This window comes from Callorhinchus milii, unplaced genomic scaffold (genome assembly GCF_018977255.1).
Source record: "Callorhinchus milii isolate IMCB2004 unplaced genomic scaffold, IMCB_Cmil_1.0 Scaffold15, whole genome shotgun sequence".
In the NCBI taxonomy this organism is placed as follows: Eukaryota; Metazoa; Chordata; class Chondrichthyes; order Chimaeriformes; family Callorhinchidae; genus Callorhinchus; species Callorhinchus milii.
This window is the reverse complement of record NW_024704756.1, coordinates 13954074-14098252: the sequence shown is the minus strand read 5'-3', so window position 1 is coordinate 14098252 and position 144179 is coordinate 13954074. Positions and strand designations below refer to the sequence as shown.

The following is a 144179-nucleotide window of genomic DNA, read 5'->3' as shown; positions in this document are numbered from 1 at the left end:
TGGTTTTGTCGGTGAAAGCCTACAAAATGTTGCAGATGGGGGAATGCTACCTCTCTGCTTGGGTTTTACCTGACTTAAAATATTACAAATATTATAAAATAGTAAACATTTCATCACTCTCAGAGCGTAAAGCAAAAGGGCATTGCACAATAACACACCTACTTGAAATCTGCATTGTGCTCATATAGTTAGTGTAGTTTAAAAGTTACTCTAGACATTTTGAATGATACACAACAGGCAATCAATTATGTTTAAATTGGTTTGACAACAACAGCGTGAACTTTCTAATTCTAAATGCCATTTAAGACAATAATATTTGTGTACTTCCAACACACGCAGGAACACTCAAAATTATTAAGAAAAGTATTATTTTAATTAGTAGATTGTAAACGAGAGAACAGTATAAGCTTACTAATCTTCAGTGTCACACATGATAAAGTAAGTCTGACATTATGTTCACATTTTGCAATTAATGTGCACATTGCACTGGCAAAAATCAAGAGCCAGATGGGTATTCATATTTAATGGGAACACTTCTGTAGAATGAAGCCAATTACCATATAAATTAGCAGTGCTTTCAAGAATCCTTTGTATGCTTCATTAATCTAGTATTGTATCTTAAAATGGAAGTGTATCATTTTGCAATTTGCTGAAAATATTTTCTGTATTAATCTAATTGCAGTTGAACAAACAGTTCAGATGTCTGCTTCAAATATTAATGTCATGTTTAGGAAGGCTTTGAGGAAGAACGTTAGTCTGCTGGTGTATGACATTTTATCACTTGTTTCCGTGTGTATGTAACATCAATAAACATGACTTTGCAAATGTAAATAATGCAGATTATTTTCGTACAGTGTTTTATAATAAAGGAGTGGGGGATGTTTGGAATAACGTTCAAAATGTAAATACAGCACTGTGCCTTCCAAGGTAGGGGAAAATATTGACAAACATTCCTTGCATTTGATATAGTGCCTTATTGCTTCGTTGAAACGTCTCAAGACGCTCAAAGATTGTCACTGCGAAGTGGGGTGACAGTGTGTTAGAATATGTAAGTGTATATTAGGCAGATTACTGCATACTTCCAGTGAGTAAGGAGAAATCTTTGGGAGGAAGAGAGGTTAATTCCCTTTCTGGCAGTTGCTGAATTCTCATCATTTGTTTGCGGTCCCACTGGATTGTGTATTCTTCTCATCCCTGGATTCCGAGTTTAGAGGAATTGATGATTTCAACATTCAGAGCTCTCCAAAGTATGCAATGGTTCTCAGTCAATTCTCCATATTGACATTATTGGCACTTCTGGATCAGTGTTCAATACGAGTTTCACCAACAATTATACAGTCGATTCACTTTACGGTACATTCTGTGAAGAACTTTGAGATAATAATAATGATAACACAGCAGTGTCCCACAAACAATTGTGGATTGAGTGAACATATTATAGTATCTCGAAGATGTCTCCAAAACGTGATAAGGCGTGATATCAAATGCAAAGATTATTATTATTACTATTATTATTATAAAAGCAATGCCAATCCACGCACCTCCCAGAGGTCCCTCCTGACTTCAGCTGAGACTCACTCCCTCACCGCCCAATCAGGCAGATGGCGAGAGACTTAACAACACAGATTTTTCCTAATAGGCATGAGCAGTAATTATGCTTCTCGTTAAACTATTAATGAAGTACTTTACATCAAAAATAGTCCTCTATACACTGGTGTGTCTCTTTAAATAAAACATTTGGGTTAAAAAAGTGGTGAATTTCACTGCTTTGTGAAGTGGAGAAAGGCAGTGTTATGATTTAGTTTAGGTTGTCCATTTAAAGGGTAATGGCCTAAATTAAAATGGTGACAATTTTCCTGCTTCACAAACTAGGAACGTGACAAAAAAGGTAAGAACGGTGATGTTCTTTGAACATTTTGTCTATAATTCACTGTTTCGTTGCCCCATCAAGATCGCAGTAGTCCGTTTTGAACCTATCTGAACCAGAAGATTCTCTCCTCCACAACTAAGGATGTTCGTCTTCTTCCATACTGTGTGAAAAAAAAAGCAACCAATGCATCATCGCAAAAGCCTGTTAATGCTCTGTATAGCACAGCAATAACTTGTACGGAAAAGATGAATGCTCTCTGCTTCGTCGTGTGTTGGGTCCTCCTGCTTCCCCTTGTATTTAGGGCAGGTTTAATTTCTTCTGACTGCTGATTGCCCTAATATGTTGATTAGATCATCCCCTTTTTAAAAAAAGCCGTAGCTCCTATTAATAAAAAGGCAGATGCCATGGTAACCTCATGCTCTTTACTTGGCTTCACTATGTACAGTAGTATATTATCCAATGTTTTCACATTTAAATAATGACACTTTTTTTTAAACAGATTAAGCCCGATAGGACTGTAGGAATTTAGCTTCTGTTTATATGCCACATTTGTTGCAGGATGACATTGAGTGTTAATGCCAAAAGCCAGCAACTGAACAAGGGCAAGATCATTATGGTTAAAATTGCGAGATTTTAAAATCAAAGCACGTATAATAATAATCTCTGTGGCAATCTGACCTCATATTTTCTCTGATGTTAAAATTCATTATCTCAATCCTGAAAATTCAAGTGATATAATAACCTTTACTGGACGGTTATGGGTTCGTGTCAGAACTTTGAGCTCGTAGTCTAGGCTGACACTCCAGTGCAGGGCTCCACTGCAATGCTGGAGATGGCGTCCTTTGGATAATTAAACCAAAGTCTCATTCAGGTGGACTGCAAAGGTCCCACGGTACTATTCAAAAAGAGGAATTTCTCCACGTGTGCTGGCCAACAACTGGTCAGTCGAATTGTGTGAAGACGCAATATCAAACGTGAGGAATCTTGTTAAAAAAAATGCAAGGTGCTTGTTAAACATTAAAAATGCTTCCATTCCTGCATGATTTTTCTAAACGTAATTGCCACATTTTTGTCGCTCAGTTTTTGTCATTCATTTGTAGCTGGGCTATAAATAAAACCCTTCTACACGTCTCCGACAATTTGCTTAAACTCCATCTCAAATCTCAGTGGAGCCGCCCAACTATCTTCAGTTCCCATGCCAGCACGTTTCTCTCTGTTGGCAGACCAATTAGTGTGAGGTTTCTGCTACGAGCTTCTGCCTACTCGGAATTGGGGTGAGAAGGTCCACACTCGCTTGGCTCGCGCCCTCTTTCTTCTGCAAGCAAGTACGAGTGTTAACAAGAGGACCTTGGAGAGGTCTTTGCTATGAACATCAGTGTGGCTATATTTTGCCGTGAGGCCCGTTTTAAAACTTATTTCAAAATGGTTTGGGAACATGAACAGCAGGGAAGGCTTTTCACAACTACTACCAATCCTGCCAGTCCTCCTGCATATTATTATTCTGCATTGGCAACATTGAGATGTCTAGAAGTCGTGATATAGACTCTATATCGAATGCAAGGATTAATATTATTATTTGATCACAGTGAGGGACGAATTGCCGAACGAGCCATGTTCTAATCTTGCATCTGGCTTTTATTTTCCTCCCGTCGCTGAAGGTTTTTGCCTTTTTAGACGCACGCCATAAAGATCACAAATTTACTGACAGGCTCCCCTTTGAATACACTTCTGAGGTGTTCCGTCTTCAAGTTATTCCAGTGCAATGACATGGCTTGTGCCAATCTTGAATACCGCAGCTGCAGTGTAAAGACGAACGTAATAAGTTTTCCTGCCACCCTGACCTATTTATAAATTGAAACCTGGTTGGATTCCAAGTGTACGCCTTTGGAAATATCTATGAAAGATTTTCTTCTGGGTTTTGGCTGAAAGACTCTGGGCATCTTTTATATTTCTACCAGTTCTCCTTTGAGGCAGTGCGGCGATGGAGATGGCACCTCGCTCTATTTCCTCTCCTAGTATTAACATGGCACCAGACACCCATTTAGTATGCTTGGCTACGAAGGGCAGCTTCAATGCCTCGGACTAGCCAGAGCTTGACTGTCAGCCAAGGCTAGGGATTTCAACCCAATTCTCCTCGGCTGTTGCACATTGCACCAACATACTGTGACAGCAGGCCAGCTATCACTTTCCAACCCTTATATTTTTTTTCCTCGCGTGTCACAAGTGCTGTAGCTTCCGATACCGAATCAACTGGTTTTCACCAGAGAATTTACAATATTCCCGGCCTGTAAGGATTTAAGAAATGTCACAACTTGCAACCTTTTTCCCATGAAGGAGTATTGTGCTGTTCCTCTCACTGACTGACTGCATTACAACGTTGCACTTGTGGTCGAACACAAAGATTTGCAATTCAGTGTTTTGGAAATAAAACTAAATGTGTCACTTTGTGATAACTGCTGGAAAAAAAACACAGCCATTAGCTGTCTTGTGCTATGGATCAATTTGTAACATCCTATGAAAAATATCACTGGAGGAGTTTTGGAACAAAATATATTCCCACTACGTATTATTTTCAACCTTCCAAAAGCCATTTTCTGGCAAATAAAACTCCCTGACATTTATGACATGAATAGCTTGCAAACACTTTGCAGCTGTGTTATTTGAGTGCTGTTAATGTTGATGCTAAGAGCACATATTGATTCCGCACATTAATTTTGTTCACCACAGAACTTTTTCACGAAGAGTCCGAACTTAATCATCCACTGTGACGTTTCACCACCAGCGACACTTTGGTGCAGATGGTCAAAGCCTTCGATCAGCTGCTTAATTGCAGTCACAAAAGTTAATGTGAACTGATGAGCTTCCTCATCCTCCCATTCGTTGTTTGTTTCGGTTTCTCTGGCAAACGCATCTTTCTGTGTCGTTCTCGCTCTTACTCTGTATTTTTCTGCCTCTGATTAACTTTCTCAAATCACCTGTTTTTCTGTCTTTTGCATTCTCCCCACTGCTCTCTGCATCACTTGTTTCACCTCTTAATTGCTGCCTGTCTGTTCAGTCGAAGCATCTGCTTATGGAGCAGGATCAACAGAACAAACATTGCAGGAAAATCGCTCGCTCTTCTCACAGCTGGAGAATAGTGCTTAATGGGAGTTGATCCTGCAAAACAATAAAATATAATAATAATGATAATAATCCTTGCATTTGCTATTGCGTCTTATCACGTCGTCGAGTCGCTTCACAGGATACACTGTAAAGTGGATTGACTGTACTTTATGGGCAAAACGAGGCAGCCAATTACACACAGCGATGTTCCACAAACAGCCATTGAGTGAGTGATCAATTTTATTTGAGGGATTATTGGCCAGGTCCCCGGGGAAAGAGAAACCCCCCTTCTCTTTTTGAATAGTGCCAAGGGATCTTTAGCATCCACGTGAATGGGCACAGTTGCTGTGCGTATCGCCCACAAAATACGCAGTCAGTCCACTTTACGGGAGTCCTGTGTCACGTCACGTCTGAAGATCGCAAACGTCAAGTTGATTAAAGGAAGATAATGAGACACGATGTCACAATCCGTGGATTCTTTGGTTTGTGGGAATAGAGTCAGCAAGTCAGCAGGCTGTGAGATGTGTGTTTCTCACACATTTGGTGATGAGATCTGACAGCAGTAATGAGCTGCCGAGTCGTCTGGCCAAGACTGAGGATCAAAAGCTTTCTCATGTGTTCTCTCGTTGTGACACAGACAATTATGCAAACAGTAGAGCTACAGAAAGATCATCGTTTTCCTCCAGGTATCAAAATGTGGGTAGACCTTCCGTAACAGAAGATAATCAAATAGAATCAGATGATAATCAAATAGAATATAGAAAGTACAGAGGAGAACTGAAAAAGGAAATAAGAGAGGCAAAGAGATTGTATGAGAAAATATTAGCGGGTAACATAAAAGGGAACCCTAAGGTATTTTATAGGCATATAAATAATAAAAGGTTATTCCAAGGTAGGGTGGGTTCAATTAGGGACCAAAGAGGAAATCTTCTTGTGGAGGCAGAGGGCACGGTTGACTACTGAATGAGTTGACTACTGAATGACTACTGAATGAGTACTACTGAATAATAATCCCTCCAAAAAAAACCAAAAACAATAATAAATTGGTCACTTCAATCCACGACTGTTTATGGGACACTGCTGTGCGCAATTGGCTGCCGCGTTTCGCCCACAAATATACAGTCAATTCATTTTACAGCATATTCTGAGAAGCGCTTTGAGACATCGAGAAGACGTGAAAAAGCACTATGTCAAATGCACGGATTATTATTATTATTATTAAATAGGGGCATAGAATACAAAAGTCAGGAAGTTATGATAGACCTTTATAAAACATTGGTTAGGACTCAGCGAGAGACTGTGTTTAGTTCTGGGCACCACACTTTAGGAAGGATATCAAGGCATTTGAGAGGGTGCAAAGGAGATTGACCAAGATGGTACCAGGAATGAGGGACTTCAGTTATCAGGAGAGGCGAGAGAAGCTGGGATTATTCTCCTTGGAGCAGAGAAGCTTAAGAGGAAACTTAATAGAAGTTTTCAAAATTATGAGGGGATTCGATAGGGTGAACAGGGAGAAATTATTTCCACTGGCGGGTGGGTCGGTAACCCGAGGACAACAACAACAACATTACATTTATAGAGCGCCTTTCACGTCGGGTGGACGTCCCAAAGTGCTAAACAGTCAGGTGTCGGGGCCCGAGCATGGGAGCGGGGTGGTGTAGGGGTGAGGGAAGGCAGAGAGTTGGGAGGGAGACCGAAGGCATGGCCGAAGAGAAGGGTCTTGAGACCGGCCTTGAAGGAGGCAAGGGAGGAAGCGAGGTGAAGGGACCGTGGGATGGAGTTCCAGAGTGTGGGGGGCAGAGAGGCTGTAAACCCGGCCACCGATGGTTGGGCGGGTCGGGCGGGAGACATGGAGAAGACTGGAGCCCACTAACACTGATTTAAAATAGTTGTTAAAAGAAGTAGAGGGGAAGTGAGAAGAAATTGTTTCACGCGGTGAGTTGTTGGGATCTGGAATACATTGGCTGGTGGAAGCACATTTGATAACAACTTTTAAGAGAGAAGTAGATAATTATTTGGGGAGGACAAATTTGCAGAACTATGGGGAGAGCGCGGGGGAACGGGATTGAATTGGATAGCGCTTTTCAAAGAACCGGCACAGACATGACGGGCCGAATGGCCTCCTTCTGTGCTGTATAATTCTATGATTCTATAACACAGACAAGCTAACATTTACCACGGGCACATGTGTGTAAAGCAATACAACTCTAATCTCGATCACAGGAATGGTGAATATTATTAGACATGTCAGGTGAGCTACTGTGCTGAGTGCATTTACTGAAACGCAATTTAATTACAGATTAACAAGGAATGCATTACTTAGTCTAAAAACCCAGCGCTACAGAGTTAAGACTCTGGATGTTCGCTGACATTCAAAGCTCAACTGTGTCCTATGAGGCTGTCTTTTGGGGCTCTTCGAGCTGATAGTGGACTCTATGGGGGTGGACTGTTTAGACGTTTCCAAAATAGTGTTATTGAAGACACTGACAGCAGACTCGCAGCCTGGTGCCATGTTGGACAGTAGGGTTGCTATTGGAAACAGCTTAACTTGCATTAAGCTGTTGTCAGAACTGCTTGCCTCCCAGCCCCCCAATCAGGTCAGTAGCGCCATTACAAAGTATGTATTTCTGTAGGATTGTGTAATTTCTTACTCAATCTTTTTTTTTAAAAAAAAATGTAAAAGAGAGCCGTCTTGGAATATTTTAAAGGAAATAAGGGCTAACCTTGTTCTCTCTGCAAAAATAGCCACACCAATTGGCAGATCTAGCTGTATGATTATTTTTGCAGAAATCATACATTTGGGGTTATTAACCCAAGTCTTCATTTCTCACATTCATTTAAGCATAACTAGCTGAAACACCAAATGAAGTCAATTATTAGGGATGGACGTGACATGCTGAATTACCATTTTTCATAGTTGCAATAGGATTTAATACTTCCCGTTCTGTTATACAAATACTGTGACAAGTCTCTCATATATTCTGTTACACATGAAAGTGCTATGATTTATGGCATCCATTATCCATTTCCTTTGATGATATTACAGAGAGCTTTAGTATTTAAGCATATATTTTATTTTCGCAAACTGTCTCGCTACATTATAATAATCCTTGCATTTGATATAGCGCCTTATCACATCTTAGAGATGTCTCAAAGTGCTTCACAGAATATACTGTAAAGTGAATTCACTGTGTGTTTTGGGGGCAAAACTATTATATAGTTGTCGTAAAAAAATTAGGAAGATTTATTGCAGAAATAAAATAAAAGCACTATATCAAATGCAAGGATTATTATTTATTATAAATAATAATTGCACTGTGTATATATATTTTAGTGATAATTGCAAGAAAATGAGAGTGGTTTTCTACATGAATACATGAGCATAATCTGGTTTCACTGATCTACTTGGCCTCAAATACATGAAAATGAAGAGTGGCTGTCAAATCATTTTCCTCAGTTGTCTTTCCAATTTCCTTTTAGGGTCTCTTTGGTTTGGATACACCTAAAATCTTAGAACTGAACCCCGAGGAGTGAAACAGCTTTCATACACGTCACTAAATCATTTTTTTTTCTTCCTCTTGTACTATCAAGTCCTTCTAGTTTTCTCTCAAGTTCCTCGAGGCTCCAAGATTACTACAATAGTGAGCCAATCTGACTGATTGGCCGCAAGTAAGCACTAACCATGCTAACTAGCCCTGGATCTTCCCCATGCTCTCTGGAAAAGTAACCTGTCTCCTCGCTGTGCCTCTCTGCAGAAACATCGGTGAAAATACAAATTTAATGAGTGGGAGGTTGGGTCTGTGTTGCCAACTGTATGGTAGAGTGCATAAATGCTCCAAAGCTCTGTCACCATGGCACCAAGTCAAATAAATGGAAAACCCAGGGACAGTGCCATAATGCTCACTCTTAAACCATTCCTTCCTCCAGGATACATTCCTCTACAGAGTGATCGAACAAGAGTGAATTAGCCATACAAAATATTTGTTCAGAATCCCGATTTTAACTGAAAACCTCACAAATGTGGATAATAATAATCCTTGCATTTAATGTAGCGCTTTATCACGCGGTTGAGATGTCTCAAAGCGCTTCACATAATATACTGTAAAGTGGATTGACTATGTTTTGTGGGTGAAACGCGACAACTAATTGGGCACAGCAGTGTCCCACAAACAGTCGTGGATTGAGTGGGATTAGTACCCTCGGAAAGCGATCAGCCAATCGACTCACAACCATAAATCCCATAGTGTAGCGGATAAAACAAACCCTAATCCACTATAAATTATTTCCTTTGCAAGGAGTCTTCTCTCCTCAGTAGAGAATTATGAATGATCTGAGCTTTGACCTGAGAATTTTTCTGGGTATTATTGTTATCGATGCCAACCATGTGAAATGATGGCTGCCTTGTGACATTTGGATTTTTAATCCACTATGTAACATTACGCAATATACACACAGCATTACTTCCAACCAAAACAGTTTTGCGAATCAAAGTTAGGATTATTTAATGCATGGAAGCCTCCCGCTTAGATTAACAGAATGTTAATTACACAAAAATGTTAGAGATTCAATTTCATTAAGGTCACAAAAGATGATGAAAGAGAGAATAAAAGCTTTGTACAACTGGTGCTGTTTCCATCAAAGGTATCCTGCAGAGCCCAAACAGTGAAGACCCTTTATATTAGTGCAGCAGCTGAGATGAAACTGATTTTTATTATAAAAGGTACATGAAGTCATCACCAGAGTTCTGCTGAAGAAAGCCCTTTGGCCCATTTGATCTTATCTTCCCTGAGTACTAACCATTCCAACTTTCCATTACAACATCAATCTGTTTCCTAAATGAATCCAGCTGCCTGTCCAACACCAACCTCTCTGGTAACTCAGTTCACCTACTGATCACAGAGTCTGTCCTAAACACAAACTTGAACATTTGCCTGTAATCTCTAGTCCTTCTGCATTGCCTTATCTGAAAGTACTATATTTGATTCACTCTCTCTATCCCATTTAGCATCTTTGTAAGGTCCTCACCCTTTTAAAATATGCCCCAAATGCAACATTTTAACAGGTGCTGCAACCAAGAGAGCATGATTCAATTGTGAAAGCATTTGGAGAAAGAGACACTTTAAATAAGGGAAGAAGCGTTTTAAATCATGCCTTTATGTATGTAGTAGCACTTGAAAATTTCGGAGATAATCTTTTGCAACAGGCATTAATATTAGTTTGCCTCCGCACCAGCTAATTCAGGCGAATAACACTACATAAAAAATTGTTGTTTGATTCATTTTTCTTCTTTGGCAAATTGTAATTGATTTGATGAATATGAAGATTAAGATTAAGATGTTCCTGGAACTGGAAAGTTGCCAAATTTACTTGAAAGCCACTTAAAAGAAAAAAGATATTATACCATCACTGTAAAATGAATTTTAATTATTTGGGACTGTTTTTTTGACCTATAAGATAATTGGCCATACACTGAAAGTATCCAACCACTGTAAGCCTATTGTGAACAAGACTAATGAGATACTTCAAAGTCTCTTAATAGAATGGATTATGAATCATAGACAGTTATTTTAACTCTATTGTAACTTATTGGTAAAAGCACATTTGGGATTCATAGCTGGACTTCAACAACAAACAAATTGCATTTATTTAGCACTTTTCACGTTGGGAGGACATCCCAAAGCGCTGGACAGTGAAGGGTTTGCACCCGAGCTGGAGTCAGGAGGGGTGGAGGGCAAGGGGAACGGTGGTAGGAAGATGACCGAAAGCACGGTTGACGAGGAAGATCTTGAGACGCGCTTTAAAGGACGCAAGGGAGGGACAAGGCGGAGATTATAACTGAATGTAGATGTCCAATCTCTGATGGTGGAGCGGGCAGGGCGAGGGACGTGGAGGAAGCCAGTGCCCACCGAGCATAGGGAGCGGACAGATTGGTAGGGCTCTAGGAGCTCACAGAGGTAGGGCGGAGCAACAACAACTTGCATCTATATAGCGCCATTCACTCCGAACGGCGTCTCGGAACACTTGACCATGGCTTTGAAGGTGAGGACAAGGATTTTTAACTCGAAAACTTCAAAAAGAGATCACACAATCGAGAGGGATCAGAGAAAAGAAACAGGTATTGCTGTATGATCCCTGGACTTAAATAATTGGTTATAAATAAATTGATTTTCCTTTCTTTAGCGAAAAATTGAGAGGAGACTATAATCAAAATGTTTCAAGTGCTGAGAGATATGGATTAAGCGGGTGTGAGCTGAATTTTAAGATGTGATCAGAAATCTAGAAAACATGGGAACAAAATTCTCATGTCTCAAGCGAAACCAGAGAGAGGCTGTTTTTTTCTTCATTGTGAAGCTTCATTAAAAGTAAATAATATTGTGTTGATTAAACATTTTAAAAATAAAGAGGGGACCGAATTGAAGGTTGAACACAGACGCAAATGATGTATTCGATGTACACATTGCTTTACAGCCATGGAAATACAGCCAGTCACTGCCGAAACTCTGGAACACTCTCCCTCAATCCCTCCACCTTGTCCCCTCTCTCCCCTTTTACAAGTCCCGCCTGAAAACCTTCCTCTTCGACCGTACTTAACAGCTAGCACTTTGCATGAAAAATTAAAGATGGGAACACTTACGACAGTGGAAATTTTTTATGGTCCATTGTGAAATGGATCTTGATGGATCACTTATCCTTTTCCCTTTACCATTTTTCCTGCTATTAGTTTTGCTGTTTCACGTGTGTACATTTAACAAGAAGAGGTGAGATTATAACTGAATGTTTAATTTATGATTGAACTGCAGTGTGTGTTTTTTCCTATTGCCAACTGAAGGTCACAAATTGTATAAAATTAACATATTCCAAGCATAGTTTCTTACAACAACCCAACCTTGAGAAGAAGTTTTGCGTAGTTTAGTGACTGCTGCTCTGTCATTTTCTTGGCTTCTACAAGTCCTTTGCTGTTTAACCAGATGAAACAATTCTATCAATATAATTTGCCTCTGGGTTCCGAGAATAATAACCTCAGAAGAATAACCAATTTTAAGACTCTGGCGAATATAATATTGTGTGTGAAATGTCAGACACAATGTACGGCATGGGTGAAATGATTTCCCAAGTAAGGACTTTCGTAATGAAATTGTAACCCAAGCAAAGTCACGGGGATGTAACTCCCAAGCAGATTTACAGATTCAATGTAAACATAACATTATTTGCTCGCCTTGAAAAATTTCGCATAAATTTGAGACATTTGGATTTGATTTCTGATATGTTTTTCACAGCAATTTTTGGAGTTTTTTTTTAATCATGTAATGAAGTTGTGGGCAATGTGACCAGGAAAACTCTTTACTGGCCCAATTTGCCCACAAAGTACACAAGTCACTGCACTTTACAATAAATCCCATGAGACGCTTTGTTTGGGATGTCCTCCCAATGTGAAAGACGCTAAACCAAATGTAAGGATTGTATTTAATGGTTAATTCAATCAAGATTGCAAATTTTCTCCCCTGATGGAAGCCAATGCCCAGTGTGAAACTGAACCATACAAACAAGGAAGGTATCCAGTTAAAATTGCAGTCCGTGCTGATTTAACTGGACCGGAGAATCACCCCTTAATATTGAATCATGTAAGATTCCCAACTTTATAGAATTACCAGTATTGGACAACGTTTGAACCAAAATGTTTCAAACTGTTTAGTCTTTTCTAATAAGGCCTTAGTCGTTGGCAATACTATACTTCCCAGCACTATCTCCACTATCTTAGGCTGGGTGAGAGATTTTGAAAGATGTTCTTGAACATCGTTATATATTTCGCAGCAACGCTGGGGGTGGTTGAAGATACACTTTAGAATCAGCAGCGAGGACATTCAAAGCTGGAACCCGACCCAGCATCTGTTTTGCCATCAAACATTCTGAAACTGACTCATTTATTCCCCGGTGTGGAAAGTTTGGAGAAGAATCGAAGGCGCCAACTCCACCATATGTCAGTGCTAAAAAAAAAAGTGACAGCTCCAGGTTGTTTTTCCCTACGTGCCGATATATGTGCCAATCCACAAGACTGAAACCTTGATAAATAAATGACAGAAACAGTAATATAAAAAAAAATGAAAGGTGCCCTTGGGTCGAGGGAAGCCGAATGGGTGATTGACTAACTCCCCGCGTTCACTATACCAAGATCTGAATGGGATTTTGTTTTCAGTTGCAAATGGATCTTGGATAACAAGTTAATTATTTTTTTTGGAGGCTTAGGGTATAACTTTCACCAGAGTAATTATTCCTCCTGTTAGCAATGAGGACACAGTTAATGTGTAGCAGGTGGTTTATATTGGTTCAATGTATTAATGGCAGCTGACAGCCAGGCTGAGCAGCAGGTATTGCAGAAAATGGGTGGTCACTGGCTGACAGCTTGGCACCACAGGCCAGCCCTTGGGACGAAATGGAGACTCTGTAAATATTAAATAAACCAACAGAGATCCGGGAAACCTGCTGCTCGCTGATGACTGCTGCAAGATCTCGACTACAATCTGTGTGCCCGAATCAGCTAATACACTGAATTCCTGACAGACACTTTCCCAGTTTGTCAGGAAACACTACCTGTTATCCACATCATATTTAACGCGACCCAAAAATTTCAACTCTTGATACCTCGGAGTATTTGTCCTGCAGGCAAATCTATATTAATACTCGATTCCCCCCCCCCTACAATTATTTTTCTCTCGTCCTAATCAATAATATTCCCCCCAAAATTCCTTCTGTCAAAAATCATGTTTGTATGGTGCAGGGTTGGAATATTTGTTTGATTTGATTTTGTGAGATCGGCTTGTTTCAGTGAAACTCAACAGTCTAGGCTGTCGATCGTAACGGACATTGTATTACACACCTGGGCATTGGGTCAAAAATCATTTAAAAAATAAACCTGAGTGCAAGATTAAACATTCTGGGATTTTCAAGGACAGCACTGAAGTGGTAGGAACTTTTGAGTTTGTGGTGCACTGCAGTAGTGAGCCACAGTGGACAGGAAATTCCCAGGTTCAATCCCAGGCCGGTGTACGTAAAGTTATTTGATATCAGATGGTGGGAGTGCTACAACTGTTCTTTCAAAAGAATCTTCCGATTCCCTCCCACACAGAGCCTAATAATAATCCCTTCAAAACAAAACAATAATAAATTGGTCATTTTCAATCTACGACTGTTTGTGGGACGCTGCTGTGCGCAATTGGCTGCCGCGTTTCACCTACAAATATACGGTCAATTCACTTTACAGTATATTCTGTGAAGCACTTTGAGACGTCTAGAAGACGTGAAAAGCACTAAATCAAATGCAAGGATTATTATTATTATTATTATTATTACTGAGTCCAATTATATTGCCCTAACCACACTGTCCCTACCACATCCCCAGTTGAAATCAGTACCTAACACAGACCAGGGATTGAACCTTGAACTTTCAACATCTAACACTGATTGCTTAGGAAAAAAACCCCCAAAGAACTATGAATGCTGGTGCATTACACTCAGCAATTGTGATTCATCATTTGCGAGAATACGGCCAGAATTACTAAGCTCGCTATCAGGTAATGATGGCTTCTGATGACTGTATTTCTCTCTCATCGTCAGATTGAAGTTGTTTTATTTAACGTCAGGTTCTCGAACTTCACTTCATAAGACAACCCAGGAAACAGACACATGCTGTTACCCCCGTGCTTGCGTCATATTGAATCAATTTGCCTCTCTCAGAACATAAAGCAACCTAGAGCATAATTTTCTGTACACATTGTCATACTGTCATGGTAACCAAAATTTCCCATTCGGTATCTGAGTTTTCTCTAATTCTGACTGCCAGGAGGAAGCTACGCTGGAAATAACAGAGCAAGCGGGGCAGTCAGCAAGGGAATAGTTGTCAGAAAGATGAATCTCCCCTATTTTTTTTCCTCCATGTTGATGCCAGTGAAATGAGGCTCATTCTGAACTCTGCCCTCGCCAAACGATTCTGCCCCAGCCATTAATGAGCCTGGACTCCCAGCCATTAATGAGCCTTGTATGCAAACAAAATATATATATATTTTTTTTTACGCAGAGTTTGAATTCCTGGGGAGAAAAGGTCTCCTTCTTCTAAAAGTGAAATTGGCATCTTTCGTCCAACTGTAACCAAGGTACATTTAATTTAAATCAGAAGAAGAGGCTTGTGGTAGCAAATGGGCATGAGAAGACTGTGCATAAATGTTCAAGCAATATTACAGACTGGCATATTGGACTGAGCAATCAACATTTGTTCCCTCATTGCCAGGCAAAAATATAACCTTAAATGTTAAGACTGTAACTTGTTTGTAGCACAAAATGCATTGGAAGCAATATCAGATTTGTGGCTGCAAATTTAAGTACGAAGGTTCAGCACATTTGATTTGAATTAGAATACGATTGGTCTCATCCACGTAAACAAAACAAGGATAATTCATAGCAAGATTCTGAGAAAAAGAAGCACAGGCAAGGGAATTAGAAAACGGGCACTGGGTTTCTTCCTTTCAAGTAAACTGGTAATATTTTAAGGGAGGGTAATTAACAACATTTCAAGCAATCTATTTTCCCTTTAAAAAGCTGTGCAAAAAAAGAGCTGCTGCATCTATGTACAAGTACACAGTCTTCAATTTTACATCAATATTGAATGAATAACATTCATCATACTTACTGCAGTCACTGTTGCAGTCCAAGCTATTCTTCATAATTTACAGAGAGAAAACCTATTATGAAGAAGGTCCAGATCTCGTAACATTTGGTTTGAACGTACAAGAATACTACATGCATAATGGATGAAAGTTGCTTAAATTTATATTTTTTACTATTGATTCTTGGTAACTTTATTACATACCAGAATGTTTTGTGTGTGTGTGTGTGTGTGAACTAAAAGGAAATGTGTTTATATTGTTTGCTTCAAGCAGATGCTGATTTTACAATCCTGTTGGTGAAGATAAATTTTACTTTTTTATGGGAATTGAATAGACATATTGAAGAACACCATAGGTAATGGGCAAGTAGTAAAATAGATTCAAGTTTATAGCTCTTAGGTTCAGTGAACTGAAATTCATTTATTAATATCGTACTTCCCCCACCTCCTCAAAGTCAAACATTTAAATCACTGAATTTCTATTATGCATTTTACAGTCTATCTAACCAATTGCATGGTCATAACAATCATTACTCTGTCAAATGTAGTTAATCACATCTTTATAAGAAGGATCGTTCCTTATGCTGATGATGACAGTTGTCTGAGAAGTGAATTCATTTCACACAAACTGGATTCCCAATAGCCCAGTTAGCAAAGATATCATACAGACAAGAAAGGTGGAGGATTGAATCTATGCTGAATTAGCTAATCTCTATCAGGGAGCTATAAATGGCCACAGTCCTCCTTAGTTTGAGGGGAGGAAAAATCAGGAAGGGTTCCTTCTCCTGATTGCTAACACTGATCCATGATGACAAGTCTCTGTATGTGGACAGCAAGTGATAACAGAATTGGTTTTGGTTGTGATGCCTCCATGGTTGAACAGCAAGCCAGCACTCACTGGTCAAGCTCCCACATGAAAAAGTCTCCTAGGGCAAGGGAAGAAGATACCATTGATGCATTTCTTACCCCAATTTTCCAGGTTTTCAAATACAAACCTGCATATTTTGAGAGCAGCAAGGAAAGAGCAGCATCTGGTATTCACTGGGCATCAGGTTGGAACCAAAGGACTGATGGATACTTAGCATCATTCCAATTTCATCATGGAAATGTTTTAAAATTGGAATAATAAAAAGCATTATGCTGGGATTTCTAAGACTGCGGCTCGGTACCTATTAAAATAAATTGGAACAATCATGCCATCTGTGATCATGCAGCGATTAATTTGGTATAATAAGAGTAAAAGCAATGCATTCAAACTCTTATGGGTTTATGAATCATGCCCAATTTGGTCATGCCCAATAAAATGACGAGTACAATGGTTGATATGCCTCATTCTGATTTTCAAAAAGTAGTTGATCAAATCCTTCAAAATAAATGTGTGGCTAAAGTGAAAGCTCGTAGGATTAAGAAGTAATTAAACAATTAATTGTCTGCAATAATCATCACTTAACAATGGGAGTGATTCTGGTCCCCTTGTGATTAGTACGTATTAAAAGAGAGAATGATTCTTGGGATAATATAAATAGTAGGTATTGCTCCTAATCATATCCCAGTGATCAGGTCCTAACAATTAATTTTCACAATATTTCTCTTTATAGTGTTCCTCCATAGAACCTTGTGTATTCCCTTTAATTAGTCAAATGAATAAATTCATTGATTAAATAAAATAACAAGATTCCTTGCATTTGATACAGTACCTTTCATGTCAGTAGGACGTCTCAAGGTGCTTCACAAGGTTTGTCGTAAACTGACTGTGTATTTTATACACCTGCCTAAACAAATGAGATTTGTCTTTGTCACTGAAAGCTGAATAAGCAGAAGAAAATGATTTGATTTCTGATCCTGCAGGGAGTAGAAGGATAGAGAAGTAGCATTGTGGATTGAGTAGAAGCATTGTTTTACATCAAGAAATATAAACGGTTGGTTTGGCTCCCAAAGAGCCTTCTTCTTTGTGTTTTGTGCAATTCACTCACATCCATGGCCTGTAACATAACAATCAGCTACTTGATAGGTTCACAAAGACTTACTTCTGTGCATGTATCTTACACACTTTGCACAAAAAGCTTTTTATTATTTAACAATGTTAAAATAATTGTCAAATTGTACTTTTGTCAGGGAAGCATTGTCAAGCATTGCATTGCAAACCAATTACTGTGTTTCTTCTGAAAAAAAACATTATTTCTAATGATTCCAGCAGCTTGCTGAATATGCTAATGCTCACAAATGAGTTCAGCAATGATTCAAGAAAGTCAGTCGAATATGACAAAAATATCGCAGAATGCATACAAATCCTTAGGCAAATGTAGCTTAGAATTTTAAAAATGTAGACTGGGAGCAAGCCTAAGAGGTCCCACAGTCCACAGCTACCACCAACGCAGAATCATTCTGTAGCATTTTTTTATACACCTCATAGTCTATCAATCACATTTTAATGTTATTTTCGAACATGCAAGCCCAAGATTCATTAAAGTCATCAGGATGAGGAGATACTAGACATTGGCACCAAAGTGCTTTAGACCTTGAAGGCTTATCTTCCTTAATTCTCCTGTTTGGTGGGACTTTAATATTCAGTACATTGTCTCTTTCTCCAATGTAATATCTCAGTGTCAAGGATGGCTGATAGCCTGAATGCTGACTTGCTATTCTGGTGACAATCTATGACAGCCTCACATTCAAAACCACTGCATTTGTCATCTAGCTCCATGGTATAAGTACATTGGTTGCATTTACTAGAATTGATCCTGGATGTTAATGCAATAGAGAGCTTCTACATTATTTATTAGGAGAGGAATAAACATATATATGCCAGCAGCTGTGCTTGTTCACTTGGTGCAAGACTTGATTGGGCCCTTTGTTCATTCTCTTATTTGTTTCCATTTACTTGCAGTTGTATAATCACTGTTTGATTAATGCACAATAGTGACCATATTTTAAATTATTAAAAAATCTAAAGTCTCATCCGTTTCTGCTGGTCCTGTGATGACTTCTTTTCAACAGTTTTAAAAATCAGCATGCTTTGTGACCAAATAACCCATAAGGCAAAGTCATCACAAGTACTTCAATCTTGTGCAAACAGTGTGTACAATAACAACAAATTGCATTTACATGGTGCCTTTCAGGTCTGGAGGATGTCCCAAGGCCCTGGACAGTGAAGGGTTTGCACCTAAGCTGGGGGTTGGAATCAAGAGAAGTGGAGTGCAATGGGGGTTGGGGGTGGGAGGATGACCAAAGGCACGGTCAAAGAGGAAGGTCCTAAGAGGGGACTTAAAGGAGTGAAAGGAGGGGCGAGGTGAAAAGAGATGGTTGTCTGGGGGGGTTGGGGGGGGCTGAAAGGCTGATGGCCTGACCGCCAATGGTGGGATGCTCAAGGCAGGGGATGTGGAGCAGGCAGGCAGGTTGGTGAGATTTAGCAGGTCGCAGAGGTAGGAAAGGGCAACACTATGAAGGACTTTAAAAGTGAGGATGAGGATCTTCAACTCGATTCTCTGGGGGATGGGGAGCCAGTGAAACTGGGCAAGGATAGGAGTGATAGGCTCTTGAAGCTTGGTGCGGGACAGGACATGAGAGTTCTGAGTGATCTGCAGCTTGTGGAGTGAAGAATTGGGGTCCAGTGAGCAGGGAGTTAACATTGTCAACACCAGCTGCATTTATACAGCGCTCCTCACAGAAGGTATCATCCCAGAGCACTCGAGCTTGAATACGTGGGTCTTCTTGTATGACTTAAATACCTTGTTTATTCATCCATATCCCCTTGTGACTTTACTGCCTTAGTGCTTATCCAATTCGCTTTTGAATCGTTCCATTGATCCAGCCTGAGTGAATTCCAAACCCTAACAATCTTCTGAACGAAGACATTGCTTCTCCCCCACCTAGTTTAACTTCTAACGATCCTGAGACAGACCTGCTTATTACAGAAAGCTCTGAAAGTGAAATATTTATATACAGGAGTACTGCTCATGTAGAGAGCCCATATTTAAAAAGCACCTATTTTCTTGCACTGTATTTAACTTTATTGAATACTTGAAAGTTTGAAGCTCACAGTGGTGCTGCAGAAAATAACATTGCTATGGTAACAATCCAAGCAATACTAATTTATCACCATAATCATGCTGCCTCCTTCTTCCTCCCACTGGATGACATAATCGCTTTAAGGTCAATGTATTTTGCATTTGTTTTCTTTCTCTAAATAAAACTACTTTCCTGTCTGTTCAATTGGGAGGAGAATTGGGTGTGAAATTTCACAGGTTGTTAAAGTTACTGACCTAAGACAGTGTGCGTTTAAAATGGAAGAAATTGTTGTTGTTGTTAAAATCACTAGTTTCAGTGAAGCACTTTGAGACATCTCAACGACTTGATACGGTGCAAAGATTATTGTTATTATTATTGGAATTATGCATATGGCACTTAATACCGATAGTTTCACCGATAATGTAATATTATAAAATTAACATACTTGTTTGTTGCTTCCCGAAACCAGATAAAAATTAATAAAGCAATTGATTTTAACTTTATATAACTGACGAATGAGATGTTATTACTCTGGTTACACGAGAAACATTATTCATCCCGGCAAGTCACATGAATTATGTGGTCCTTCATAATTTAGAATTCATAATTCATAATTTCATAATTTTTATTTCCAAGAAATAAAAATCGATATCACTTTATTTCTGTCACATTTATTCTTTAAGGCTGCAGCATAGTTCAAGAGCTGCGATAAAGAGCACATCATTTGTAGTCCACAGTATGCCTGTTTGGGTGATGGCCTCTCATCTCTTCAGGATTTTTGCAATGCACCAATAATTTATATTCAGCTGAGAGGTGTTTTCCATCACCAGATCTGTCTAATCATTAACCCGGGCTCTTGTTTCGCTCGCACCTCACTACAAATGATTTTCTTTGGCGAGGGGTGAGCTTCAGATCTTTTCCTTCCCCGGCCCACTCTGCTCCTCAAAAAAGCCTCTAAAATCTTCCCAGATCACAGGCTAATATTGAACTCAACCCAGAGTTCACAATCCTCGGGGCTGAATTCAACATTAGTGACACTATTGATGTGTTGCAGGCGTACAATGTGCTATCCATGTTTCAGATGGATTGTATTGGAGGAATGTGAAACTCAATGATAAATCATTATTTACTTGTCACAAAATGCATTTGCATTTGCTACTCAGAGCCTCTGACTTTCTGGAAGATCTTTCGACAACTGTATATATTTTCCTTTGTGATTTTTGTCTATCGAAGACATTACAAGAGATAGCATACACAGTAATACCCTTAAATATTTAATGGCTGTATCAAAGGTATGGAACACAATTTACATCTTGAGAGAAAAGAACAATCTTCTTCCCACGTTATTTATATAGACAAATATCAAAACAGTTGTAACAGAGTCAACTTTTCCCTCAAGCAAGTGCACAGAAGAAACTTCACAGCTCAGTCACAGGCAGAAACAATTTATTTCAAATATAAGTCGTGCAGCTTTAATGAGATTTCAGCTTTGCCTTATCCAGTATGGAACTGAACAGCGTGTAGTATTTATATATGTTAGATATTTTAAAGTAATCATGAATCTAAAACATAGTGTTTAACCTTGAAGCTTCTTTCCACTTTAAAAGCAAAGCTGTACTTCAGGTAGCACAGACTGCGGTGGATACAGTAAGGTCACGTAGGACATCGGAATTTGCAATTATTCCGAATCAGTGGTGTTAGTATGTTCGCTTCTTCAAGTTCATCAGCTCTATGGCTGCAATTTTCTAGTGAATCCATTCCTATCTTAGTTTGGAAAAGGAGGGACATGAGGTTCCTTGGTGTAATCTGCACATGCAAATATTTTAATACATTTAAGAAAAATACAAGCGGAGGTGTTTGATAGATTATCTTTCACCATTGTTAATACCTCCTCATTGAGAAGTGTCTTTCCTTTAAATGAACCACTATTGTTCTTGATACAGCGCCAGTTCCATTCTTTCCCCTCCACTAACCAAAATCTATGAAAACATTCTTTTATAGATTTTTTTCTGCAGGAATCACCACAGTCGGGGAAATGAGAATCAATATTATTCAATTGAAACCCTGAAAGGCCAGAAATCCACATCAAAGCATTGTGACAAATATAATTAGGATGAACTCATCCAAAAGTAGTGCTTACAAACTTACAAAGAGGGTACCACTTCTTATTGTGTGATATATATGGCATCGGTAACTTTAAATTGTATCCTAACAAGTTTGTTGTCAATGCACCGTTCTGTTAATCTTTCAGTATGAACATCATTCCAAATCGATACGGAACACACTGCTGGTCAATACTGGCACTGACAGCTGCTTCCAGTAAAAAAACAGACACAAATTGAATAAATAAAAACCACCCAATACGATTTCCAGCATTTCTGATCAGACATCTACCAATAAGCCTCCATTTTTCTCTCTACATGACATTTGGTTGGTACAATCTCAACAGTTCTGCGCATTTCAATATCACAATGGATCAGATTGAAAGTTAAGAGATGGTTTTATTAACACTGTCACTAAGGTCCATAAAATTCTTGTGGTCCATGCACAGAATATACAGTTGCTTTGGTATTTGAAGGGGAAAGGGAGTTTCTCAGTATTTGTCTGGCAGATAATACACCAGGTAAAATTGGTCATGGATTACATGGCTGTTTGTGGGACATTGCTGTATGAAAATTGGCTGCCATGTTCACTCACAAATACACAGTCACTGCACTTTACAGAAGTTTCGGAATTATTAATTATTCTGCGATTAAGAATTATTATTTAAGAGTCAAAATGCAACACCAAACAGCAGTAGCACAAAGAGCACGAATAGTCTCCTCACTAATATCCCCCTTTTAATGTCTCACAGGGGGTACCATTTTATGAACACACAAAAAAAATTTCAATCAAGGAATTTTAACTGGAAATTTAATGACTGTACTTTTCATTCTATTTCAACGATGGCAGTTTTTTTTTTAGCATGCATTGAGTTTATCGCAGAGCAGTAATGAAGGGGCAGAACATCGGGCATGCAAACTGGACAATTTCAATGAAATTCATTATATTTCTCTCTTTTTCAATGCTCCGTGCCAATGTCAGAAATGTTAACGACTCGGATTTCAATTTTCTAATTGTTTAAAAGTCTTTTTCTACACACGCCAGACATACTCGGGCGCCATCCTTTTGAAAAGAAGCTAGAAGATGGAACAAGTGATCCTGGTAATTCAAAAATAGCAGCTCCTGTCATACAAAAAAAAATTATTTGGGATAATATAACATTTGTATTATCTTTCAGTAACTGTACAATGGCAGATCATTTTTCTGGCAGTCAGTGACTCGCAGAGCTAGTGTGATAAAAGCTAGAAATAGATTCCTTTATGAGATTCCCCGCTGGTTAATACTGCTGGGCTGGACAGTTTCGGGGGCAAGTCAGATGCTACTAGTTAGCAGCTGAACCAATCGCCAACACATAATGGTAGATTTTCCTTTATTCTCTTGCGCTGTACTGCTGGTTGCCCCTAGGATGACAACCCTTGATTTACATCCAGAATATAAATTTTATGTCTTCCACAGATCAGCAGACAGGCAGATTCAGATTTTTTTATTTCAAGCCATGAAGCAACTTGTCATTTTTCTTTTCACATATGCTAACCAGAAGCATCAAGTTGTCAAGTATAAAAACGCAGAAATGTTCTACATAGCTCTGCATCCCTACTTGAAGCCTGTCAATTTGATGTCAGCTCACAAGCACACAGGAACTACGGCATAGTTTTTAACAACCAGGGGCCAGGCTTTTTCAAAGTTTGTTTCTCAAGAGCATACGCATCGCAGTTTCCAAGATCCTCCTCAGCAGAAATAAATAATCTGTGGCTTTCTTTTCATTTTTTGAGGAATTATGCATTTTTTTATTGGGAATGAAGTAGATTCGTGAAATTTGAAATAATGATAATGTAAAACCTCCAGTTCAAACACGTTTTAACAAATTGATATTCAAATCAACTTGTGCGCAGTTGGCTGCCGCATTTCACACCCACAATGTGCAGTCAATTCACTTTACAGTATATTCTGAGAAGTGCTTTGAGACGTCTAGAAGACGTGAAAAGCGCTATATCAAATGCAAGCATTATTGGTATTATAATTAAATCAGACGATGGAAGTTAAAAGTGAGAACGATATAGGACTCCTCTAATAACTCAATAAAGCAATTGGAAGGCCTAATCCTTTGACCCTGATCTTAGCTGAACCTTCAGTTGGCTGAACTTATCTGAGGCATCAATAGCAGCTCTCTAATTGTCTCCCATTCCCCTATGATAGGAAAACAAGAAGAAAAAAACTGCATTTTTAATCCTGTCAGGTAGTATGGAGGTAAAAATGAAGAAGCACAAAAATGGATTGTAGGAGAAACGTAATTGCCAAGGAAGGCAAATGGTTTGTCTTGAAACCTGGGCTAAGAAATGGGGTAGAGCAAGAGACAGTGCAATTAGTCTTGATTTCAATGCAATTAGGATGTTGGGAGGATAAGAAAGAATATGTAGGACCATGTATTTGGAGCTTATGAAGCGCAACATAAGTTTGCAGGAGTGATGGCCACAGTAGTACCAACGAGAGAGAAATATACGTAAGGCCATGATGGAGAGACAGAGGACAGAAGTAAAAGAAGGATCACCCACCTTAAATTCTGTAAATTCGGTTTTATTTACAGCGACCAAAAGTGGCATCAATAAATTAGAAGACATAAAAGAGTATGATGGAGAGAGAGGTCAGAGAAGAATCACCTCTGAGACAAGGTTTTCTTGTATCATGTATAACTACCCAAAAACAAATGAAAGCCATCACTGTAAAAATAAAATTGTCCTGATAAGCATCGCTCAAGCTGTATGGAAATATCTTATTTTAGTGTAATGAATTTGCTTTGCTCTCACAGACAACCAAGACAGTCTCATAAATAACCAGCATTCTTGTGAACTGTAATCCGCAAATCAGATTGCTTCACATATCACTTCAAGAGGCTTCACAGTGCCTACAATATTTTTATTTTTTGCATACGTCTCCAAGGAAAAAGATCTGTGAGAGCAGAATTTATATTACTGCTATATCTCACTACCATCATATTACTAAAATATGCTAATCCTCTGAAAAAGCAGTAGAAATCTTTAGAGCAGCTGACATATTGTAAATTTAGATTACAATAAGAGTGTAGGAGTATGGCACATTAGAGTTGTGGAAGCACCATGACCTGAGACTATTAAACTTTTGCGAAGTTTCATTCTTCGATTACACTTCAAACGGAGGACAGTAAATGGCAGGATTCTTATTTGTAATGTCCCCGAGTTGCAAAAGAAAAAGTTGAAAGGGGGACCTCATCCAGAGTTGACACTAATATGTTGTGAAACCACACACCTACACCTACAAATGCATCAAAAACATTTTTTGCAAATATATTTGACATCTGCAAATGTCTTGAAGTGCAGCCATTCCCTTTTCAAGTTCACCTAAATTACAAAGTGCTAGAAACAAGCAGCAGTTCAAACGTTGGGGAAGGATCACTTGATTTCAGATGCCAACTTCGAGCTGTGAGTTTATAAGTGATAAAAGCCTGCTGGTTTCAGTCAGTGCATAGTTAAGGATAGTGGAAAAGTGGACAGTGTTTCTGCTTCTCATCTCTCTTCATCCTCTACTGGTTGCGCGTGTGTGTGGCAGCTGAGTGAGGAGAGGTCAGGTCCAGCAGTGGTGCCCTCTACAATCATGTGGTCTGTCAACACTCGCGACCAAGGCTTATGAATAAACAATAGCTGTTCAGGCGGGGTGATGCGGGGCAAAAGTATGTGAAAACGTATCCCAGTAAAAGTGGACCAGGTGCCAATGAGAGAAAATTAGAAAATTGGAAAAATTGGAAACACTACATTTTAGAGAAAATGGTAACGTAACAGCACGGAGCAAATCATGATGCAAGTTTATACAAATCCACATTTAAATGCAGAAATTCCTGCCTAACATGAGTCCGAAATTATTATTCTTTCTCCTGTTAAAGGAAAACAAGACTATTTGATGCTTATCTTCTGCTTTCTGTTCAACGCCTTGACTTACATTGATATGAATTCCAGGTTGGCTGTCAGAATACAGTAAGGAACATTAAAAGGACAAGGTTGAGATACTGGCAAGAGGGTGGGAGACATTTAGCATCAAATTTAGCAGTCAAAGCATTCAAGGTGAAAACTCAGATCTCAGCTCAAAGCTTTCAGTATCTGATAGAAAAATAGAGTGAACCATTGTAAAACTGAAAAGAACTAAGAGAATTGGTTAAAATATGCTATTTTTTTAAAAAAGAAAAGCAATGCATTATGTAGGATGTCTGCACACTTTACATCTCCTGCAGGTAACGCTTCTGGTATGCTTTCTAAGCTGGCAGTAGTCCCAATCTTCTATTCAGTTGGCAGTTGGAAAGATAACATGACTGAAAGCTTGCTTGTATCTCGATAGTTATATATACTGGCCTCCTGCCACAACAATTTGCATCCACTTTAAACTACTTCCCATAGCATTTCTTGCTGTGTCAGCCATTCTCCCCCTCAACTTGTTCAGGCAGTAGTGACTGAACTAAAGGATTTATACTTTCCAAAAATCCTTCCACTGTTGTTATGCTTCAACAGAGCATGTGACAAACCTGCCCTGTGCATGTCAGAGAGGAACAAGTTCACAGCTTCCAAATGATAATGTAAAATCAAGACCCGAGACTTGTAAACGAGGAAATTAGAGATATCAAACGCCTAGTCCTGGTTGCTATCCATCCCTTCTGATCCACCATGTGTCAGTTCCTTATTGTGACAGGATACATTCAGCTCAAATAGTGGAATTGCTCTAAAACAATAGTATTAAGTGGATAAATATCTAAAAAGACCATTGACAACAACTGATGGCAGAGTACTGGGATGTCATCCCGACGTGAAAGGCACTATTTAATGCAATTCTTACTTCTGCTCATTTGTGCATCCACTAAGTATACTGAAAACTCTGGTTAAACTTAATTTCATTTTAAGTTTAAAAATTTAATATCTTTTAATAATAAAATAGGTGTTTACCTGTGGTCATTCTTTGGCAGAGGCATGGACACGGTGGGCCAAAGGACCTCCTTTCGTGCTGTAAACTTTCTATGGTTCTGTTACCTTACCCTCTACATAAATGTTTACCAGCATAACCTCTTTGGTGCATCAATATGTGAATATTGGATAGCGAGCTATTTTTAGCCTTAGGGGCCCTGAGGCCGAGACAAAATCAAAATCTAATGTTATGCCTGGTTGCTTGCCAAAAAACAAAATTCATGCTTGCTCCAATTTTCCCATAATTTAACAGAAAACATCGACTGTAGCTGTGGTCTAATTACCAGCAGCGACAGAGAAGTAGTAGCACTGAGGAAAGCAGTACATCTTTCTGCAGTTCAACCTCAAGCCTTTTGTCATTCCTCCATAATGCCACAAACCGTACCAACCAGTCTAAAAAAATACAGAAACAGCATGCTTAGCTGTCAAAAGGTTACGCTCTTATTTTTAAATACGAGTTGTATCCCTGGGGTGAGATCTTTGTCAGGAATCAGATTGATATTTACATTTTTTAAAAAGCTAGTCAGTTAGTGACATGAACCATTTGACAGTGTGTGAGGAGTGTAATAGGAGGTATTCCAGTAGCCATCACTCAGAATGATAAGAACACAAAGAGCTGGTGCTATTATTTACAAACATACTTTAGGTCTTGTTATTTCTCTTCCTCCATTTGTCTTAATCAGGACAACAATGACTTATTATGAACCTAATGCTTAAAGGCTGAATTATGAATCACAATTCATATCAAGCAGACATAAAAGGGTTTTTATATGTGGAGAATTGTGATTAAAATAACAATCTATTATAAGTTTCAAATTTGTACTGCTTGCCCACGCAAACATTTTCTCATATTACATTTAACATTTCTGGGTATATTTGTTGTCAGTTTACGGTTTTGTGTAATTTAAAGATCTATTGGTTCTTAAGTACAAAAATGTTATTTTATATTTAAATAGAAACCAAAAACTTGCACTTTTCATATCGTCTTATCATGTCAAAAATATCCCGTGGCACGTTACAGTGATAAACACAATAAAATACCTCTTCCATCAAATTTTAAAAATTCTGAATGGTCCTTTAATAATATATGTAGGGTGGAAAATGCAGCATTACTGATTTGATTATCACATCGAATCAGTTCTTACATATTCCATTTCACCTCACAAAAGCTTGCAAGCACAGACACTCATTCATATGAAGAAACCAAAGCCCCTGGATTAATTAATAATAAATTATGGACAAAAGCACCTTAATTAGCTGAGGTTCTGGGCAGGCAAAATAATTCAGCATTCAAAATGGTGGGTTTGAAATCAGGTCGTGACAAACTCTGTATTGCAAATGTATTTTACATATAATGTTAACTGTAGTCATGTGCAATTTTTCACTGCACTCCAAATGTAAAATAGTCACCGAAGCAGATCGCCACTCATAAAATATAAAAATAAGTGCTGTAATGCCCATTATCACAAATTAAGATGACACACAATGTTTTCGCTGTTTTAGTCACGTTATATTCACAATCTCTCATGATGCAGACTTTATAGCAGTTTTGAAGGTCCTTTTGGTCATTTTTCATGACTCACTTCCCACTCACCACAACGTACTTTCCCAGCTAAGTGCTTAGGTGACATTTGAGTTTCATGTTCAAATGATGAGAGTCAGTAATCACATAGGTTACACAATAGCTCAAGAGAGGCCAGAATACATGTGGACAGGCAAAGCTTTTTAGTGTCTATTCTGTCTATTATTTACATGATGGAAATCACTATTAATCCACCTGCATGTTTCCCATTCAGTGTCGCCTTATAACCGTCACTGCATAGAATCGTCTATTACTCCTGGTCTGATTTCTGAGCCCACCACATCTTAGCAAATGTGCTACTTGCTCTACCAACGTATTAGTCCATTGTGTCGCTAAGATCTCCATTCCACGTGTTGGTAGGTCACAGGTAAATAGTTTACTTTACTATACTGTACACCTTCCCAATGAACTTTCATTGTACCAGGCAAAGTTTGGTCCTTGTCATCTGCTTTGCTCATCTCTTCAACATTTACCTGCTGAAGAAGTTCTGCAAATTCTCATCCCTACTGTCAAAGTTGAAATGAGTAAAACTAAAACTTGGGCCAGAACTGGTATCAGAATGTATTGTACTAGTCAATTCTACTATAGACCCCTGATGATTTGACCCTGGCTTAAATTGTCACTACCACTTAAGTTATCATGCTGTGAATATCCTGGTTCGTATTTATTTTTGTGTTTATACACATGCCTAACTCGCCATTCCAGATAACTCATTATTGAGCCCTCTTCCCTTAGAGTGATGAGTTATCAGTTTGCTGTATCATACAATTTATCTTATCACAATGAGTTAGATGAGGAAATAAAAGTTAACATATCTAAATTTACGGACGATACGAAGATAGGTGGGAGAGTAAGCTATGAGGATGACACGCGAAGAATGCAAAGGGAAATAGACAGGCAAGGTGAGTGGGCAAGAAGGTGGCAGATGGAGTATAACGTGGGGAAGTGTGAAGTTATTCACCCAGGTAGTAAAAATAGAAAAGCGGACTATTTTCTAGAGGAGAGATTAGGTAGCATTAGTGTTCAGAGGGATTTGGGTGTCCTTGTACACCAGTCACAAAAAGTTAGTATGCAGGTAATAATAATAATAATAATAATCCTTGCATTTGATATAGCGCTTTTCACTTCGGGAGGACGTCCCAAAGCGCTTCACAGAACACACTGTAAAGTGAATTGACTGTATATTTGTGGGCGAACGCGGCAGCCAATTGCGCACAGCGATGTCCCAAACAGTCGTAGATTGAAAATGACCAATTTATTATTGTTTTGGGTTTTTTGGAGGGATTATTATTAGGCTCTGTGTGGAGTAAGGAAACTTGCCCAAGGTTTCGCCCTCTGCCTGGAATTGAACTCAGGTCTCTCACTTGCAAAGCGAGTGCTACAACCACTGAGCTACAGGACTCCACGAAAGGTACAGTAAGCAACGAGGAAGGCTAATGCCATGTTAGCGTTTGTTGCAAAAGGGTTAGAGTACAAGAGTAGGGAAGTCTTGCTGAAGTTGTATAAGGCCTTGGTGAGACCGCACCAAGAATATTATGTGCAGTTCTGGTCTCCTTATTTAAGAAAGTTCATACTCGCCTTGGGGGGGGGGGCAGCATAGATTCACTAGGCTGGTTCCTGGGATGAGGTGGTTGACCTATGAGGATAGGTTGAGTAAACTAGGCCTATATTCTCTAGAATATAGAAGAATTAGGTGATTTTATTGAAACTATAAGATTCTTAAGGGTCTTGACCGGGTAGATACCGTGAGACTGTTTCCCCTACTTGGAGAATCTAAACATAGGGGTCATAGTCTCAAGATTAAGGGTCAGAATTTTCAAACTGAGTTGAGGAAACATTTCTTCACTCAGAGGCTAGTGAATTGGGGAATTCTCTACTCCAGAAGGCTGTGGATGCTCAGTCCTTGAACATATTCAAGACTGAGGTTGATAGATTTCTAAAGGATAGCGGGATTAAGGGATATAGGGATAGGGCGGGTAAATGGAATTAGGTTAGAAGATCAGCCATGATCTTATTAAACGGCGGGGCAGGCTCGAGGGGCCAAATGGCCTCCTCCTGCTCCTACGTCTTATGGTCTTATACAATGAGATCACTGTGAACCAGTATGAATGTGAAAGAGATGAAAATAAAAGACAGGCAAAAAGAAACACATAACATAGACATTTGTTCTAATTTTACTGTAACGTTTCTTCCACCTGCATTCAATGTACCCTATGCCCCATATGTTGCAAGTCAACATGTGAAAGGCAGCACAAGAATATGACTCGACTGCCCTAACAATCTCTGCTGCACAAAATGACAAATTAGATGCCATATTTGGAATTGTTTGTGTGAATTGTCAGCTTGCGGCTGGACCAAGACTGTCAGAACTAATTTCACTTGTGACCTTTAACATTGCTTAGCAATGCGAAGAGACTTTTGTTCCATTTCTTCGCGATGATGAGAAAGCAGGCCACGGGATGTGAAAGGCAATGTCAGGGGGACTGTGTTTTTGTGCACAGCTCTATGACATCCTGTACCCTGTGAGCACAATTATCATAGGTGATAGTTGCAGCAAATTCAATAATTCACCATCATTCCTTTATTAGTTGGTTTATATATTGTGTGAAATAATCATGCAATACAAGTATTGTAAATGATTATGGAACATTAAAAACATTTAATTGCCACCTCTGTAAAAAAAATTGCATTGTAAGGTTCCGGATTCTTCAATCTTTTAATTATTCTACAGAATAGTTTAATTTTCCTCCAGAAAACCGTCTTAGTGTTAACAAGGAGCCTTAAATACTGTGAGAAATAATCCAGCAGAATGGTTTAGAGTACAAAGAACCTCTAGCGAGCTAATTTCATTGAACCATCACTGAAGCATGGTGAGGCTCTCACAAACAGGGAATAATGAAGTACAGAATAAATTGTGACACATAAGGCAGAGGTACCAATCAGCTGAGAAGTTTCTAATCATTATTATGAGAAATAAGATATCATAGTTTAAAAGAAACCCTACCAATTGGAAAAGAAGGAGCAACTAATACCACAAAAGTCACCAAGGGGACTAATCATTCTGAAACACAACAATTTGCATTTATAACAACACTTTTCAGGTAATGAAAAAGGCACTTGCCAAGATGGGAGATAATAATCCTTGTACTTGATATAGTGCTTTTCACGTCTTCTCGACGTCTCAAAGCGCTTCACAGAATAGACTGTAAAGTGAATTGACCATATATTTGTGGGCAAAACACGGCAGCCAATTGCACACAGCAGTGTCCCACAAACAATCGTGGATTGAAAATGACCAATTTATTATCGTTTTGGAGGGATTATTATTAGACGTGTGGAGTAAGGAAACTTGCCCAAGGTTTCGCCCGGCCTGGAATTGAACCCAGGTGTCTCACTTGCAAGGCGAGTGCTCTAACCACCGATGAGATGGGAGGAGAGAGATTCAGTCAGAGACAGGAACTTTGGAAATGTTGAGTCTGGAGGTGGGCAGAGGCAATGGTGAAGGTTTGGGCTGTGTGAGGGTGAGATAGTGGAGGAGTCAAACAATATTGCAGAGTATGAGAAAAACAGACTTTATGGGTAGAGACGAACATTAGTTAGTGAAGTGCAGGCTTGGATTCTTGCACAGCAAATATTATTTAATACCTGTCAATTTAGGGACAACTGAATAATGAAGTAAGAATAAAGATATCAAGCAATAAATTCTCCAAAGATTTTATAAGAAGCGAGCAAATGTTTTTCTGCAAAACACAAAATACTGCAGATGCTGGAAATCTGAACCAAAAAAAAAGTTGCAGTTCTGACGAAGGGTCGTGGACCCGAAACGTTGACTCACTTTCCTTTCTCCATAGATGCTGCCTGGCCTGCTGAGTTTTCCCAGCTCTCTCTGTTTTTGTTTCAAATGTTTTTGTGCATTTGGGTAGAGCCGAATGCACTCAGAAACCGCAATAAAAGCAGGATCAGATCTGTTGCTGTAACTCCACACTTTTATAATGTGCGATGCAGCATCCTGTTGTTATCCCATCTGGAGTCCAGTGTCATGTCATCTTTCATTTTCTCGGTCTCTGTAATTGTCCTCCAGCTGCCTCTAAACCTGACTGCCCAAATACATATAGCGTGTCATGGTGATTTGTACACTGAGAATGATCACACACCACCCAGTCCACAATACAGTAAACATTTGATGGACCACAATGTAATGCTTTTGCTCAACTTTGGTGATTATTTAACCGCTAAGCTACTGGCAAGTTAAGGATTTGTCTATGTTGAGACTTCTCAAAGCGCTTCACAAATTACGTAACAGTATAGTAATTGTTTTCTTTTTTGGCAAACTTGACATCCACTCAACCAAACAGCTCCCCTTCAAAAGCTCTAAAATGATCAACTGATCATTTTAGAATAGTTGGCCAGGCTATCGGGAGAAACTCCCTTCTCATTTTGAATAGTGTCAAGGGATTTTTAATGGCCCCTTGAACATACAGATACAACCTCGATTCAACATCTTACGCCAGCATGATCCTCACCCAAATCGCACTGTTTCAACTATTGGATACCCAGCAATCTTTTGGGAGAAAAGAAAATTGATCAAAATCATGCTATTTAATTAACATTTACAATTATTAATGCTAAATTTTTATATTTTTAGTAAAAACATGTGTCAAAATGTCAAAGACCTCTTGAGCAAGCTATTAAGTTCTTCCTTACGTGTGGGATAAACATTGCCTTCAGTGGCAAGAATGTGTCCTGTACAAAACTAAATTCAACCGCTATCAATACATTCCCAAGGATATCAATCTAATTTTAATTCAATTCAAAGCAAATTAGTTCAGAACAGTAGATTGGAACACTCCATGTAAAAAGGTATCCTGTGTACTAAGCTTGAGTACAGCTGATGATTAAATCATAATCTGTCTGATAATTTTAAGGGTCACAAATTAAATTAAGTCAGGCAGTTTGTTTAGTTGCGAATGAACATGAGCCTTAAACATAAAACTATCCATACTGTATTTAAATTTTCAGACAGGATTGCTTGAAAGGTGTGTGTAAAGAATTGTTAGGCAGTGCAGCCATTACGATTTGAAACAAATGTGAAATACCAATGCACAATTGCACACCATACCTAACCTGGAAACATACTTGGGTGCAAAGTTGCTAAATGCTCCATCTTCAATTAACAGCTAACAAACAGATTGGGGAAACAACTTGGTAATCTGTCACACAAACACGGTCAATGAATACATTTGGGAATGTGGAATATTTTAAAATGCAGAATTAACACTGGAACATGGCCTCTAATACAAGACTTTATTGTGATTTTCTTTTGGCCTCAGGAACTGCTAGATGGAAGAGGCAAATAAATGTTTCCAATAAAGCTATACAATAGCAAGAGATAGTGATTTGTTTGACTTAATTCTCATTTAAAGGAAGGTTTCTGTGTTTTGTTGGAGCTGGGGGAAACACATTTCACACATATGTTTTGTAAGCAAGCTTGAGACATCACATTAAACATCAGGCATTAGTCACTATCATTTTGGGGTACAATAGTTCTCCATTCTTACTCAAAGCACTGATGTGAGCATTCATTTAGTTTGAGGGCGAATGAAGTTCCACAGGCAGCTATCTTGACATAATGCACAAATAATCATTGAAATTTTTCAAAGAGCTGACAACTTGTTTATTAAAGTGGAATCTCTGACACTAACAATATTTTCATATTTCTTAACATTCTCATCGCTTGCCACCATTATTCACTACAGTATCTGTTATTCCCATGCACAGATCAGCTAGTGATAAATCGTGACCCACATCCAATATTGTGTGCATTTGCACTTCTAGCATTATGAAATAAAAAAAAACTATACACCATACAAACAATAATAATAACAAACCTCTAATAACAGAAAGTATGTATTTGTCCAGGTCTGATTTGCCCTTCATTGGTTTGCAATTTAGCTTAAGAGTACATAAATTCAATCATCCCCGTAACTGATTTTAACCCCCCCTGCCCCCCCAAAACACATAAAGGTAGACAAACCTATTCAGACATGATTGGTGTTGAGTAAAGTGGCATTACGAAGAATGTTAAGACCTTGAATTCTTTAATTGTGTGATCCCAGGTCAGGTTTCAAATGGGTCTGCAGAACTTTCTTATAACATTACAGAAGGATTCATCAAAGCAGAAATCCTTGCAGGAACAGGGAATATTTCCATTTTTCCACTCTTGAGACTCTCAGAGCTTAAGCTGTCAAATTTGGTACTGGGTATGAATTTGATTTCTTATGCAGACTCTGATCCTCTGAAGAATGCTTTAAGGCTTCCTGAACTGCATTTGCTGCGCCATTGATAAACAAATGAGCCTGAGCACAAGATTAGTTCGGATGAAGATGACCGTTTGTCCCATTTGATCTCATCCTTCTAGAATATACAAGCAATCTTGCAATTACAGCATCGAACTGGAGCCTAGAGCAAAGCATTCATGAAGCCATTACATAAATTTGTGCAAAGCATTTTTGGTGGATAAATGCGTTCATGAATGACACAATGATATCACTTGATTTCCTTTGCTTTGAAACCTGTAACACATCTATATATAGTTTTTCTCTGGGTTGCTCGGGATGCTCGTTAAAAAGTGAGCAATTGTATACTTCCCAGTTTTACCCTGATTGTTAGTCTCAGTCGCTGTAAGAGTTCATGGAGAGATTAGAAGAAGTATTTTCAAAGTTACTAGAACATGCTAGCTTTGCTACGAATGGCTATTGAAACTAATTACATCACTCACTCAATGACAGAATTTCTAACATTCACCATCACAAAAAGATTTCAGAGGGATTGTTTAAGTTACAATGTTACTTTTTAGTGAATTCTAGAAAATCATTGTTATTTTGTTGTTGATTTACACGTGTGAAATTATTAGTTTGTAATTTTGTGTATTTAAAACAATTAACAATCAAGACAGTAGCATAAAAGAGACACTGGTCCTATTGTTCAATATTTTGTATGTATAAAGTCTGATATGAAGGCTAAAGCGAGATATTGCTTCAATCAACTTTTTTTTCAAGAGTGCTGCATCTCTTGGAATTGAGATCAGTGCCTTGAATCTAGCAATTTCCAATAAACATTCAAGGGTCGTTTCAGAACTTTGAAAGCTGTGCCTCAGGCATTCTGTGAAACAGCAGAACATCTTGACAGACTCTGGTAAAGAGCTGGCTTCTCGCCACGTGAAATACAATTCAGTTCACAGTGAAACAGTTCAACGCTGGAGTATACATGTCGTAAAGCTTCAGTATATTGGGCTCAATCAATAAAAGAACATCATGACAAAGTGATTGAAACCATTTCTGTTTTCCACAGGTGCCACATCTAGACATAAGACTTTCATAAGTATACCTGCATTGGCATCTATTTCACTCCTATCTCAAGAAATGTATTGACTCTACTTCTCCTCCTCAGGCGCGATTCCCACTCCTCTGATGTTCTGTCAGCTTGTCATCAACGCCTGGATGAGTGCAAACTTCTTGCAGTTAAACATCAACAAGATAGAAGCCATACTCTTTGGCTCCCGTCGACCTCTTCTGTGCTGCAGTTCAGATCTCCTCAACCTATCCGATTTGTCCTTAAAACTCTCTTAACCTAGGCACAGCTTAGGCATCAAGTTCAATTCCCAGTTATCCTTCCTCCCCCACATCCAGTCCCTGACCAGGACCACTTTCCTCCAACTCTGCCACATTGCCCATCTCCAACAATACCTCACTCCACAAGATGCCAAAACCCTCGTCCACGCCTGCGTAATCTCTCGGCTGGACTACTCAAACACCTTCCTCGCCGGTCTCCCCTCCTCCATTATTCACAAAATTTAACTCACCCAAAACTCCACTGCCGGCATTCTCACCCGCACTAAACTCCGCACCCCGATTACCCAGTACTTGCCAAACTTCACTGGCTCACTGTCAGAGCAGATCGATGTCACGATCCTCCTCTAGCGTTTAAATCCCTCCAAGCCTTGGCACTCCCCATCTCTCAAACCTCCTCTCAACAGCACTACCCACCACCTCCACTCTTCTAGCTCTGGCCCCCTCCTTGTCCCTTGAATCCTCTACACCATCGGCAGCCGTTCCTTAGCCACTACGGCCCAAAGCTATGGAACTGGCTCCCTCAATTTCTTTGCCTTGCCCCCTCTTTCCCCATTTTCAGGTTGCACCTGAAGACCTTCCTCTTCGACCATGCCTATGGTCACCTTCCCCCTCCCCCTGACTTGGCATCGGGCTCCACCTTTGCTAAGCACCCTGGGTCGCTGCCCGGCATGGAGGGCGCTATATAAAAGCATATGGTTGTTGACTCAAATGTGTTTGCATTCAACACTGAAATGTATGATAGTAATTACATTTGTTATTTTTAATCCCCTTTACACTGATTATGTAGGAGCTTCATAAACACACCATGAATTTCTATTTTAACTGGAGTTTGATGTGTGACATACTGGATGTTACGATACATTTTGTCCTACTTGAATCAGATAAATTCTCAATATGCTTGAGAATATTTCATTGCTTTCCATGTTATTTTATTTAGCTGTGTTGACGATTATTTTTCTGAGACTTTATCCTAAGTGAAGGGTGCTATATCAATGCAAGTTGTTGTTGTTAATACAGCTGTCACTGGCTGGGTGTCTACAATTTCAAGACTCATTTGTTTCTGCAAGACATTTTGGTGCGATAGTACTGTCACTTCAATTGAGAATTTACGTGGATCTGAAGTGCTTCAGATTATTTTGAATACATTAAAAAGGGCACTTTTTTTCTATTTGGCATACTGACAGTATTCAATTCTTATTCCAAGTAGTTATGTTTTTATCTTTGTCCTGATTTAATAATTCATAGGGCAAAAAATCTGAGCCTCAGTCCAAAGAGAGGGTCCATCTCACGACCTATCTCCAAACTAAAGTGCCTTCTTGCGTAGTTCAAATGCCAACTCCTAACATCTGTCCTTCCAGGAAAGCAAAGCTCCAGGTAGCACTAACGCTGCAACAAATTCTTGAATTCCTCCTGTGAAAGACCAGAAAATTAATTAGTAGGGGAATACATCACTGCCTTGCTGTTAGCCGAAGCTGAAAATTTGACTGTTTATGTTTTTCGTAAAATTGAAAACCTGAAATTATAGTTTATAACCTGACTGAATTCCGTGTCTCAAGAGGGAAACAAATTGAGCCTGGGCTGATTGACAGATATCCCACAGGTGCTCTTGAGGGAACCATACATCCAGGGGTTGAAAGATCATTGGGATAAATAGAGAATTGCTGTCCTCTCAAAACAACAGATTCTTCTCCTGGAATGCATTCAGATACTTATGAGTCATCTTGTGGAGGCAGAATATGGCACAAAGCCAAATTAGTGTTGTTATAACACCAACAGTTTGTTCTGCAAAATCACAATATTGAACCAGCATCTGCTGAAACAACAATAAACAATTGTACAACCGAACCAGCAATTTCTTCATCAACAGTTCAATATAATTCAACAGAAATATCAGCTCATCACTCAACATACATTATCTAACAATAATGGTTGACCTGGAATCTAACTTACAAATACATTATTGAGTTAAGCACTCTTTTAGAAGTGCATAAATAGATGTGCCACAAACTACACAAGCTGTTCATTATTCTCTCCACTCCTATACTGAATGGAATGCTTCTATACTAATCCCTCATGTGTCTTTCTGTTTGTATATTAATGGTCAATTGTTAATTTAATGGCATGAACTAGATAGTTGTGAACAAAATCAATAAATGAGACTTGTGATATTTGATGTATGACAAAGTATTATTTATTCTGAGAAGTAACATATGGTACAATTTGGATTCATTTTCATAAACTTAAGATCCATCCAGAACAGTTCACACAAAAATATTTCAAAATATAAAAATGAATTCACTGAACCTTACCAGCAGGCACAAGCATGGTAGATTGCTTTATTTATTCTAACATGCAACTTCAGGTTAATTTCCATAAGTCAATGCTATCACTATTATAAATAATAATTGTAAAAAAAACGGTTCCTTGATTTATCCGAGATAGAAAACATTCTAGATAGATCAACAGTGGTACTGTACCCACTTAAACACTACAATAATTTCAGCATGCTACTGTGAATAAACTATCTTTCTACATACTCATTAAAAGGATGATAAAGTGCCTTTAATTTGGTCTATAAAATTTAGCAAAGCAGTTTTCAATTTTGTTGCTGACTTAGTTTCGTCTATATATTGGAGGAAGGGCTACATTCATAAAGTATCATTTCATTAGTGTAATTGACCTTCATCAGGGACTAGAAGCACAATCAGCAATTTTCAAGAAGTGTTACAAACCTGTTATTTTATATATGTAACATATATATATATATAATAGAGAGAGAACAGATAAAGAATGTGTTTTAAACTTTCCAAACCTTCAATAATAATGCTATAGAACATGCTGAGAATGCTATGCTGAGAACCTCATCCACATACTCCTCCATCTACACTTGCAAAATTAAGTTGTTTTTTAAAAGGATTTCATTCTGTTCAAAAAAAATAGAATGAACATTGATGTACCGGTGGACCATGACACTAAGCTTCAATGAACTCAGTAACGCAAATGAAGAATCAATCAAGCATTGCAGAAATCTGCTACCAATTTAATTGTAAAGACTTTGACCATTTCTGTAAATTGATCAAATTGTTCCTACCACTTTCTTTTAAAATGAATAAACAAAGCTCTTTTTAAGGATTTATTTTTCAGGATGTATGATTTATGTACAGTATTAAAATGGTGTAATTGGACTTAAAACACATTGCATCTCCTCTTGCCCAGGTAAAAGCTGTTAACATATCCATGTACTACAGCAAGTCACATTATTGACTTGATTTACAACATAAATCAATTGGAATCATGTTGAAACAATTGAAATCAACTACCCCATGCCACTGTTCTTCACAATTGTGATCCATGGGTCAAGCTGCTACTGCATGTTTTCCATTCGCTGCACCACTTAAATTGGCTGATGCGTGCAGAAGAAACAGCATATTAAATAGACAATTAAAAAAATGGTATTTGGGCTTTGAGCCTTTGAAATTCTAGTTGATAAGGTCAAATTTTCGGGATGCTTTTTTTTAAGGTCTTTCTAAATCTAATATCAGATATGTTTAAAATTATTGTGATGCCATTACAGGACTTTGATCAACTATCTAAATAGGCTGCCTTGCTATTCTAGGACACAGCTATCTCACTAGTTCACTTCTTGGTCCCTCGATAAACATAGGGCAAACAGATTCAAACAATACTGCTAAACTGAATGGTTATAATGGCAAGATGTTGGATGAAACTGCGCATATAATCTTGGAGGTGATACAGGTTGGTATTAGTTCACTGTGCCAAATTTATTTGACTAATCTTTAATGTTACTTTACTTGAAGGATATAAGAAAGCAGCTGCGTCTCTCCAGAAGTTTAAGAAATATCATCAGGAAACTAAATCTATATTTATTGCAGCATTGTTAGGTTTATGATTATTTTTAGACACAGATTCTTACATTGTGCTCAGCGGTATAGGTCACATAGGACAGTTATAACTATATCAAAAATGAGTCCTGATTACTCTGCTGTTTAAATCTATTGTGCTTTTTAATTTGATAAATCTAACAGCATTCAGCAAAAAATAACATTTGCATGATCTTCAGAGCTTCTGCAGTATTAAAAATGACTGTGCTTTCATCTGTACTGTGCATTCTCAACCCAGCTGTACCCTTGCAAATAGCGTTAAAAAAAAATGAAATTAGTTTGATGGTAAAACTACTTTCCATTGTTCTTCGAAGGGACAGTTACAATTCAGAAGAACATTTTCACTATATCTTAGCAATAAGAGCACTATGACAGCATTTAGAGATTTCTGATCATACTGCACTACTTTTGGAAGGACACTAACCATTGGAAAAACATGTCCATAATCATGAAGTAGTAATGGGCTTGTCAAAAATAATGAGCTCGGTACTGTTAATACACACAGGTACAAGACCATGAAGATTCTTTTGTACTTGGAGCTTTGCTAAAGTGCCAGTACTAAACCGTTGCAAATTGGATGTGAATTCAAAATGTACCTTTTAAATAATTGTTTTTCCCATGAATCAGGAAAGTTGTTCAGTTATCAAACTTGAAACTTCCACTTTCAAATCCCTGCTTGCTCAACACATTCATTATAACATTAGAGTAAACATTTTTAAGAAACCACATCAAGGGAAGGGAAACATTTCACAATCAAGTCACGTTTTGTTTTTAACGAGTACAATTATTATTGTTATAGAATTTGCAATAAATTATAATGACTGATAATTTATGCATACAACACTAGAATTTTATAATAATGAATGATAAACAATGTCTCAATATATTTGCAGTAAGGGATCAGTGGAAGTAAGGATTAAGCAAGCATCAATCTTTCAGGGTGAACATCATTGATATAGAACTACATCTACCGCATCTGATGGACAATGACACAAAAATCCTCAAAACCACAAAATTTATCAAAATCGAAAAAATAGATTTCCTAGGGTGATTCAAAGGTAATAATCTGCCCAATAGATTTAAATAGTAATTAAAGCAAATCAAGCATAATTCCTGTAGCTATGACATAATTTAAACCCTCAATTTAGTTGCTGATGTGTGCTGTTTCCTGGTATTCATCTGGAAATCATAGTTTGATAATCCTGATGTAATTAATAAACAAAGGAAAAGGAACCAGGTACAAAGGAAAATGCCATTCAACTATCACCATTGCCCAGATTGTTAAAACCCAATTTAATTATTTACTCCTGTTTGTGTCCCATTTCCTGATTTTCATGTCAAAGATTTAAATGCATTTATCATATTATTATGATAGAGGGGAAGAAATGGGTGTTTGGAGACAAAGGACAAAAATAAGTTTTAAAAGATATATATATGCAACTGTGTAAAATATAGAACTATAAATTAAGGGGATGTTAATGTGGGGGAAATACATCTGTAGGGGAGGACTTTTTTTATGTAAATATATTTTGTATCCAGTGGTGAAAGCTCTGATACCTTTGAGATATTATTGTCATAGTCAAGGGATTTTTTTTATTAGTTACGCTATATTCAAACGGCTGAATGCGCTGTGAGGAAGTCATTCCGTCGAGACACTTCAGTCGAGACACTTGCTGACCTTTTTTTTTAAAAAAAGTTAAAATTGATTCGGTTTTTCTCCCTCAAAAAAATTCTAATTATTAGTTATCTTTAATAATGTATAGTCCTGTACTGTAGTGGTTAGAGCACTCGCCACTCAAGTGAGAGGATCCTGATTTGATTCCCGGGCGGGTCAGGGCAAAACTTTAGGCACGATTCCTTACTCCAAAACACGCCTCTGTTTAACTAGCAGTAAGTGAGAACCCGGTTGTTAGTCGATTGGTGGATCGCTTTTTCCAGGGGTTAATAATCCCTTTTTAAAAAAAATATTATTCGGTCGCTCCATCCACGACTGTTTGTGGGACTCTGCTGTGCGCAATTGGCTGCCGCGATTTGCCCACAGTCAATTCACTTTACAGTATATTCTGTGAAGCCCTTTGAGACATCTGGAAGGCGTGAAAAGCACTAAATCAAATGCAAGGATTATTAATAGAATCTGGCTTTTCAGTTTGGCGAGTTTGACAAGAATCTGATTACAGAATATGCCCAAAAACCTCAGTGGTATTTAAGCTTGCATCGCACCATGGAATAGCTATCCCTATCACCCCCAAGGGTGTGGAGGATGGAATTGCTGCTTACATACTGCTAGGTAACTTGCCGGTTTGAGTCCCGATCCATGCCAAGTCTGCTGGTCTTAGCCCCAAGCCAGGTGCGTGTGGATGCTAAATTGACCCCAACCTTCCCAGGGTAGGAAAGAGAAAAATAGCTAGAGTTCCTACATCTCTTCATAGCTACCAGTAGTGTGGGAATAACAGCAGAGTGATGGGAGATCAGGCTTGGCTGTGACACTCTTTATATTTGAGTAACTTATCAATACTCACTTCTATGGTTCACACATGAAAAACGGTCAATTGGGTGGAGTATTGAAGGGCAACCAGTGTGAGACAGGAACACTAGAAGACATTAAAATTAAAAGAAAGTTATCCCTGAATTCAATTCCCACTTGATTTCTATGTTATTTTACTGTAAGGACTTTAAGAAAGCTATATTATTTTTATTATTTGGTCACTCCATCCATGACAGTTTGTGGGACTGCTGTGCGCAATTGGCTGCTGCAATTTGCCCACAATATACAGTCAATTTAAAGAAAAATTTAAAAAAACTCACCAAATTTTAAATCCTAAATTTCCTTACGCCACACGCCTAATAATAATCCCTTCAAAAAACAAAAGCAATAATAAATTGGTCATTTTTAATCCATGACTGTTTGTGGGACACTGCTGTGCGCAACTGGCTGCTGCGTTTCACCCACAAATATACGGTCAATTCACTTTAGTCTCTTCTGTGAAGTGCTTTGAGACGTCAATAAGACGTGAAAAGTGCTAAATCAAATGCAAGGATTATTATTACAGAAATTTACCAATACACATTGTTTCTCCACAATATTAATCAATGGAGGAGAAAACTAAACAAGCGTTTTGTTATGATTTGGGCAAATCTGACCTTTAAAAATCAGCCCTAAAGATGATTTCTTTGAAATTTAATAGGAATCACTGCAGAATATGAATGCCAGTGTGGTAGAATTTTTCATTTTGCTGCTTCCATTCACTTCCATAATGACCAAGGTACTCTTGCAGTTATTCATTTTAGTTTTAATATTCGTCAGTAATTTTTTCCAAATGTGACTTTATGATTAAATTTATTCAATTTTTAATTGAATTCATCACCATTTTATCTCTCAGGCCATCCAAATTGATACTTATTAAAATAGAGGGAAAAGAATGGCTAGACATAGCAAATGCTTCCAATTTAGATAACTGTACAGAACATCCAGCACTTACTCCATTGTCTTAATTATTAGCCTAAACCCTGGTAATAATGTCCTGGGGTTGATGATAAAAACTAATATATCATTCACACAGACCAGTATCTTGTTTGCTTCTCTTCCAACTGTATGACCCAATGTCTTGAACTTGCTAAAATGAGAGCTCCCTTAACCTCCCTCCCAAACAATTGTTTTCTATGGTTCTAGAATATCCTTTCCCTCTTTCATGAGTCTTTCTATGCCTTACGCAAACAATCTTTCTTCAGCTGTAGCTCTGACAACGAGTGACAGCAGTCTATTTGACTGTAAGAGGGATTACAATTAAGTTCAATGCTATCCTCATCAGGGGTCTGAAAAGTCTCACGTTCATAGGCTTAAAATTATTTGTTAAAATTTAAAATCGTGAGGATTGTGGAAATTAGCCTTCAACTCAGTCGCAATTTCCTGTACCTTTGTGAGCAGGATTATATGTCATCTGCATTCTCTAACAATGTTTTCTTCAACAGCATTTTGTAATTAAGTTAATTAAAGAAATCAGCCTATGGTTAACATATTGAGCAGAAGTTTAGATTTTTTGTTAACATGGAAATTAGGTCTCATGGTAGATGGAAGTCTTCCAATTTTCAGAGTAGATACAAACAAATGTCTCCAGCATGATTGGGCCATTATATCCGTGGTTATTTTATTAAACAGCTGAATATCCATCTGTTTTGGATATTAGTTTTTTTTATTGCTGTAATAAATACTAGCAGTATTTTTTTTGCCTCTCAGTTCTTCAGCTCAGTTCTTTCAAGCGCTGAGACTCTACCCTGCATGGAGGGCGCTATATAAGTGCACGTTGCTGTTGATGAGTATGTAAAATCTTCCCTGATTTCTCACTGTGCTCAATTTTTTTGCAAAGCCTCTAATCTGAAGATTTAAGACTCATATATTCAGAGCTCCTTATCATTAATATTGTTGAAGAATGAGTTAGAACCATATCACTGTTTCTCCTTCTATCTGAAAAATAAATAGCTGGTCTGTCCTGTCAGGGGTAACTAGGATGCATTTATCTGGGCATCTGGTCCTTCAAGATTCGCCATGCTAAATTCTATTGCATGTTGAATTAGTCGCTGGTGGTATAAATTTGAATCCTACCTAAGACTAAAATTTTAAATTCTTAATACTTAAGATTGGCTCTTTAGCATGTAACCTCTTAAGTATATCCACCAGTATAGTTATTCCAGGTTGGAGTAGGGAGATGAAAGAAGCAAACATCCGTTCAAACATCTCCCGAGAATGCTTTAATTCAGGGCAAACTAAGTGACACACGATTTTAAAATGTTAACCGAATCAGAGCATAACCAGCATTGAGGTATTAAGGTATTCCTTTATGTTGAGTGGAATAACGTCATCAACCCCAGGACATTATTCCCCTCAGCATAAAGGAAGGAAGATAACAAATATAGGACTAAAAAAAAGGGATTTTTTTTTAAAAAAGAAAATATGCATTTGTTGACTGTGCACCTCACAAATGATAATCCACAATGTTACATAATGTACTGTAAACAGGTTTTCTGACAGCAGATTAAAAGGTGATATTATGTTTGCTGAGCAAATTGAATTGTGATTGGGTAAATAAACAGAATAGAGGTCAACTGGAAACTAGCCACTTACAGTTTTACATTGCATTGTAATTACTGCAACATCATTCCAAAGAAGAAATGTCGATGTTTACTGACCTACATAGTCAAGGTGTTAATGACTAGCCAGTATTTCATTAATATTTTAAAGGGCATAAGATAAATTCAGTGTACTTTGGGTGTATGCAGCATGAGTAATCCTGTGGAATAATTGTTGACAATCTATAACTAGAATATTAAATTACAATCAAACATTAACAAGATAATAAGATACTAACAACTATAGAATGCTTCTCAAGATTTTTGAAGGTAACTATTTGACAGGATATTAATAATTACCTGAAATGTTCTTACAAGCTTACAGGGAACTGCAGTTGTTAAATTATTGATAGTGTCATTCATGATTAGTGACGGTAATTATATACTGTAGTTAAACCAGAAGTATTTATTAATGCAGATTGTCCGCATAACTTTTAAATTAATGCACATCATAGTTTCTTTCTTACCCTGTTTCAAGGTAATTTAATCATATGACTTGTATCTAAAACCAATCTACCAAACCCATACCTTATACTGAATTTTAAATAAATTAACAAATGTGTCTGTTCATTTTAAATATCTCTGCAGTTCTGAGGTATACAAACAAGATGAAATTCTGCTGTATAGTCTATTAAATTATATTATGTTGTACTATATCATCCTACATTATTGCAACAAGATCTTGATTAGATTTGTAATAATTCTTGCAAATGATATAGCTTTATAATGCCCTAAATTGACGTAGATTCTGTCACACAATGCTTAAAAGCACCTTTTAATGGATTGACAAGGAACAGCAGTGATATTATACAAAAATACCTAAATAAGGATATTAATTGGGGGTAACTTGGTGGGGAGGAAACATGTTTTTAAAAATATATTTGAAAGCCCTCACATAACGTAGTTTCTTGTGTACCTTAAGCATGAGCATACTAAGCTTGACAGCAAAGCATATTCATTTTTAAGCTACTTTTAGTTTGGAAGGCATTTGTTCTTTTTTATTGTGCCTATTTGTGGACAATAGATCTAGTCTAAATCCAGTGGAATAATACAATTAAATGTTTCATTTCACTAATCACTTTCACTCTTGATGAGAATCAAGCCCATCTCTCTTGGCACAAATCAGCAGTTTCAAAAACAGCATGACATCTTTGGGATTAGATCCAATTTTGCTGCATTGTGTCACCATATTAAAGCACAAGTGAATTGGGGAGGTGACAATGACACAGCTAATGTGCTTATTCAAATGTCACGGTTGTGTAAAGTGAAGGTGCCATTCCTCTCAAACAAATGAGTCGTTTCATCCATTAAATTTTGTAACATACAATATTAAATGGCCTCAGTTACCTACAGGATAAATGTAACCCGCACTTTCCAGCATACTACAATAAGGACAACCAACCAATCTCAGAAATGCTGAGTTTCCAAGGGCAAGCAAAGGGAACATCACTCATCCCAACGAGCAGAAATTCATCCAGATTGTCCAAAAACAGCCTTATGCTGTCCTTTCTCTGTGTTAAATTTATTACTTCATGGCATTCAGAGAATTGAAGATGAAGGTCACACAACTGCAGCCTTATTTGATGCAAGACATTTGTCATTTTCATACTAACCTTTCAAGTGCTACTCATCTCTTGATTGAATCACATTTCAATGACAAGCCCAGCATGCAAGAATTAAAGAAACTTAATCTTGGCCATCTAAACTATTAGAGTACTGTTTTAATATTAGTATCTGAAGATATAAATTTATCAAAGTGGTTTTACATTACTGTATATCATTGAAATAACAAAGGGTTATTGCTTTGATTGGATGAATCAGGCTACTTGTTCATTGTATTTAACTATTTGTTTATAATTTTTTTTAGTTCATGTGTGGAATTTTTATGTACCATGCCTTTCATTATTTTAAGTCAGGATATTTCTGTTAATTTGTTTTTCCAACTATAATCCTCCATATTAATATGTTATTCACCTCACAACTGTTTGTGGACTTTGCTGGTGCAAATGATATCTTAATTTGCCTACAATTCAAGTTACTTTACTTAACCTTCATTATCTGCAAAGCACTTTTGAGATGTTTTAATGCGATTAGACCCTATATACCTTATACTCTTACAATTTAAATTACAGTCTTCATTGGCTAATTGCATAAGAATTCATAGTACAGTATAATCCTCAGGGAAAAAAATAGCAGTGCAGGATGGTTCAATCAGCTGAAGAGAGTTGCAATCTAATAATAAACCTTAGATTTGACCTTGCACCTTATCACGTCAAAACATCTTCAGAACGTTTCACAGTAATTATTGTAGTGACTGTATTTAAGGCAAATGTCGCAGCCAATTTGCACACAGCAATGTCCCACAAATAACAAGGTGAATGACTAATTTAACTTAAGGATTTGTTGGCCATGACACCAGGAGAAACTACCTTTTCTTTGCCAAAAGTAACCTGGGCTCCTTAACATCCAATTGAACAGACACACTTTAACTCTGCTAAAGGATGGTGTCTCCAACAATGCACCAGTGTCAGCCTAAATCTCAAAAGCACTGACCTAGGCCTTGAACCCCATGTTTCCAACCAAGACTAAAATGCTACACATCAAGCCAATTTAACACCGCGGCAGAACCAATGAATAGAAAAATGGCACAATTTTACATACAAGTCCAGTAGTCAGAGATTGATAAATTTAATCTGTCCTGAATGTCTCATTATATCTGAATGTTATGCTTACATAAGGAACAACTTATTCAATATTCTGTTGAAGTAAATTACCATAACTGCTTTATCAGTAATATTTAAATGAGTAACGCTTGTTATTTTGAAATGCACATCAAAATCTGCACGGATTGTAGTTAGGGCTCAAGTAGTTTTGAAGACGTGATTTTCTTATTTGCATGAAGCCTCACATGCACATTATTTCATTTCAGCAGAACACAAAAAATAGACTTTTTAACATATTTCAGGGGAAACTAAAACCAAAGAATGTGTAGAGAATAATGAGACTTGGTTTAATGTGATCTTAATAATGTAATGCCAAGAATTGCGAGCATACAGTTTGTATACCTTGGTAGAGAACTATGATGATATATACACGGTATGAAAAATTGACCCTGGTGGTTCCTTCAGGCACAGATAAACTTGAACAGATTGAAATGGGCTACGAGAAAGCAAGCCAGAGATTTCTGAAATGCAGGTGCACAATACAAATCCTCCACTTACACTGTCCCCAAAGTATGAGTTAAAATATGTATTGAACTGAATTGTCACTTGTCATTTTAGTGAACATTATTTAAACAGTGAGAAAATACAATTTTCTGAACCATGTTACGTTTCATTAGTTAAGTACTCAATGTATATATTCCTCTCATCCCGCAGAAAGAAATGCATGCAAAATGTAATTATATTACACTCGAAAGATTGATGAATTGCAACTTCAGCACAAAACCAAAAGTTGGCAGAGGTGTGAATTTCACCCTAGGATGAGATATGGATGTTCAACAAATATTGAGCAGAACTATAAGATACCACAGAAATAATTAGGAGTGATTTGCTGCTGCAATAAGGTGGGGTCCATGGTTCATTTATTCTGTGACTGTTCCAAGGTTGTTTTAAATCTACCTGTTCTGAATACTCGTCTGCCTGTTTAGGTAAACTCTAAAGATATCATCATAATGTTTCAAGAGAGAATTCCCCACTCAGAAGGCAACAAAGCTTGTTTTTGGAACACTCAGCTTTGTAATGTGGAACAGTGATTGCGCCTCTCCAATAAATCTGATTTGATTTGCAATTGACTGTCAATTACAATATACATTCAAGTATTAGAATAGTTGAAGCTGTATTATTCTTCAATTTAAGATAAGGAACAGTTTAAAAGGTACAACTGAAGCTAAGACTAGCTAAGGGCTAAGTTCTAGGAAGTGTAACTTTTCCATTTCGGGCTTTTGATATCAACACCATGCAATCTTAGGTCAGGTTTAGATACTATGCCCCAATCTCTACAATACCAAAACTCAAAAAACCAGACTGCAACAGTTTTAACATTTTCCACTTCCCACTTTGTCATTGTGTTGTCCCTCTGAGTGAGATTTCGAATTTACCAAATGTCATTTCACAGAAACATGAACTTGTATCTACAGTTGAGGCAATCTAACAAGAAAAATTATTTCATGAAAGTTTTAAACACCCACCACAATGTAACCAAAACTCCATCATGTGTAGGTGTATTCGTAGTTATTAATGTCCTGTTGTAGTAGGTGGATTATTAAATGATCTTCCTGTTAGCCTAGATGCAGTAAGAACAAAAATAATTTTGTGATGTGATGTTGATCTTTTCGGGTTACTAGGTGTAACAGGATTGTATGTGTGTTGAATTGTGCATGCTTTAAAATAACTAATTTGCTTTCTTCTGGAATTGAAAATATGGCATGTTTCACATCAGGCAGTTGTTTCAAAGGGCATGGCAGGATACGTTGTACTGTCGGAAAATCCAGCAGTCAATTCATGCACAGCAAGGCAAGTTCCCCTGTCTAAGGTAGTATCTTCCAGTGAGCAGTTCTTGATCGTGAATGATAAAATCAGAATTCGTCATATGAATTTAATAAACATTTACTACCGTTTTCCCTGATTAGATCGATTCCTAGACTTCATTCCTGAAGGCACAGGTCGGAATGCTTCTTACTAAAAAAAAATCTTAAAAGCTAACACAAGGCGCCCCCTGATGTTGAAACAAATATATGGCAATGATTCCATGAATATTGTGTTTCCAAATTAGGGAGTGGTAAGAAAATAAATTAATGTACGTCCTACATCCTTTTTTAAGGGGAGAGGAGAACTAACGTATGCTTTAATTTTAAAACTATTTTATTTAACTTTTTGGAGAGGTTCGAGGCTCGTATAAACATTAGCAAATGGGACTGGTTGGGCTAAATAAATGACCTAAATTCCGTGCTGGAATGTATTAAATTGATTTGACTCCATTCAAAACAGGGCATGTCTAACTAACATAGCCACTGCACCTGAGAGCAATTCCCTTTGAAGTACTTAAAGACATTTTGCATTATAGGAGTTGCATCAAACGCGAGAATTATTGTAAGAAAGGCCCAGATAGTAAAACTAGGCCATCACATTGGAAGCAAAATATCACCCCCCAAAAAAATTATAAGCAATGGAATAGCAAAAGGAAGTTAAACCCAAAGGGACTTGAACATGAGGGCTAACAGCTCAGATTTAAACAAATTTAAACGACTTGGCTGGAGAGGTTTCCTTACCCACTTGGAAGGATAAAAACAACAAGTTGTCCCCGAGTGGTCATCGTAATTCATGTGAGGTCTGAACAAGGGGATGAGTCTGGGAGGACATTAAGAAGCTGGAAAACATTGCCCTGGGATGGATGAACTGTAGTCCAGGATACTTACAATTGGCCTCGGGAGATCGGGAAGCGCCGACAAGTCATTTCGGGGAGGTCAGTGATGACTGGGGAAAGGCTTCTGGCAGAAGGGAAACATCTTGATCCAACAGCGTTGGTGTGTGTCAATGTCTCTGAACAGGCTTCAGTCCTGGTTAATCATTCAGACTCACGTCGTTTGGGGTCAAGAGGCTCCCCCCCCCCCCCGTCACCCAGTGTAACAGGGAAACACTCGGGCTGTTGGGGGTCCTCTCCAGTCTGACACACACACACACACACTCAAGCTGTTGGGGGGGGTCTCCAGTCTGACACACACACACACACACTCAAGCTGTTGGGAGGGGGGGTCTCCAGTCTGACACACACACACACACACTCAAGCTGTTGGGGGTCCTCTCCAGTCTGACACACACACACTCAAGCTGTTGGGGGGTCCTCTCCAGTCTGACACACACACACACTCAAGCTGTTGGGAGGGGTCTCCAGTCTGACACACACACACTCAAGCTGTTGGGGGGGGGTCTCCAGTCTGACACACACACACTCAAGCTGTTGGGGGGGGGGGGGTCTCCAGTCTGACACACACACACACTCAAGCTGTTGGGAGGGGTCTCCAGTCTGACACACACACACTCAAGCTGTTGGGAGGGGTCTCCAGTCTGACACACACTCAAGCTGTTGGGGGGGGTCTCCAGTCTGACACACACACACACTCAAGCTGTTGGGGGGGGTCTCCAGTCTGACACACACACACACTCAAGCTGTTGGGGGGGGTCTCCAGTCTGACACACACACACACTCAAGCTGTTGGGGGGGGGGGTCTCCAGTCTGACACACACACACTCAAGCTGTTGGGGGGGGGGTCTCCAGTCTGACACACACACACTCAAGCTGTTGGGGGGGTCTCCAGTCTGACACACACACACACACTCAAGTGGGTGGGGGGGGGGGTTCTCTCCAGTCTGACACACACACACACAAGCCGTTGGGGGGGGGGGGGTCTCCAGTCTGACACACACACACACTCAAGCTGTTGGGGGGGGTGGGGGGGGGTTCTCTCCAGTCTGACTGACAGACACACACTCAGGCTGTTGGGGGTGGGTGGGGGGCGGTGCTGAGTCCTCTCCAGTCTGACAGACTCTCGGGTCCCCTCGCGGCCGCCCTGAAGCCTCACGCGCTCCCACGCCGTCGCCTAAGTTGACTCTCTCTCGCGCTCTCTTTTTCGCGCGCGCCGCAGCTCTGTGCGCTCCGATTGGTCTAGTCCGTCTTTTTAAATAATAACGGTCGTTGGCGTGCGCGCACGCTCGCGCGGGGGGGGCGGGGGGAGGAGAGAACGCAAGAGGTGCGCGTGCGCTGTCTGGCTGTTTGTCGGTCGAGCCGAGGGGCGGGTGGGACGAAGACGAACACGACGACGACGATGATGGTGGCGGCGGCGGTGGCGGCGTCGTCGTCGTCTCAGGCCCGCGGCCCTTTCCTATTCCACGGTCAGAGAGAGTTCGGGCAGTCGGTCCGCACTCAAAACGGTGCGTGTGAACTCACTCGAAAAGCTTCGGACGCGTCGAACGCAATTCCCACCAAATCAATCAATCAATCAATCAATCGATCGATCAATAAATTAAACGGCGGCTTTCTGGTGGGTTCTTCCGGAAGGCTGACAGGAGGCCCCGGGGGGCAGGCGGTGGGGTGTTCTTCACCCGAATCTCTCTCGGGGAAAGTCCAGGGAGAAAGAACCGAAGCCCCTTTTTTTCCAGACGTTTCGCAGGACATTGATTTAAACACATGCCTTCGCCTGAAGGGCACCCATCGCTTGACGACAACGATAATGATATTAATAATAATCCTTGCGTTCGATACAGCGCCTTTTCACGTCTTCGAGACGTCTCAAAGCGCTTCACAGAACATGGCCGCGAAGGGAATTGACCGTATGTTCGCGGGCGAAACGCGGCAGCCGATTGTGCACCGCAGCGTCCCGCAAACAGTCGTGGACTGAAGTGACCCAATTTATTATTGTATTTTTTTTTATTTTTATTTGCAGTGCTTCTTCCCCCAGTGGCAAGTCTAGACTTTTAAGAGAACTACGGCAACGGGCAGCAAGTGTTCGGTCCAAACAATGTGCAGTTGGGACCTTTTTTTTTCGCTAAGAAATGTTATGAGGTCAGAATATAAAGGGTGTCAGAAAGTGCAAGTCCTAACTTACGAAGAGGGGTTTTTTTTTTATGGCGATAAAAGGTTGCCGTACAATATTTCATCTTGCAGCATCCCAGCCAAAACCCTTTTCGAAATTTAAGGCTAATGGCACCAACAACTTTTTTTTTGCTATCCCGGTATTTCATGAGATCCGTGTAACTTGACAGCATACAGATGTTCCACATCTTGAGTGATGTAAGTGGATTATGCTTTTTTTGGTAAAAGTAGTTTGGTGTGAAAAGGAGGAGTGATGATGTTCTGGAAGGTATCAGACTAGCGGGAAGCATGTATTGTAAGTACAGGGTTTGTGATTCCTCCAAAAGATATGATGACACATAAACAGATTGGAGATTTTGGTGAGTGGAGTCAACTTTGCTTCTCCCTCAGTTGTTAAATCACAGGAAGAGATTGGTGGTATTTTGTGCCAGAATAGTGATGTCAGACTGCTTAAGATAGTTCCTTGGTATAATTATTGAATCAGTATTGATGTTCAATGCTGTGTTCAGTAGTCATTTCAAATTCAAGGTCAGATTGTCTTAGTGCCTCTTTGAGCCCTATGAAATGTAATTGATGGGACCACAAATCCTGATATTTCTGTCACACGTGGTAAATTCTAAATTACCAACCATTTTAAATTTCAGTTATTGCAGCAGTATCTATTTCCAATGTATTAAAAAGTTCCCTTGGACCAATGGGATTGGATAAAATGCTTGTAGATACTTCTGGGGTAAGTTCCTTCCTTTTTCTCGCCCCAGTTGAGAACTGGTTAGTGCTTTTTTTACAATATAATTATATTTTCCAATCAGAAGCACTTTTGAAATTGTATCAGCAACCTATGAATTTCATTAATATTTGATTCTTCCAAGAATGTTACTATTACAAACGATGGAGCAACAATTGTTAAACTACTAGATGTGGAGCATCCTGCTGCAAAGATTTTGTGCGAGTTAGCACAGCTCCAGGATAGAGAGGTTGGAGATGGCACCACATCCGTGGTAAGTTTTTTTTTTGGGGGGGGGGGTTGCAGAGAAATGTGTTCCAATTTAAAAAAGTAAATATAACAATAATAATCCTTGCATTTGAGCATTGTATAGCATTGTATCCCATGGTCAAGACATCTCAAAGCACTTGACAGGATTTACCGTAACGTGTGGAGACTTGGAGATGTTCATAACGGTATTTGTATTACAAAATGTAGTACAAAATGTTCCACTCTCTAGAACTATTTGAATTGTATATGTTTTATTAAAACAAAACAAATAAATAATATTCAAGGGTTTCTAAACTTAGAACGTGTAACTTTGAGACTTGAAACTTTAATCGATAGGTTATTATTGCTGGAGACCTCCTGAAGAATGCAGAAGATTTAGTTGCACAGAAAATTCATCCCAATTGTATTATCATTGGATATCAATTGGCTTGCAAGTAAGTTACACGTTTGTCTTTCTTTCCTTAGCCCATTAGAGGATGTAGAACTGAGGTAATTTTCAAGCAGTAAATACATACATTTGAATTGAAAAAAATTGGGCCTTTTGAAGCCCCAGGCAAAATATTTGAGGGCTGATATACAGGGAGTCTCTTCCAAGCCACGGTTATCCATTGGGGCTTCATGTCAGCAGGTCAAGTGATTGTAAAGTGCTCCAATGTGCAGTGTAAATGACAAAGTAAACTTGTGTTTTAAGACTGACCTGTTATTTCACCATGCTAGGGCTGGTGAATTTCAAGTCTTGTCAAATTTATCCTGTTTGGCAATTAGATGAAGCAAATGTAAGATCAAAACCATCATACACGTCTAAATGATATTAGTTGAATTCTCTGGCTTTTGTGTCTTCTCAGAGAAGCTGTCCGATATATTAATGAAAATTTGACAATCAGTGCTGATGAATTAGGAAGAGAATGTATTGTTAATGCAGCTAAGACATCAATGTCTTCCAAGATAATTGGAATATATCCTTTTCTGTGAAACAAAATGGTAATTGTTACCTGCAGCTTTTATGTTTGGATAAATATGTACACTTTAGTGTTATTGATATTAATCGTGTTACTAGTTTATAAGACATGGGAAGACGGATAGTAGGAGATGTCAGTCATTTAACTTTGAGTTTGAACAGTACCTTTGCCCAAATCGTTCGCATTCTTATATTAATACACAAATGTTATCAGCACATAATTTTAAACATATTTTTAAAGCAACAGATAAAGAAACAAAAGAATATTAAAGTAAAAGTTCAGTTGTAATTATGATTTTCTAAAATGGTACTTTGATTAACGGTTTATTCATTAATTTATGTTCGAGTAACTGATTCTCAAACATTCTATTAATACTTATATTGTACTCTGGGTAATTTAAAGAGGAATAAAGTTAACACGCTGATGTAATACTGATCTATGATATTGTCCATCGTAAACACAGTGATTTGTATTTGCCTTAATGGATTTACTGACTCAGATCTCTTTGCAAACATGGTGGTTGAGGCGGTTATGGCAGTGAGATTTACTGATAACAAGGGGCAGACTTGCTATTCTACTAATTCTATTAATGTGCTAAAGGCACATGGACGTAGCCAGAGAGAAAGCACTTTGATAAATGGATATGCCCTGAATGCTGTGGTGGGTGCTCAAGGTAATTCCAGATTTGTTCAAAACTTATTTTGCAAGTTTAAGTCATTATTAAAAGACATATTTTCCTTCTGATAGTTTGAGGACTATATACTAATGTTTGACTACAATTTGGGAGAGTTTTAGTGTATTATCTTATATAACTAATAGAACTATAAAACTTTAAGATGGAATATAACAGGAGCTTCATGATGTCCGATACATTTAGTATCAAGGGGGAGGGAATGATATGTATGTAATCTTTTTGTAGAGTGCTATTTTTATTTTTGGCGGTTGGGAGTAGGGGGGCTGTCCTTTTAAGGTATATTTCTTCCAGTAGTTAACCTACTCCAGTGTTTCTCAACCATTTTGATAACAGTAACTGCTGTCTAGGTTTCTTTTAAAAATGTGACTTAACCTTAATTAGTAAATTAGCTTGTTCGGTCATTCATTCTAAAGAGAAATCTGATGAGGATCATCTATGAGGTTATCATGTACCATTCCTGGTCTTCAGTCTTAGAGAAACACTAATGTATGCTATACATAATCTGTATTTGAGAGGTTGGTCTACATATCCAAGACATGCACTGAAACTGACTCAATTATGCAAGAAGTGTCCACTGATAGTTTCCCAAACAGATATTTATTCAGTTCTTTTCCAAAGGAGTTAATCAACATTGTATGTTTTTTGTTCAACATATCTAGTATTCTTTGTTAGAGAAAAAAAATCTAATCTGTCATTCCACTTGAGACCTTTTAAATTTAAACCTGTGTTATCTGGTTCTGTTATGATTTAAGATCCATCTGCTACTTCTTATCCCACCTGCTTAATTGGTCCCAATCTTGTTCATTGCTTACTATTCTTGTTATGCTTTCCTGATCACACTAAGCACTGATATTACTTATTGTATAATTAGAACCTAGTACATTGAAATCATCAGTTAATCATACATTTTTTTGTAATTTTCTTTATGGAACCGGTTGCCTTTAAGTGTGTTTCTTTGGGAAGATAAATAGGTCTATTTGACATGATCTGTGATTAGAAAGGTAATCAATTTGAAGAGAGTCGAGATGACTGCCTAACGTTTTTAAATTCCAATGAGAACATTGCAGAATTTTAAAGTGTACTTATCTTTTTTCTGTTAAAAGCAATGACCAAACGAATTGTCAATGCAAAGATTGCTTGTTTGGATTTCAGTCTACAGAAGGTAAAGATGAAACTTGGAGTACAAATTCTGATCACAGACCCTTCAAAAGTCAAGTTAATTCAGCAGAGGTAAGACTTTAACAACCGATGATGGAACTTAAGAAATGTTATGACATTTGTTTGTAAAATAGCTAGTTTTATGTTTTGCAGCTACATATGTTTATCAGTCTGGAATTAGACTTATTTTATTCCAATCAGTGCTGTGTGGGGATATTTTGCTGGCACACACGAGTTGTCTTCAACTTTTTTTTAATGACGTTTCATTTCCACAATTATACAAATTGCATTTATTTTGTGTTGCAGAGAATATGATATCACAAAGGAACGTATTCAAAAGATTTTGGCTGCAGGAACAAATGTACTTGTGGCCACTGGCGGAATTGATGATATGTGCCTTAAATATTTTGTTGATGTAGGTGCAATGGCTATAAAACATGTGGAAAAAAAACACCTGATGAGAATTGCTAAGGCAACTGGAGGTAAATGAGCTTATCTGTGTAAGTAATTATTCCAATCTCTTTATAATCATAAGAATGATAATCAGTTTAAATTAGGTTATAAAATATGCCTGACACAATTGCCCATTGGATAGCCTTCATAATCAAGTTTAAAGTTCCAGGTTGACCCAATAGTCTGGTAGACAGAGGTACCACTAACCAGGTGGTTTCTGCTATGAGTCCATTTGAGACATTCATTGGGCCCTTGTAGCCAAAAGATTTTCATTGGTCAGATTTTCATTATCAAATGCAAATACATGGATTAATATCTTCGGATCCTGGTTTCAGAGCTGAGAAACCAGTGTCTCACCTGCTGCACCACCCTGCAGCTAGCATTTTGGTCTTGTAATAGCTTCAGCGGTCAGTTCATTTTCTGTGTGAACTTTGATTAGTGTCTGCATCAGACAATCTTTTCCAATACAATGATATTGCAATTTAATGACTAGTATGATGTCATTGTATATGATTAATAGGCCAAGAATGTAGCCAGGATTGATGTGGGGATGTCTGTTCTCCAAGTCTAGGCTATAATTTAAAAAATACTATCTACAATTTTCAAATGTTAGTGGGTGAAGTTAAATTTAAGTTAAGATGAAGCTAACTAAATTTAAATTAAAGAAAACAAGTAGATGTTTGTTAATCATAATAACTCTGTAACCAACCAATTGTCTGTACAGCTACAATCTGCTCATCTTTAGTTAATCTTGAGGGAGAGGAGACCTTTGATGCATCAATGCTGGGTCAAGCAGAAGAAGTTGTGCAAGAAAGTGATAGTCGTAATATAATTCTGATCAAAAAGTAAGCATCTTGTTTTGTAATGAAACTCTATTTCCTCTTTCTTTTCTATTCTCCCACCCCCGCCTGAATGCTTTGTAACATCCAGAGCACACAACTCTAGACCAGAAGGCTTTGGTGTCTATTGACACTTTCATCCTTGTAATCTCAATATAATGAATGCCATTACTTGGTTGAAATAGCTCTGAGGAATCCGATATGAAAAGTTTTAGTAATTCAAAGCACTATTGTGATTGACCATAGGGATTTTGTGATTGACCATAGGGATTTGTAGAGAAGACTTGTTCTTAAGCTTTTGAGCTAAAGCCCCAATAGTAAATACTGTCCTAGATGAAGAAGTTTTATAAATGTGCAGGTACCATTACCCTTATCAGCTGTTATGATGAAGCACACACATTGTAGACCACCTTCCCCCGCAATAGCACCTGTTTCACTTCCTCACAGTGTATATTGCCAGTTTACAACTACTGTTTTATTCCCTTTAACCAGTTACTAATTTGTATTTTACCTTTCATACCCACTGACCTTAGTTTATTCTTTGCAAGTCCTAAAGCAAGAACTGCATCCTCCCTCATTCTGCATGGAGCCAATGATTTTGTATGTGATGAACTGGAACGTTCTGTTAACGATGCCATAAATGTGGTAAAGAAAATATTGGAATCCAAGTTTGTTGTACCTGGAGGTGGAGCTGTGGAAGCTGCGTTGTCCATATATTTGGAAAACTTTGCAACTACTATGGTATTTTTCTTAAAAAGGTTTTTTTGGTTCTGCCAGTTGTCTGACCCAAACATGTTCAGGAATTGCACGGTTTCACTTTAGTTTATTTTGCACAGTTATCTACCTCGTAAGGATATAATGTATCATTTTGACCCAAAATACACATCACACTACTTTACAGTGAATCCTGTAAAGTGTTTTTAGACTTCTTGACGATGTGATAAGGTGCTATATCAAGTATTATTATTATTAATATCATGTTTTGCATGTGTTACCATCATTTTCATTATTAAAAAATACATAAGAGCTATGTTAAGAGGTTCCTTCTGTAAACTTGACCTTTGAAAAATAGCTCATTTGTGTTTTAGGGATCCAGAGAGCAGCAAGCTATTGCAGAATTTGCACATTCACTTCTTGTTATTCCTAAAACACTGGCTGTAAATGCAGCACAAGATTCTATAGATTTGGTAGCTAAAATGAGAGCTTTCCATAATCAAGCACAAACTAATCCAGATAGAAACCACTTCAAATGGTAAGTATACGAATACAAATAAATTATTGTAAATTGTATGCAAGCCATTTAAACTGTAGTATGTACAGGGGCTTTATGCAAACTCCATGTGTAGCATATTACAGACTTTCCTCCTTTGTTTAACAGGCGACCTAATGTTAATGCAGCACTCAATTATCTTTCTGTACATGATGCCAGCTTGCATAGAATTGTGTTTGTACTCTATAGAAATTACCAGTAATAACAAAATGAGCAATTTAACTAATCAGCAAACTTTATATGTCCAGGGAATAACTTTCTGTATTATAGTCTTTATTTATATGAATATTTTATTGAAAAAAAACTTGTTTCCCCATTTTAACACACAAGAATGGTGTAATAAATCATTTTTAAAAAAAACTACCGAGATAAAACTGAATGTTAAGTGTTAGCATGGTTAGAAACTTTTCACGTTCTATAATGTTGCCTTTTAGCACTGCTGATCATACATGATTACAATACAACACAAAATTATATTTGTAAAGTCCCTTTCACGTCGGGAGGACGTGCCAAGGCATTCAAAATCAATCGATTGTGACATTCTCTTGAAGTACAAAGTCAAACTTAATTTATTTTCAGGGTCGGTTTGGATCTTCTGAATGGGAGACCACATGACTGTAAACAAGCTGGGATCTTTGAACCTGCAGTGGTGAAAATAAAGAGTATTAAATTTGCTACTGAAGCTGCAGTTACAATTCTACGGGTAGATGACTTGGTCAGATTGTCTCCAGATGAAAAAACAATTGGGAAGACCTTTCAAGCACCTATAGCCAGCGGTAGACTTTAAATATCCATGCAAATAGGATGCAATAACATGATGACCTAAAATGATCTATTTTCATAATCATAGTATTTATTATATCCAGCTTGCACAATTTAGTGCACACTTAATGGAATACTATTTTTTTGTGCTCACTCTGCTGTCTTTATAAAATTTGGTTTGTAACCTTTCTGTTCTTGCTTTTTTGTTTTGGGTGTACTTGATATTTTTGTTTTGATCAAAACAAGGATGAAAACAGGAGTGTACTGTAATTCTTGCATTACAGGCCCCAGTGTTAATATGAAATATTCCCAAATAAGTATAGTATAGCCAGATCCTCATAAAATTCCATCTACTATAAGAAATGCTTGACTGAACGTCAGAAGCACAACCCCTACTAATTGAATGTAAAGTTTCAATTTTGCGCATTTATGAGGTTAAATAAGGTGGACGATTAATGGCCAATTAAAGTTTTGGTCTGTGATCTTAAGCCTACCCAGGAACTAGATTGAGATCACCCAATTGTATTTGTTTGCATTACCTATTTGGATTTAGTGGAATAAAGTTGAGCATCTTTTGTCGTAATTTGACATTGTTTTCTGTGGCCAAATAATACTGTTTAATATCCATACGATCAAATTTACACCAAAAATATTTTAATACTAATTTGTAAACTACAGTATACAAACTTAAATGCTGGTTATAAGGTTTAGGACCATGTTATTCAGTTTGTCGCAGTAATGTGAATGATCAGTATCTATTGTGATTTTCCTTGATTTCAGAGCTGAATTTAAATTCAATGTAATTCAACTCAAATTGGAAATTAGTTGCCCAAAACTACCATTGTGAAGACTTTGAGCAAAACGTCTAGGAAAATTAAATCTTTAGCTAGTCTTTCATCAATATAGCTTCTTTCCTATAAAAGAATGTTTCAAATCACTTAGTGGAAGCAGTGGCAACAAAGTAAGAAGTGGAAGGAATTTAAAGGTGACCAGAGGTAAGATTGAAGAGATCGATCTTTGGAGGATTTTGAATACAAATGGTACTGTATCAAGATGCAATTTAGAAATGTGCTGTATATCTGATTAGTGTAATATATTCCAGAATCTCCAATTCTTGGAGCCTCTGCGGATCTATAAATACCCATAATTAAATTCTGGGGTTCTGGTGTTAAAGACAACAAGATCAAAGCTCTATAGAACTCTTAGATTCAATTACTGCTTTAAATCTACACTTCATTTAGTCCTTCAATCTTCCTAGAATCCTCAGTAAAGTACAAGTGGTTATCCAGTTATTCTTTTGTGCAAACAGACTAAATTTGTACAACTTATAATTTTGCATTTAAATGGGATGAAATGTTTGCAAGAAGATTAAAATGCCTTGGATGTCAGATTTCTCTTAGCATTTCTCACTGGTGATGGTTAGGACCATCTGGGATTGAAAAGCTATTCCAGAAACATTTTGTTAAAACAGGAGTAATCTTAAGGATCCAAGATAATTGAAATGGGCATAGCTGTGTTCCAGTGTGCTGACATTAGGGGTACCAAGCCCCTTGAGAATTAGATATTAATGTATTTTGCAAAAACTATAATGTTTTAATTATGTAACCAGAAGAAACTCCCATTCCTTTTCGAATAGTATTGTGGAATCTGTAAAGTCCACTTGAACAAGTAGGCAGGTTCCATTCTCTTGTCCATTAATTAATATCAGCAAAAGCAGCAGCAGCTGCATTTCGTACAACTGGACGCCTGATGTCACACAGTCTGTTGAAATCAAGAACTCATTATGCAAAAGAACATCTCAGGTAGCTCTGTCAATTAAAAGATCATACTTGGGACCAGTAGGTTTTGAACTGAGATATTTGTGAATCCATTCACATAATATTTAGTACTCTTGGATTAGTGAGTGTAAAAATATCTGCTAATATTCCTGTTCCTGATCACTATCCAGACTGATAAATGTCTGTCTGAATTTCAGGTAAGAACAGCATCAAACTTTGCTGTAATTTCCATTGTCAAATTTGGGCAAGTTTCCTTACTCCACACAGAGCCTAATAATAATCCCTCCAAAAAAACAAAACAATAATAAATTGGTCATTTTCAATCTACGACTGTTTGTGGGACATTGCTGTGCGCAATTGGCTGCCGCGTTCGCCCACAAATATACAGTCAATTCACTTTACAGTGTGTTCTGTGAAGCGCTTTGGGACATCCTCCCGACGTGAAAAGCGCTATATCAAATGCAAGGATTATTATTATTAAAACATTGGCATTTAATGTACTTAACCAGACTCCAACCTCGCAAGTAATGGTATAGAGTTGTTTAGCAAATCGTTTTCCTTCTCTACCCCACCCCCCTGCAGTATAAACTCGCCTCAAGAACTGGAGATTCTGGAATACATTACACTAATCAGATATATAGCACATTTCTAAATTGCATCTTGATACAGTACTAGAAAGTGGTCTGAAGTTACCATGAATTTTCATGCCCTGAAGGGAATTAACACTTTTGATGCTAAAATTAAGAGCTCATAATGCAAAAGAACATCCCCGGTAGCTTGATTAGTTAAAACATACTTTGGACCAATAGGTTTTCAATTGGAAATACTTGTGGATACAATTCAATCCTTCGTTCCTTTGAGGTTGATAAAAATGTATACTACTAGAACAATTATAACCCACTTAGAAGGCAAGTTGGGCGTCACTGGGGTTGAACCCACTCCAATGAAGTCCATAGTAATTTAAGGTGGTGGTGATGGTTGAACAGCTGGCTCATGATGGAAACTTGGGAGCACTGAATAGGGTCGTAAATAGAAATGTGTCATGAAATTTACCAGCCTTGGTAAACTTCATAATTAAAATTCTGATGTATAGGATTCTGCATGAAAATGCTTGTCTCGATTTATTTGCTGGCTTGCTGCATGAGCCTCCCAAAATACTTTGATTAATTGGAAATTGCTTTGACATCAATCCTTCCCCTTAAACTCCCCATCATTTTATTTTCTAAGTAGGAAATTCTAAAATTTTCAAATACAACGCTTAACATTACATCTTTACATTTTGTTACAAGGAAAAAATTTACATCAAAATTGTAATTTGTTGAAAATTCTGGGAATATTTGTCAATCGCAATGAAATGTGTAACACGAAAGCTTAAAATATTTCATTTTTAAGTGGTTAATGAACACTTATTGTAGTTTAATGTATTTTAATAAATCCAATCAAACTGTACATCCAAAAAGAATTAGCCTCATTTGCATTTAACTATTTAGAATCTTAAGTAAAGCTAAGGAGTTGTAAAACAGCATTAACTTAAATTTATGTTTTCAAGATAAGTTAATTAAAGAGGTATTCTTAAAATATTTTGGTCCATTTATAGCAACAATATTGCTCTTCCAAACTTAATAAAAAAAAGATAAATAAATGCTTAGCTTTTGACATCATTTCAGCAGACTTGTTCTTCAGCAAATTATGCAATTGTGAGACCATGGTACAGCTCAATGCACATCTACAAGTTCAATACATTAATTTGAAATTTTTTTCACCATTTCAGTCCAAATAGATTTTCACATTACTACTTTTAGTATCGTTCCAGTAGCTAAATATGCATTAGTTTCCATATTTAAACAATTGACAAATTCTACTCTATATTACCTTACGTTACAGTGATACAAGTATTTTGGATAATTTTCTATTGGCACAAGATGTCATTTTCTAAAAGCAAACAAACCAAATGTTGTGCTTACAACACAATAAAATATAAAACAACTACATAACATCTTAGTTTGCATGTGAGTAACAATGCCACACTTAAAATGTTGCTATTTTGTTTATTTTTAATGCAGTTTTATTCATCTTGTTTTCTCTTGGGTTTTTTAGGATTACGAGATCTGCTTTTTGCCTTGCAAAGTGGGCAGATTGGTGCATTCCGATGGATTTGCTGATGACAAGATAAGCAGGCCTGTCAACACAAAAGAGAGATAAGTTATATTCCTCTTGGAGCATTACCATTTTTGGAATAATCATGCATTATTTAATGTTATTTTTAGGTACTTTTACATTGTGTACAACAAGAGTCAAATAGATCTGCTAATTCTAGAGGGTTACAACAACAACAAATAGCATCTCAGAGCACTTTAACAGTGGCGGAGCCTGACTCGGAGCCGGGGGTGGGGTGGGGGAGGTGGCCGTAAGCACAGTTGAAGAGGAAGGTTTTCAGGTGGGACATGAAAAATGGGAGGGGGCAAAGCGGAGGGATTGAGGGAGAGTGTTCCAGAGCTTTGGGGCGTAGTGGCTGAAAGTGGGTAAATCAAGTTTCACTGAATTTTGCCATTTATTTGATATTTCCACAAATGACGAGGATATCAGACAGAAGCGAATTGTTTTGGATATTTTACTCCCCAAAATGTACTTTCTCTGTCCACTCACGAAAGGAGATTTATGCTCAGGATCCATTGGAGCTAGGAGCCATAGTTGTCTGGCCCCTATGCCAGACATCTATGGGGAAGCGTCACTGCTGAGTCAACTACAAATCTAAACACATCAGGGTATTACTGGATCAGTAACAGGAGTGAAAACTGTGACAGGTTTTTCCCTCTTCTAATTGTAGCCCTTTAAGCTGAAGTCAGTTTGTTAATATTTTTGTGCCCATGAAAGTAAAGGATAAAGAATGACCATTTGTGATGTTGCTAACCCTGTAAAACGGCTTTGGGGAGGGGGAGGTTAAAAATGCAGTAAAACACCAATGTGTTAAATTACGTCGCAAGCATTAATCAGTTTTACCTTCATGGGAGGTGGTTGCTGGCGGAAGGTGGCGGTTTGTCGAGCGTCCTGCTTCCTGGCCACCTGAAGTTGCTGGGCAGCTGCTGCAGCTGCAGCGAGAGACTCGGGGATGGGTGGTTCCTGAGTTTCCGTCTGCCACTCTGCTTTTTGCTTCTCAAAGTAACTAAAGACCAAACCAATGAAAATGTTATTTCCATCTTATAAGCCTGTTAGCATCCTAAAGGAGCATGGTAGAGTATTTTTATTACCCAATATAAATTCCCTGTTAGAGACTGATTCATGACAGTTTCTGGCCATTTATGAAATATGTGAGAGAAAAATAGAATTACAGTCACTTTTTTAGTTTTGATTTTGAACTAAAGCACATTTAAGATGAATTGAATTGACTTAATAATATAGGACCATATGTGTAACCTTACACAGACAATATTACACCCCATCATATTACTGAATCAAATACTTACTCAAGAGAAAGTTTTTCTTCTTCCTCACACAAGTCAGGTAATCTCTGCAATCCCAGAGTCATCCGTAGGGCATCCACATGCTCTTTAAGTGGCTTGTATTCGTCATGTAGGCGTCTTGTAGATTCGAGCAATTTATTTAAATCATTTTCTGACTGTTTTATTGTATTTTCCATCTACAAAAAAAGGGGAAAATCCTACTATCATTGTTCCTATTAGCACTTCATTAGGCCATAGATCCATAGAAATTTACAGCACAGAAGACAGCCCTTCAGCCTACTGTTTCTGTTCCCATGTATTTGCCGCAGATCTTACCATTTTATATTCATTGAACTAAGAAAAGAAACATTAAAAAGTTTCTAGCAAGTTTGCAAGCCTCTTCTCGAGTCAAGGACAGAAGATTGTCAAGGACACTCTTCTCCTATCTGGGGGGAAACTAGTGCTAAGTAGCCACTCATGAAAGGATCAAGGGCTCGAGCCTCATTGTTTTATTTTTTTCTAAAAAAAATCAGAAATCAATTCAAAGTCTTAAATTGAGGCAAACAAATCATTGGTTATACAGCCTTAATAAGATTAAACCATGAATATACATATTATTTAAATCATTATTCTTACTACATATCAGCAAATAAATAAGTGATAAACGTTTAGTTCTTGAACATACCACATTGATATCAGCATGGATGAGTCGAAGTTCTTCCACATGTGCCATCTTTTCTTGCAGTAAAAGATCCATTTCATGTTTATAATCTTTTAGGTGCCTTTCTTCAGATTCTAATGCATCAAATTCTGATTTCAAGCGAGACTTTATTTTTTCCATTTGCACTGTCTTAGATCTGCAATTTCATACAAGCACAAATATAATATATGAATTCTTAAAAAAAATGTTTCAAACATTTCTTTTTTTTCCCTGATGGCTGAATGTATCTGCTGCTCAATAAATTTTATTTATTGACTGGGTGAGAAAATCAAGATTCCAGTATCATTCAATAGGGTTTAAATCACCAAATAGGGAGAAAATATACAAAATACAGGCAACCCATTTGTTACTTTAAAGACAATGTATTTCTGTCATTTCATTCCCATCACTTATTATTACTATTCAAACCACTCAACCAACAGTACCATAAATGAACCTACTTATAAAAACAAGCAACCAATGTGTAAGTACAGCACATTAGTTCAGAACAATGGAAGGCGAGCCATAATTACACTGTTGTACAATAAAATTGGGATAGTCTTACCAACAGAAATTAATGCCCCGAAATGAAACTACAAGAATAAAAAAAGCTGTTAATTTCTGCTGAGCTTTTACTTTCTGCTGAATTATTTTACTGATAAAGTAAAGTGAAGTCAGTGCTGAGAAATGGAACAATTTTGCATCTCATGACCCAGTCCTTTCAAGTAGAAATGTTCAATTAGGTTCTAGCTAAAATGTTCTTTAAAAGGATGGGTCAGTTCCCTTTACAATCTACTTTGGATAAGTCATCATACACTATGTAGAAGTAGTAGCCTTGAAATCTTAAAAAATTGTAGTAGTTTCTTACTAGTGACATCTAATTATACATTTGCAATAGTTAACAAAGAGCTGCCTCTGAATAAGGCCTAAGGGCCTCTTTATTTCAATATACAGATAGATAAAGAGCCAACCAAAGCAAATTCTGTACATGAACCAATGCATTATTTGGTTAAGTCAGAGAACTATTGCAAGAATTTTACGGTAAAATACTGCATCTGTTATATCACCTTATCGCATTGAAGCACCTCAAAGCACTTCATACAATTTATTTTCAAGTGTACTTATTGCTGCTGTGTAAGCAAATGCAAATACTAATTTGCACTAGAAACAATAATAAGGCAGGAATATTGGGTATCAGTTTTGATAACCCAAAGCAAGCAAATAAAAAATAAACCAGATGTAATAATGTAAGATGAGCAATAGCGAACAATGCTGTCTCTATGAACACCTAAACTTATAAGTTCAATGCAGAGGCGACAGGAGAGGTAGCCAGTGACAATCAGGCTGTTTTAGCTGGCAGCATATAATACACACAAAAATCAAAAGTGATAGAAAAGCAGGAGAGTTTCAACCATTTGCCATCTTGTTTTCTAAATCTACCAGACAGTTTTCACATTACAATAGTTCAGACTGACTATGTTTGAAGGGCAGCAAAAAAAAACTTGGCCAAGAAATCCTACGCATGTTGCAGTATAGTATGTATATATATATTCATTAATTGAAGGTTATATATTCTTAGAATTTTTGGTATATGATATAATAATTTTAGTATAGCATGAATCTGTCATCCATTCCAATGGAGTTATGTTCTTGGTGACATTGTACAATGGGTCAATTGGGAATCTACAGCAGAACGCAAACCATTCCAAATCGAGTATAAAATAGATTTGATTGCTGTTAAATTGAGTACTTTCCATTACGAATAGGTCCTTTAGGCAGGTAAATATATATTTTTTCAAATTGCGGCAATTTCTGGATGAAAACTCTTCTTAATGGTTCAGTTTACAACATCATGGAATGCACTCTTTGACACTCTGATGTAACAATGTTTTCAGATTTGCTAGCGACCTTTGTAAAATGATCCCAATTCTGTTGTGCAGCCACAATAATTTTCACAACTACAGTGCAATAGCCTTGTCTCTTACTAGCTACAGGAATATGAACTCAGATTTATTACAGTATACAGAGAGAGGACTGTTAATGTCCTTACCAGCCATCAACAATGAAAATAGATTAGTTGCTTCTTGGAAATATAATTAAGCAACAATGCAAGCCACAAATCAATCTAAATCTTACAATGACAGCAATGTTTTTAATATACCATCTCGCAAAGGGCACGAAGCACATATGAAACAACATCCTGTCATGGAATGGATGAGTAATGAGTGCTACTTGATTTGGGTCTATTTCTCTATTGAGGTGGTAACTTGTTATTATAATCATTATTGGCCAAACACCTGGGCCTTCCAAAGGGCTCTCGAAATTATACATTCAATTCTACAGCTTGAGCTAACTATTCATTAATTGAAGGTGATATATTCTTACAATTTTTCGCAGTCTTACAAGTAATACTAAAAGTTTGCCCATTAGGTTAGGGACTGAGATACTCTTTAATCTTCTATATGTTTTGTAATTTATGGTACTATGGGAGAAGGGGATTGAATATCTAAATGCTTATTACATAAGATGACCTAAGAAGTTTTGAGTAATTCAACGATAAGACCCCCCAAAAAAAAGAACCTTATTTAACTCTAGTGAGGTTAAAACACAATTTGTCACGCTTGTCAGCTGCACAAAAAAAAGCCAAGAAATTTTGAAATTTACATGAATTCTTAAAGGAGAAGCTAAATAGGATAATGTTTTTTTAAAAAACTAAGAATCCTTGGAAGGGATAGTTTAAGATTATATTCCATAGGTGTGCAATTTTTCCAGTGAAGTTAGTTATGGACAATTCATACAAAAAGACTGCCTGCTAACTATGTATGGAAACTCCAAGTTTCACTTAAGAATCGCCTTTTATATATGTACGACATCATTTCAGGCTACAATTTAAATCATATTATTCTCTTTATCTGCTCTGGAAACTATTTCCTGTTTTGCTCTGAACACTAAGAAAAATGTTAAATGAATCTGAACTATTGGACAAGACATACTTTCAAAATTAGGAATAAAATGAATAAGCATTTTTAATAAACTTTTCATGTATGCATGTCAATTTATGGAAAAAAAGTCTCCTACCTGTTATAAAATCACTTGGGTCTTATAGTGTAAAATCATCCCAATTTTTTTAGGCAGATCAACTGTTGGAATTGATAACTCCCTTTGTTGTCATAGTCATAAAATGACGATGAAGGATTTGAGAGAGTGCTTTTGTTTTGTTACTTTGGGACCTGCCAAATGGTTCAAAACCATCTTTACGAGTATTGTCCGTTCCTATGTTACCTATGGATTGGATTCTATTTTTAAAACTACAAAAACATTCCAGCAAAAAAACACCTCAATACTCTGTAGCAAGACTTAAACTTAGGGTATGAAAATCAATGATAGTGTTGAGGTTTTGAGGTAGAAGAAATGAAGGGTAGATAGAAGCATCTAATGAATAGATCCAGTTTGACCACAGTTTCTTATTTCACAGACAGTTATATATTCCAAATCTCCAGGGATTTGCTTTAGAAGTAACTCTGGCAATGAACTACAGCAGGTGTAAATAATTTGCACTATTGTTCATTATATTTTTATTAAAGCTCGGCAAGTCAGTCCAGTACTGAGCCTCTTAAGTTACTTATTTTTCGTTTGATGTCTCTAATGAGCTGTAGGCCACATTCTGTTTTTGATTTGCTTCAACTTTAGTGTATGGAATGAAGTCACAAGAAAAACATAAAATTCCTTGCAGTGAATATAGACCTTAAACCGGGATTGTTAACAGATATGTTGCGAACAGTGTGTGAGCACAGACTCAGCACAAACATGAAAGGCTTAGGTGTGACTGCTATAGAAGTACAGTAGTGAGCAGGTTGAGTTTGACTAGTTAGGAGGATGCAGTTATTTGAGAAAATAAGCAGAAGGTTTGATCTAGTAGTNAAAAAAGTGTTTAAATTTACCATGTAATGATGTAAGGGTTTGCTGTTTTCTCCTATAAATGGCCATAATTTGTTCTTACAGCAGATTCCCAGTTTCCCGTTGTTTCACACTCTCTGCTAAAGTTTGCATATGAAATAACAGTACATACAAAGAAAACTACCCCCCAAATTAAACAGATCATCTCCACAGTAATATCTAACTTTCCACAATTTAAATTATTCCGAACATGCATTTTACTTACAACCGTGTTAAATAAAACTGCTTTTACCCAAACTATTAGTTGTTTGGTGTAAGGAAAACAGAGCTCACTGATATAAATGTTTAAACTGTTTGTATTAAGATCTTTATAAAATTACATGGATTTGAGTTTTCAGAGACACCTTTACTACACACGCTCATTAAATATGTTATTGAATTGTAGAACAACAAATACGATTGCTATCATACCACTCAACAGCATCTTTGGGTTACTTTGCATGATTTACTTTTTCTAAAAAAAATATAGTGTAAAAGTTCAGATATATTTTCATTTTCAAACTGATGGGGAAAAATGCAGTAGGGTTCAACTTTGCAAATTTTCGATGGGCATTTTCTTTCTTCCCTTCGTTTCAAGCCTTAATTTTTTTTAAAAAAAACTTAAAAATGCACGGTGACGGATTGCCCACATTGATGCCCACAGTGGGTGGGTGGGCGGTGTGTTTTGGGGTTGTTTTGTGTGTGTGTGTGTGTGTTTGTACTTGTGGCGCATTTGCTTTCTGTCACTTAAGTAAATTCCCTCTTTGTCTAATCTCGGGGTCGGCATTGCCTGGTAAACACACACCACACACACCACACACAAACACACACACACCAACAAACACACACACATACACAAACATACACAAACAAACACACACACACCAACACAACACACACACACCAACACAAACACACACACACACCAACACAAACAAACACACACACCAACACAAACAAACACAAACAAACACACACACAGACACAAACACATCTGGAAACGTCTCCAACGGTTAACTGCAATAGCCCCACAGTCGGTCTTTTGCACAAACATTACAATTAATCAGTTGCCCGTTAGCGTTTACGGTTCCGCGTCAAAAACCGTGAGAATGGATCGCGGTCGTTTTAAGGCGGATGTTTGTTTGTTTGTTTGTTGTTGTTGCTGGACCAGACTACTCAACACATCTCCCTTTTTGTGTGTATGGTGTGTGTGTGTATGGTGTGTGTGTATGGTGTGTGTGTGTGTATGGTGTGTGTGTGTGTGTGTGTATGGTGTGTGTGTGGTGTGTGGTGTGTGTGTGTGTATGGTGTGTGTGTATGGTGTGTGTGTGTGTGTATGGTGTGTGTGTGTGTGTATGGTGTGTATGTGTATGGTGTGTATGTGTATGGTGTGTATGTGTATGGTGTGTGTGTATGGTGTGTGTGTGTATGGTGTGTGTGTGTATGGTGTGTGTGTGTATGGTGTGTATGGTGTGTGTGTGTGTATGGTGTGTGTGTGTGTATGGTGTGTGGTGTGTGTGTGTGTATGGTGTGTGTGTGTGTATGGTGTGTGTGTGTGTGTGGTGTGTATGTGTGTGTATGGTGTGTGTGTGTGTATGGTGTGTGTGTGTGGTGTGTGTGTGTGTGGTGTGTGTGTGTGTATGGTGTGTGTGTGTGTATGGTGTGTGTGTGTGTATGGTGTGTGTGTGTGTATGGTGGTGTGTGTGTGTATGGTGTGTGTGTGTATGGTGTGTGTGTGTGGTGTGTGTATGGTGTGTGTGTGTATGGGTGTGTGTGTGTGTATGGTGTGTGTGTGTGGGTGTGTGTATGGTGTGTGTGTGTATGGTGTGTGTGTGTATGGTGTGTGTGTATGGTGTGTGTGTGGTGTGTGTGTGGTGTGTGTGTGTATGGTGTGTGGTGTGTGTGTGTGTATGGTGTGTGTGTGTATGGTGTGTGTGTGGTGTATGGTGTGTGTGTATGGTGTGTGTGGTGTGTGTATGGTGTGTGTGTGTATGGTGTGTGTGTGTATGGTGTGTGTGTGTGTGTGTGTGTGTGTGTGTATGGTGTGTGTATGGTGTATGTATGGTGTGTGTGTGTGTATGGTGTGTGTGTGTGTATGGTGTGTGTGTGTGTGTATGGTGTGTGTGTGTGTGTATGGTGTGTGTGTGTGTATGGTGTGTGTATGGTGTGTGTATGGTGTGTGTGTGTATGGTGTGTGTGTGTGTGTGTGTGTGTATGGTGTGTGTGTGTATGGTGTGTGTGTGGTGTATGGTGTGTGTGTGTGTGTGTGTATGGTGTGTGTGTGTATGGTGTGTGTGTGTATGGTGTGTGTGTGTGTGTGTGTATGGTGTGTGTGTGTATGGTGTGTGTGTGTGTACAGGAGCCGCTGAGTTTCGGACAATCAAAACGCCAGAGTCCGAGAGTGAACCCGAATCCCACCATTTCCAGATCGGATTAGGACAGGACATCAGGTCACAGCCCAACAACAACAACAAAACAAACACCACCACCACCAGCTTTGACTTCATCCATCGAGCACCGTGAGTGAGAGACAGAGACACAGAGACAGACAGAGACACAGAGAGAGAGAGAGAGAGAGAGACCCACTCGCCCTTTACCTTATTTCTTTGATGCTCTCCAGTTTGCACATGATCTCCTGCTCGTCGGTCATGTTGCTTTTTTTCTTTTTTTCTCTCCCCCTCTCTCTCTCTCTCTCCCTCTCTCTCCCCCTCTCCCTCTCTCCTCTCCCTCTCTCTCTCCCCCTCTCCCTCTCTCTCTCTCTCTCTCCCTCTCTCTCTCTCCTCCCCCTCTCCCTCCCTCTCTCTCTCCCCCCTCTCCTCCTCTCTCTCTCTCTCTCTCTCTCTCCTCCCCCCTCTCTCCCCCTCTCTCTCTCCCCTCTCCTCTCTCTCTCTCTCTCTCCCCCTCTCTCCTCCCCCTCTCTCTCCCCCCTCTCTCCCTCTCTCTCTCTCTCCCTCCTCCCCCTCTCTCTCTCTCCTCTCCCTCTCTCTCTCTCTCTCCCTCTCTCCCTCTCTCTCCCCCCCCTCTCCCCTCCTCCCGGTAAGAACTACGGGTTTTTTTTAAAAAAAGAAAAGACTCCCCGACAGCACTTAACAAAAGAAACGGCTGCGGCACCGGGAGCGGCGAGCGAGCGAGCGAGCGACGCGCGGACACAGCCAGAGCCCGGGGTGGGGGGTGGGGGTGTGGGGGTGGGGGTGGTGGGGAGAGGGGGGGGCGACGGGAGCTGTAGTCCTCCCCGCACAACCGCACAACGGATCCCCACCAGCGCAGGAACTACATCTCCCGGTGGGTCCCCTCTCCCCCCACCACCACCTCACCACTGCTCCTCACTTCCTGTCCCCTTTGTTGTTGTTGTTGTTGTGGGGGGGGGGGGGTTGGAGAGGAATCTCAACGGGCGAAAGTGAAACTGGGGCGAAAACCTGTTTTTTTCCCCCCCCCATTATTTATATATATATATATATATATATATATATATACAAGAAACAAAAAAAAAACCCAATTTTTTTTAAAACCCCCAAAAATAATTCACGTTCGTTCCGATGCCCCTTCGGCCCCTTTTGCGTAATTGGCCACAGTTAATCAGCGGGGGGGAGGGGGGGGAGTGATGTGGGGGGGGGGGGGGTGGGGGGATGATGTGGGTGGGGGGGGAGTGGGGGGGAGTGAAGTGGGTGGGGGGGGGAGTGGGTGGGAGAGATGTGGGGTGGGGGGAGTGATGTGGGTGGGGGGTGGGAGAGATGTGGGGGGGGTGGGGGAGAGATGTGGGGGGGGAATGGGGGGAGAGATGTGGGTGGGGGGGGAGTGGGGGGAGAGATGTGGGTGGGGGGGGGAGTGGGTGGGAGAGATGTGGGTGGGGGGGGTGGGGGGGAGTGGGTGGGAGAGATGTGGGGTGGGGGGGGAGTGGGTGGGAGATGTGGGGTGGGGGGGGAGTGGGGGGGGGAGAGATGTGGGAGGTGGTGGTGGGGGGAGATGTGGGGGAGGGGGAGTGGGTGGGAGATGTGGTGGTGATGGGTGGGAGGGGGAGAGATGTGTGATTTATCATCCAAAGCAGTGGTGGTGAATCAGAGAGTGGCTCAGACTTTTCCACTGAAACGAGTGGAGTTTTCATACTAAACGTGGCGTTAACCCCCTGATTCGAAAGATAATAACAATAATTGCAATAATAATAATAATAATAATATTAATAATGAAAAGGTCCGGGACAACCATTCGAAAGGTAGCGATCGATGAATTAAGAGGTGAACAATTGTAACTGTCCTGCAATCTTGCACTTTCCAGTCGTTCTGCTGATCGCCTGTTTGCTACTTTGTTTTTGGTGGCTTTTAGTTAGATTTGTTTTTTTTAAACAAAAGTTATATTTGTAGCGTTTCCCCCCCTCCCTGTGGTGTTGAAAGAAATCTGAAATCTGATCCACTCACTGTGGAATAATCGTATCGACGTTCACCATCAGAGACGTGTCCTTGTCACCTCCCGAGAAAACCCAAACAAAATTATCTCATCGCCCATCAGAAAAAGGAGAGAAACAATACATTTTTCACGTGGTTCCCGACCACCACAAAGATGAAGCACATTCTTATTGAATCGTACTCAAATATTGTTTCGAAATTATAAATGCAGACATCTGCACGACTTACTGTGACAGCCAACTGTCTCTTATTAACGATGCTGACATGAGGGTTAGAAGCAATTTAGAAGCAGATATTTTCTATAGACCTCTCCTGCTGTGACATCATAAACATAGTATTATTGATTGTAACGTGGCAAAGGACTAAAAATACCTTATCATTGCCACATATGCAAACTGCCTGACTCCCAAAGTACATCTAAACAGCAGCTCTGAAGCCTGTGATGTTTAACTAAGTCACTATCCCAAAATGGTAAAGCTGAATCCCCTGAACAGATGTTTTATAATCAAATGCAAGGATGATGATTATTATTATTATTATGATGAATCATTGAGTTGATAAACAAAATGTTTAAGCAATCGAAACTTTTAAACTGGAGAAACTCGAAGTGACTTGATATCAGAGCTTGTAGGATTGTTCTGAAGGAGATATTTGCTTTTGTTCCCATTTCTGATTTTTTTTCACAGTGCGAGTTTTTCGAAAACGTAAAGGGACTTTTGGATGTGAAATGTTGTCTTTTAAAAACATACATTAATTGATCTGGGCGTATATGTAAGTCTACATTCCATGCTGATGCTTATTGTAGATTTATTGAATAATGGAATCTAACACACCAGTCGCTACTGGAAATATTTCTTTATTTTTCATTCTTATCCACTGTAAAATCGCATTAGTGGCAGCGATTGGCACGTGGCAGACACCTACATTAAGTAATAAGACTGACTCAACTTGCAGTGCCTCCACTCAAGGAAAATACAATGGGCAAGTGGAAGATAAACTCCATATGAAATAAAACAGGCCTGTTTTTGTGGTTAAAAAAATAACAACAGTCTGGCTGCAAAAATTGCCCATGAGAATTAACTAGTACAGTTATAATGGTTAAAACCTAATCACTTTTGTCATTCAGTTGACTTGAGTTTCACTAAAACTGAGTAAAACTTATGAGGTTGAAGAATGTTGAAATACTGTTATAACAAAAAATGTGTGCGAAAGGGAAATAGTGAGTAAATTGTAGATTTTTTAACTCAAATCACATGCTGAAATATTCTATATTTGGCTGGTAAGAAAATTGATGTGGGGTTGTTTCTGTGTGGGCTTATCAGAGTTTCTTGTAATCTCTTAAAGGATGCATTGCGAATCAGATAGCTATTTTGGTTAGTTCTGCTCAGACAGTTAACATTCGTGATTACATTTGGTTCCATTGAGGATGATCAATGACAAGCAGTGATAGTTGAATTTATCTCTCAAGTGCGATGAACCGATAGTATGGCAGGCACATGTGTGAAATGTCTGTGTCCTGCTGATGATTGCAATACATTTCCCAATTTCAGTGCTGTCATAAAGCATTGTGATAGAAGATATAAAAAAAATAATTTCTATTATTACTTATATCTTGTTTTAGTCAAGAGGATTATGATCAGCAAGATAGGAATGCACTTTGATAACTCATGAAATTTTGTATAATTTTGTTTGCCTTCTTGAAATTCCTATTAGCAGGAATTAAAGCTGGAAGTGGTTAAGCAGCTACATTCCAATAAGTGTCTACATCAATAGGCTGTCTTGGAGCCAATCCATATTTCTAAATCTGTGACTCATTGGCACTCAGAATATTACACAAGTATAAATAAATCCTATTAGTCCCAACATCCAGCCTTACCATTATCATTCCTCCTTCTTAACTCTTCCAGTGACAATCATGAATTCATGCCTTTTTTTTCACAGATTTATCAATCAGCAGAAATGTTGTGCTATCCTCTCAAAACCTTCAGAATTTTGAAGGCTTCTTGGATTTCTATTAAATTGCTTCCTTAACCCTCTCCAGTTGTAGTGATAACCGAACAAATTTTTCGAACCTATCCTGGCTTATTTTCCATTACTTAGTCCAGTATTTGGAAGTAACTTGTAGCATCCCTACTATTTCCCAATCTAAGGTTATGATTGTGATGTGATGAGGTGAACCAATGCAGGGAGCTCCTAATTTATTTTTCTTCTCACTTTTCAGGTTCTACCAGGTAATGCAGCATTACGTCAAACACACTTCCAATACCTTTCCTTTGCCTATCTTCAGTTGGACACTAGGATGGACGTGAGTGATTGGCCTGTGGATACTTTCTACCTTAATGCTAAAATTTGGTTAGTTGCTCAAGTGATCACTTTTCTTGAATAACCCAACAGTGATTGTGAAGTTGAGTAGTGTTGAGAATTCAGGTGTTGATTCCCTGTCTTAGCCTGTGACACAGGAGTCATGACGCATTCAAAACAATACATTGAAGCAAAATGAGTATGTTATTGCTCTACTGGTTCAGGGAGAATAGTGACTGGTGCAGTTCGATTGTATCATTGCTTGCATTGCTGCTTTACACCATTTACATAAATAATCTGGATGAAGGGGTTTAAAATTGACTTCAAAATGAGTTGAATGCAACTGTGTGGGAAGAAAAATGAATAATGGAGACAGGCATTATTCAAAGGGTTTGAAGAGGATCAGCACTTGGACTGATTGGCAAATGGTGTTTAATGTGGATAAATGCAAAATAATGCACATATAGGTGAAAAAAACTGTTTAACCTTGAAGGTGGAGGAATATGGGGAAACACCGTTGCAACGTGAGATAATAAGAAGGCAAACAATGTTTGGGCACAATGTGAAGAGCAGGGAATATGTTTAAAGATTTATTAAGGCTAAAATATATAAATGGAAGTTGAGTGACTGGAATAACCCACTAGTAGTATGGCTGCAGAGGTGTTTAGTTAGATGAATTATCTGGGGATGGGGATGGGAGGGAGAGGAAGCAAGAGCTTCCCCTTCATTTGCTAGAGCAGGTTGGTTGGATTTCATAATTGGTGGGCTGTGCGTTTACGTGAATGGGGTTTTAACCTAATGGAATGGAGTACAAGGGAAAAAGCATAATCTTACAATGAGGTAGCAACAAGTAAAAGAAGTCAGAAAAATGTCTTACTTCTGGGTGACTTGTGGAATAAGTGCCACCTCGCTCAGTGAGGACTGAGTGTAGATAATAATAATAATAATAATAATAATCCTTGCATTTGATATAGCGCTTTTCACGTCGGGAGGACGTCCAAAAAGATCTTTTGGAGTAAGGAAACTTGCCTAAGGTTTTGTTGGGCCTGGGAATCGAACCTGTCCTCTGGCTTGCGAGATGAGTGCTATAACCAGTATGCTACATGACTCCACAAGTTTTAGGACACTGTAAGAGGTATAATTTTCAATCTAGGAAATTATTGTGAACGAGGATTTCGCAGCTACAGCACTTTAGCAGAACAATATTGATGTGGAAAATAACAGTGTGTAAGGGAATAGTTCCACGCACATATCTGCCAATCTCAGGACATTACCAAGAGTGAGATTTAAAGAGTTCAGGTGTGAGACATTGAAAACCTGTTCCAATATTCAGCTGGAACATGAAGCCAATGGCACAAAATTAATAAATCTGATCACAGTGAGTCTCACTCAGAAATGGTGAGATTTACTGGTCGATTTTCTATTGTGGATTTGATGTTCATTCAGGATGTCAGACTTGTATAAATATTATTTGCAAAATGTAACTTGCTTCTGCAAAGTAAATAAAGAATCTCTAAACAAGTGCACCTGCGATTCAAGCCACTTTTACTTAACAAATCTCACTCCTTTGCAGTGTGCTTTTCTTTGACAACTATGGGACTGGTTTGGAGATTGCATTGGGAGTGACGTTAATATAATTCAGTGAGGATGTCAGCTGGGCTCAATCGGCATCACTCTCACCTCTGAGTCAGAAAGCTGTGGGTTCAGGCCCTTTGTCTTCGAACCCACTTAGGATGACACACGAGGCGAGTGCTGCATTGTCGGAGTTGTCGTCCTTCGGATGGGACATTAAAGATCCCTCGGCACTAAAAGAGAAGGGACGTTTTCCTGGTATCCTGGTCAATAATCCCCAGCTAATATTTTTCAGGTAAAATTGGTCATTGACTTCATAGCTGTTTTGTGGGACGCTGCTGCGGGTCAATTGGCTGCGTCATTTGCCCACCAATACTGACCCTGCACTTGGCGCGTAAATTCTGTGAAGCACTTTGAGACGCGTCGACAGCTGCGCTCGGGTGCTACGTTATTCTTTAAAATGATATACATATATATATATATATTAAAAAAAGAGCGCTTTGACAAGTAAAGAAGAAATCTATACCCCAGTGGTTTAAGCCCAGGGAGGGGAGTGGCAGTGGTATAGTGTGGGTGGACAACTCAACCACTGGGGTGGGAAGGGTGGGGGTGAGATCAACCCGACTGGGGGGCGGGAGGGGGTAAGAGAAGAGAAGAGAGAGAGAAGGAGAGACAGAAAAAAAAGGAGGGGGGGGTGGGGGGGGTGGAAAAAACACACAATCCAGAGGGAGAGATTAACGGTCGAAACCTGTAGAGGGAAGTGTCGAGTCTTAGAAGAAAATAGAAAATTAACAGCGAAGGAGAGAAAGAGAGAGAGAGAAAGAGAGAGGCAGATAGAGAGAGAGACAGATAGATAGATAGAGAGAGAGAGAGAGAGACAGATAGATGGAGAGGGAGAGAGAGAGAGAGAGATAGGCACAGACAGACGCGGGGACCATGAACGAGTGGGGTCGGAGCCAGGGGAGGAGGGAGAGCATTAATCATTTCCTGCTGTAGCTGCAGACAGGAGGGAGAGGAGAGGAGAGGAGGGGAGGGAGGGAAGGGGAGAGAGGAGGGAGGGAGAGAGAGGGGGAGAGAGAGAGGGAAGAGGGAGGGGAGGGGGTGAACACATACACACCCACACTCTCTCTTCATCCTTTAGGAGGGGGTGAGGAGGGAGGGGGTGAACACCCACACACTCTCTCTCTCTCTCTCTCTCTCCATCCTTTGGGAGGGGGTGAGGGTGAGGGGGTGAGGAGGGAGGTGGGGGAGAGGTGGGGGGGGGGGGGGGGGAGGCCTCCCTGACGATGCTGGAGTTCGTGATCCCGCTGAGCGCCAGCCCGAGGCTCGAGAGCCTGATCCCGCACATCGAGCGCCTCTTCCGGGTGCGGATCAGCGTGGGGCCCGGGGCCGAGAGCAGCCGCTGGGTCCAGGTGGAGGGGCGCCGGCGGCGGCGGCGGGGGCGGCGGTGGCGGGGGGTGGGGGTGGGCAGCGGCGGGGGGGGGGAGGGGGGCGGCGGCAGCAGCTTCTGCAGACGGCGGCGGCGGCGGCGGCTCAGGAGGAGGAGGAGGAGGAGGTGGTGGTGGCGGCGGCGGCGGCGGGGGATGAGGAGGAGGAAGAGGAGGAGGAGGACCAGCCCAGGAGAGCAAAGGTGAGAGAGACCCTGTGTGGGGGGGTGGGGGGGGGGTTCTGTGGGGGGGGGGGGTTGTGTTTATGTCCCTGTGTGATGGGGAGAGAGAGAGAGAGAGAGTCAGGCCCCCCCCCCCCCCCCCCCATCCATCCCCATCCATCGTTGCTATGAGACCACAAAGTACCACCGGGGCCTTCTTCTCCTGGGCCTCCTCAACCACCTCCAGGCCTCCCCCCACCTCTCCCCTCCCCTCCCCCCCCCCCCCTCTCCCTCCCCCCCCCCTCCCTCCTCCCTCCCTCTCCCCTTCGTTATAATAATCCTCCAAAAGACAATAATAAAATTGGTCACTTTCGGTCCAGGAGGGCCTGTGGGACGCCGCTGTGCCCATCGGCCGCCGCGTTCGCCCACAAACCCACGGTCCACGCGCTTCGCGGTGTAGTCTGCGAAGCGCTTTGGGACGTCGAGAAGACGTGAAAAGCGCTCTTGTCAAATGCGAGGATTGTTATTACTATTATTCGTTAGTTCCTTCCTTCCTTCCTTCCTTCTGGGAGGATCGACATCGGGCTTCATCCAGGCCCGGCTCGGCCCCGGTCGGCTCGGCCCGGCTCGGCCCCACTCGGCTCGGCTCTGCCCCGCTCGGCCCCACTCGGCCCGGCTCGGCCCCGGCTCGGCCCAGCCCCGCTCGGCCCCACTCGGCTCGGCCTGGCTCGGCCTGGCTCGGCCCAGCCCCGCTCGGCCCCACTCGGCTCGGCCTGGCTCGGCCTGGCTCGGCCCAGCCCCGCTCGGCCCCACTCGGCTCGGCCTGGCTCGGCTCGGCCCCGGCTCGGCCCCGGTCGGCTCGGCCCCGCTCGGCCCCGCTCGGCTCTCTGGACGGCACGAGCAGAGGATCCTAATCCGAAAGGCTGAAGAACCGCAGTCAGCGTCTCCCCGGGGTTTCGGGGCATCGCCTTATCGCGCCGGCGAGGACCCCTCGGAGCGGCCTTCATCGCGGGGTCTGTTTCGGGGTTGGACGAGGCAGAGGGTTTTTTTTTTCTTTAACGCGCGGAGAGGTCGCCGCGACATAGGTGCGGAGCGAGTGACCGGATTTTACCGGGTGTGGGGGCGGCGGCAGCGGTGATGGGAGTGTTGGTCGACCCAGGACACCGGGAGAAACTCCCATCTCTGTTTCGAATAGCGCTCACGGGATCTTTAACGTCCGCCCGCACGGCCGGGAGGGACCCGGGTTTCGACGTCTCATCCGAAAGACGACACCTCCAACAGTGCAGCGGTCCCCCATTAACCCCCCCCCCCCCCACTCCCCCCACCACCACCCACCCCCAGCACTGCATTGGCGCGTCAGAACCATTACGTTTGCGATTCGTTTGTTTTTGCAAAATATATATATTTTATGACTCTGTGTGTGTGTGTGTGTGTATGTTTTTGTGGGACGTTGCTGTGCGCAAATTGGATGCCACGTTCGCCTACGAATAAGTCATCGATACGCTTTACAGTAAAATCCTGTGAAGGGGTTTTAGCTGCAAGTGGATGGTTGTTTATTAAAACCTGATGGCTATTAACAGCCGGGAGGGAGAGATTGCTGAGGAGGAACCAGGCAGGAGAGGGAAGCTTCTGTACCAGTTGCTAAGAGACTAGTAAGGGAGTCTTGTGAGTTAAATCTTGGCCTTATTTTGTTTGGACGCTGATGAATTGTGGTCCGAAGTGTTTTCACGTTGTGTTGAACTAATGTTGTTTGCTCGGAATCCCGAAATATATTTGTCCCAACGTCAGTACTTTTCAGTGTGAAATCAGCCACACTATTTGAAACAAATGACTTTGCTTTGGTGCAAAAATTATATACTTTCCATTTCATTGCTGCATCGTTGAGCAAAATTTACTGTTTCTCACAGCTGTCAGGCTTTGTTCTTCAATATGAATTGATGTAGCATTAGCACTTTGATACCGTTTAGTACTTATGGCTAATTGCTTTACAGTTGCAGCAAAAAAAAAAAAATCTGTATTTTTTTACCTGAGTAAATAGCTCATTAAACAACTCTAATCTAATTTTCTGGCATGAGAACACTAATTCTCTGTAGTACGCTGATAATCCTGTATTCTGACAATGTGGTTTAGAGATAGTAGCTGGTACGTACGGTAGGTTCAATTTGAAATTTTAACTGGTATCAGGTGTATTCAAACTCAGTGACTTCACACTGTTTTAAGGAGTTTTCTGGCTTCAATGCTGGCACTTGGCTTAGACCTCTAACGTACACTGAGCAAACTATCGACAAACACAATGAAGATCTTATACTCCCCTCGGACCAACACCAATGCTTTCCCATCCTCTTGATGGAGGTAACTTTATGCCGGGATTGTATCAATCATTATTCATCTGTGAGCCTGGATGGTGAATGTTAAGTTATTTCACCATTTTGGGGACCATTACAGCAGATTGCGTTCATAGCGGCTCTAGTTATGAAAAAAGACATCTCTATGAGAATGGGATCAAAATTAACACAACAATTTGCATTTATATAGCGTTCTTCACACAGAATAACATCACGGGAATGTTTTACAGAGAGAGACTGTGTCCTAAGTGACTCACTTTCGTTTCTCTTTGCTCACTATCTATGAGGAAGGTGCTGTTGTTTGAAGATCCTGCAGTTGGGTTCTATGCTACAGCAGGTTTGGACTTACTTCTGCTGGGAATTAGGTTTGAGCACATACCAGACCAATGTGCTGAAAGGCTGCTCTCTCTCTCCCAGCTGTAAAACTCTGACATGGAATGACTTTGGGAAATTTGAGCTATCTTCCGATTGGGCACTTGCCGACAGTGCAAAACAAACAGCTTGTTATTCTGTAGAAATTGGCACAAAATAAAGTTTCACTGAAAGAGGAAATCAGAATGACTGATTCATGGGGTGGGGGAAGGGGAAGTTACATCAATGCAGTACAGATTGGGGTGGAGTACGAGAGCTTTTATTCTCCATCAAGTTGTCCCCAAATCAAAGCTTTGAAAGAGCTGATTGCAAAACAAAACAATAACTAGGAGCGTTTTGTCAATGTAACACATATAGCATTCAGAAGGAATTGCAAACACTGTGGTTTCATTCTTATGGTGTATAACGTTAAACAAAGCTTTCGGCTTTGTCATGCTCTCTAAGCCATTCCTGTGTCTGTACTTTTGAAAATATATAGAAGCGAATTGTTTGCATAGTAATTTGTCATACGTGCTTCGTGCTGATTTTTGTCTCAGATGCTTCCTTCTTTGCCTCTGAATCATGCTGCAAAATGCACCTTGGGCCTCCAGATGTCCCAATGAGATCAGGAAGTAAGTCTCAGCACGGGCAGTCGTGGGTCAGCCTTATTTCCACCCTGTAGAAATGTAGCCCTGGTTTGTTACTGGCCTGGCACGCATGGTGCAGAATCTTTTATTCATAGTATTGCTCGCTTGTAGCACGACACAAATTTTAATTCAGTTTTTTAAAAAAAAATCCCAGCACTCTTCAGTGAGATCTAATGGAAGGCAAACATTCTGGGATTTTCATGATTATTTTTAGAATCGGCGTGGACAGATAGAATAGATCTCCAGCTCCCTGCCTGAATTCATACTTTCATGTCGCAGTCTATTCAGCGGTGAATTTTTAATTGCCGTGCATGTAAAGTGATAGATTTGCATCAGTGTTTTCTACGCTGCCCAGATGCCAATCTCCTTAGTTACAGGAGCAATGCAAAACTAATAGGAAGTGGTGGAACTATATATTCTGAAATCTGATCAGAGTACGCTGATCACTGCTCTTAAAGGGTACAGATTGTTACGGATTTTCTGCAGGCTAACTTCAAGAGTAAATCATTTGCACAATCTGCCTTTCGCACAGATTGCCAGTTTGCTGCTGTAAGCAGAAATGCCAATTCTGAAACCTGTTGCGGACTACACAGAATATGGGTCATGATGACTTGGGGCCATTTGCAAACGTTTGAGGCTGATTCTTTGCACTGAAAATTTGGTCGTAGCCCAGTTACCCAGTAACATTCGTCCTTCCTCCATTACCTGTCGCCAGCAGTCCCTAGCTGGGTGGTTAACAGGTGCTAAATTTGACATTGTTTGTGTTAAGGTGTACTTTGAAATGCATTGTAAGACTTGAGACAACTGAAGCAAGGCCTGCTATTAATTTTTATGGTTGCTTGCCTGCCCTGTAGTATAGCTAGCTTCTAAATGTTGCCTGACCTAATTTAAAGCATTTTGAATATTTTCTGCAGTGTGCACCAGTCACCTTATTTCCTGCAACCAATCTACAGGGAAATCTCACTTTGGTTTCCAATGACTGTTGCACTCTTGTCTAGCTTTTATCCAAATCAGTGGTGATCAACCTTTATCGTCGGCCAACAAAATAAATTTTCTTGATTGAATATTGCTTGATTTATGCCATAGACTACCTCGACGTATGCGAATGTTCAGGGGACTGGCTGCCTTTTGACAGCCAAACAGGCCACAGGTTGGCCAGCACTTCTCTAAACAACAACAGCAGCAACTTACAATTGCTCAAAGTCAGCGTCCGATTATACACTGACGTGAAATTCATAGTGTGTTCCGGCTGTTAGTTCACTTTGTTGAGCTTCAGTACCCTCTGTGGCCTGTTTTACTTTTAGTGGTAAATCTCCCATCACCTCTCTGCTCACTTCTTGTAGGAAGATTCTCCTTTGGTGACTTTTTTAAATTGGAAAGCAAATACGACATTAAGGTATTGATTATTTGGCTCTATCTCACAAATCAATGTTGACGTAAGTAGCTTTAAAATCATTTGCTTCTATTAGGTTTACCGATTTTTTTTTAATGTGTGTGATATATATATATATAAAAAATGACCAAAGTAACATTTATCGGTGGTTCTCATGAGCAAGTCTCAGCTGCAAAATAGACAAATATAAATAGTACTGCGCAAATGGGCAACTGTTACTGTCAAACTTTGCTGTGTTAATTGTTGATTAGTGGGTTAGTGTTTCCAGCATCCACAGGAATGAAAGCTATATTAGTAGTAGAAAGACCATCATCAATGTAACACTGTAGGGATGTTCCTCCCTTTTCAGTTGCTTTCAATTCCATCATGGAAAATGTGACTTTTTTTACTTAATACAGGGTAGATAATCNTTTTTTATATGTATAAAACACTTCTGATTCAGAAGTGAACCAAATCTAAATGCAGTTGGACTGTAAAATTAGATTGGTGTGTCAGATTGGGATGGGTGTGCTTTTAAAGCCTTTTCGTAGGATAATTATAACCTGCTAATTCAATTCAATTGAAATTAACTCTCTTGGAAATGGAGCTACAGATTTAGATTTTTTTAATGTGGGTGGGTAAACTCTGTTGCGGGAGACAACCACACATTTTGTGGTTTCAGTAAGTAATGCATACTTAGCCTACTTTGAGCTAAAACATTGTTTATTCAAATTGGGACCTCAATACCACAACATGTCCCAAGCACAGGTTCTGTTTGCAGGGGCACTTTGCCGAATTGTTGATTGATTGCTTATTAATAGCACAAAGAGTCGTACATTTGTTTTTTTTTAATAATTTTGGATATCTTCAAATAATTTTAAAAAAGTTTTACAGCCAATTCATAGCCAGTAATGTGTTACAATTGAACAAGGTACAATACAACACTTACGCGTTGTCGATTTTTGGAAAGAAATTTCATTTGGGTTAAGTGTAGAGTGTGAAGTAGATTGGACCGTAAAATAGTGCTTGGAGAGCAGATCATATTCATGATCAGATCGAATCCAATGTCACAATAAGAACTGAATCAGCAGTATAATGATAAGGCACCATCTGGCATCCACACACGAGCATTGAATCACATTGCATGGAGCATGTAATTTGATGCATTTAAAAACAAAAATGTGAAGAAAGACTTTGAAATCAAATGACTTGGTATACAGCAATTGGCTTTCATTTCTACCCAGTTTCATAGAATCGTAGAATGTCCCGGCACAGGAACAGGCTACAGGTCATCAACTCTACATTGGTGATTTTCTTCACATCAGCTACTTTACCTACATTGCCCTTAAATATGAGTTTTCAAATATCAATTGATTTCCCTTTGAAAAAATGTCATGGATTCCTGCTTCAGCAAAGATCTTCCACAGAGAATTTCACATTCTGACCATTCATAGTCTACATTGACTATAGGGATCAAAATGGTCACAGGATTGAGACAGTTGATTGAGCAGCAGCTATGTGTGTCTGAATCGCTAGGATCTGTGAACACGTTTGAGTTTGTACTTTATAAGAAGAGCCCGGGAAAAAGGAGAAAGTGTGCTTGTAATTATGAGCTATTACGAGTAAATAGTTTAGACAATAAGATGTTTAAGTTGATGGTTTTATTTCTATTATGGTTCGAACAGGGCAGAATATTACTCTGACGTTACCCTCCCTAGAAACTTTGAGCTCAGCACATTTTCAGGTTATCATGTTGCATTATTAAATATACTACCACATGGGAGATACTTAAAATCTGCTTTACACGCAATGGGTCCTATTTTCATAAGCAAGCTGCACGCTAAACTTTTGGGCTCTATGACCGAATGTGTTTTTCCTACCATTATTTAAAAAGTGCCAATGAGAATGGAAAGGTTAGTACGATGATTATATTGCACAAGTGAGTCAATTATTGCACTTTCCAAAGGGGTGCTGCAATCTTTTTTTTTTGCTGATTCATTATTACACTATTATTAATGTCTGTTAATGATTTTCCCACAGAATAAACTGAAGTTTGTCACAGATAAATTAAACATCTTGTGGGGGGAATGTTTTAGCAATTTCTTTTGATTCGGGCGAGATATGTGCCATGTTTCATGGCGCTCACGTAAGCAATGTAATACTTTGTTAGTACATAAGCCAGCAGGGAAAAAAATTGCACCCATTTTTTTTCCATGAAAATTAGGTCTAGTAACATGTATTGAGGATCATTGGCATCTAACCTTGACACTATTTTTTTTTTCTCTTGCTCTGCTCACTTTCCTGCAATCAAACTAAGAAGAGGGCACAGAGTAACATGAAATTTATTTTTCAAATAACAGGGGAATTGCAGTGGGTGTGATGGTACCGAGTTGTGACCGCAATTCCAGCTCCGGTGTGCACTTGCATTCATCAGCAATAGCATCAGAAGAACATCAAGATAAAACAGCCACTGATTCAGTGCTCACAATCTACACAATCTATATTTTGTCTATTTCACAGCTGTTCCATAGTTTTATATAAACTGTGGAAAATGCTGGATTCATAGCAGCATGGTTATTATTATTATTATTATTATTATTATTATTATTATTATCATTGGTTCCAAATTTGGTTTTGGTTTGCCCATGCAGATCTATAATTTAAACATCGCCTACCATGAATGTGTACATCAGTCTTGTCAGGAATAGGCTTCCTGATAGTTTGGATGGACACCAATGTATGGTGCTGGCAGCGATGACCACACTGAATTCTCCCAGCAGCTGCTGTGTCACATGTGTGCCCCTCCACCATTTCTTTGAGAGCGAGGCAAAGTTGGTGTGTACGAAATGCATGACACGCCTACAGTTTCTGAAGAGAAGTACATCGACAAACATGGTTATGAAGATGCCCAGCAGTATTAACGGGACAACGTTACTCTTATGGATTTTGGCATCAGCACAAAGTAAGCAGCAGACGCCTAAACTATTCGTAATCTCTTTCAATGTATGCGTACGCACACCGTGGAATCATTTACTGCTTGTTTTACAAGATTTTCACCATTTGCTGAATCATCAGGCTTTTGGATGATTTATAAACCAGGAGAATCCCTGGTGCTGCTAGTGTATTGAATGTGGAGCTGACCGCTATTAGCAGGCACTGCAGTATTATCTGCTTTATTACAAGAACAGAATAGTAATTTGTGCTGGTCTGAGCATAAAACAATCAATCGCGTAGGGAAAAGAGCAGGGAATTGCTCTTAGGGTATACAGCTACGGTGGAAGAGCTAACACCGGTATAGCTTGATGGAGCAAATTAATCCTGTGACTCTAAACAATACCAGAACTTTTCTTCAGTTTCTTATCCTCCATTTTAAGACTCTTAGAAAATTACAATTCTGGACCGAACCAAAAGGGGAAAAAGATATTTTTCTGCAAGTAAAAAAAAAAAAAAAATTCTTAACTGCTATTAAGTGATATCAGGATTCAAATGTAAACTTTTATAGCAGTGCATGGGTTGCGAAGGCAAGTCAAAAATATTGGCACTCCAGGTTGTCCCAACCACTATTTGGGTTCATAACTTATTTGTTCCAATTTCTTTCTTCGTGTGTAAAAAAAAAACATGAAATATGGCTGTAATTCAGGGTATACTTTCTCCTCTACCTCCCTTTTGGCCCATTTTTCTGGTTTGTTGTTGGCTTTCACAATTCCGTCAGTGAACACCAAAATCACCTCGTGTCCTGGCAATTAGATGAGTCACCCACTAACACTCCATTGTAGCATCAGAGTTCTAGGGTCGTAGAAGCCGAGGAGTGAGCCTGCGTGATGATGCACTTTTGTGTCTGAAGTGAAATGTAATAGCGGCTCCAATAAATATACATTACGGCTAAGACAGGAGTGTGAATGTAATGAATGGGACCCGTTTGCGAAGGCAGGCATGGAAACCTTCAACTGCCAAGTGATGTTTGCTGATGGCTTAGCAGGTAAATGAGCTGGTGCGTTATTGAGCCATGCAGGGCAGCGAGGCCCTGGATTCCACATCGAGTGTGTACCGAGTCAGCAAACCTCAGGCGTGTGTTGATGGTAATGAAGGGAGGAGCAATGGATGTCCAGGGTTTCTGTTTTCCTTTTATATTTCCAGCATCAGCCGTTTTCTATTTAAATTGATCGCTATCCTCGTATTCGATATAGCGCCTCCTCACATTGTTGAGACGTTTCAAAGAATTTTACAAAATATACTGTAAAGTGGAGTGACTGTATATTTTGTGGTCAAAACTCGGCAGACAGTTGCGCAGAGCCAGTGTCCCACAAACGGTCGTGGATTGAGCGACCATTTTTTTTTGGGGGGGGAGGGATTATTACCCCAATAACCCATTAACCTGCAGCTGGTTTTACCCATTAACTGCAGATGAACTTTTCACCGGACAATTTTTTTTAACGTTTTAATGAGCCGGTTGCACAACTGGCAGCATTGAAAAGCACCCGTGTTTTATACTGATTCACAATAATAATAATAATCCTTGCATTTGATATAGCGCTTTTCACGTCGGGAGGACGTCCCAAAGCGCTTCACAGAACACACTGTAAAGTGAATTGACTGTATATTTGTGGGCGAACGCGGCAGCCAATTGCGCACAGCAATGTCCCACAAACAGTCGTAGATTGAAAATGACCAATTTTTTAAATTATTGTTTTTGGTTTTTGGAGGGATTATTATTAGGCTCTGTGTGGAGTAAGGAAACTTGCCCGAGGTTTCGCCCTCTGCCGGGAATTGAGCTCAGGTCTCTCACTTGCAAAGCGAGTGCTCTAACCACTGAGCTACAGGACTCCACAATGGAAGTGAACTATTGCAGTTGTGTATTTTCTAGCGAACTTTAAAGCGACATTACTGTATTTAAAACAATTAGCAATGACAGCCACTAGTCGGCGCTGTTGCATCCTATTATCAGTGAGATGTTAGGTATTCTGTCAATGTGCTTTTGTATGAAACCTTAAGTGGGGAAAATAAGGCAAAACACCCAGAAGCTACAGCATTAAATAAGCTGTCATTTTAAATACCTTCATCGATAGAATCGCTTGGATTTTTTTTTAAAAAGTTCTAATTTCATTGATAAACGTCGCCCCCTGTGGTTTCAAGGCAACGCGTTGTCACCGTTCTGTGCAGCACGAGGTGTACAAACACAAATCATGGCTTCTTTATCATCCAATGGTGTTGGATGTCCGATAAGCAGTCTGCATATCAACAGATGAGTCAAGGTGGAGTTGGCCTTGTACGTGCCAAAGTATGCTTAAAGTATTCATGTTTGTGGATGATAATGTAATCCTTGCACTTGATCTTTCAACTCGGAAGAATGTCTCAAAGCACTTCACAGAATTTATTGTGAAACGGAGTGACCGCATCTGTAGGTGAACTCAGTAGCCAATTTGCGAACAATGTCCCACAAATGGCCATAAGCTTGTCTCAGTGGTAGCAGATTGTAAGTTCAAGCCCCCACTTAAATGTGGTCGTTAAAAGATCTCATGGCACTATTCAAAAAGAGAAGCGAGTTTCTCCCGGTGTCCTGGCCAACAATTCCCCAGATAAAGTTGGTCACTCATTCCATGGTTATTTCTGGGACAGTGCTGTTCGCAAACTGGCTGCCACGTTTCACCCACAAAATACACAGTGAATCCACTTTACAGACGTGATAAGGTGCTATGTCTAATGTGAGGATTATTCTGATGAAAAGAATAACCAACTTTATACAGATGCACCCAAATATTGACAGGGAGGGGTACCCTGACAGATGAAGAGGAGAGGTTGATAATGTCACCTTGCAGCAAACAGGTGAATTGGAACGGTGTGGGGTCATGAGGTTAGTTGGTGGGTTTCAATATAAGAGATGAGAAAGAAGGGGTGAAAGGTGGGGGGTGAGTAGGCTGTGGAGATAGGGGAGGCAGTAGAGTGGATCTTTTACATTTTAGATACAACGATGCTCGAGGTTAATGGTGCTTGACGTTATCCGGGCTGGACTGGAGCAAAGACGAGTCGTGACTCGATGTGCGTCAATGCTCGATTAATCTTTTAAGCTAAATGCAGCATCAAGAAAAACCTTGTAACAGAATGGCGCGATGCCTGGTCGTAAATTTACTATTTGACGGAAGTGAAATTGAAAATAATGAACTACGCTATCCAGGTCAATGAAAATCCGTGCCCTACCGCCCAGACGATTCTGAGTCAATGTGCTGGCTTCACACTTGCAGAGATTTAAAGTACCCGTGTATTTTTGACAATTACTGTTTTGTTTCTTTGCATTTCACAAATTTTCTCATTTTGAAGTCCAATGCCCTCCCCCCCCCAAACACCCCACCCCTCCCACCCCCCAATAACTATACCCGGTCTCCTCCTTGTTTCCCTCTTCTATTAAAATGGTGTGGCTTCTGTACTTCGATCCAATATGATGTTTTGCCCAGATTTACAAAGAATTAAATGGCCTTTGGAAAAGTGGCCATTAATCACTTTACACTGCATTTGATTGAATAGAGAACTGCAGGTAAATGGAACTGAATGCACTTTTAGGTTCACACCACGTGTCCCGCGTGAAGAAGTCTGCAGATTTGTATGTGATTAACGAATCCTCTTCAGCTGGCCTTTTTGCAGAGTACCCTTGTCTATGAATGAGTTTTAATAATCGAGCTACAGAAGTGGGCAGATAGTGACGATCACAGTGTTGTAACTATAAATATTCAAGACGTCTGAAAATGACCTTTTCGACGTTTTCTAATTATAGCCTGTACGCATGGAATTTAGTGCATGTCCTCATGCCACACACCTTCCTTGATAATTATATATTTTTCCCCTGCCTTTTCCCACTGCGTTTTGTACATGAATGTTTTAATCAAGACCCTAAGTAACAATGGCAAGATCTTGTCTTGTTATCTCGCACGCCGCCCTTCGCAGTAGATGTGTTTACCTCTTCAAGGATTATTGTGGCCGGTATCATGGAAATTCACTCGGTATCATTTGGCAGGCGTTGCCTTCAAGGATTTTTGCTGGGCGTCAGTTTTAAGCAATGGCTGTTCACTGACTGCACATTCCCTGTTACTCTACACTGCCCCTGAAACAAAATCATGCTGGCGTGATCCAGTGAATCGTGACTTTACTTGGAGAGCGCTTGCAGCCTGGTTGCTAGGCAGTACAGATCATACAAACTTCAGTGCATTTCTCGAGTATCCAAACACTAGCAATTGATTCTCGCGTTGATTATGTAATAATAATCCTTGCATTTGATGTGGTGCCTTCTCATTATCTAAAAAGTGTATTTGTAGGCAAGGTCAGTGGTCAATTTGTGTTCAGCAAATTGCTCCACAAATAGTTATCACGCTAATGGCCTATTTTTTGAACTGGGGGATTGTTGGCCAGGAGATGGGTAGGAACGCCCTATTCTGGGATCTTTAACGTCCACCTGAAAAAACAGATGGGAACGTTAGTTTAATCTTAACCAAGGCTGGCACTTTGGGCAATTCAGCACTCCCCAGCTGTGCATTGGAGTGTCAGCATAGGCCCTTGACTTAGAATGAGGTCAAAGTCTTGATGTGGGTTTGAACCCACAACCTTCCGAAAACTAGAAGACTAGGCTGACACCAAAGATTTCATGTATGCCAACAGTCGTTTATGGATAAATGAATGGACTTGTATTTTTAGCTGAAACAAAAACAGTAGTCGCTGGGAGCACTCAGCAGGTCAGGCAGAACCTATGGAGAAAGCAAAGTGAGTCAACATTTCGGTTCCAAAACCCTTCATCCACAACCGTTCTGACGAAGGGTGAAGAGTGTTCCCAGCGACTTCTGTTTTTGTTTCAGATTTCCAGCATCTGCAGTATTTTGCGTTTTGTGTTTTTAGCTGTTGGATGAAGGCTTCACTAAGAATGTTTTTGGCTGAGGAGTATATTGGTATGGGATGTTTTTATTCATGTGCTAGTAAAATGTGTCAAAATGCATTCGTGGTCAAATCCACTGAAAATTCTAGATCCACTACCTTGTCAATTGACGTGCACTGTGGTATAATTTTCCTCCCATTGTTTTCAATTACGTACACTAACTTCCTTCTTTGAGTCCATTTCAGAAATTTGACTAATAATGGGTTTGGGACTTGAGTATTAGCAGCTGTTCTGCCTTCTTTGGGTTATCTGAACTCAAGAGATAAAGATTTTTATTTATGAGTGTTGTATAAATCACGTTAATAATTCTGCCATCAAAATTCTTTATTCCTTTAGGTTCATATTGCCCTCAGTTCTGCATCATTATTGATCTTTGTGTCTCCACCACATTTCATAAACCTCTCTCCAACATTCACCTGCTTCCGTTCAGTTCTTTTAATTTAGCCCTTAATTTTATTTCAGCTTGAAGCTGTAATTACTTGTACGTGCTCTATGCTTGTCAGTCTGGAGTTCTTAAATTTATGATTTAATTCCCCTCACCTCTGTCTTTCGTCCTGGTAAACTCCCCCAGTGAAAGAAGTCATTCCAAAGCTGTACTGCATCCATGACCTTAGCACCTTTGAGCAGCAATGAGCGTTTTGTGTGTGTGTGTGTGTGTGTGTGTGTGTGTGTCGCCTACAAAATACAGTCAATCCACTTTCCGGTGCAGTCTATCCTTTACATAATAAGGCACTATATCAAATACAAGGATTATTATTATATGTGGCAGTAATATTCTCCATCTCCTCTTTTTATACTCCAGTAGTTCCCACCATTTACCATTGGTTTGTATTTGTAATCCAACTTGCAAAAAAGCTTTGAGACATCTCGAAGGTGTGATAAGGCGCTATGTCAAATACAAGGAATATTGTTAGTATAATCAGTAGACAGAGAAATCAGGAAGACTGCCCCCTTTCAGATCTAATTCAGTGCTTCAAGAATGAGCTATTTGTGGTAATAAATTCACTCCTTAAAGCAGGTATGTGTTACCTCCGAGTTCAGATGTGTAATGCGTCAAAGGTAAATTGCATTGTATTGTGCTACATTTTTATTGTGCCTTTCACATGGAAACGCTATCTCAAAGTGCTTCACACAGCTAGCTGTTCACCCGAGCTTGAGAATGGGAAGGGTGGGAAATGACCAAAAGTACGGTGGAAGGGGTGTACGTGTTGAGGCTGGCTTTGAAAGTGGGAGCGGTGGGGGTGTGGCAGGGTCGGGTGAGTCAGAGAGACTCCAAGAGAGAGTTCCAGAGAGCAGGGGCAGAATTGCGGAAAGCGGCCCCACCAAACCAAATTTCTGATGTGCAGCAACCAATTGACTGAGGAGGAATGTGCTAAGTGAACTCTTCCTACTTATGGTCCTTTTGCACTGCACGGTGGAAATCTAAGCGAATTGGGGTTGCGTCAAATCAATATAAATATGAAAGCCTTTAGCTTCGTCCAAGGTTTCTTCACTCACATGAAAAAAGTACTTGATGATTTATTTCTCTTGCTTGGATATCTTTTATAGCTTGCAATGCCTGATTTGCTGCTGCTTCAAAAATTAAGTGTGAACCTTTAAAAAATAACTGGATAAAGATTAATACTGCACTTTTTAAACAAAAACTTCTGATTTCATGCTGCTTTCATGCAATAATGTCAATGAAAAACATACCTCTGTTATACGGTCTGCCAGCGATTCTTTTTGCTATGGCTATACTGATGGCTTTGAGAATATCTGCTTGTTAAAAGTATTGCATCGAAATGGAGATTTTAGTGTTAGTACCACACTGTTGCAATATCAGATTTCCCCCATTGGAAGGTGCAAGTGAGGTGAAATAGCAGTTTAATCAGTGTTTGAGTTAAGAGAGACCTGAGTTCAATTCCAGGCAGGGCGAAACCTTGGGCAAGTTTCCTTACTCCACACGCCTAATAATAATCCCTCCAAAAAAACAAAAAACAATAATAAAATTGGTCATTTTCAATATACGACTGTTTGTGGGACATTGCTGTGCGCAATTGGCTGCCGCGTTCGCCCACAAATATACAGTCAATTCACTTTACAGTGTGTTCTGTGAAGCGCTTTGGGACGTCCTCCCGACGTGAAAAGCGCTATATCAAATGCAAGGATTATTATTAACTGTATCTCTCTGCCTCCACCCTTGGCTCCAGGACCACTGACAGAATGTCCTGGAAGAGAGCTAATTTTCTTCAGTTGACCATCAACAAGACCGAGGCTCTCCTGACTGGCTCCTGTCAGCTCTTCCTCACCTGAGGTGCTGACAGCATCACCATCCATGGTTGCACACTCCACCTTGCTAAGCCAGTCCGAACCTTGGTGTCTTGTCTGACCCTCAACTATCCTTTCTACCCCACATCTACGCCACCATCTCACACCGCAGGCCGCTGGCTGAACTATGAAAACTCATTGCTTGTCGGCCTCCCCAACTCCTCCCTCCAGAGGCTACAGATCATCCAGAACTCTGCAGCCCGCGTCCTCTCCCGCACCAGGTTCCATGACCCTATCACCCCCATCCTCGCCCGACTCCACTGGCTTCCCATCACACAGAGGATACAGTTCAAGATCCTGCTCCTCACCTTCAAAGCCCTCCATGGTCTTTCTCCCCCCCTGACCTCTGCGACCCTCTAACCGCCCACCATCCTGCCTGCTCCCTCCGCTCAGAGGGCTCCGGCCTGCTTCATGTCCCCCGCCTCACTTGCCCCGCTATTGGTGGGTGGGCATTCTGCCACTCTGCCCCCACCGGCTGGAACTCCATCCCACAAACCCTGCGCCTCGCCCCCTCCCTTGCCTCCTTCAAGACCCATCTCAAGACTCTCCTCTTCGACTGTGCTTTTGATCTCCCTGCTTCTGTTGTTGTTGTTGTTGTTGTTGGTATCTATTGGGTCTTATGTCAACAGAGTTTGGAAATTAAAAATAACTTTGAGAAACCCATTGAGAATTTTTGACGTGATCAGCCACTGCATGAAATGCGTGAATTAATATGAGGTTTTCTATTGTGAATGAACTGCTCCGCCCTGTTAAACATCTGTAACTGTTGGCCTGGCCTCAGACGGTCATCGGTTACTGTTTACACTCTGCAAATTTTAACACCTGTAACTAGGTGATTCCAGCTGTTCACTTTTGTAATCCTTATACTCATGGTGAATCTTACAAATACAATGGCATCCTTTTCTGTTATGCTCGTGTTCATGACGTCTGGGTGTGGATCAGTCGCAAGGCGGTACTTGGCACAGGATCAAACATTTCACAGCTCAAAATACCTGGGGAAAATAAAAGTGCTACAAATTTCTAGGAGTCTGGAAACTGATTTTTTTTCCCCCCTCCTGCTACCTCCTCCTTTTCCTAAAGGCTTTTTGGTAGTCAAGGTGCCCATTCTTCATAGGTTTGCATCAGTGGTCTGGTTGAGAATGCCCGGCATTGAAGTTTTATTTTGTTCTCACCGCACATACACACCCTTGCACTTTCCAGCAGTGTTCATTCCATGACCGAATTTGGGTCAGGAGAAAATCAGAGATATGGGGAGATTATGGTTGAGAGTGAGGACCTTAGATTGATTCACTGAGTCAAGGAATTGAGCGAGGACTGGGATAATGGGCATGGAAATTTCAGATCAATTTTAGCTAAATTTATGGACAGTGGAGTTAAGGAGACCAGTGAAGAGTACATTTGAAAGATCTATGCTAGAGGCGACTACAGGCGTGAATAAGGGTTTCGGGGGCATTTGGTTGCAAAGCGCTATTTTATCCCACCATTACAATAAAACTGGAATTCCTCACTTGTGAAAATATCTGTGCAGTTTTCGGGCAGAGCTGGGAGTGAAACTCTTCTTGTATTTCCCTAGGATAGTGCTCGTTTACTCAAGAAGCAAACAGAGTTCAGAATGAATGAGATTATGCATTGTTTTAACCAACTTTAGGTAGATTCCCACTTCAGCCAAGTTACAAAGCAGACAGTTTAGATATAAGAATAGTGGATGAGTCACAAAGTCCATAACCCACAATTGGCTGTTGTAGTACTGAAATGATGGGAAAATCCTGGCTTCCTACACACTCCAAGTGGCCTCTTCATTCCATATCATTTTTATACAATAAAAAATTGTACTCGTTGCAGCTTTGCTTGCAAATTGGCTGCCCCGTTTCATCCACAAAACATACAGTCAATTCACTTTACAGTATATTCTGTGAAGTGCTTTGAGATGTCTTGATAAGACGCTATATCATATGCAAGGATTATTACTGTTATACAAGCAGTGTGATATTTATCTTTTAGAAGAGACTAGTTTTATCTGTTTGATTATGAAAAATGTATTTTTACTTCATTGTTTAGACAGGCACAAGCTCCAGTACTGAGGAGAATTAACCCTATGATATTAACCCCCCTCTTTTCCTACACAGGTAAAAGTCGGCTATTTGACTTGGACCATGAGAGGGAACGAGAGTTAAAACTAGATTCACCTGGATCTTGAAGTGAAGGAAAAAAATCTCCACTCCTATTTTCCCCTCAACAACCCAGTGGAAGCGGCTCCTGTTAAAAACAGTTGATGCTACTTTAATTATCTGCTTCAGAAAATAATTTGTTAGGTTTCTGCTTCAATACATTATTGCAGATTATAGGACAAGGCAAAATGGACTTCCATGAGCCACAATGATTTCTCTTCTACTGGGCCCAGGTTGGTTTTGTCTTGGGGGGGAGAGGGGAGAAATCCAGAGCTAAACGTGGAGATGAAATAATATTCTTGGGATTTCAGACTTTTATTTCATTAACTATGGCTTACGGTTATATTGCACTTTCCTTCAGGATATAGTGTGGATAAGTTCAGGACAGGGTGGGTTTTGTGTGGCTGTGAAAAGAACCAACTTGTTGACCTACTCAGACTTTGTCTCAGTTTATTTTTAATGGTTTATCATCAAGGGTATCTTAAATGTTAAAGGAAACATTTATGTTGCATCGTTTCCCCCGCAAAGAACCTATAAGGTCTGCACTGTGCGTTGTAATCTTCAAAGTGTGTAAAAACCTGACAATGCACAGTGACTCAGTTAGCTTTAATAGCATAGCAAATTCTTACACCATAGAGATGCGACTGACATAACAATTCCATTGGGAGGAAAGAGGGGTTGGGGTGGGGAGAGTGGGACCAATTGAGATGGAACAATAGTTAATTATTTTTGTCATTATACGTGCAGATTTGAAAGCTGGAAAACCAGCATGATTCATGGAAGTGTAACATGCCCAGGAGATGCGTTTAAATTTTTTCCCAAAAGTGTTGAAATCGTTTATGTTATTTTTCTTTAAAAATACAAACATTTTGGTCAATCTGTCTACAATAGTTTTCCTCTGTATTGTCATACAACGGCAGAAAATTAACATGCGCTGCCCTGCTGAGGACCTAACTTATGAAATTACTGGCAGAGATAGACGTCATTGAAACGGCTGAGGAACAGAACACAGCCTTTGTTGCCTGAGGTCTGTTGCGTCATAGCTGTGGGCGGACGCTAGTGTAATAAAAGGGGAAGGAGTGGTAATCCCCATAGCACGAGTCACACACACACAGCTTGCCAGAGCAGAAGAAAGCACGTCGCACAGCTTCCTATCTAGAAATGGATTGCAAGAGCCACAAAGTGTCCTTTATTCCTGCACTTTGAGCTGTTTTATGTATGTGAGTACACAGACAATGTACCGTATTTTCAACACGAGAGTCACAGGACGTTAAAACCTTTTTTTTTTAAGTTTAAATTTTTTTTAAATAGAAATAATGGCTTGGTTCATTTGGCTTCAATTTTTATAATCAGATTCAAATGCTTACTCGCAGTCCCTCAGTTGAAGAGGCAATTTGAATGCAGTTGAGGGGGTTGTGCACTGTCTATTAGCGGCAGTACATGCTGCTACGTTATTGCCAGCTTGATAAAGCATTAGTTTAAATTTACGCAGGCTATGGTTAGGGGTCATGGAAGATACCCACTGACAACCTAATGTTTGAGATTTCTGATGATGCATTTAACAAATCATATGCGCTTGATGGAGTCGACAAAAAGTAGCTGGAAAATTATATGTCCCCATGAATTAACCCAAACTGGAGGCTCAATTCTGCAGCTAGTCAATTGAGTTGAATGGATTTGACCTTATCGTTCCAGAGGTTTTGTTTTCTTGTAAATCTTGCACAATAGGTTCTGTTGCACTTTTATACCAGAGTGCAGCTATTAGGGTTGAGGACGTTGATGGTATTTCAACATGTTAGGAGTTTAATCATTAGTTTTGTTTCGTTTGTAGACTGCTTTGCAGTTCAGCCTTTTTACCAAGCGAGTATGGCAATTAAGAAAACTGCATTGATTTTATCCGCATGTTATTCTCTACAGGAAATGAGTTAGTTCTGAGGCTAGGAATGAATGAAGTTGAGTGTAAAAGCCTTGGCTGTAAAACCAATGAAATTTAAGACATGTTCGTTGCTCCAAAAAGTGTATCTGTATTTGGATCAATCTGTTTCTTAGTGTTCAAAACCGATTGTCAAGAATATCGCTATTTTGATTTTTGTGTATGTGTATTGTGTATAAGTGTCGGTTCTTGAAGGTATTACAGGGCAGCTTTAAGGTCTAGAATTGTCGGGCGTTTTAAACTGAAACGAGTTTGTGCTATGAGGGTAATCTTCTTACAATATAGGGAAGTGGTTCAAATTGCTGAGTGTGCTTCAAAACATTAATTTTCTTCAATCCTTTGGGTTTGGGAGATGGTGTTGGAATACTAGTGTCAGGTGTACTGTGTGAAAGAGATGGTCTTTTGTAATCTGCAGTTTGTTAGTCAACTTAAACATGGAGTTGTGAACGTGTCGTGCAGTCACATTAGCAGGACAGCTGGTCTCTCAAAGCTTGCTGTTGAGAAATTAGTGTTCTTCCAGCCAACTGGTGAGATCCTCAGCCTCCTCCTGTGTGAATAGCAGCGAGCTGATCGTAGAAGAGCCAGTGAGTGAGGTAATAGGACATTAAACGGCATAAGTGACCACTTGTAAAAACACAAATACTGACCTTGCAGTTGGTTGGATGAGGAAGAGAATTAATGCAAGATATTTTGTCTCCCTTTTGCTTATTTAAAAAAAAACATTCGCTTTGTTCCTAATCAATTTTGTCTTGTAAAGCGTTTTGTGAATGTGTTTATTGTGCCCGAAAGAGATTACATAGGTGTACGTTTATTATTCATATCAATCACGATAAACACAAAAGTTACGATGTTCAAAGTAACACAACGGCTGGAAGAAACTCATGTTGAAAAATATTTCTATGGTGAACTTATCTGCCTTGCAGTTCCTTATCACTTCAATATTAAACTAAGTACAGTATGTAGAAGCTGGAATATCAATATCCCAGTTACTTATTCAACGCTGTTTATATACAATATAGTGTCTCCTCACATAGTGGAGCACGTTTAATATTTATTCTTGATAGTCCTTAAGAGAATGAATCAGTGAAACCTCATGTGTTTTAATTGTAGATCGATTCTATAAAAGTTGCACAGATTTGCATACGAAGGAACCAAAATAGAGTAGATTTGCATGATATTTTCTCTGCCTCGTGTTGCTTTCCTTGTAAGTGACTCCCTGAGCGTTGGCCATGGTTATGACGTGTATATTCCATTCATATGACCGACCTATGCAGGAGTTTTGATATTTGTATCAACCACCGCTGGAGGCTGCTCTCGAGTCATATGTTCAGTTGCCCTTTATTTCTGCAACATTTTGATGGTATCGTTCTTTGTAACACGCATCACCTCAGTTACCGGTGTTGCCCAACACAGCCATGGAAATGCGAGCAGACAACCTTGACTATTTATTTGTAAGTGTGATTTTAATGCCCATTTAAAAAAAAAAAAATCTCTGGTACCAAACATCGTTATTGTACCAAGTTTGGATTTTTTTTCAGTTTAAATTATTTTTTGTTCCGGTTGTCGGTCAAGCAGCCCTATATGAGGCATCACCACAAGCCCCCAAATGATATACTCTCTTTTTTTTTTTAGTTTACTGTTTGGGGGAAATTTTAACCTTTTGAGTTTTGCCGCAGCAGTTTTCTAGAGTACTGTAAATTGCAGTGGTAGTGTGTAGTTTGTAGGGGAACCCAACAGACAGTTGGCACACAGTAATGTCGCACAAACAGCCGAGAAGTTAATGATCATTTCGAAATGGGGGCATTTGTTGGCCCCAGGACACCAGGAGAAACCGGGATCTTTCCCGTCCACCCGAATAGGCAGACGGGACATCGGTTTTACCATCTCATCCGAAGGACGGCCTTTGGAATGTCAACCTTTGGAATGTCAGACCAGAGCGTCTTATTGAGGGGCGGCATTTAATTTTTTTTTAAAAAAAAACACGCTATGGTTGCATAACGGGTTGCCCAGAAATGGAAAAGGAAAAGTTCTGCTTATGGGATACTCTCTTCCTGAATTCACTTCTGTTATGCAATAAATAGCCAGTTCTGGCACAGTTACTCGCCTCTGCCTCCACCCCCCCCCCGCCCCCGCCCCCGTAACTTCCTGTTAGTTGTAACTATCTTTTCCTGTCAGATAAGGATTGATCAGTACTGTGTCAACAGAATTGAGAAACAGAAATGATTGACGCTATGTGCATCTATTACCAGGTGGCGTTCAAATGAGCTCTTTTTTGCTAACTGACTTGTGACTCGGCTCTTTCTTGGGCAGTGAATCAGTGATGGGGAAGTCAGAGCAAAGTAATTCTTACTTCCTTATTGGAAACTCTCAATTGCACCTGACTGGCTGACTCGCTGTGAGTTTACTCGTGGTCACGAATGAAAAGTTAACAGAGTTCCATCCTTTAAATCGGCACAGCCTGAGTTGTCCACGATGTGGCTGCAGAGGTAATCCACCTAAAGATGCAGCTCTTAGCAAGGCAGCTTTGAAATACACAATTTACTTTTAAACTTTTAAACTTCTCCCAAATGTCTTTCTCCTCTGCATGCCCCCGACTCTGCTGGAGTCTGGCAAAGTGGCTTGTCTTCGTATTGGAGACTTATTTGGGACGTCCTCTCGATGTGAACGGCACTATACAAACGTAATTTGTTGTTTGGTATTGGTATTGGCTGTGAGGGTGCTATTTGCTGAGTCTGATTCTGTTCTTGTCAAAAACTCTGCACGTGCGCTGCAGCAGCAGAGAAGAGTTTAGTGATCTGGTATAGCTATTCTGGATTTGTTTATTCACCCATCCTCAATCAAAGGTGCTCAATCAAGGCCAATTCTAACCCTTTCATTATCCCACTGAAGTGCTGTTGTGATATTTCGCAATCACCTGATGAATGCTGAGTCCTTGAGGTTTTGAAATTGAGATCTTATAAATTTGTAAGGACGAGGAAGCAGGTTATTCTGTAATATTAATGTAAAGATCTAAACTAGAACATTTGCTTCTGTTGGCCGCAAATTAACACAAATGTGAGTGTATTATCTTAATGTCTTTATAGTTCCCAAATTGTAAGGCGTATTTTTAGTGGTTTCTTCAATTTTTTTGAACAGAACTGTCTTATCTGTCTTCCCCAGGATTACATACTATCTCTCTGTTCCCCTGAACATAAGAAGTGTGAGAGGCTAACAGCAACGCTGCGGAAACAATTGATTGACTTGAAGGATTCCATTGAATATGAAAGCCAAGCTGTACTGGAAATCAAGGAGAACACTGTAGAGATAACAGGAGGACAGATTAACGTAATGACAGCCTGGTCTATGCTTGAGAAGCTGAGTATGGAGACTAGTTCCTCCAAACAGAACAGGCGCGCTCATGTAGAACCAGGCGACTGCAGCGCTGAATCCGAGGACTGGACAAGTTCTGAGAGTGAGTCCGAACAAATCCTCAACAGGAAGAAAGAGACTGAGACCCTGAACAAGCCACATAGGCAGCTGTGCCGGTCCCCTTGTCTCGAACGGCCCATTCTCTCCAAAGGTTGTGTCCTACATGACCTTCCTAGTCAGGACAGTAAATCCAAACCTGATGATGGGTGCAAGACTCCTAATTTAGACAAGGAATACCAGGCAAAGATGGATTTTGCCTTAAAGCTAGGATATTCAGGAGAACAGATACAGACCGTGCTCAACAAACTAGGTTCAGATGCTCTCATCAACGACATTTTAGCAGAACTTGTCAGACTTGGGAACAAAAGTGAATCTGAGCCACAGCAGAGCGGGCTGAGTAGCACAGGTACTCTCGTGTCCAGGGGACAGTGTGCGAAAGAAATCACAAGCCCGGAGCTGTCTTTGGAAGATGAAGTTGTGGATGATTCGAACAACCTACGACCCATCGTGATTGATGGAAGCAACGTGGCCATGAGGTATTTTAAAATTTGATCACATTAACCAATGCTTGCTAAGTTCCTATCACTGGCTCCCTATCACAGAACAAATTGACTTTGTGTACATGTCACCATGCCCTGGCATCTCTCTATCTTTCCGACCTGCTTACTCCCCACTCCAGCCTCCTCTTTATCCCTCACCCCCCCCTCTTGCCCTTTCACAATCTGTGACCATGCTTTCAGCCACTAACCTCAGAAATTTTTGAACTCTCCTCTAATCCCTCCTCCGTACCCCGCCTTCCCCTTTCTCAGATCACGAGTGAAGTGCTTCCTCTTCAACTGTGCTTACTGTCACCTCCACTCTTCCCCCGGTTCGGTGCCAGGCTCCACCACTGTTAATTGCTCTGAGATAGTGCCCAGCGTGAAGGGCCCTATATAAAGGCAATAGTCGTTTTTGTATGTTTGAACGTTTTCTCTGAATGCAATTGACATTGACTATGGCTCACATTACACATGCACATTTTCCATTGTATTAAGATTTAAGGGTTTCATCCATTTTCATAACTTAAGACCGTTACATGTCTGAGTTGAGCTTTCCACCTTGTAAGGCATGTTAGGTTATGAAATGCAGCTCTATGTTCTGACTGTAAGATGTGCTACATGCAGTATATTACATTATAATGTAAAAACCATGAATACACAAGCAGGTAAAGTTTATGTACTGCACTTGTGTGACTTTACAGATGAATGTGCAGAATAGCACAGATTGGCTTTAACTTTTTATGCTTGCGGTTATGTTTTTTTAATGAGTAACAATTACGCGCATGAGATGTTAAATCAATGATCAGCTCCGGTATCTAATAAATTAGGACATCTTTAGAGATCAAAATGATTTCCAATATTTCCTTTCTTCACCACTACCTGAATCAAATATTTAAACCTTTAGCTTGAGTTAAATGGCATTACATTAGGTATTTAAAATAAACTTGAAAGGTAACTTTATTGTCTCGTTGCAATCTATCCGTGATTACCATTCAGTATATTGTAAAGGCCTTTTTGTATTTCATCTACATCATGCACATTGGGGTCTCACTTCGCATCACCTCTCCTGTTCCTTACATTGCCCATCCGAAGCTCCTATATATGTACCATAGATTTATGAACATCGTGGACTGATGCAATAGCTCCTTCTAGGAAATAAAGTCTGGGAATCGAGAAATAGCACCAAAGGGAAAAAGGATGGAGAGAGAGAGATGTCCTCCCATCTATTCTCTTTTATCCTGTATCCCTGATGAGAAACGGCATTATTATTTTACTTGCTTACTGTGGTTAGATAACGGTGTATTGACATTCTGCTGCGAGTGCAAAAGCAATTTGTTCAGAGATGAAAGAGAGAAAAAAAATCCTGAGGCTCTATAAATGTTAGATGTGTATCGGTTGTATAATATCCCAGATGGGTTTATTTTTACACACGACGTGTTATTCTGGAGAGAGTAATGAATTCCTCCCACAAGGCCTACGCACAGTGATGCTGATCCTGATGTCATCTGGGTTTTCCCTGTCTTTCAAGGTAGCTGATCTGAAGAGGGTGGGCAGCAGCATCTGCTTTTGATAACCTAATGTTCTAGGGTGACTGAGCAGACCGCTCAGGTCCCAGCCTCACAAGAAAAAAATTCTGCATCACAATTTAGCTTCATCTCTTCAGCAATTTTTGTCGATTTCTAATTTTTTTTGATCTCCAATTATTTCCAGCGTCTGAAATTCATTTAACTTTTAAGATGATCAGTGCCCCCCCAGTGAAAAATAGTGTACTCAGTCCTTTTTTTCAATAAAAATCCAATCATTATCCTGTAAGTCTCATAGGAGGGGATATGAAGAAATTGTAATAAATGAAATCCTCTCATGTTTCCTTCTTCTCTCTCCCGTCCCGTCCCCCCACCACCCCATTTTCCCGGTGGAAAAGAATCATCAATGCTTTACAATTACATTGGAAATGTAAAATGCTCTCTCTCCACCCGGTCTGCCCCCACTCCGCATAACGGGAATCCTTAGTCATCTCACAATTACATTTGGAGCCTAACGTCAGCTTGCACAGATCGTAATACGATGGATTGATTAAATTATTTCTGGTTGCAGCCATGGAAACAAGGAGGTGTTCTCCTGCCTTGGGATTCAGCTGGCCGTGGAATGGTTCCTGGAAAAAGGGCATAAAGACATCACAGTGTTTGTTCCTGCCTGGAGGAAAGAGCAGTCCAGGCCGGATGCACCCATTACAGGTAATTAGACTCGTCGCAAGGCGATAGATATTCCCACGATCTGATCGTTCGAAAATATGCGCTCAGTACTTCCTTGCTCAGCTCTTCCTCCGACTACAGGGATTCCCTGCAAAAGTCTTTCTTGTTTGTGGTCGAATAATATTAGGTTTCTTAACTATAACTTTTTATTGTATTTCTGTAGATCAAGAAATATTGCGTAAGCTTGAGAAGGAGAAAATTCTGGTCTTCACCCCATCTCGTCGGGTGCAAGGAAGGAGAGTGGTGTGTTATGATGATCGGTTCATAGTCAAGTTGGCTTTCGACTCCGAAGGCATTATTGTGTCAAATGACAACTACAGGGACTTGCAGAACGAGAAGCCTGAGTGGAAGAAATTCATCGAGGAACGTCTTCTAATGTATTCGTTTGTGAATGACAAGTGAGTGTTGCAAACCTAAGCCCTTTGAGATTACAAGATTGACATGAATTACATATTCAGTAATTACAGGATTTTTAGGAACCATTCCACAGTCAGCTGAATCCCAAGGCAGGAGAACTGTATGTGACTAACTGTACGCTCCCTCCTTATTGCCAGGTTCATGCCACCCGATGATCCTTTGGGACGTCATGGTCCAAGCTTGGATAACTTCCTACGAAAACGCCCTGTTATTCCAGAACACAAGAAGCAACCCTGCCCGTATGGTAAGCATCGGTGACTTGCTACAAGACCTGTAAACCTTTTCACTTCTTTGTGGTAGCTTTAATCACATTTTCCAAAAAGCAAATGCATTTAGTTGTATATAGGGTTCATACACCAGAACAAAGTTTCTGTAAGATATCAAAAAGCTGGGTGCGCTCTCACCTTTGTGGCAGAAAGTTGTGGGTACAAGACCCACATTGGGACTTGAACTAATTGTCCAGGTTGAAGCTTCAGTGCAGGCGGTTGCAATGTGTAATCCTCTTTGAGGTGCATTGGAAGGCCCCCTTCTCTGGGAAATTCTTTTCCTGCTCTTACGTATTGTATTGAGAGGCAATGACTGTCTTACTATGGGAGGGGTGGAAATCGTGACTGCTGTGTGGCGGTGTGGGATGCTTTGTGTGATTGTGTGCACGTTTAGTTCACTCTGTTAATATGCATGGCTACAACATTTGTATAGCGCCTTTCATGTCGGGGGGACTTCCCAAGGCGCTGCACAGACAGAGTTACAGACCCGAGTTGGGGGTCGGGCAGCAGGTGAAGCAGGGAGATCGAAAGTACGGTCGACTGAGCATTTAATGCATAAGGTATATGCTCATCAAAGTGTGGTGAAATAAATAAATTAGGGGAAATCAACTATTCATTTAAATTAAATGCTCAACTGTCAACGTGTTCAGGGGAATGTTTGCTTCGTTGACTTTGGTCCTTACGTGTATTCTGGTTTGTGGTTTGACAGGAAAGAAGTGCACGTATGGACACAAATGTAAATACTACCATCCAGAACGTGTTAACCAGCCACAGAGATCAGTAGCCGATGAGCTCCGTGCCAGTGCAAAGCTGTCTGCCGTAAAAACCATGAGCGAAGGAGCCCTGGCTAAGTGCGGGATTGCCATAACTGGGGTCAAAGGGGAAATCGGCTCTGAAATCAAGCGCGTCGCTCCAAAGCGCCAGTCTGACCCAAGCATCCGGTCTGTCGCCTGCGACCCAGAGGAGAGGTTGGAGAGGCTAACGCCAGCCCGCAGACTGGAGACCAACTCCGTGCCTTCTTTGGTCTCTGCAACAAGTGTTCCGGCGTTTCAGCCCAACAAAGGCCATGCAGCCGTCGGCCTGAGCACCAGGTCGGCCAGCAGCCCAGTGCCGTATTCTAAGCAATTTACCCATCAGAAATCCTCACAAGAGCAGGCGTCCAGTGTGCATTATCCGCCCATTCTCGTAACCAACAGTCACGGGAATTCCGTGAACTATACGGAACCCTATCCTAAATACGATTCGCTTGTGGACACTGGCTATTGCTCCATGATGAGTGACTTTTCAAACTTAAGCTTAAACAGTATGTGTAACCACGAGAATTATTATGGTCTGGATTCAGACCACAGTATGTATACCAGGAACACGAGCTCTCACTCAGACTCCTGCGTCACAAGCAACGACTCCTATTCCTCTTTTGGCGACTTGGCGTACCTGGGCTCTGTAGAAGGTCCAGAGGACAATGTGAAAGTCCATCAGCCCCAGGCGCAGAGCAGGCTGCAGCCCTTTATTCATGGCTATCATGAACCTATAACAAGAGTGCAGAGTTATGGACCCGAGGAGCCAAAGCAGCCCCAGCGCAAACAATCCATCTCCCATCTAGCTCCTCACATGCAACATCCCTCCATTAGTGCTCGCTCCAGTTGTCCTGGGGACTACCCTGTTCCTCCAAACATTCACCCATCTTCTGCTAACCAGCCAGGCCGGGCTCTGGTGATGACTAGGCTGGACAGTATTTCTGATTCTCGACTGTACGAGAGCAACCCAATGAGGCAGAGAAGACCTCCTCTATGCCGGGAACAACATACCAGCTGGGACCACCTGCCGTGCGTCACAGATTCCTACAGATACCCTTCGTATCCGTTGACTAATAATCTCATGCAGCCCTCTTATAACCCCGGAATGTTCCGGAGCATGCCGGAGAAGATCGAGCAGATCTGGCGGTCGCCATGGCAGGGGGGGACTGTCGACCACCGAGATCACCAGACCATCCAGGAACACCAGTACCAGACGTATCGTAACCTGTGTAACATCTTCCCAGCGGATATTGTCCTCGCTGTGATGGAGAAGAACCCCCACGTAATCGATCCACAGCAGCTGGCTGCAGAGATCGTGGCCAAGCAGTTGCGTTGTGGACGGTAGAAGCTGACTGTTAGAAACGCTGAGGGTAATTCATATTGATAGGACAAACAAAAGGAATGTCAATTTAATTAATGCACAACATTTGTGAAATAAGAGCTAATCCTCTGGGTCTTAAGATGGTTGAATAATAACCAGGTTGGTTATCTGTAAGAGTTGAGGCTTCTTTGAAGACGATGTGAATACCTTGCATCCTGCCTTATTCTGACTTTTTATAATTCTTTCGGTAGTTTAGCTTGTACTTCAATCATCGCCTTTTTGGGCTGTTAACTGCAAACGAGGAACTTAGATATCTAAATCCTTGCTCCCTTTGGTCAGTCGTACAACTTGAAATTTTAAGTATGATACAAGTTCACAGTGGAAGTAAACACACGAACGAATTACAGAATATCGAATGCATGTAAGGTATCCCATTTTCTTCTGGGTTTCTCAACCACACACGGAAAGAGAACTCTTGGGATAAGGCACTAATCATTTCCTTTATTGTCTATGTTGGCCAATAATCTCCTTTGAGGGCGGGAATCTTGCAGCCAAATGCCTTTTTAAAGCATTACTTTGTCTTTCGGCTGCTCTGATGTGCCGCTCTTTAAAGCAATGTATATTTATTATTGCTGAACTCTGACAAGCTTGATATGTTTCAAGCTCGGTCTTGTTGACAAAAAAAGTTTTTTCATGAAAGTTGAGAAGGTCCTTTTCGGGCCTTTTGTTTCTTCATGAGAAGGTCTGACACTGCCTAAATGTTTCTTCCTGTGAAACACGTGGATTGTGAGGCTGCAGTCAGGGTTGTTTCTGGCATTTTGCTAATGGCTTGCCACACTGCTGTGTACTTGTTTCTATTTCCTATGAAGGTGACATCAGTCGTATGTCAGCGTTTCCCCGTGCATTTGGTTTTTTTTAAGTTTAAAAACGATCAATTTCTTACAAAGTTGAATGCGTCCAAATTGACTTACCAGCTTTTCCCAGTGCGTTTTAATTTACACAATGCACTTCATTGGTACTTTTCGGGCCTCTAAAATGTTGAAACTGTAACAACGTGTATCCACTAAAATGCAGAGCAAGTACCCAACAAACTTTCTCCAATACTCTTGTCTGCGAAGGCAGATTTTTCTTATGGTTAATATTTGAATCATAATCACTTGGATTGTATATCTGAAACTCACTTGTGGCTTTCATTTCAACGCAGCAAACAGCAATGCCTGGAATGATCAGAAATGACCTTTGTTTGTTGATACAAATTGTATCTCTTTTCTTGATTGTAGAAAAATTATTTATGAAATGTACAGTTATCATCAGTAGAATTAGCTTTATCAAATCTTGCCACAATGTTTGTGACACTGTGTGTCACTGGGAGTAGCCCATGGATATGTATGAATTTTTACCGGGCACCATAGTGTGTAGGCCTTTTTAATTCATGTTGTTTGGATGTGCACACACATATTGTGTACAGTATTAGCACTATAATTCGTCTTTATTGCAATGGATTTGTAGGACTTAAAAATATTGTTACCAATAGCTCAATGCAGTCGGGGATTTGTTTTTATCCCGATGTTTTGAGTGCAAATTTACACTGACCATTCGCCCGACTCTCTCTGCTTGTTAAACTGAGACTATAGCCAACTTTAAATACCACCATCAGATGAATAAATTCCAGATTCCCTTATCTGTCCTAACCATACAAACTCTAATATCACAGGTATATTTACCTAACAGCAGGACTGAGTAGCGTGCTCTTTATTTCTCTGCCCAGAGACGGGCCATTTTGTGTCTGCAATTCCATCCTTCAAACCCTGTTGAGTTTTGTTTTTAATTAATATGGTGCTCAAATGGAAGATACTGGGACTCTTAAGCTCCCAACATTCAGATTGGCAATTGGGAGCTTCAGCTCTAAGCTCAAAATAGTATGCACTCAATTCTTCAATCGGACGGTTATTCACTCTGTGCCCAGACACTGCAAGTGTAAAGATTCTCGAGGCACTGCCACACAAGTACCGAATGTCTTTCCTGACATTATTGCTCCTCTCCCTGTGTCTGACTGTGTAATCGAGCGGGATTTTGTCACCCTTCCGAATATTTATCAAAAACAAAGGTAGATCATGAATTAAGTTTAGTCACCTTAATGGAAACAATATTTTTTTGGCCTTATTACCTGTGTACCCCCAACAAATTATCCTAATGCAGAGGGTTCCTGTCTTCTGTAGAGAAACTTTTGAACAATGTTTCTTTAAAAGAAATGTACGTTGAGTTTTAAGCTGCAGCCTCCTTTTGTTTGGTCTGTTTAAATAAGATTTTTGGGCTAACAAATGGCCAAGTCTCTCCATTGCTTCTTTACACAGTAAGGAAGCAATGTCACAGTAGCCCTGCTTTGTGATTCACTAATGGTTAAGGGTTGTGTCAATTCTAAACGGTTCAGTTTGGAGAGAATTGTGTATGTAGAACTACCAACAAGTTACCACACAGGGTTTGAAGTTTTCTGATGAACCCAATCAAAATAAGTGCTGCGGCTTTAAACAGGACAGTGTTGATATTCAAAAGGTGGTTTTAATAATAGATTTACATGTAACATCTTGCATTTCCCATGTGCAAAGCTTTAGAGACCCTCCACAGGGCAAGGTACAAGGCCTTCCCACGCTTCATGTGAATGGTTCTCTTTGCATTCGGGATGCAGTGTAAGATGGTCTCTTCGAGCAGTTACAAAGGTCAGCTCCATCTTCGGAGTAAAATACAAGTATTTGAATGCAAACACTGTTGATGAGGGAGAATGCTCGTATATAACCTCTATAGTTCATAAAGCGGACTATGTAAAAAGCTTGTAAAAATAATTTAGCTTGGTTAACTGCTTTCTCTTTGCTTCCTATCTGGAGTCTGTACATGTTCCCAGGTAGAGGATGATCTAATATGCATAAGAAGTGTATCATATTTGGTGAAACATGTTTGAAGATATCATTATGTTATGTTGTAGAGTACCATTGTCCGGTTTGCGTAATATGTAGCCTGTTATTGTGCTATAAATATTAAGTAGTTTTATTGAACTAGTTTAGCTTTGTTCTGTTCCTTATAAAATGAACATGTTGGCTTTTAACTGTAGTAAAACAAAAACTCTTTGGGTTCGTTGACCCAAACAAAATGTAAGTCTTAATGACAAAGTGTCTCTGTCTCCTTGAGAATTAAAAACGAAGGCAGATGTGTTTTGGAGCAATCTATATGATCAATACTTTTAATGTATGATGCGTATGGACAATGTGTGTCAATTGTGCCATGTGTTGGATAGTGTAATTATGCTTTTAACTTCAAAACCCAGCTCGCAGTAGCTGATATTTCAATAGTGTTGAGAACCATAACAAAGCTGCTACAATTTGAAATTTCTGTCACCAAGTGTTGTGACTGATATTGGGAGAGAAACGAAAGTTCTTGTATTTTATTTGATATCTTAGCAGCTTGTGTAAAGTGTATATTTAATTTCAAAAAGGGTGCATTTGTTATGAAGCACTCCATGACTTGTACATAGAGATCACTACATTATAATACGTGCACCCATTAATTTCTAAACTTTTATTCTACAAATAGGCTTATTTTAGTGGCTTGCTTCTGGTGAACGATCTGGTATTTCTGTAACATCAGAATTTGCTTTAAAGTGTCCTTTAAAAAGCATTATGCTTAGAAGTTTAGAATTTTTCAGCGGCCCTACTCCGACTATAGTTACACAGAAGTTAGATTTCGCTTTGAAAAAATGACACGATTCTAGATCAAGTATATATTGGATAATTAATAATTAGTGAGTACACCCATCATTAGCAGGGTAATTACAAGAATTCACATTGATTTACGTGCCTTTTTTCAAACAAGATTATGTACTCAGACAGCTTCAAGTGGCTTTGTTTTGGTGCATTAGAATGTGTTCTGCAATGAGAATGTTGTAATTTTACAAAGTATCTGACATTTGCATGGAATAAAGGTTATCACTAGCAAATACTGCCATAAACAGGTTCACATCTGTTACCAGTGCCAAAATGTAAACCGTTTGCTCTGAATTTTTTTAAACATTTAATTTTACTACACATTATTTGTGCTACCTGGATTCAATAAAAGCTACTTTTGTCTGGAAGATGGTTTTCAGCGTTTTATTTACACTGACCTTTTTGCAGCACGGTAAAACGTACGGCTCGGTGGGTCTTATTCTATAGAAATGTATGGCTTCAAAATGAAAACTTCTAAAGGTTGCGTATTGATCCTTTTGTTGCTACTGATGATTTCATCCCGTTGGTCTGAATCCACAAGCACATAAATCATGTTTGGAGCATTATTCTTTGAAAACACAGTCACAAGCATATGGTTTTGAAAGAATATGATGTATCTGAATCAAAGTTTCCTCAACTCAATGTTTGAGTGCTTCAAACATCTTAATAATAATAATAATAATAATCCTTGCATTTGATATAGCGCTTTTCACGTCGGGAGGATGTCCCAAAGCGCTTCACAGGACACACTGAAAAGTGAATTGACTGTATATTTGTGGGCTAACGCGGCAGCCAATTGCGCACAGCAATGTCCCACAAACAGTCGTAGATTGAAAATGACCAATTTATTATTGTTTTTTGGTTTTGGAGGGATTATTATTAGGCTCTGTGTGGAGTAAGGAAACTTGCCCAAGGTTTCGCCCTCTGCCTGGAATTGAACTCAGGTCTCTCTTAACTCAAACACTGATTAAACTGCTATTTCTCTACCAAATAGCTAAGTTGGTAAAGGTATTGCACATGCAGAACAAAGCCCCAAGGAAGGTCCATGTTGGGGGTTGCCCGATTTCAGGGCAGCAGCTGTGCTAGAATTGACCACAACATGCTGGAGTTAATAGGAAAAACACTCCCAGCACTCACTCTGATCATGCCCTTGCATTGGGGTCGGGTGATGACAGTGAGCTTTATTCCTGACACTCCTGTCTGAGGTCACACACGAGAAGACTCAGAACGCAACTTGGACAAAGCACTGGAAGGCTGCCAGCACCTCAGAAATCGTAACTCAGTATGATTCAGTACACTCGAGAGGAAAAAAGTGGAATAAATGGAAGAGTCAGCCCTGATCCGTTTCACCATATATTGCGACATCACTTAAAAAGTCCCGATATCCTTTGCTCGCCGGTTTAAATTTATAAAGGGTGACTCACTGACCTTGAGGTTAATAGCAACTGTAGGCACTGACTAGTCTGATCTTTACGTAGGATTTCTTGAACAACTTTGGAAGAATACTGTATTCGGATCATTCTTACTCTGAGCAAATCAGTTATCTCCTCTTACAAAATATTACATTGATGCACAGAGATATTTTAAGTAGACAAATGAAACCGCAAAGTAGTGAAAGCAGCTTAGTACTGAATGATGTAAAATGTGCTTAAGAGTTCTCAAACAATACATTTCTAAAGACAGACTATTTATAACCCCTCCATTTACGAAATGAGTTCTCCCAAGACTTGTCTATCAAGACACATGCATTGTGCTCGATTAAGTGAAGGAATCAAGACTACACTCAAAAACAAATTATTGCACTGTGCATTGGAAGTTCATTATTTATTAAGTTCCATAATGTTTTGAGTCAGTTTCACTCAGAATTCTTAACACAGGCAAGTTGCATTAAGAGAATATTATGGAACATTAACACTTTTAAAATCAACCTGATAAGGTTCATCAAACTATACACACAAAAAAAAACACAGAAGCCACAAAAAAGATGATAAACTTACATTTAAAACCTTGGTAAATATGGCTGATTTATAGAAAAAAATCTTAAGCAATAATGTAAGTTATTATTGTAACGTATCTGCACTGAACAAACATCTGTGGCAATATTACATTCATAAATACAGATTCTTCTTTCAACACTGCAAATGGGAGAATTCTTTTTGTTCAATCGACAGGTCTCAAAGGAATTTTAGATAAAAAGCCCCCATGGCTTTATTTCAATAAAAATGAATTTCCCAGCAAGCTAACATTTACTTGCTCGGAACAACACTGACCTGGTTTAATGAGTTAAAGACCTGGCTGCCCAATATCTTCATATCAATATCTTCATTGCAGCTTCAAAGTGACCATTGCCTGTATTTTTCTAATACTGCAGCGAGAGAAAATCAAACCATTGTCAAACACCTTAATTTCCGACAAGTTACCCAACTGGGGGCTTCAATATGTCACTTCAAATAACTCCATGCAGCTGCTAAAAACTTAAAAGGCTGTATCAAACACTCACACACAGGCACAGGTGACAAGGAGAAGAGTTATTTTTGAGAAAGTGGCACATCTTGGGTGTGGAAATGTATTTGAAGAACAGAATCTTTAAGACAGGAAATGGCATCACCAACACTGGGCTTTCGATGGGAATTGTCTAATCTTCTAATTGTCTAATGTTAATCTTTTTCTAACATAGTCGTTACACCTGTATGAGCAAATGGATATTCAGACACTCCAATAAGCTCGTGCAGAAAGACCGAACCACAAGTAAAACCATAGAGCTGAATTACAACAACAACATGCACTTCATGTCCTCCGTGCAGTGCGCTTAACAGTGGCAGAGCCTGACTCCGAGCTGGGGGGAGGTGGCCGTTAAGCACAGTCAAGCAGGAAAGTTTTCTGGCGGGACTTGAAAGAGGGGAAGAGAGAAAGATTTATTTATTTATTATTTTTTATTTTACTTATTTTTCCTTTACAATAAAAAAAACGAATACTTCTTTACATGCATACAGGATTACAGAAGTGTTCAATACAAATGTGACCCAGTTTGTGAAAGAAGTCACAGTATTATTTTGAATAAAAAAAATAACACCCTCGCAACAGATGGTACATAGGCTGTTCAAATATTCAATTTACTCTTATCAGGACCTGTTGGTTCCAGTTGCCAAAGGCATGACCTTCAGCTGAATTGGGCGCCCATCAAAAGAGCAAAGACCGATGTGATACACAGGTGTCCCACAACACAAGCAGCTGAGCTGAGCGAGAATGTGGGGAAGGAAAGTGGAGAGTCTTCGAAACAAAAATAAAATTTAAAAAATACAAATAACCATTTTGTTTCTCTAGAATAATTTCAGTCCGGCTTTCAGTCTGTGCAGGTCACTCTGAGTCCACAACAACCCTTCTGAATCTGCACACGGTAGTCCTGTGGCACTGCAAGAAAAAGATGTTGAAACAAAAGTCAAGTAAAATCCCCTTTGGAGTTTCTCCGGATAAACAATGCAGTCAACAGAGTCTCTAAAACCCTCAAGCAACTGCATTCAGAATCAACACTGAGAATCAGAATAGAGGGCAGGTTCCAGAGTTGTGATTGCTTGAGATAAAGTTGAATAATTTTTTAATGTTGTGCTATTTAATGACTTCTACACTGGTTACGTTCCCCTCTTTAGAAGGTGGGTTTTGCTCAAACAGTTGAACTGGTGGGAACATTCAGTGGAAATTGTTGGTCTTTTGACCATATTTCTAAACCAGCTCTACTGTTGTCTACTTCATTTTTTTAAAATAAAGTAACTTAAAAATACCATTCTCAACTTTGCTTACAAATTTCCCCAGTATGTGAAAACTACAAGTTTTTTTTACCACCAGTTTTTTACAGAAGCACAACGCACCTCTTCATCAATGGATACACTCAGTCCTCTTCCCCCAAATACAGTGCCTTACTGTGACATTAAACATTTTAGCTTTGATAGGCAAAGCTTTATCTTCATGCAGCGAACATGTATCTTTCACTTACCTAAAATTTTCTCACCATTGCCGTGCGCTTTTAGTCAGAAGTATGCGTCAGGATTTTTAAAAGTTCAATGGAGCAATTTTCAATTGATTGTGATTTGTTTTTTTTCAAATGGGAAGAAGTCATTCCATATGTACAGTCTCAAATTTATTGACAGAACACTCCCTTTCAGAGAATAGTGCAGTCCACATGCGTGAAGGTGCTTGATCGACTTTATCAGGGAGTGGCTCTCTGGATTTCAAGGTGTTTATTGGAAGGTGTTTTGTAACTTTGAATATGATTCATTCAGCAGCGCCGACCTTCTTAATCATTTACAGAGATTTTGAAGACCTTTAGTCTTGGCTACTAACTGGACACTGATTCATAAAGCTGATAAATTGAATGAAACAGCAAAATTTAAAGCCGTCAATTTTTCCCACCAATTTGCTCTCGTCTTCAGAAGATACCGACTCTTGCTGATCTATTGTTTTAAATGTGCTGCAGCCTCACAGCTTTCCCTTCAAGTAACTAGTCTTTATGTGGGTGCCACACAGCATCAATATCAGAATTTGACAGTGGAACGACATCAGTGGCTTTGATGAAAGCTATCAGTCTTCCATCAAAAGCACTGCAGCTGAACCCGATATGGATTTCACCGAATAGGGTCTAAAACACAAGTAGGCTGACATTCCACATCTTGGGTCATGTCGGCAAGTAGAAGGAGTCCCCCACCACCACCCGCATTATAATCATGCATAACACCGAACGTAATTTCAGCCCAAAGTCGCAGAAAGCAACTCCTGCTCTTAATCAGCCATGAGTCGAGCTCCGGGACAATACACGCCTCGATGTTTCAGAGCCAAGTTTCCACAAGTGAACATGACGCACATCCAGTCAACGTCTGAAGTCCCTGTTTGCAACTTCCTGTCACGAACCAGGTTCAATCAAGTGGTGTCTTTACCCACTAAGGTATCGAGTAAGCTATGTCGCTAATTTGAAGTTAAAGGTAATTTAGTCCAGCCCTAATTTATACCAAATAACTTGACAATGGCGTACAAGTCCTACGTGTGTGATTGCTGGTTTAGGAGTAATAATTTACTTCCTTGCTGCACCTCATTGTCTAATGTTCAGAAACAACTCAAGTCTTATGACTGTGCGCAGGCTTGTGTCGTTTTCAAAACTTCCATCACCCCATCTTTGTTATTCTGACAACTGTAGTCAGTCACCACCTACTCCTTTCCCAACGTTACGCAATTTTGATGATACAAAAACAGCTCAGCCGCAGCTCGGCCTCAGTTACAGGACTCACGGAAAACACTCTCTGTCACAATGTGTTATTTACTGAAATTGAACCGGCATTTTATTTGCAGATGATCATTTAAGAAACAGCTTGATGTTGTAAAGGCAAGACAATAAGGTTGGCATTCTGGAGAGACGAGATCAACCTTCGTGTGATTTCGTGAAATGCTGCACCCCCAACAAAGCTTGAAAAGAAATTCACATAGGCTCTCTCAGCGCACCTTGTCGAGTCTGCCTTCCCCAAAGGAATAACCATGTGTCATATGTCTCCAGACACATGACCCAGTGTTCTGCTCACTTCCTACTTGTAATCAGGATTAAAAACTAGAGATTATCTGTAATCTATGAGAGCAGTGCCAAGAGATTCTGGTGACAAAAAAAAAAGAAACTGCTTCACAAAGCAACAACTGAGTTATTACCTTGGAGAGCTGGGGTTATTTTTGTCTCAGGTTTTTGCAAACCGATCAGCTCACGAATCCTGATTTGGAGTTTTGGTCAAGCCTTTCCCACAATACCTGCAGCACGCAGAGCAAAGCCTCAGATACAAAACTTGGGCTCTCAAACTATCTCGGACTTCAGATTCCAAACATCTAAGTAAGGTTTGTGCTGTCGGATTAAACTAGCGCTGTAAAGTGCAGTGATTTTATTATTTGAATTGAAATCAAATCAGAAAAACCATCCCAGGTCCTCAAATCTTACGTCTTCATTTTGACAATAGCGGTACTTCCTGTTGAAAAAAAATGAGGAAGAAACTGCAGGTTAATTCGCTCTTGCAGAAATCTGTTATGGATCCAGATATGAAAAGCCAACATTCCCCACAATGAGGCAGTAACACAAGGGAATTGAAACCTGCTAAACAGGAACAGAACAAAAGATGTACGATTCTCTTCTGCACCAAAACACACCATTCTAGTTACATTTCTTCTCTCGGGTTTCAATGTTTACTTGACTCCAAATACAAGATAAGGGAATAGTGAGAGGGCGATTCCAACACGTCGACCTTAAACTGCATTGTTGTTGTTTACAGCACAAGTTGCCACTGGAGATGAGGCCTGAAGGAAACTTGTAATGGAAAATGCAGTTTTCCTGGGGATTTTTCTGGTCAGACACCCGTCTGACCCACCCAGACGCACCCTTCGAAGGTTGCGATCTGCTTTTCTAATTCTGGAGAGAGTGAGAATCTCGAGCTGCTCTATCAATATTTGGGGGGTTTCAAATGTGGCGGCTCCTCTCCAATTGGTGTCAGGGCAGCGATATAAAAAACATCATTAAATGTTATTACAGTGTTATTACAGTGTTCGTGTACCACAACTGGTTTTAAAAGATATGTGATGAATGAACAGGTATTTTCATGCATCACGGCTGAGCCGATCTGGCTCTCATCCAATAATGATAATCCTTGCTTTTGATAATAGCACCTTTGAGTCATCTCAAAGCGTTTCACAGAATGTACTGTAAAATGAATTGATTATATTTTGTGGGTGAAACGCAGCAGCCAATTGTGGATTTAATGATGAATTTTTTTTAAGGAAATATTACCCTCAGAAAAGCTATCCGCCAATCGACTAACTACCAGGTTCCTACTTACTGCTAGGTAAACAGTGTGGAGTAAGGAAACTTGCCCAACATTTTGCCCTCTCAGAACTCAAACCAGGTCTCTTGCTTGAGAGGTAAGCGCTCTAACCACTGAGTTACAGGACTCACCCAATACTTCATCTAATAGTAGTGTTCTCGCAGTATGACGTTGGAAGTCAGTCTAGATTATGAGGTCAATTCCTGGTATGGGGCTCAAACCCACAATCTTCTGCACCAGTATTTGAAACTGACATTATGTAGAGAGTAATTAAAGTATGATCCTGTTAGAACACACTTTGTCATAACATGCGTTGGCGTGTTTCATCACCTCTCCCGTAAATGTTAATTTTTCTAGCTCACTGGGCCTCATCAATAAACACACAACAAATTTGTCTTTTAAACCAAATGCCAGCACCCTCTTTTATCGTGAAATATCTGGAGATCGTTTCAACAAGTTTACTGCAGACTTTCCCATATAAGCCAGCACTTTTCTGGAAGCCTGTTGATCTGTGGATTTGGGTAAATTTGAAGGAAACTGTGCTGGTTCAATACGTTGACATGAAGTTTCCTTTTTAATCATCGAGTGAAGGAAAAACAAAGAACTATTTCAAGTGTTTGTTCAGTCTTTAGAAAGTAAAAACACAAGAACATGTGGCCATCAGATGACTCTGACTCACGATTACCTCAAAGAACTCGAGCTCACCACTCTCTAGGCAGTTTGTCACTATATTTAACGCATCTGTTACTTAACTGAAAATTGCTGACTGAGCCTACGCAAAGCTCCTTCTATTTCCCACCCTGCTCAAGTAGGTCCGTGAGCCTCAACCCAATGCCTTTGTCAAGCATCTTGGGAATGTGCAGTCTGTTACTGCCTCACTCCCTATGTGAGAGGCCTGGCCTGGGCAGAATGTCTCACTCTCTGGTTTATTTTATTTCAATGCTATCTCTTCTGTTGGAATGGTTCTTACCATGCTGCCTGTTTTTTTTTTCGCTTCTCTCTCTCTCTCATACTGACCTCCTGCTATATTTCTTCTCCCACAGGAGCAAACATCATAAACTCGCCAGCAAGGTTTACTTTGAACGTATTTCCTCCCAATCCCGGGAAACCACCCCATTGAAAACATTATATGTGTTGGGAATCTGATAAGGAGTCATTTAACGTCCTTGTATTGATTAAATGTATGGTTCCTTCCAGGTAGATGAATGTGACGGAGACAGCTGACTCACTTGGACTAGAATGATTCATAAGCACAAAATGTTACTAATGAAGGGTTCTCCAGCTTGTGTATCAGATAATCTTACAGCTTAATAGCAATGGTTGGAATGCTATAGCTTGTACATGTTGCACTGAGTTTCTGATCCAGTGCTTAGTTTTCGATAAAATTAACCTAACCATTCCATGAGTCAAAAACCTTTTTATTAGCCCAACCTGACTGAAATGAGACCTTCAAACATATCATAAGGTTTTGGCGCTTTACAGCACAACATTGAAGGCTGATTACTCACCTTCAGGCACGTAAACCAATACATTTCCAATTAACATAATTAGGTATACCAACGCATCATGAGTAGCGAGCCAAACCCAAATGGGGAAACCCCAAGGCCTGCCATTTTAAGACAGAAACTATCCAACCACCAATTAATTATCCACTAATATTTGTAAGAGGTGAAGCATCATACCCTACAAGGAAGCCTGTAATGCCGAAGGAATAGAGAACAGAAATATGATGAAACACAAAATACTGCAGATGCTAGAAATCTGAAAACAAAAACGGAAGTCACTGGGAACACTCAGCAGGTCAGGCAGCAGCTGTGGAGAAAGGAAGGTGAGTCAACGTGAAATATGGTACTTGGATTCTTTTAAAGAAAAGGTACCAATGTGTCTATTGGGGAAATAAATAGACTATTTTTTTCCATCATGTACTCCACACATCAGGGGTAACATTCAACTGATTGTAGGTTGGAAGATACTTTAGACATGTGCAAAATCTAATCAAATGATAGTCTTGCTGAAGCCATAGGGATTCTTGGTATCTTGGCCGAGGCTGCAATGTTTAGTATAAAAGTACCTATATTTGAGGCTACCTTAGTTTTCCTGTAGAGCTACCTGAAATTGTTGTCCATTAAATGGCCAGTAGCTTGTCCTTAAACTGCAAATAAATATTCCCCTCAGGTATAGCACAGGTGTTTGGATGGGAGGTGGGGAGGAAAAAGTCACCCATTATTATACAAAGATTGTTTTTTAAAAAGCGGGGAGTGCAATACATGTTTAAAGGTATCCAAACCAGTCAACGATTCCACATAGGTCCCCTACCTACCTGTGAATGGAAGGCATGCTCTCTCTGTGAACGGATGCACCCTGCTTACCTATTTGTGGAAGTATTAGCTGCAGGTCGATGAGACCCAAAGCTTGGGGATCCTAGAGTATAAGTTGGGGTGTTGGAGTTTAACCAGCTAAAACAACAACAAAAACTGCATAGCTTGCCATCGAGCCCAAACTGGCAAGTTTCCCTGACTATAAAATCCAGTCTTAACTTGATCACGGCAAAAAGCCCCAAATGAATCATGTAACATTCTGAACCTCTTTCCACAAGTCCCACAGACTGGCGTGTATGAAATTCACTTACTCATTGCCGAGATTACACAGGAAGCACAGGGAGTTCTGAAACCAAATCAAGCCCCATAGCAGCTGACAGGGCCAAGCAAACCAGTCAGCATTAGGAAGATGGTTCATTACTATCATTTAGTCTACGGTACTTTTTCTTTCTCCATTAAAAAAAACTCGATGCAAAATTATTCCCTGAATTGTAAACTGTTTTTTTCCATTCATTTGGCACGACCAACAAATAACTGTGACAGAAGAACGCAAAAAGAAATTCACAAATGGGAAGCACTACCAAGTTCCAATTAATGGAAGTCAAAAATGACTGTGTGCAGTTGAATTCCACAGATAACACACTCTAGAAACTTCAGCATAGTACCAATAGAGTCCCCAAAGTCAAAACAAAACTTGAAAATTGATATCAAGTTTTCAATGCCCACAGATACTGCAGATATTCAGCATTAAAGCTTAACTTGCAATTTTCATTATCAATTTAACAGCACTATCCAAAAGATCGTTTTGTGTTTCAGTACATAAATGAACAATATTGCCCATTGGTCACTTCACTGAAAGCGCAGCAACCACTACATTTAAACGTAATTCTGTAAGTAATTGGGTCTATAATCTACACACTTTTAATTTATTATCCAGAATGTATTTTATACATGTCAAGTCTTTGGGACGGCAACAATAACGAGATCTGATATTTTTACCTTGTTGTAGTCTTGTGACATTCGATGTTGCTGTCCTCATTTGCTGGCGGATGCAAATTCGGCATCAAGGTATAATTGTCCACTAAAAAGCAGTTTGGATCCTCCCTTTGGTTTGGTACTTTCCCGAGAGGGTAATCCTTCCAAGAAATTTGATCTGCAAAAATGTTTTATATAAAAAACAGAATTCAAAATACTTTTTAATTGAGAATACAGTAACTTGTAAGGCAATATTCTACTGCTTTACGTTTTATAACATACTGCCTATCAGAGCAAATAGAGGGAACTGTACTCAAGGAGACTGATCATTGACACCTAAGAAGATCTGCGTTTAGTTGAAATGCTTAGCGAAGTCTGAAGGCGCTATATCAACTGCAAGGATTGGTATTACTATTAGAATTATCATAGTTCTAACGACACTTTTCAGACAAGTTTCAAACAGCAATTGAAGTCACTTCTAAAGGAATCATTCTTTCAGACGTGTATGGTGGAGATAAATGGGGAGTTGTGCCTGGTTATACAGGCACAGACTTTGGTGGTGTAAATGCAGAGTGTACAATCTCAGCTCCTCTGCAGCAAGTGAATTGCTGAAACCATGGTGTGATACTTGTTGCAAAGGGATTGAGGTGGAGCACCCAACACCTTGGCTGTGGACTGAATACCCAATAAAGTCTCACCTAACTTCTCACAACTCGTCTATTTATATAATCACTTATAAACCTTACATGTTAGTGCAAAATCCAGTCATTCAATTGAACCACGTGAAAATGAAGACTTTGCTGCAAGCCTGCACCACCACTGAACTAGATTAATTCTGTATCACAATAGTACTTCTAGTGAAGTTAGGATTCCTGCGCCTAAGGTATAGATTCTGGATTTGGGGCTTTTACTTACTCCGTATTAATGAAGTAGATTCTGGTTGTTGAAAGGACTGGGCTTCAACTTAACTAGCGCTACCACACCTGATGATCAAATGTGAAAGGAACTTGAATGGATTTCACAAAAAAGGCACCTCCAGTCTTTGTTTTTATGTACCAGATAGTGGCACAGGAAGATAAACGATATAATCATTTGAAATACTACCATAAACTGGGAGGAGGGGGGTGGGGTGGAGGGTGGGGGAAAAGGAGGGTAAAAGCATCTAAAAAAATGCAAACATACCTGTGCAGATTTGCCACACTGACCCCTCCAGTACTTCCATTTTCTCTGCTAACAGGTCAAGGTTAATGGGCGGCAGGTCCTCCCCAGAGGTGTGACCCACCACCGGCTCACAGCCCTTCCTGAACTCTGTGTGGTCTGTGTGAGTTAACTGGATTGGAGACTCCTCGTCTTGGGGTTTTATTTGTAGGTTTTCCACGGTATACACAGGCGACTGGCTCCCGGCAATGGGAAAGTCAGAAATGCTGAAAGATCCGGGCTCCTGTATGTATATGGAGCACAGGTGCAGCAGTTTCTGCTGCGTGCTGGCCGGCAACGGAGGCTCCATGTCGTTTAGTATCCTGAAATGTTACAGTGAGAGCGACCATTTAGCTCATGTTTCAGAGCGCATTCAGCTGCTTTTGTAAATTAGTGATCAGCCAGCTGTCGCTAACTAAGTTTCACCCAGCAATTTCACACGTCCAACTTCCAACAGAATAATACAAGAAAGATGAGACATTTATTTTGGAGGTGAAATCTTTTAGGCTACCAACATCAAGATTTGCCTGATCCACAAATGAAATATTAGACTGAGATTGAACATCAAATTGTGCATTTCAGCAATTCATTTCAAATAGTTTTTTACTGGAAGAGATGACAGCAATTACTATGAAGGGCTTTGGGACTCTGATGTATAAGGCACTATAACCATGTACCCGATTCCACTCATTGCTTGGGTCTGGTATTACTACTGTACATAAATGCAGCGGTAAAAATAAAAGAATAAATCACATACGTAATTATGTTCTTGCAGATGGAACTGATCAACATCAGTCAGAGCAAGAATAGATCAGTGAATTTTCTGCTGCCTTTTGCCAAAAGTAATAAAGTGAACTCATTCTAAAGGGGTTCGTAGTCACTGTTTCCCAGAAAAATATCCGTTTCCATTACGTGAGACTGATTGGAGATCTCACACAAGCCAACTCACACCCTACAGTCCTTTAGCAGGAAATGGAAGCCCTTTGGTCCTGACAATCAAATGTATATACATTTCACACAACCAGTTGCTGCTTTCTGCATGGTCACATAAGCTTAGATTCATAACTCAGCACAAGGAGAAATCTCAGATTGGCACCAGAATCCACGATCCTGAGGAAAGGGTTTTCTAAGAAGTGAAGTACTAAACACGTAAGAGACGACTGATTTTCAACCCAAACCTGCTGTGAAGCAGAATCGCACATTGACCTTTTGAAAATCAAAGTTGCAGGGTGGAGCGAAATAAGTGAATGAGAGTGACTGAAACTCACTGCTGCAGGAGATGGGGCGTAGCCTGGCACGGTGCTGCAAGACAGCCTTCCAGCAGGTTGTGCCAGTCCAGGGCACACTGAGACAAAAACAACTGCCACGCCGTCCTCTTCAGCCTCTGGCGTCTTGAAAGGCCTCGAAGCTTTTTCCCTACACAGGAAGAAAAAAGTAGCTTAGTAAAACATGCAATAATGACATCCGTTCTACTGAACTGCGTCTAAAAGGCAAGCAACCCGAATTGAAGGAGTTGAAGGTGCACTGAAATAAAATAAATCGTAATAATGTAGCAATGAAACGACTCACGGATTAAAATTATCCTTTCTACTAGAAAATGAACTCTCAGATGCATAATTAAAACACTTAAACAAGTCAAACTGCATTTACTTTCTATCCCATTTCTTGTCTTAGGTTTCCTCTGAGACATTTACTTCCCTTGAAAGCTTGTAGCTTTTCTTTTTGACCGCGCCTTTGGTCACCTTCCTCCCCTCCCCCTGGCTCGGCCCCGGATCCGTTACTGGGAAGCGCTCTGAGACGCCGTCCAGCGTGGAGGGAGCTATATAAATCCAAGTTGTTGTTGTTGTTATTATCTTTTCCTTCCTCACAGCTCAACCATCTAACACTGGGGATAAGCCTCATTTGCTCTGCTTTATACATAACTCTTACATTGTGGTGACCAGAAGTGCAGACAATATAGTGACATACTCATACAATGGATCCTCCACTTCTCTCAACCACCCTTTATTCTTAGATGAAAGCCTTCTTTTTACCCACAAAATGTAGTCAATTCACTTCGCAGTATATCCTGTGAAGAGGTTTGAGACGTCTCGAAGACTTGATGAGGATCTATATCAAATGCAAGGATTATTATCATTATCTACTTACCTGCTTTAGTATTAGCTGTTAGTATCTCTGTGATCCAGCCAGTGACGTACTGAATCCTCAGTCCTGTCGTGTCGCAGCACTCCTTTAGCTCGCTAAAGAGCTTTTCTAGCAACACGGGTGTGAAATTTCGAGAGTGGAGGCACTTTAGGAGAGGCTGCCAGAAGCGACAGAAAGTACGAGGAATTCCAGGATGTGACAAATCCACAAACTCTCCTTTAACAAAAAGAGACAGACATTTAATCAAACTCAAATTGCAGTAGAGTATCTAGAGCAAAACCTCACCTAACTGTACTAAACTCTAAATTCAGAAATGCCCTCCAATTCTATGCAAATCATTCACTTATGTCGATGCGCAAAGAAAAACCAGAGAGAGAGAGAGAGGGATTGTACATGTTCAAAGTTGAAGGTGAGCAAGTATGAAAGGGAATTCAGACTGGAAGGCTGTCAAGGTAGTCAACTCAATTGAATCACACAAATCTAATCTAACCGAACAAACACAAGAAGAAAGATGATTGCTATGTCGAACAAATAACAATAAAACACACATATCAGAAATCGTAGGTCAAATGTGAAATGACAACATCAGAAACCTTTGGTCACATTTTGTTTGAAGTTTATATCCATTAACCATACATCAACTTTCAGCACTTAACGAGCTGATGTGTAATTACAACAGAAAATTTGAAACAAAAAAAAGGAAGCTTATTCCAACATTTCCAAATGCACTGGCTTGACTGTGCAGAAAACAATTATTTTGGAACGATGAAAGCAGAATAATCCTGCTAATTTACAGAACATTAAAAATCCCTTTCGCTTTCTGGTACGTCTGATAACACGGATTAGTTCAGTGCTCCCCTTGTGCTCAATAGCCAGAGGGTTTCCTAGCAAGTTACAAGTTCAAGCTGTAAGTCAAAGTGGGCAGCTACCTGGGCACTCAATATTTAAAGACTTTAGCTGTTCTTCTGTAGGGATAAGGAATCCATCATCAAGGAGTCCGAGCATGACCACCTCTCTGTAAACAAATTTAGAGAATATTATAGTATCATAATCAATACAATGAATCTATTTGTTTGCTCATATTGCACACAGCATCTTGAACCTGTGTAAGGATAATAGACAGTGGTGGTAAGATTTGCCTGGTCATTTACTTCATGGCTGTTTGCGAGCAAATTGCCTGCCATTTGCCCTAAAAAATACACAAGTCACTACACTTTACAATATAGCCTGTGACGCGCTTTCAGACGTCGTTCTGAGAAGAACCCAACATGTCAAATCTAAGGTTTCTTGTTATAATAATAAATCCTACTTATGTAGCTGAAGCAATGTTAAGAGGATGCAAATGAAGCTATGGAAAAAATATCTGAATAGTATATATCACCTATATTAAATAGGAAATAAAAGTAGGGTTACCACATCCCGTAGAGGAATATTTAAAAATATATCCTTTAATTTTTTTGCTTTATTAGTTAAGATTGCACACCTGGAAACCGAAAAACTATCAGCGTGGAAATACAGGTGGCAACTGAAACCAAGCTCAGTAGATATAGGTAAAATGCCAGAAATATGGCCCAAACCTTGGCACACAAAGCACTCTTGTCACAGGAGCTAATCCAGGTTCAATTGAACGGATATAGAGCAGTAAAAGAAGCCATAATCATGGTGCATAATTTGCCTTTGGTTACACACAACTAAATTATACATCATCTTCCAGGCAGGCAATTCTCTGTAGCAAATTACTCAATTAAGGAGCCTCTCTAACTATGAGTTGTGTCACTGCTTGAAAGAGGATAACAAAAAATCTGCAAAACTAACTAACTACACGTACAATGACGGCCTAAGGACATCACTCGTAAGGAACCCAACTCCTCTGCTTCAAAGAAAATGTTCCTTCTGTGACGTACCTGTGATTCAACTACTCTTCACTCTTGAAAATGGTATGATGAACCAATCAATTTCAGGAGAAATGTTAAACTACCAGCAGCACGTTCCGATTTCCTTGCACAGGAACTTGCCTTTAAACACAAGGTAACCTGCTCTCATGTTGAAATTGCAGGGTGTTACCTTTAGGAGACAAAGCCAGTCACCCTTGACTTTTGCACAAATCGCAAACGCAGTGTGATGGCCGAACGCTTACATCATCTTAACGCGCTCCGTTCAACAACCTGATTTGTTACCGTGATCCCGCAAAAACTTTCCTCCAATTGTTAAGGAGCTGTCAGATTGCATTCAACATCTCAGTGTGTGAATGACTTAAGCTACATTCAGTGAGTGAGTTGGTAGCCATAATAGCACCAGAGCAACAGACAAACTGCACAAATGTGCACACCTAGTCATTTTTTTCTTAAAAAAAGGATTTGGAAGTTTATGGGTTGATTGGAAAACCAAATCTTTGGCCTGTACTTGCAGCCACGGATCCAGTCCCACTGCAGCTACAGCAAACAGCGTGCGTTGCTGGAAGAAGCGTTTGCTAACAGGGCCCTGTTGCCTCCAGAGGCCACAGAAACTCTCCTATGATCCTGCTGTTAGGCAACAATGCTGCCTCGTTTATCATCCGTCTTTGCAGTGAAAAACAGTGGTACGTATATTGTAAGGTAACAGCATTGCGAGTTGGTTACAGTTTTAATGCAGAATATAGTTGTTGGCTTCAGTGATTTATATGGACATGCTCATGCTCAGGGATATATCTGTAGCAAAACAAGTTGAATTTTCCAACATGCAGTCAAAATGTGATGTAGGTGGTGCTGGTGAAAAGGTCACTATGTTTGTCACTAAGCCTGTGTGGTATTGTTTATCTTGAAGAATAGACAGGATCCAGACACCGCAGCCCGACAATCTGTTCTATTTTGGTTCTTGTGTTTGTTTCTTAAATGGCCCAATGTTCTGTTGCTTTATTGTAGGACATGCTGTGTTGTGCGTGGGTAGCTATAAAACTGGGACTCCCCGAGATAATGTGGTGTCAGATGATCNAAAAAAAACCTATGGAAACAGAATGTAACCTTAACCACAGGAAAAACCTTTGCTTCTTAATTAAAAATAGATGGGCGGGGTTTCTGGGACTCTCTCTTTCCACCACCAATAAAACTGACTCGTTTGTTGGTTTCAGTAAGTACCAGAGAGAAAGGGAAACCCTTTTACGGTGGTAACGCATGTACCAAAAACAGTGGATGACTGAACGGTACCATTTGTTTCCATTCAATCATATGTGCTTTCCAAAAAACAAACTGAACTTTATTGAAGGGAAATTTTTGTTTAGTTAGTTTTGCCAACAAGATGTGTCTGGATCCACCCTCCACATCCATATTTTTTTTCACAGAATGAATGTGTAGTTCTTGTTATATTGACACGCACACAAACACACAAGGTTTGGTCTTCCACATACAAGTTTGAATGTGCAGTTTGTAAAACACACGCATACTTTCTAAACTTATTTATTACTCTGTGCATTTTATCCCCATTATTATTTTCACTGGCTATACAACCCCAGACTCAACCTGAAAGGCCAGAAGAGATTGCAAACGTCTCCCTCCACTCTTCCGAGCGGTGCAAAGGAAGTGAAAACACGTTTGATTTTCACACCCTACCAAGCTAAATACTTTGTGGAGACGCTGCAAACTTCCTTCCTGCTCTGAGGTTCCTGCTAAGGCGAGATCCATATACGTTACCCACCAATTTTCAGACAGAATGATCAGAGTTGTAAACTTAGCATGTGGGGAACTAATACCACAAACCAACATCCTACTGCTGTTAGGGACACAGTCCAGAAACACCAATCCACCAAATCTTCACACTACATTTTCACAGCAGTTTTTTTTTACTAAGTGTTCAGATGCCCGGCTATAGTGATCAGACCCTTCTCTGGGTCTTTACAGTTAGCCTTTACAGATGTAATATAGCAAAGGAATTTAGAAAATAAACTGATGTAACACTTTAGCACTTCTGCAAGGGAACCTGCTAAATGCACTAAAATCTACAAGATTAGTAGCTGCATATACTTTTAATATAATAATAATCCTTGCATTTTATATAATGCCTTATCTCATCTTCAAGCCGTCTCAAAGCGCTTCACAGAATATACTGTAAAGTGAATCGACTGTATATTTTGTGGACGAAATATTGGATACAGACTGAAAAATTAAGACACTGGGACCTTACAGAAAGTGTTAATTTATGAATAACTCGAATCATTAAGAGATTCAGTTGGTGACAAAATCGTGCACCACAGGCTCGGTGTCAAATACAGGGACCTTTTCACCACCACCTCCATGACAATTCTGAGAGTGATAGCGATCCTGTGGAAGAACGTCACAAAATATAACCAACAAAGACTTGCGATGTAAGCCAGGTCACAATAGTTTTTTTCAAGGCAACTCATTTGAAAATGAGAAAAATAAAATCCAATTTATCATATAGTCTTTCATTGAGCAGAATTCCTACCATAAGATATTCATTAGCATTTGGCAGACGCGTAGGAGGAGGAAGAGCACAGGGACTTGCTTGTATTTCGTGGTTAAAACAAAATGCGAATCACTACTGTTGTTTTTTGCTTCAATGACAACTTGGGGAAATTATGTTTTAGTTTGATCATTATTTATGAATTTCAAAACAGATCTGCACATGACCAATAGAAATGCACACAAGGAAAACTTAATTAACATAATAATAATGCTTGCATTTGATATAGCGCCTTATCCAGTTGTGGAGACGTCTCAAACGACTTCACAGAATATACAGTAAAGTCCTGTATATTTTGTGTGCCTGTATGAGTGTGTGCACAGCTTTTAGAAAGGCTACGTGGAATGGAATATACAGCTGAACCTCATTCCCTCCAAGTCATTCCTATTCAAAGCACAGTAAACTATAGTGGCATATTTTTAGTAACTATATAAGTTATTCTTATTCCAGTTCTTTGTTGCCCCGATTGGATACCTGTTTTTCAATGTAAGTTGTTTGATTTGTGACAAATTCCATTCAACTTCAGGCGATGGGATGCTCCACATTTTCTTTGCCTTGGAAACTGATTTCTGTTCCACCAGGACCTGTAGCGCACAATAAAGACTAAACGTTAACTAAGCAGGTCTGTTGCCAGGCCATAGTGAGTCCCTCGTACTTCCTAAGCCAACAGTGCCATAATGTACCACTATCTTTGGTAATATGAGAATCACATCCACTATTGTTATTAAAGTGAGTAAACAATTACTATAATTCGTTATGCAATTGTGATTTTATATCATAACAGACTAAACTGCAAAGTGAGAGTTTTTTTCAAATATCAATACAATACTAGAATTTACAGCGCATTTCATGTGGGAAGGATGTCCCGAGGTGTTTAGTAATCTTGTTCAGCCCTGAAAGAATCCATTTTAAAAAAAATCTATATTGATCCAAACACAAGACTAAAGGATGACTCATCAAATGTCTGCCTCGTTTAAGTTAATGATCGTGAGGTGATGGGGGGGGGGATGCAAAAATAAAGGCGTGAATTAAATGAGAGTTAAAATGCCATTTAGATATACGTCAATAATAATCATCCTTGCATTTGATACCTCGCCTTATCACCTCATTGAGACGTCTCAAAGCACTTCACAGTATATGCTACGACATGAATTGACTGTATATTTTGTGGGCTAAACACGGCAGCGAATTGCGCATAGCGGTGTCCCGCAAACAGTCGTGACAAGGAATGGGAGGACCCCTCAAAGTCCTCTCTGACAGTTTACAACATTCCAATTGACAAGAGGAGATTACTGCGATCGGACTAAATTATGAGCAGGCACGTAAGTAAACAAGCACTAAAAGAGACGGATTCCCATTGATAGGCCTATAAAATACAAGATTTCAATCAAACCTTACACGGCGCTACTTTATGTCACCTGTCTCGCTTGTGTCATTCAGGAAAGAATATCTTACCGAAACATATCAAATCTACTTCAGAGCAGAAATTAGTCATCGGCACTTTCGAGGAGGGGAAAGAAAAACGATGGAAACGGTGGGAACAAATTGCTCGGCGTCAATCAAAATTAAGAATTCTGACAAGACAGATTGTTAAGTTGTTCTTGTAATTGATTGTCGGGAGATGGGCAATAATGTCTTAAGTTTTTTGAAAAACGCCTTGTTTGGTTTCTTGTCAAGAATCTTCGCATTTATATTTTATTTCCATTCCCCCATCAATTTAGGAGTTGTAAAATTATTACAATAGGGATAGCTATTTAAATGCAAGAAATCTAAACATATAAAGAGATATTCTGCAGGTCTGAAGTGTAGGAGGACTGCATTAATAAAAACACATTTCCCCCAGATTTCTTTCTTTCTAAATGTATGTCAAACCACCCCCATGTAATGATGTCTTGGCTGCTTTGGATTTATTGTTGGAAACATCTCTGCCACGAGGAATTTAAAGATAATGTTCAGATGTAAATCCACAAAATCAGAGACATGTAGAACATATTAATTAAGCTATTTAAAAGCTACATTGTCTTTTCTTCATACAAAATCCTCCAAGAGAGAGAAAAAAAGCCTCCTGGCTCCTTTTGTTAAGCATCAGGAAATGCCTGCTATAAATTGGATGTGTCATCCCAATGACAGCATCTAGAAAAATAAAGACTTGTGTAGTATCAATTTAAATCATTACCGGCTTAAGGATGTGTCATTTTTCCCACATGGCAGGACTGGCAATTCAATTTCTACCTTGACTGACTTTTGGACATGCAAAAGGCTGATTGGAGCACAGAGCTGTTCAAACTTATCACGCAAAATAAAACCAAGTACTTAATAAAAATAGAAAGCCCTATAAAATATGATCCTATTATGTGTCAAAATTTACCTTAATGGTGCCTTAATTTTACCTCCAGATTTCTAGGCATTCAAAATACATTCTGTACCAACTCAACCCAAACAGTGAACTCTCGTATTGGCATTATCCCTCTCCCATTAATAAGACTGATCTTTGCAAACTGCTTTGCTGATCCGTAAGTTTATTACGCAGTAATGATGTGTGACTAAATCATTTACGCTTGATTACTGCAACTGCAAATTAATATTTATTGAAACTCTTTTCTTTCAATCCAACTTCCTCCCGGTGCTTCTAATCTATCTCCCTCCCTGTGCGACGTTCATGGTTGCTGCCCTCTGGTACCAGCCCTCTGGTATCTTGTCCTAGGATTAACTCCTGATATGTGGGACTATATGGGATATCAGATAAAAACAATGTTATCCTTAAATTACATCTTTACACAGGCAAATACCATCAGGGGGTCACAAACAGCAGTTGACAGCCCCCACCCCACCCCCCTGCACAATATAATGATGTTGATCAGCTGTACTTTCTCACTGCCAACAAGCCTGGCAGAGATTAGATCGGATCAGCTAACTCAGTACTGACTAAGGATCAAAGTTGGGGATCCTCTCTGTTCTGTACACATTACCTCTAAACATCAAGCAGCATGTACCACCACAAATCCCAAAAGGGCGAGCATCTGATGGTTTTATAGTATAATTAACTTAAACTACTTGATGTGTGTGACTCAGATGTTTGAAACATTATGGAAAATTCAGCATATGCAGTATATTCACTGAAGATTTGGCTTGCTGCACCTAAGTACTAACAGATGAGTAACGAAAAAGGAAACAGCAGATTATTCCTTGTAAGGTAACAGTTACTTCTGCTGCGCTTAGAGGCAGGTAGTAGTACAAGGATAAAATAATACAATGGCAGTTCTCGTGTGATAAGAAGAATACTGGATCTGAACAATCCTGTGGCAATTTATGCAGAGCTCTGCAACAATTCTGCGATAGACTGGCCACTTCATTTTATTAAACTAGTGAAACTACAAGGGCTGCAGATTTCCCAAGGTTGTTATATCATTGGAAAACATGACAAGTGTTTTGGCCTCACCTTAAACTGTTCCTTTTCGTAGGAAATCAGCAGTTCTTTGGTTCCAGCTGTGAAACGAAAGAAATTGCCATTAATCATTTCAGAAATATTCCTGAAATTATTCAAATTTGCTACTTTATGATTAAGATATTCAATACTAAACCAGTTTTAGTTTGGTACATTGTAAAACTAAGGCACACAGACCAGGACAATTCAGGGTTAAACCGTAGCCTATGTCAAATCAGCTCATCTCAGATGGAGACAGATAAGGATGTTAAACCATTTCTGTTATGAGTAATCACCTCTTACACCTACTGTACCTTGTGCTGGGTATTAAGCCTTTGGGCACCACAAACCTAAACAATTTTAATTAATTGAATAAATACATTTTATGTTAACAAAGGACGGACACACTGATAAGTATCTTCTTCATTCAAATAAGCATACTGAATCACCCAGGAAATGCTGCATTATGCAATAACTGGACTGGCTTATTCCTTAAGAGTGATAATGTGATTTTGTGTTGCATTGTTACAGATAAATATTCATGTTTCAAGGATCAACAATGCTCCTTTCATAATAAACCCTTGTCAATCTTACAGGACTCTCAATTCTTACCTTTAATTGGAAAAGTTTTTTTTTTGAAAAGTTTCAAAATGGACTTTGAGAGTTGGAAGAGGAAAGACAAGTTAGAAAAGGAAGAAATTAAGTTAAAATAAAACAAGAAATTTGGGAAGAAAATAGAACAAAAATGACAACAGTAATGGCAAAATATTTAAAATGGATTAAATATTTATTTTAGAGGATTAGGATTATTATAGTAATAGAGTAACTACTATTGCAATAACTCTAATATTGGCATAAATTCACAATAATAATAATAATCCTTGCATTTGATATAGCGCTTTTCACGTCGGGAGGACATCCCAAAGCGCTTCACAGAACACACTGTAAAGTGAATTGACTTTTTGTGGGCGATCGCGGCAGCCAATTGCGCACAGCACAAGCTGAAAATACGTATAACCGGTCATATGAGACTGTCACAAGCCTGTCAGCAATCTACAGATGAATGTACTGCTATGTTTAGCAAATGTGGTTTACAATTAACTTGTTGCGTTAATCAGCTGAAACAAGATTACAGAACATTTAGCAGCCGGTCAAATCAGAAGAGCAAGAGAAGAAAAATGATAGCGAGTGAGGCAAGATAAGACAGAAAGTACTGATCAGCTAATGGATACGGGTTCCAATATCAAGTACAGCCTTGACTCCATAAAATATGGTCTCTATGCATTGCACCTACTGAAGTGAGAAGTTGTAATTTTTCAAAAACACGTTAAAAATAGAAACATACAAGTCCCCCAAGCATTGCAAATTATTGTTTGCAAACTTCAGCCCACGCACTCACACCGCCTTCAGAGTTTCAGATTTATTCATCATAAGGAAAGATTGACATCTTCTTTTCCTTTACACTTGTAATACCACTTTCAAAAGACAGCGAACCCCAGTATTGCAAAACATCAACACTCGAGCGAGAAGAACGTGCTATCAGCAATATCAAAGCTAGCCTTCAATATTAAATTGCAGATGACAATCAGTACAGATTGACACAACATGAATTGATGCCTCAGGAATCTACGTCACCTAAGATTTTGGGGGGAAAAAAGACACGTACTTAACTAACATTTCATAACTTTCATTTCGAAACATTCAAATCGTTCTTGCTCGTTTCTGCCAAATGACGAGCTATTTCCATTTTCTTTTCCCTCTGCTTTAAAATCCAAAGGAATATAAGTAACTGGAGAGAGGATTCCAAGATAAAACGTGTGGCACAAAAAAAAACATCTTATGACTTTTATAGAGCAGAATCATACTGCCTCAAACATCAATTTATTATTAAGTACTGATAGCTAAGATGGTGGTCTGCAAAGCAGGAGGAATATACCTTGTAGCTCCCTTTGTTTCAGTTCCTCCCGTAGCTGGGCTTCATCATCAACTTCCTCCTCTTCCTGGGAGTCAAAGACCCAATTGTTCCCCACATTGTTTACGAGCTGTTGATTCCAGTACTCTTGCCGCAACCACTCCAGAACAAATTCGCAACCTGAGGAAGAAACAGAACATTTCAAAAATGATTGCACGGCTGGCCTTTCAAACAGTTTAATTTAATTCTTCCAGAATACCTCTCCGATACATCTGAGGGAAAATATGGAAAAGAATATTTCTTGTAAAATGCATGATCCAATGTCAGCATCCTAAAGGAGGATTCTGGTGACCAGCTTTTACGATCTTTAACTTTTACAAGAGATTCTTGTCATCTTCACATCGCTGAATACACATTCTTTCTAAAAAAAAAGCTTTGTTGAATACAAACTAACAATCACACAAGCTGTTTGCTTTCATGTTGGTTGTCACTTCATTCACACTGAAAGCTGATCTGGAACCACCCAAAACCGAGAAGGCCATTATTGCCAGCTCGATGGACTCGTCCAGGAATTTGAGTAAAATTTAGATTTTAGTGTCAATTCGTACCTCATTGTGGTTCACGTTGGCTAGAAACCAGGTTCAAAAACAAGTCCCAATGAGGAAGGATGACTTGATATGGTACAAAAGGGTGTGAAGGTTTAGAGATGAGAATATTAACAAAGCAGAATGGGGCCCTCTGCTGTAGTTTCCATGCTATTGCTTGGAATTGTTAAAGTTCAAAGAGCACAGCGCCACTTATTCACAACCCAATATAAATCCTAAACACATCAAGATGTGAAATCCCTCTTTTAATTGCAGATCCCAAATGGGAACAGAATACTTCAAAAGCAAGTTGACTCAAGCTTACAGCTGGAATCAGCCCTTTTTTCGTAAACCGTTTAAAAATTGGGCACGAAAGAGCCAAAATACATCGATTTGAGCAAATGTATTTATACTTAACGTGCAGAAATCAACTGCCTCATTAGTGGAGGTTGTAGATTTATCATGAGTAAAGTCTGCGGCAGCTATTTTTAGAAAGTAACCAATTCAACTTCGTAGCTACAAAGAGTTTGTTTAACAAGATGCCATAAAGATTCTAAAATTAGCCATTGTACACTGCCAACAATGTCGTCCTGATTCTAAATCAGGTGACGGGATCGCCTTTCAATCTAACCCTCTATTTCACGTGTATATTATGTCATCGCTGGAAACAGAAAAGTTGATTTATAAACTTATAAAAACTAACTCGTCCATTAACCAAGAGAAAATTGAGCAAAACAATTGCTGACACCACACCACACCCATTTGAATTTTGGAGCAAATGCTATAGAGGCATGAAAGTAATCAAAGCAAACAGCATTCAGACTGCAATATAAGCAGTGCAAGCTACGTGCATATCAAAACACTCAACCGGAACAACAGCATTTGGTGTGTTGCAATGTATGTTACCGGTAGAAGCTCAAGCGGGTTCCAGAGTAGCTCCAAATCCAGCCAATACCGTGCTTTTGTCAGGCCATATTGCTGGTTCAGGTTCCAGTCTCTTTCTCTCTCTAATTTAATCTCTTCCCCAAATCCGCACATTAAAGTAAATGGAGCTGCTCCAGGACATTCAGTGTTTCTCCCTGTAACGTGTACCGAACAGAGCCACTTGGCGATAAATAAACCATATCTGTCCTTTAGCTCTGGGCATGAGAACTAAATGCTTCACCAACATACCTCAATAACATTCCTTTTTATAGCCCTGGAAGCAATGTGATTTGCTTCAGTAGTACGAAGAGTGATTCAGTATGGGAAGCTGGATTTCTATTTTTTTCTTCGACTCGCTTTTTTAGGCAGGCGAAAGCTCAGAACTGTGCCCAGCTGACAGTCGCATAACTGTCTCCGATAAAAAATTTAAGAACAGTTCATACATCAACATGAAATAAATCTTTAAAGCTCTTTAAAAATCATCTGCAATACAATCCAGTTTTGAGGAGCAGTCCTCCAAATCAAACCGATACCCTAACAGTGGATAGCAATATAAATAACCTGTAAGTTTGGACTCGGGTCAGTGAAAGGAAGGTGTTCATTAACTTCCAGGTTACAGATAAATTTAAACGCTTTCTTCTTGGAAATAAGTACTAAACTTGTAGCTGGCAAGAAAGGAAGTGCGTAACTCATCTATTCCTTTCCTTAATAAGGACATAGGTTGCAAATAAATACAAATCCTCCGGGGAATTATTTACCTTTCCGGCACCATGTCAATGTCGGGAGTTTCCTGTGAGTCAGCTCGTGTCGGAGATTCACTATCCACTCTGGAATATTCATCTGTTGGGGGGAGAGGGAGGGGGGTGGGGGGCGAGGAAGGGGATTGAGAAGGAGAAAAGATCTCTGTAGATACTGAATTTATTATGGATATTTCCCCTGCAGTGCTGTAGAATTACCTAAACATTGTATTTCATAAACGTAACCATTCTCATCACTTTTTCCTAAATAGCCCAGTTTGCCCTCCCTTGAACTTCTGCAACAGCTCCATTTATTCAACAGTCCAGCTTCAAGGTTAACCCAATTCTTCTTCCCAGTCACTCGAAGTGATGAATTATGCAGCTCACATCCCCCTCCTCCCCGCTAACAGTTCTCCAAGTAACCTCTTGAACTGACAAGCATTGTTGCTGCCAATTTTTAACCTTGTTCTCATTTTCCTTATCGGTTGCCTTCAAACTCTGAGAGCATGAGTACGTCAACATTGCCTAAGGACAGATACAGCTGAACGATTTTGTAAATTTCTTCTGACAAAGTTGAACAAGGTCATCAAAGGCAATCTTCGAAATACCAAAGTCTCAACAAGATCATAAATGAAAGTGTAATATTTATCCACTGTTGTAAAGTAAGAATTTAGCACTCAAATCATACAGAGGATGAGAGCACCAATTTAACTACTGTTTACTTATTTCATGTTAATTGTTTAATGGATCTGGATTTCTAGTTATTTAGTCCAAAGCAATCTGTGTGTTTTTTTTACATTTGTGCATTTTCACTTTGAGGATTTTCTGAAATAATAGGAACAGTTTGGGTCCACTAGAGGGAGACTTTACAGCGGCAGAGAATGCTCAGGGAGGGGTGAAACGGGGCGAACTGCTGCTGATTGGAAAGAAAGGATGCTGCTTCTACCAACCAATCAGATTTGCTTCGACACCAGTCGTCTACAGATGTCTGTACTTTTAAGAGTTCAGACAGGCCCGCCAATTGAAATACACGAGACAATCTAATTGGGAGAAGGCATGAGTAAAGAGAAAAAAAGGTTCTTTTAAAAAAAAGTATTACTAAAATAGGACAAAAAACTGGATAATTAAAGTAGGTAGAATCCAGGAAAAATATTCTCCAGGGTGTAATTTATATTTTTATGGGAACAAATCCTCAAACCACAGGGAAAACCCAAACTTAACCTTATTTTTTTATAAAACCCTGTGAACATTATAAATACATCTTTACATACATAGGCAGGATTTATCCCTAGCATATCATCTAACAGTAGATATAAGCCAAGTAGGTAGATTTATTCATCCCAAGTATTTATTTTAAAGTCTAAGGAACGGATCATCTTTGGCAAAAGACCAAATAAGCCAAGCACATAAAATGCGACATTCATGAAAATGGAAAGAAGCTGGGAAGCCATATGGACCACACAGACTCTTCCTGTGGAGTGAGTGCTGCATGGGTTGACTTTTCCTCTCTTGTATCAACAGTTTACTGACGGTCAGAGGCTATAAATCTAATTCACTCTACACATTCTAGTTAGCATTGGTCCAACTGTACCTGTTTGGCTTCATTCACATAATTTTGCAATAATGCAATTCAATCCAAACATCCATAAATAGATGCATATCCATTGCAAACCCTGGGCATATACAGTATATACATATATGCACAGTATATATATGAGAAAACCCACACAATAATACACCATTTTTAAGAGAATATTCTAGTCATCTGGATCAAATGCCCAATATACAACGGTGCTGAACAGAACACGGTGGTCACAAACCTTATCAGCCAGACGTCTCAGTGGTACAGCGAGCGGTTTCTGTTTCCGCTCAGTAATCAGGTTGACAAACCTACGGGAACAGTTAATTCAGTTTCATTAAATGTACGGCTGTCTCTTTGTTGAAAAAGAACGGAAAACTCTTTTATCAAGAGTAAAATAAACTTTCAAACCACCACCAGTGCGATTGAAAAGCACTAAATATTAGGTATAAGGTGTCATAATGGAACTTCATTAGCTGTAAGGATCCTTTGTGAAATGAGTTTGGATCATCTCGATCTGGCACATCATATAATTGCACATAAATGGGAGTCTCACTCAGAGCAGCCAAAGATTGCATACAGGGGAGACAGAATAAGATGTGCAATTCTGAGTTTTGAGTTAAAATGGGAATTTGGGAGTGGATTAGTTAATGCAGCTGTAGACTGCATCCACTCTGAGGCTACACCTAACTTTGGAATGCTTGACGTTGACAATGGGTGCAAAGCAAAGCAAATAGAAAAATTTTCTTTTTCCTATCACTAACATTCCACATTTTGACATTCCCTCACAAAAATTCAACATAAATTCCTGTGTGAATAAGCATCATAATTAAGAACTTCCTTACCGAGGGAAATACAGTTATCAGAAATTAAAAATGTTCATACATGAATGTTACCTGACAAGAGCAAGTCCATATGACAAGATCATTTCTTCAGATGGAGCTTCACCCAATTCATCTTTCAGTTTACACCTTACGAGGGCTGCAGTACATTCCACAGCAAGTGGACTATTATTGCCATACCTACAAAATAGCAACAAGAATGTATTACCAGGAATAATAAAAATATTACTGATTTAATGAAAATATTCCTATGTTTAATGATCGATTCCACTGTCAACTCTTTACTTCAACCATAAAGGTTTTTTTTGCTTTCTCACAGAATAGTGGGTTTTATTGATAAAACTCTAAAAAGGAATTGGGGAAGCATCCACTTCAGACAAGTACTGGGGGAAAAAAATGAATCAGTCTGGGTAATACTCAGAATACAAGGAATTTTGTACTGCTACACCTCTGGTGTGGGAGAAATTGGTGCGCAATTGGCTGCCGCGATTTGTCCACAAAATACACAGTCAATTCACTGTACAATATATTCTGTGAAGCGCTTTGAGACATCTCGTAAGACATGATATGGCGCTATATCAAATGCAAGGATTATTATTACAAGGATTATATAAATCTCTGTGGAGGGAAAGAGAGGAGTTTGGTTTGTATAGTTGAGAGGTGGTGATGAAATTCTATTACAGAATTTTCAATGAGTTTGTGTCCTTGCATAGAAATTTGCAACTATACTTCCAACTATCCAACAGCAGATGTGGTGCATTCCATGCTTGTGAACAAACTGGATGTGGAAGAAGGCTTGTTGTACTGAATGACCGTCGCTCAATCCATTCTTTTCCATCTGCTCCACCAACACGTAGGTCTATACCATGCTTGTGTGATTGAAATTGAAAAAAGAATTGCAACCACCTGCCATGAGAGAATTACTCAATCCTTGCATTCGATGTTACATCTTTTAACAGAGGGTACTTATAAAAGAGCTTCACTGGATTTTATTGTGAAAATGATGTAGTGACTGCGTATTTTATAAGTGAACTTGTTTGCAACTAAGCCATTTCCCTTCTATCCATAACGAAAACAGAAGTGGCTGGGAGCGCTCAGCAGGTCAGGCAGCATCGATGGAGAAAGGAAAGGTGAGTCAACGTTTCGGGTCCACGACACCTTCGTCACCTTTGTTTTGCATCACTAACACCTCTTCAAGCCACGCACCCCCCTGCCCTCTACCCCATTTTTCTCCCTCGTCTTCCGTGCCCTGCCTCTCCCACCCCCCACCACTCTCTGTTAGCCCTTAAAGGCCTCTCCCTCCCAACGTGCCCCCAGTTCCGACGGAGAGTGGCGGACCCGAAACGTTGACCCACTTTCCTTTCTCTGTAGATGCGGCCTGACCTGCTGAGTGTTCTCGGCCACTTCTGGTTTTCGTTTCAGATTTTCAGCAATCTGCGGTATTTTGCGGTGGGGGGGGAGAGAGAGGGTTCCCCCTCATTCTATCCATCTTTGTTCGGTCACAGGAGGCATCGCAGTCCGCCACCCTTCACGAAGTAACGGCTTCTGCCAACGGGTGGGTTAAGTGTGTGTGTGTGGGGTTGGGGAGTGAGGGAGGCATCATGGCTTGTAATGGTTAGGCGCGGGTGGTGTGTGTGTGTGTGGGGGGGTGGTGCATGTGGGGGGGGGTGGGGGGGGGGGGGGGGGGGTGCGTGTGGGGGGGTGGTGCGTGTGGGGGGGTGGTGCGTGTGGGGGGGTGGTGCGTGTGGGGGGGTGGTGCGTGTGGGGGGGTGGTGCGTGTGGGGGGGTGGTGCGTGTGGGGGGGGTGGTGCGTGTGGGGGGGGTGGTGCGTGTGGGGGGGGGATGGTGTGTGGGGGGGATGGTTGTGGGGGGGGGATGGTGCGTGTGGGGGGGGATGGTGCGTGTGGGGGGGGGATGGTGCGTGTGGGGGGGGGATGATGCGTGGGGGGGGGGGTGGTGTGTGTGTGGAGGGGGGATGGTGTGTGTGTGGGGGGGGGGGATGGTGTGTGGGGGGGGGGAGGGGGATATACAGCCCCGTCTTCCCCACGTACCCTCCCTCCCTCCCTCCCTCCCTCGTGCAACAGGAGAACGAACGCGGCCCCCGAATCAGAAATAAAACCTGCATTTGAGGGGCGTCTCCCCCTCGAGGTGGGGAGGAGGCCAAACGACAGGTGAGAGCCAGTAATAAACACCTCCCCCCCCCACCCCCCAGTCCTCCTCACCCCCCCCCCTCTCTCCCCACCTGCATGTCCAGGCGGAAATCCTATCCAGGGCATATCTCCTGAGCTTATTGTCCCCGCAGTACAAGTACTCGAGGACCTGGTCCCACTCGGAGCGGCTGAGCCAGGCCACCACATGCTCCCGTCTGCCCGTCTTCTTCCCTCGCGAGCCCATGGCAGCCACACACACGGCCAACCGTCACTAACCGCCCCCCCCCCCCCCCTCGCGCTCGCGCAGACGCACGCACGCGCGCGCGCGCACACCACCTAACCCGCTCGGCCCTGACGTGGAGCGGATTGACAACCCCGTCCGGCCAATCAGCAGCCGCGACCCCGCCCGCTTCCGTGGGCGGGTACCTCTCCGGCCGACCAATCGCGCTCGGTCGGCGGGGGAGTCGGTGGAGAGCGCACAGGCTCCGCGTGGGTGAGCCGGTGCCGCGGCGAAAACCTTCCGGCGGGGGTGCCCTCGGCCCCGCGCTCACGTTCCGCCCAGCGCGCGGTGGTCCGCAGGCAACGGGCGGTCGACCGACCTTGGGGGGGGGGGGGGGGAAGGGCTTTGTGACGAGGATTGTGATCGATAATTATTATTATTATTATTATTATCATCAGCATTATTTAAAATATCCCTTGAATTAAAAACGACCCGAGCTGAGGGCGGTGGCTGAAGGCGCTGACCCGGCCGCGGGCGGCGGTGGCCGAAAGGTTTCAGGGGTCCGGGCTTCCGGTCCATCTCGAGAAGAGGTCACCCCGAGGGCGGTCGCGAGGCCAGACTGACCCAACAGTCCCGTTGAAGGAGTTCGAACGGCGGCGGAGAGTCGGGCACACCCGGGCGTGGAATCGCCGAGCGCTTACGGAACAGAAGGCAAACGGGAAAGGAGACGGAACGAAACAAAAAGGATTCCCGCCCCTCGCCCTGACCATTCCCCCTCCCCCTCCTCCTCCTCGCTCCCTCCCTCCCCTCCCCTCGCCCTGACCATTTCCCCCCCCCCCCCCCCCCCCCCCCCCCCCCCTGACCATTCCCCCCCCTCCTCCTCGCTCCCTCCCTTCCCTCCCTCGCCCTGACCATTTCCCCCCCCCCCTCCTCCTCCTCGCTCCCTCCCTCCCCTCCCCTCGCCCTGACCGTTTCCCCCCCCCCAAGGCTCGGGTCCTGACCCAACTGTCCAGCACTTTGGGACGTCCTCCCGACGTGAAAGGCGCTCAATAAATGGAATCTTGTTGTTGTTGTTGTCGTTGTTGAATGAATAAAAGTAGATAAGTGAAAGGAAGATCTCCTGGTGCCACAGAACGGAGGTCAAACGTTTCCCCATAGAAAGGTTATGAAAACTCTCGTGGAAGAGTGACGCCGTACCAGACTCGCTCGTCTTGCGGTTAATAGTCCAGAGAGAAAATAAGGAAAGAAAATGCCCTAAAATGGAGAGGCTTGGCTCCATTGATGCCTCAGTGAATAAACACTGGGTCGTGTAGACCGGGCAAGTTCCAACTTCAATCTCTGATCTGTATGAATTTGGCCAACTTCAGTTTGGAGTGAGGTGAGGGTGGTACAGTTGGCTTAACGATTCCTGATCTATGAGGGGAAATAATTCACCCAAGTTCTTGCTCGTGTTTGCTGTGCAGTAATCTCCAGTGGATGTCAAATGTTGGGGGAAGACTGGGTCAGGCTTGGCTGTGATGCTTCCCCCCCAGTTCAAAAGCCTACTGATTCTTTGTAAACTTAATTTTACAGATGGTTAGCACAGCCGCTATTTAGACCCCCCCATTGCGAGGCAAATAGGATGTGGTTTTGAGGAGCCATTTGGAGGACAATCTGGGTTCAAGTATAGCACTCAAGTGGCCACTAGAGGGCATTCTACATTTGCAACAGTTTCCCCAAATCCTGAACAATCTAACTCGCTCTGCAATATTGTTCTGCAGATGAGTCCTTGGACACCGCAACAAAAGGGGGTTGCACAGGTCCCTCGCGGCAATGCAGAGGAGAGCAACGAGGATGATATCCAATGTTAGAAGAATGAGCCTTGAGTAACAATCAGCCAAGTCTTTGATCGCGGAGAGGACCAAATAGACATAATATACAATTTCAAATGGCATTGATAAACTAAACCCAACAATGTTTACAGAAGTAACAAGACATTAGAACAAGAAGACATGGGTTTAGAGAATTGAAAAGGGTAATTTCAGGACAGACACTCGGGAGATTTTCTTTACTCAGAAGGTTATGAACGACTGGAACAGGTTGGTTGAAGTCAGGATGCTGGACTCATTTTAAAAAAACACAAGTTGATGCTGTGGTGAGAAGACAGTAAGGTGGGTATCTGAAAGGATGAGATCAAAATGGCCAAAGAGCCTCCTTCATCCAAACCAACCTTAGGAGGTGCCAGGCCAGGAATGAGAGCCACGCTCTCATTGCTAGAGGCCATTATTCATGTGTGAGTTTGTGCCTTGTCAAACTGCTCCACTTGTGTGGGTGGAAATCACAGCATGGCTCCCTCTTGTCCTGATCTGACATCTAAATACAATCACTTTCCAACAGTGACCACCCAGTAGTGATTGATTGGGAGCTGGAATTCCTGTTAATGTCCTTGTTGGGAGGTGCTGAGGTCAATGGTAGAAGGCCTGGGACAGGCTTCCTCCAACTCCAATCAGCCAACAGCACGGGTCGGGAATGAAATTTGGGAAAGCGGCTTTAAGTGAGCCACAGGGGGGATTGGAATTGTGTTAACATCAGCCAGCGTTCCAAACAGTGTACCCACCTTTAAAATGACGTTCTTTGTTTTGAAGTGTCCCCTGAGTCTCTGGCTCACAGACAGTCAGGAGAGGAGTTATTTCCAACATTGCTTTATAAAGTGA

At 40.1% G+C, this 144179-nt stretch overlaps 4 protein-coding genes across 8 annotated transcripts; 2 read left to right on the top strand and 2 right to left on the bottom strand.

Moving 5' to 3' along the window:
• Window positions 1-51781: 51781 nt before the first annotated feature.
• On the top strand, window positions 51782-59905 carry LOC103179485 (T-complex protein 1 subunit alpha-like). Its single transcript, XM_007894807.2, has 12 exons — window positions 51782-51887; window positions 53193-53278; window positions 53418-53546; window positions 53879-53976; window positions 54388-54498; window positions 54993-55174; window positions 56299-56425; window positions 56660-56835; window positions 57531-57651; window positions 58194-58386; window positions 58734-58897; window positions 59495-59905. The coding sequence occupies exons 1-12, from the start codon at window positions 51782-51784 to the stop codon at window positions 59700-59702; spliced, it is 1701 nt and encodes a 566-aa protein (XP_007892998.2). The 3' UTR covers window positions 59703-59905.
• Window positions 59906-61926: 2021 nt separating this feature from the next.
• Window positions 61927-72233, bottom strand: zc4h2 (zinc finger, C4H2 domain containing). 2 transcript variants are annotated; one of them, XM_007893470.2, is made up of 6 exons: window positions 72129-72190; window positions 69537-69632; window positions 65581-65752; window positions 64920-65092; window positions 64456-64618; window positions 61927-63634 (listed from the first exon to the last, which is right to left on the bottom strand). In XM_007893470.2, the coding sequence occupies exons 3-6, from the start codon at window positions 65734-65736 to the stop codon at window positions 63521-63523; spliced, it is 606 nt and encodes a 201-aa protein (XP_007891661.1). In that variant the 5' UTR covers window positions 65737-65752; window positions 69537-69632; window positions 72129-72190; the 3' UTR covers window positions 61927-63520. The 2 variants fall into 2 exon arrangements, with proteins under 2 accessions (XP_007891661.1, XP_007891652.1); XM_007893461.2 differs by lacking the exon at window positions 69537-69632 and having other exon boundaries at window positions 72129-72233.
• A 7134-nt stretch (window positions 72234-79367) lies between these two features.
• zc3h12b (zinc finger CCCH-type containing 12B) lies at window positions 79368-111553 on the top strand. Of its 4 annotated transcripts, none has more exons than XM_042340639.1 (6): window positions 79368-79434; window positions 101590-102374; window positions 104472-104611; window positions 104793-105027; window positions 105184-105290; window positions 106022-111553. In XM_042340639.1, exons 2-6 carry the CDS (start codon window positions 101758-101760, stop codon window positions 107452-107454), a joined length of 2532 nt encoding a protein of 843 aa, XP_042196573.1. In that variant the 5' UTR covers window positions 79368-79434; window positions 101590-101757; the 3' UTR covers window positions 107455-111553. The 4 variants fall into 4 exon arrangements, with proteins under 4 accessions (XP_042196573.1, XP_007891684.1, XP_007891669.1 ...); XM_007893493.2 differs by lacking the exon at window positions 79368-79434 and adding an exon at window positions 87018-87069; XM_007893478.2 differs by lacking the exon at window positions 79368-79434 and adding an exon at window positions 97496-97717.
• Window positions 111554-114099: 2546 nt separating this feature from the next.
• las1l (LAS1 like ribosome biogenesis factor) lies at window positions 114100-141552 on the bottom strand. Its single transcript, XM_042340692.1, has 13 exons — window positions 141359-141552; window positions 139171-139296; window positions 138516-138585; window positions 136717-136798; window positions 134475-134630; window positions 132554-132600; window positions 129589-129698; window positions 125589-125674; window positions 124663-124875; window positions 123783-123930; window positions 122500-122837; window positions 121342-121495; window positions 114100-114596 (listed from the first exon to the last, which is right to left on the bottom strand). Exons 1-13 carry the CDS (start codon window positions 141508-141510, stop codon window positions 114506-114508), a joined length of 1773 nt encoding a protein of 590 aa, XP_042196626.1. The 5' UTR covers window positions 141511-141552; the 3' UTR covers window positions 114100-114505.
• Between the last annotated feature and the right edge of the window lie 2627 nt (window positions 141553-144179).

What these genes read in the sequence shown, in the direction of transcription:
- LOC103179485 (XM_007894807.2), top strand. Translation starts at nt 51,782, where the DNA reads ATGATGGTGGCGGCGGCGGTGGCGGCGTCGTCGTCGTCTCAGGCCCGC. An exon ending in TGCTTGTAGATACTTCTGGG is followed by an intron (nt 53,279 to 53,417) that starts GTAAGTTCCTTC and finishes GATTCTTCCAAG; the next exon opens with AATGTTACTATTACAAACGA. An exon ending in GAGATGGCACCACATCCGTG is followed by an intron (nt 53,547 to 53,878) that starts GTAAGTTTTTTT and finishes TTTAATCGATAG; the next exon opens with GTTATTATTGCTGGAGACCT.
- zc4h2 (XM_007893461.2), bottom strand. Translation starts at nt 72,181, where the DNA reads ATGACCGACGAGCAGGAGATCATGTGCAAACTGGAGAGCATCAAAGAA. An exon ending in GAGAGCATCAAAGAAATAAG is followed by an intron (nt 65,753 to 72,128) that starts GTAAAGGGCGAG and finishes ATGAAATTGCAG; the next exon opens with ATCTAAGACAGTGCAAATGG. An exon ending in GAAGAAAAACTTTCTCTTGA is followed by an intron (nt 64,619 to 64,919) that starts GTAAGTATTTGA and finishes TTTGGTCTTTAG; the next exon opens with TTACTTTGAGAAGCAAAAAG.
- zc3h12b (XM_007893478.2), top strand. An exon ending in GGAAGCAACGTGGCCATGAG is followed by an intron (nt 102,375 to 104,471) that starts GTATTTTAAAAT and finishes TTCTGGTTGCAG; the next exon opens with CCATGGAAACAAGGAGGTGT. An exon ending in TATTCGTTTGTGAATGACAA is followed by an intron (nt 105,028 to 105,183) that starts GTGAGTGTTGCA and finishes CCTTATTGCCAG; the next exon opens with GTTCATGCCACCCGATGATC.
- las1l (XM_042340692.1), bottom strand. Translation starts at nt 141,510, where the DNA reads ATGGGCTCGCGAGGGAAGAAGACGGGCAGACGGGAGCATGTGGTGGCC. An exon ending in TTTAAATATTGAGTGCCCAG is followed by an intron (nt 124,876 to 125,588) that starts GTAGCTGCCCAC and finishes TTTTTGTTAAAG; the next exon opens with GAGAGTTTGTGGATTTGTCA. An exon ending in AGTGTGGCAAATCTGCACAG is followed by an intron (nt 121,496 to 122,499) that starts GTATGTTTGCAT and finishes ACATTTTTGCAG; the next exon opens with ATCAAATTTCTTGGAAGGAT.